This window comes from Seriola aureovittata, chromosome 8 (genome assembly GCF_021018895.1).
Source record: "Seriola aureovittata isolate HTS-2021-v1 ecotype China chromosome 8, ASM2101889v1, whole genome shotgun sequence".
In the NCBI taxonomy this organism is placed as follows: Eukaryota; Metazoa; Chordata; class Actinopteri; order Carangiformes; family Carangidae; genus Seriola; species Seriola aureovittata.
In genome coordinates, this window is record NC_079371.1 from 21,253,119 (window position 1) to 21,397,297 (window position 144,179).

General features: G+C 41.8%; 6 protein-coding genes across 18 annotated transcripts; 2 read left to right on the forward strand and 4 right to left on the reverse strand.

Annotated features, from left to right (window-relative positions):
- Nucleotides 1–22,534: 22,534 nt before the first annotated feature.
- Nucleotides 22,535–31,724, reverse strand: LOC130174003 (androgen receptor-like). Its single transcript, XM_056383584.1, has 9 exons — nt 30,535–31,724; nt 29,154–29,290; nt 28,802–28,918; nt 28,241–28,384; nt 27,928–28,137; nt 27,304–27,448; nt 26,087–26,217; nt 25,779–25,930; nt 22,535–23,769 (listed from the first exon to the last, which is right to left on the reverse strand). Exons 1-9 carry the CDS (start codon nt 31,356–31,358, stop codon nt 23,605–23,607), a joined length of 2,025 nt encoding a protein of 674 aa, XP_056239559.1. The 5' UTR covers nt 31,359–31,724; the 3' UTR covers nt 22,535–23,604.
- A 917-nt stretch (nt 31,725–32,641) lies between these two features.
- On the reverse strand, nt 32,642–40,802 carry LOC130173654 (moesin-like). 2 transcript variants are annotated; one of them, XM_056383089.1, is made up of 13 exons: nt 40,722–40,802; nt 40,550–40,645; nt 40,250–40,372; nt 38,780–38,931; nt 38,596–38,679; nt 38,357–38,503; nt 38,015–38,111; nt 37,112–37,275; nt 36,834–36,964; nt 36,489–36,649; nt 36,028–36,120; nt 34,643–34,876; nt 32,642–33,316 (listed from the first exon to the last, which is right to left on the reverse strand). In XM_056383089.1, exons 1-13 carry the CDS (start codon nt 40,782–40,784, stop codon nt 33,152–33,154), a joined length of 1,710 nt encoding a protein of 569 aa, XP_056239064.1. In that variant the 5' UTR covers nt 40,785–40,802; the 3' UTR covers nt 32,642–33,151. The 2 variants fall into 2 exon arrangements, with proteins under 2 accessions (XP_056239064.1, XP_056239063.1); XM_056383088.1 differs by having other exon boundaries at nt 34,643–34,801; nt 40,722–40,799.
- Nucleotides 40,803–43,183: 2,381 nt separating this feature from the next.
- On the forward strand, nt 43,184–50,417 carry zc4h2 (zinc finger, C4H2 domain containing). Its single transcript, XM_056383523.1, has 5 exons — nt 43,184–43,342; nt 44,033–44,204; nt 44,461–44,633; nt 49,188–49,350; nt 49,716–50,417. Exons 1-5 carry the CDS (start codon nt 43,290–43,292, stop codon nt 49,827–49,829), a joined length of 675 nt encoding a protein of 224 aa, XP_056239498.1. The 5' UTR covers nt 43,184–43,289; the 3' UTR covers nt 49,830–50,417.
- On the reverse strand, nt 50,360–51,882 carry LOC130173947 (uncharacterized). 3 transcript variants are annotated; one of them, XM_056383522.1, is made up of 4 exons: nt 51,747–51,879; nt 51,260–51,368; nt 51,006–51,158; nt 50,360–50,895 (listed from the first exon to the last, which is right to left on the reverse strand). In XM_056383522.1, the coding sequence occupies exons 1-4, from the start codon at nt 51,824–51,826 to the stop codon at nt 50,659–50,661; spliced, it is 579 nt and encodes a 192-aa protein (XP_056239497.1). In that variant the 5' UTR covers nt 51,827–51,879; the 3' UTR covers nt 50,360–50,658. The 3 variants fall into 3 exon arrangements, with proteins under 3 accessions (XP_056239497.1, XP_056239495.1, XP_056239496.1); XM_056383520.1 differs by having other exon boundaries at nt 51,260–51,617; nt 51,747–51,875; XM_056383521.1 differs by having other exon boundaries at nt 51,260–51,882.
- A 1,682-nt stretch (nt 51,883–53,564) lies between these two features.
- LOC130173423 (ankyrin repeat and SOCS box protein 12-like) lies at nt 53,565–56,418 on the forward strand. Of its 2 annotated transcripts, none has more exons than XM_056382694.1 (4): nt 53,565–53,753; nt 54,129–54,452; nt 55,403–55,931; nt 56,031–56,418. In XM_056382694.1, exons 2-4 carry the CDS (start codon nt 54,168–54,170, stop codon nt 56,174–56,176), a joined length of 960 nt encoding a protein of 319 aa, XP_056238669.1. In that variant the 5' UTR covers nt 53,565–53,753; nt 54,129–54,167; the 3' UTR covers nt 56,177–56,418. The 2 variants fall into 2 exon arrangements, with proteins under 2 accessions (XP_056238669.1, XP_056238670.1); XM_056382695.1 differs by having other exon boundaries at nt 53,565–53,748.
- Nucleotides 56,419–59,851: 3,433 nt separating this feature from the next.
- LOC130173421 (rho guanine nucleotide exchange factor 9) lies at nt 59,852–99,775 on the reverse strand. 9 transcript variants are annotated; one of them, XM_056382685.1, is made up of 15 exons: nt 99,488–99,775; nt 96,513–98,192; nt 94,993–95,331; nt 94,011–94,137; nt 93,812–93,918; nt 74,679–74,858; nt 73,862–73,951; nt 72,393–72,593; nt 70,103–70,282; nt 69,480–69,712; nt 68,335–68,464; nt 66,832–66,963; nt 64,726–64,969; nt 64,260–64,328; nt 59,852–62,118 (listed from the first exon to the last, which is right to left on the reverse strand). In XM_056382685.1, the coding sequence occupies exons 2-15, from the start codon at nt 98,118–98,120 to the stop codon at nt 61,943–61,945; spliced, it is 3,816 nt and encodes a 1,271-aa protein (XP_056238660.1). In that variant the 5' UTR covers nt 98,121–98,192; nt 99,488–99,775; the 3' UTR covers nt 59,852–61,942. The 9 variants fall into 9 exon arrangements, with proteins under 9 accessions (XP_056238660.1, XP_056238662.1, XP_056238661.1 ...); XM_056382687.1 differs by lacking the exon at nt 94,993–95,331; XM_056382686.1 differs by lacking the exon at nt 73,862–73,951 and having other exon boundaries at nt 99,488–99,774.
- Between the last annotated feature and the right edge of the window lie 44,404 nt (nt 99,776–144,179).

Genomic DNA, 144,179 nt, shown 5'->3' on the forward strand with positions numbered 1-144,179 from the left:
AGGCTGAGGGCAGTCAGTCAGTCTGGACGTTTGGCACGGAGACAGTAGATTCCATTTCCATGCCAATCTGCCTTGTCTCTTTCTGAATCAGACTTGACCTTCACAGGCTGATGACTCCAGAGGCCTGGGACCAGGAGACGCTTTCTGCCTAAAACCAGATACACACACACACACACACACACACACACACACACACTAAGATATGTTACAGCGGGAAGCATGCACAATGGGAAAAACATTCCCCCTCCGTGCACTCGGCATCTATATTTGCACACACGCACATGCAGCCATAAGTATACACGTGCACGAAAGCTTAAACCATCGGGAAAAAAGAGTTTCTCCATTGATTTACTGTAAGGGAGTGATACAAAGGATTGAAATGAGACCAGATCGTCTTTAGAGAGCCAACCCTCGGCGCAGATGGCTCTGTTTTTCATCTTCTCTCTCATGAGATCTCATTTTCTGTGCTCTGTTCAGCAATTTCACTGTTTTCCACCATTTGAGTTTGTTTCCATAAAGCAACAACAGAATCCAGTTCAACAAAACAAATAATAAACAACAACAAATGGCTCTCCAGAGGTTGTTTTTCTACCTCTCACAGGTTTTACACATCCCCCATCTCCTGTGTCTACAACTACAACTACCCAAGGTCCAGGTATCTGGCACCCATCCTGGCTGCCCCCACCCCAACCCCCTCCACCGTTGTGTTTAAAGCCAGATGAAAATAGACCTTTACAAGTCGTCTAACGAAAGTGACTCCGGGCCCTCTGGTTAATTGACCACCTTTAATGAGTGTCAAACTGAGGTGGTCATTAGACCGGGGGTTGCTACGGGTCACCGCCGGGGTGAGACAGAAAGGAAAAAAAGAGGGAGAAAAAGTAGCAGAATGGAAGGCAGTAAAACAGCTCAAATTCTCTTCCTTGTCGTGAGCTCTGGCGTCGCTTTGCTGTGTTTGTGTTTGTGTGAGAACAGCGTGATGAACAGTGTGTATGGATTTGTTAATGTGCACAGCCTAAGGGCAGCACCTGTCCTGCTAAGAATCCCCGACACGGCGAAGAAAGCAGCGGCCATATGGGTGGAAATTCTTGTATATGTAATATTCTACATCTAGATCAGCTGTCCTTCATCCCACTACCAGCCTCATTCAGTTTTCTGCCTTAGCAGCAGCTGGCCTCTTTTCCACAAACAAATCTAATAAACAAGCCAAGGAAAATAGAAAGATGTTGCTGTGTTTTTTTTTTTCTGTACGAGCCTGCTGGGCTGTCTGTCATTTTCCATCTTTCCTTATGATTTAGGAACCTGGGGCAGTAAACGACCACTATCATCTAGTCTGTCATCACTGGTAGGGGAGGGGATCTCTGCTTTCGTGTGTTTCAGATGATCATAAATACCTCTTTAAAGGCGAGCGTTTACTGTTGATGACCTCATTTCAAAAGCATATTGCAAACAAACAAAATGCCCTTGTCCTTTATTTTGTGCACTGTGCAAAAGCTCCTCAAGGGTACGCGCAGACACACTCCTACATGTGCGGGCACGTGCGCACACGCACCCTTGTGTTATTGGATTGAAATGGAGCCCCACCACACATTTCCTTGGAGTATTGATTTAATCAACTGCGTATCATGTTGAGACCCGTATCATCTCATGCAACACACACCACCAGCAGCAAAAAGAAGCGATCCATCACCATTTAGCCGGACAGGCCCTTGTAGTCTAAACACGGAACCATTACGCATGGTTTAACACGGACACTTTGACCTCTGGGAGGTGACAAGGTCAATGACATCATTAGACAGAAGTCAGTCTGTGTGCCGGAGCGAGACTAATTGCTATCAGACCTCAATCACAACTAATAAATGCTTAGATTTGTTTCGATACTCATATTATCCACTTCTAATATCCTGTCAGATTTGTTGCCGTTTCCACACCGGCACGAGGAGAAGCTAGTTTTGCACCTCATTTCGGTTTGTTGCTACGGTAGCTCAGTAGATCCCTTTATCTGAAGACTCAGTTAGTCTATTCAAAGGTAGCTAAGCTTACAAAATAGCTAGAGGGTGATTTCCCACACACACACACACAGATTCCGAGACTTGAAAATCACTTTCAAAGCAGGCTCTCCTCTTAAGATGCTTTGAAGCCCCGGAGAGGAGCTTGAAAAAGTGACGCATTGGGAACCCGAATTCTGAGTTCAACAGAAATATTGAGACTTTGTTATCCCTCGTGCACCCTGTAGTCTGGCCTGACGCTGCAGCTCACATCCTGTCGCTCCAACCTGGTGTTCGTCCTGGAGGCGCCACACACGGCCTCGCCCATCACGGCTTTGTCAGCGACCTCACTGGACCATGAACGCAGACAGACCACTCCGGAATGTCGGCAAAGGGCCGGTATCGACCTCAGCGCTCAAATGGACGAGGGCACAGATGAGTGCATGCAAACACACACTGAACACACACACACACACACACACACATATGTGAGTAGAAGTAACTTGATCCAATGACACAGGAGCTGCCTCAGTGTGCGGCTAAATGCCTTATCTCCCTCTGGCCGCGCTCCTCTTTCCTCTCAACATTCTTTCAGGTATTTGGCTGAGACCTTTTCTCTTTGTCTGCCCTTTTCAAAGACCTGCTTTATGCTGGGAGCCCTCCAGCCGTCGTGCTGCAATCTCCCCACTGCCTCTCTCTCTCCCTTGCTTTCTTTCCCTCTATCGCTTTCTTTCTGCCTTGCTTTCTCTTTCTAACCCACCACCCCTCCCTCTCCCTCCCCATCCTCCTCACCTGCTCACCGTGTCTCTCACATCCCTCTGTCCTCCACTCTAATCCCCCCCCCCCCCCAACTATCCCAGCTCGCAATTGAAGATACCGTGCCACCTGTGCTGTGTCCAAGAGGAGTGTGGGGGTGTGAGGGGGTGGGGGATTTGTAGTTCCTGGCCTATGACGCTCAGACTGAAGTGGACTGAGGATAGACTAATGGGACCTGTGATCTGGTCTTTGTAATGCAGCGAGAACGGCCTCCCTTGAGGAGACGGGTGAAGTGGTTCTGGATATATAAGGGGTAGAAATGCAATCAGTGTGCATCTGTGAAGGGCCATCCAGCATCTTCAAAAACCACCAGACTAATCTGTCATGGGATAACTGACTAGTGATCACACTTCAGAAAGCAATTGCACCCTGCTACCTACACAGATGCTCTTTCCCGAGGTGATCTATGCATTTTTTCCCCTCCTCTTCCCTATATGAATACAATCAACACAATACCTGTGCAGCTTTTGGAGAGCTTTAGGACTAATCAGCTCTGACAAGTGGAACAAAACAATTTAATACAGGGCTGATTTCACATCTGAGCGGCTCGTCATTTACATAAGCTTTTCACAGTCTGCTCACTGAGCTGCGACAGGCATGTGGTGTGCGCCCAGAGAGACCGGAAGGCTGCTCCAAATATTCCCTCTCTATCTGACCTCACCAAGGAGAAGGCTACACACATGTGCCTGTACATGCAAACACTCATTAGGATACACATGTGTGCAGATCTTAGCCCACGCTAACCGTGTTTTTTCCATCACACAGACACATACGCATGCATGCACACACACACACACAAACTTTCAGTGTCCTGTGGTTAGCAGAGAGTGGAAGCAGTGGCGCATCTCAGTGCTGACTTAATGTCTTTTAACAGTTTGGCTCCAGGACCAGGGTCGGTCAGAGCTGAGCTAAAGCCAAAACTGGGCCTGATCATCTGTGACGGCAAAAAAAAAACCTGAGGCAAAGTGTGTGTGTGTGTGTGTGTTCGCGTGTGTGTGTGTGTGTGTGTGAGATATGTGTCCCCTCCCTCTCTCTCGCTCCCCTCTCCTCTCATTTTCTCTGTTTCACTCTCCCTGTATCTGCATGTGTGTGCATGAAGTGTGTGCAGATGTGCGCGAGACACTTCGCCGGTGGAGGCTACAGGGGACAGAAACACCAGTGGACTGAATTGCCCTGGACAAAGCCACTGACAGAGGCATTAAAGTGACAATAGAATATTTACAGCCCACAGAGCTGATTCACTCTACTGCCTAATATGCAGCACATCAATATCCTGGAGAACGCTCGTAGCACACTGCAGTGCATCGCGGTGGAAATTAGCCTGGCGTACAATCTCGAACACACATACACACACACACAGGCGCGCGCACACAGAAGAAACTACTAACTGGTGCTGACTTGAAGGCAAACGGGGAGGGATTGGGAGCAGAGCAGAGTGGGGAAATAACTGCTGCTCTGCTTGAGTAAGTTCCTCTCAGCACTGAGGAGAATAGATTGCTCTGTTCCCTCGCAGAGCTCTACCTCTCAGGTGGCCTACAGGACACCAAGTCACCTTGTCATTTAATATCAGACACAGAAGAACAGCTGTACCTTACGCATGTTTATACTGCTGGGGATTGGTGGCATAATTACCTGTGGCTCTGTATGTGTGTGTGTGCTCATGTATGTTTGGGAATGATTTGAAGTTCATAGCCCAAAGGCCCCCGGGTTACCCCGTTCCACCAGAGCTCCACAGAAAAATCTGCATCAGATCACACAAACATGTCATTCAGTTTGCTAACTTTCCTCCCCCCCCCCCCCCCGACCGCTAACCGCCGATCCATTCCCCGTATTCACAGCCAGTTAGATCATGCTCACATGCACGACAGACCTCTCTCGTCCTGTCTCAGTTTCACAGTCCAGAGCTGTCGAAATAGCCAACATATGTTTGGAAAATGAATGTGCTGCGTGGAGGTCAAACAGTTACGCAGTGCACAGCTCTGGGCTCATTTAGTTAAGTACGGACCACCGCGTACTTAGCTTGATTATGAAACTCTCTCTGCTGTTGCTCTATGCTGCTTTTTAAATCTTTTATATCATTCATAATTCACCAGCTCAGGAAAATTAAGAGCACTTACAATGGTTGTAATTTGAGAGAATAAACAAGTCGGTGGAGTGCTGCATGTTGACAGTGATGTATTTACATAGCACTGATTAGAAATGTACAAATTGCTATGTAACATGCATTAGAGAGAAATAGAGACTGATATATTGCAGGCTGGCATGAACGCTGAAGTGTTGAAATACATTGAGCTCTAATCCTGGAATGTGGCCTCTATGAAATAAGCCAATTTCCTCAGTGTTTGGCATTGAACAGTGTATGAGAAGATCTCAGGAAAGGATCTGCAGACTTTCTGCTGTCGTATATTATGTGTTAAACATTGACTTACTATACAGTGATGTTACAGTTAAAAAGGTTAATGCTGTTTTATCACATGCACTGTAAAAAAAATCACTTCCTATAAAAAAAGCAAAATACTGCAAAGTCTGCACTAAAATTTGCAAAAAGTACTTGCAAAATTAGAGAGAGAAGTCACCCACAATGCAATGTTGCCACAAAAAATAAGTACTACAACAACAGATCCGGACTTTTTGTTTACCAAATATTTGTTGTGCCCAAACCTAGCCAGATCTCAACCATACAGATAACAAATACATATATGGGTCATTTGTAATGTTTCTGAAAAACACAAGTGAACAATGTTGATGGGAGGATTACATCAGGAAAAAACTGAAGAGGGGTTGTTTTGGAAGGAAATGACAAAGACCTCTTTGGTGGTCTAGGTTGCTGAAAAAAAAAAATTATAAAACACAATAATGTATGTATACAGTTGTTATGAGTTTACGCTTTACCTGTTCAGGTATATGAAATGTTCCAGTTATTACTGAATATTTCAGTCGTTCATTTTATTATAAAAGAGTAATTTGATCACTGACTTTTAATTGTTAGAATAAAATGTCACATATTCCTTCATGAAACTAAACTAAACATCATTTATATGGACACATATCTGTGGAGAAACTGGGATTAAATGGGTTAAATTAGGCAAAGGTGTCTAGTTTTCTGTTGCAGTGACAGATGTTTGGGATATGTGTGTGACAAACCGTGCAATAAAGTTTTCAGTCTTGCTCCTTGTCAGCCGAAGCTGAAAAATAGATAGAACATCTTAGTAAGACAAATTAAGACCAGTTGTGTCGTGTTAATAATTCACGACAAATGGTGCTTGACAAGATTATTCATCTTGGATACGAAATAAAATTGAAGATTTAATCAGCCTAAAATATCATAACTTTCTTGAACTGCATCTGAGTTTATCATTCAGATTCATGTCATATTGAGGTAAGTTTGTTCCCACGAACAGAGAGGCGAGTGAAGTAAGTACTGCTGGGTTTTACAGCATGCAACTGAAACAAACCGGTGAGTCATACCAGTCCCGCTGTGAGATGCTAAACTTTCTCCTCTGAGCCAAGTGGGAGCAGGAGCAGAGCAGCAGCGCACAGACGTGGATATTGACCAACAACAGACGACACATGAAAGAGTCCAGCCTGTCTGCTGTCCTTCATTAGGACTTGTCCGGGATGCAGCTGGATGTACTTACCTTTAATAGTGCTGATAATTAGCCCTGCCATTTGACATTCTCCCGACATAAACACACTGCCACTCACACACATATACACAACCCCACACGCGCGCACACACACACACACACACACACACACACACACACACACACACACACACACACACACACCGCAGAGTTTATTACTTGGAAGGGAATCATTATTAGGGATAATTTGAAAGCAATTTTGAGGCTCACCTATTACCTCTGTTTTGGTTCCTCCTGGTCATTAGCAGAGCTGTCAGGAAGATTGAATATTACACATTTAGAGGGGGGTCCCTGACTCCAGGTGTCAGGAGAGGTTAGGTAGAGCAAACGCAATGACAGACCATCACGCATAAAGCCGCGGCCTGTCCCCTGACCTGCACCTACATTTGTGTTTCTTGTTGAAAAATGAGTTTAGTTAGTCATTTTGCTCGTTTGTGTATTTGTGGGGGTGGGGGGGTGATTCCATCTGAGATAATTCTGGGCTCTGATTGGTTAAGCCAGTTGTGCCAGAGGTGCAGGAGGAAGTTAAGCACGTCTCGCCGCAGTTTTTTTTTTTTTTTTTTTAACTGTGAAAGATTAATCACTGTTTCAGGAAATGCGCTGGAGAGGCTGTGGAATATCAATAAAGGGCCCAATTATGAATTTGAGGTGCGGCCATTGTCTGTGGAAGCCTTCCTCTTGCTGGATTAATTATGAGGCTGCCTTTTACCTGCTGATTTTATTAAACCTTTTCATGTCTCAGGTTCCATCTATTCTTTGGGCATTAATATGCAGATCAAAAAAGACAGATTTTCCCTGGCAAACAGCGAGGTCATGCTTCAAATTAGCATATTACTAATCTACATAAAATTGCTCCAAAGACATAGTCTTGTTAGAGACGCAGCTCTGGGTGCAGTTTTACGTCGACTCGACCGTGACAAGGTTGAGTGGGCTTGTTATTCTAAATCTAACACTATTAACTTTACACTGGTACATTCCATGGTATATGCTTGCATATATTTCGTCTAAATGGCGCTGCGCTCATGGTCGGAAATTTACAGCCCTTGTATTGAATATCAGGCCATTTTAAACTTCACTCACTCAACTCTTTCAGCTCAGAGTGAAGAGGGAAACTGAAAGACAGAGAGAGCTGTCTGTGCCAGCATCTGAGGGCTTATTGAGAGACAGTAGTAGAATAGGCAAGCCCAGACCTATGAATAATCTGCCTGAGTGTTGTTGATATTTACAAGCGGAATGCAAATGTCATCGTCTCAATAGATCATCTCTTTTCCCTTGCGCCTGGTTCTTGGGTCTGTTTTGTATTCTCTCAGCACTTTAAGGTAAAGCCAGAGAAAATTAAATCATGAAATCATTACTGAGAAAGGTCAGAACATAAATATTTCATAATCTGATATTTTCTATGTAAGATTGAGTTTATGCATGGTGACGTTAAGGCCGTGAGAATCCAGAAATACCAGGCTACTGTGTCTTTATCTTAGCTAAGCAAGTTCACACCGTGATGGCAGGAAAGTCACTGGCAAAATTTATGCTGAATGTCCAAACTCTGGCCAGAGTTTGGACTATGACGAATGAAAACAAGAGCCGCGGCACTTCTTTGTAGTCCCTGCTCCAGCTGTCTTGCATAAGTTAATCCTTTTTACCACTTCAGGCAGATCAATAAGGTTCTATACCTGCTGGTCCGACTAATAAAACGGTCGGGTAACCCAAGTCTCCACAGCGTGTCCTGGGCTGCTGAGGCCCACAAGTCTGTGCGTTCTGGCTCCCCACACCCTTCCCTTTCTTAATGATCAGGATTAGAGAGGCTGGGGCCTCTACTGTAGGAGGAAGCAGCTGCTTCCATGCTCATTATAACCTCACAACTCCATAGAGTGGCAACAGCTGGAACACACGTTTCAGAGGGAGAGAGCTGGGATACTACGAAGATCTCATGTGGCAATAGGCATTCCACAATGAGCAGTGAGCTGCAGCGCTGCGGCATTGCATGACAAGCAGATGACAGGGAAAACAGAAGTGAACTGACTGATGCATTAACCGAATCATTTGTTTGGGCGTTTTGTAATTTGATGTTATCGGCGGATGTCTGCTGATCGGAAATGCTGCTCAACTTTCCATTACTTTCATGTCATCTCATAATTACCCAAATTTCTGTGTAGATGAAGAGATGGATTGGTGGCAAAATAAAAACAGAGTGTCTCTTAATAGAGGATTTTAATCAAGGGAGGTGGCGTAGTTAAATGGCAACCGTTATCTCCGCCAGACTATATCTGCTACTGATGATAATAACAAGATGAGGTGGGCTAATGAAAGGGATGGTGGAGTACACTGATAAGGCTGCCAAGCCACAGTCCGGACTCAAATATTACTTGAATGACTTGATCATCCTTTGCATTTATAATGGGACGGTGGCTTGTCTGCACTGGGTTGATAAAACGGTTACAGAGTGCAAAAGTGACAGGCCATTTGCTAAACATAAAATCTCACGGCTATACCTGCAGTGAAACACAGTCGTACTGCGAATATGACCGCAGTGGCAGAGACAGAATGAGTATCGGTGTGACACGTAGACACTTAACAATAACGTTTAGAAAGTGAATGGCTGGAGCTGCCTCACTTGACATCCACTAAACACCTGTAGAAATTGAGTTTGCTCCCATTTAAGCTCTCTAAGAGCATCCATTTTCTTTAACCCCCCCCTACCCCGCTGTGAGAATGTAAAATATCCCTGCTGGCTGGCGAGGCCAAGGCTAGGGCTGAGGCGAGACGGACTGTGTAAATTACCGAATGCCTAGCCTTCTGTAATTTTCCACTAATTGTCTGAAGGCTCTGCATTCAGGTGTGGAATAATACTGACCGGGTGGTGTATTGAAATTCCACTGCTCTGCTCCCTCGGGTCACATTCACAATCTCCAGCTTCACAGCGCTGTGAATCTAGAGTTTAGCCTTCTGCATGAGGTAATGAAGAGCCATGTGCATTCAGAAGACTTCCTCCTCCACCACAATGAGGCAGTGGCACCTTTGGGCTTATTATCGCAGCACTGCTGTGACAGGTACAGACGCTTCACACCCAGACACCCTGAACTTTCATTACAGAGCACCTCGGCGGAGGTGCCGGAATCGTAACAAGGACTTTTATGTTCCTACATCCATCCAATCATGCCTGGGATAGAGCTCCAATAATAGGATGACACAGCAAGAGAAGAGAAGAGAAGAGAAGAGAAGAGAAGAGAAGAGAAGGAGTAAATAAATGAAACAGGCACAATAAGAGAAGATAATGGCAAATAAGCAAGACAATAGAAAAAGGCAGAAAAGGGATTTTGCATGATAAAGTAGTGCATGACAAAAGCTCCACAGCAGGCCTAAAGCTACTCCCTGGCAAGCCTCCTTTCCATTATAACCCTGCTATTGAATGTATGGACAGCATGTGGGTATGCATACATCCTATACCACTAACTCCCCCATGATGACTAATGAAGTTGACACAGGGCTTTAGACTATTCATGACTTGAGGCCTGAATTATTTGTTGGGTTGATGTAAGCAGACAAACTGTGTTTCCAGCGATCAAGCCTTAAGAAGAAGAAGAAAAAAAAAAACTGTCCCCCTCTGAGGGAATCTTCTGACTAGGCGTGCCTTTGATTTCAGAAGCACTGTCTCTGTTTCCTACATCAGCCTCTCACAGTTTACAGCAGCTCCTTGGGGTGGATGCTTTGTGCAGCTGTGGGCATGTGAGAGAGAGTCATGGAGAGACAGAGGAAAAGAGAAGGAAGAGGCTAAGCTAAACCTCATTATGCGTCTTGCTTACAGGCGTTGTGTGGATATTCTATTAGCCATATCTAAAGTGTAATTGTACCGTTGGGGGGGACAGTCTTGTCGGGGTGCCAAGCTTTCTCTCAGCGACTAGCGAAGTGTGGTAATCTCACACACCATCTCATTACAGTTTAAACCCCCAGCAGCTGCTCGCATTAGACTTTTATTACACGCTGCCGCTCACAGCTGTGCTGGCATAGCCCTGGACAGGATGGTGAGAGACGGGAACAAAGACAGACAGACACAGGGATTCCAGCACAACATTTGGCTCCCATCAAAAAAGTGGAAATATCGAAGCAGAGGGTTGTAATGACCCTAACAGCCTCTCAGTGTGATAACTTCGCGGCCCCCTCTACCCCAGACCCTAAACCGAGGCCAAGGACAGTCGCACAGATGGACCAAGTCAAACTCAGTCAGATTGGGATTCAATCAAAACTGCCAGAGCAGTGGTCATGCAAAAGCTTCACGCAGGGCCAGCTTTCATAAGCATTTGTCTCATTCTGAAAGCAGCATGGGGCGGTGGTCCTCTGTTATCGCAACAGTCACATCTGTTTTATGCAGCTGTAAATGTGTGTGTGTGTGTGTGTGTGTTTGTCTCCATGCTTCTATACAGGAAACAATGAGCAGAAGAACATAAACAGCTGTACTACATACACAAAATATTATCATATGTCTGGATGTTAGATTATGAGTACGTAGTCCAAACCGCACCCCCCAAAGAAAAAAAAGAATCTTTAAAATGTTTCGTTTTGCATATTGTTGGCTATTTTATTGAGGTACCTGTTGCACTATACTCCCAACATGAAGGTAGATGGGATTTAAAGCCACTAAACTGGTGGTGGGGAAATTCATATTGATATTATATATACTGAGTAATATACTGTCTAAAATACTGGAACCAGCTCTATAAAAATCAACCAAGTGTTAGTTTTTAATTGTAATCTTTTTTTAATTAAGCATAAACTCGCACCAGTACGCTACAAGCCTCAGATTCACACAAAACAATACTAACAACATTGACTCGGTGTCCTGCAGCCCTGCTCGTAGGGATCACATTATGAGTTTTAAATTGATTTTAAGTAAAATGCAACTCAAGTAAGAAAAAAAAAATGAGAGAACAAATTATTTTAAAGCAAGACTGAATTAACACATAATCCTGAATGGAACAGAAGACAGGCCCAAAAAGATGATTACTGAGATGGATATGTAAATTAGACTCAGTATATCAAACTTTAATGAAGAAAAACTTTTCACATATTTTATGGAAAGAGGTAATATGTTTAAATCTGAGGAAGCTTTTGTAAAAAAAAAAAAAAAAAAAATCATTTATTGTAGTTATGGGAAGAGATCATTCTTTGGTATTCTGAGAGAGATGCTAGGGTTTCTGGCTGGTGTATAGAGACCAAGCCAAAAAGAATGCAGGTTTACCTAAGAAAATGATTTTCTTGATTAAAAAAAGCAGGATAGTAAGAAAACATTAAGTCTAGACAGTTGGCCGAGGGAACACAGAATGCTAAATATCCAGGAGAGTGTTCTTATTATTTTGTACCCCCTGAATATACAGCATACAGGAGGAGCAAAATAACATAAACAGCAAAATATAATGCAATCCTGTGCAATAGCAGCAAAATGAAAAAAAAACAAACTTATCTGAATCGACAGCACTTTGACAGGCACAACAAAAGCTGAACATAACAAGCTTCACAATATTTCTGCAGAGTGATTAAATGAAACTGCTATGTTGTCCAGGTGATCATGTTATTGTGTGTATTCATCTATGCATGCATATACTGTGCTCTGTGTGGCTGCATGTCTGTCTGTGCGGGCTGTGTGTGTGTGTGCTTGTGTGTGTGTGTGTGTGTGTGTGTGTCTCACCTTGACTTCAGTGTGAATGCGGTGTACTTGCAGAGGACACTGGGACACAGAGCCCAGCTGGGGAGGGAGATGAGGCACAGCTGGTGATAATTAAACCCAGCACTGTCTCCATGAAGGGGACGGGGCGGCCATGCTGGCCTCGTGTCCCCTAGACAGAGCAGCTTGGATTGGGACTGACTACACCACAGTCTCCCTTCACTGTGTTCCCGGATCAGAGGGAAAAGGCACAAATCTGACAGCGACTCAGCGGTAGAAATATGTCTGGATAAAAACCCAAAGACACAGCTTGACTTTGTTGGTATTTCCCCAAATGAGCAACACTTTGTGATGCCACTCCTCGGCAGTGCTAGACAATGCAACGAGTGAAGGCATCTGAAAAGATAATTGGCCAGACCACTGATAACACGGAGGTTAACTGTAACAGACCTGGCCAACTTTACCAGCTCTAAATTTGCCTTGGCTCCGGTATGAAGCGTGGAAGCTGGCCATATCACAGCCAGGGCTTGCCCGCATCAAGCTGGGGCTGGGGTTTGTCTAATGTGAGGAATGCTTTTTCCTGTTTCTCCTCCACAAGGCTGATTAATTTACAATGGCACCTCACTCTGTCTCTGCCGCGCTGGTTCTGTATCATTGGAAATGAAAAGGTTTACTTTGGATGTTGTGTTAGAAAAGTGAAACCCTCGCCAGATCACCCAAATACCTTTTTGAAAAGCTACACAGCATGCCAATCCAAACAGTTTTACAATGAATGAATTGACCTGTCCTACATTTAAAAAGCCTGTACTTGGTGCGATGATAAAATGGCACTTTCCAAGAAACGTCAACCTCCTCGCTGTTGCCAAAACTGCAGAGGTGAATGACCTAGCGCGCAAAAAAATTGCTGTGTGATTAATCAGGAACGGCTTGGGAGGAACGCACTGTTGGCTGTTCCTGCGCCGTCGCCACTGTTTTCACTTCCCACTGTTTGTTTGAATAAGTTCGACTGCTGAACGGAACCATTTGATTACGAAAGGCATTGAGCTGGCTCATTAATGATGCTCTTAATGGTGTCCTCCATCATTGTGAAATCACTATGTTGTTGCACAAGCAGTCAATACAGCAGGCATTTCACTGCCTTTATTAAGTTACACTTTACTGGTCTGTAAAATTTGACTGCAGACGTTTTATTCGCCACTTCTTGATAGCTGTGCCGTGAAATATGGGCAGAGTGGAACATGGAGGGGCATCTATCTTGCTCGTCAACTTGAGCTTATCTTACACTTGCTAAGTTGTAAATAATGCCCGTTCCTCATCGCCCTTTGCCCACTATTTGCCTGCTTCATTGCAGCCTTCACCTGTGTGTAACTGTGTCTGCTTCGCCGTGAAAAGAAGCGAACAAGGCCAGTGGGAGATCATTAGCGGCAGTTAGCTCAGTTATTTTTCTGATCAGAGCCTCGATGCTTAGTCTCGGAATGTGTAATATGTCTTCATTATGGAAATCATTATTATGTATCCTGAGTAATGGAGAACCCAATTGCACCAGTTGTGAGTAAAACCGCTACAGGATTTTTTGATCAAATCCCAAGGTACAGACTTTAGATAAAATGAGCTTCATTGGCAGCGATATTTGCATTTATTGCCTGAGCTTTTTGCAAAGAAATGGTATTTCAACAAAGCCGAGCTCCTATCTCCAACGCAAAGCATTTCCATGACAAGCATGGTTCTCACAGGAAGATGCGTCAGTGGCGCTGCTGTAAACAACAAGGGTACAGGCAGACACACAGTCACGTGCGTGCACCGTGATCAGTCAGGCGTGCGTTGCAAAATAGACTCTGGATGCATTATCAAGCGGATTAGGAGCAAAACTGATAAACCCTGTAAGCAGAGCAGCTCACAAACAAGTCATCTGTTTGTTCATTTGGCCTTCAAATTTACTCCAGTCTCTGTAACCAACAGAGAATGAGAATGACACTCATTTCATATCAGGTAACTATAGAGATTAGCAAACATACTCTCCCGCTTCAGTTGCCATCGCAGCTCACAGATAACGGCGCTTCCCTTCCTCACTTGTACACACGCACAGTGCAAAGCAAACAATTTAATTTCAGTGCATCTTCATGTCTATGAAAGGATCATTAAACTGAGGCCTAATAAATGCAGCTAAGGATGATGGATGGCTGAACAACTTCATGGTCCTCTTCCTGCCTCGATGGAGACAAGTTGTTTTTGCGATGCCTCATGCATTGTGACGTCTCCTCAGGGTTCTTGCGGGGAGGGAACTCACCCCACCCTTCGAATCCATCAAGCTTTTAGAGTTGGGGGGGGGGTTGCTCTCTACAGCTTGTTAGAGTAACACGTATGACCATGTAGGAGCCCTAATGAGCGGGGAGCTAGCCGGGAGAACCGTGTCTGGACGACAGAGAACATAAATCTCCTGTCCTGCTCTGCACCCTGGGGACTGCACGAGCACCAAAATTGTGTGAGTCTGTGTGAATCTACAGAACCAGTGTGTGCGTGTGTATGTGTACAGTATATGTGCGTGCGTAGGGTGTGCATGCATGCAAACACACACATAATGCAGATGACTATAGCAGTATCCTCCTGGGAGCCTCATCTACCATAGTTGAAAGAAGCAGGTTGTTTGAATTATGATCTAACAATAGTGTTCCACTCCCACTCTATAAATGAATGCAATACTGGCATATCTATCATTACCACAGGACTTGCAGTCAGCTTGCTTCTTTTTTACTTGGAACAGGTTTTGGAAATCAATCCAGCCATACTCTGCTTTGCACAAACCACCCTGCAGGTTATGATAATTTCCCTCTGTTTTCAGATTCCCCGTACATAAACTGCAGTCTGTGGCATTGATCGGATTTAATGTGTCTCACTCGCTTCCTCCCTGTTTCCTGAGAGAACTCTGTCTGTCTGCTATGCTTGTCTTCGGCTGTACCTCGGTGATATTGAGTAACATGTGCACTGGTAGTCTTCTTCCTGAGACATGCCTTCCTTCACCTTGCAGGGCGAATGACTGCAGTGTGAGTCGTGTAATGAAGGTATGAAACTCCATTAAAGTATTGATTTGTGGGTGAAGTTTACCTCTTGCACTGTGGGATACGAGCTGGTGTGTGCCTTTAAATAAAACTGTGTTTTCCTGTCTGGGTGGTGTCTGCATTAGAGAGAGAGAGAGAGAAAGAGAGAGAGGAGTATGGACAATGTGCTTGCATATGTGCCACAGCAGGAATGTGTACCAGAGTGTGTGTGCGTGAGAGAGAGAGACAGGGGATGTGTGAGTTATATAGCCCCTGGGAGCTGCTATGGTCATATTTTAATAACTCTCAGTATGTTGGATTATGTACTGTGGACTTGTAATATCACACCGTCAGGGCAAAGCCCTAACAGACTCTCTGTTAGCTGGCCCTTAACAGAAAAAAAAAAAACACATATCAGGGGACTCGCCAAAACATTGTTTTCAGTTTTGCAGCACTTGTGAAAATGTGAGCTCCCACATGATTCCAGTTCAAAGGTACGCCTTCGTCTTTTTGTCTGCCTCAGCACGCTGCACTCTCTCCTGGCTACAATGAACAGAGCTCCAGGTTTAATAGGCCTTAAGTAGAGCACCCCCATTGCTGCCTTTGAAGAGCAAACACTCTTCTCGCGTGCACATGTACACACACACACATATATATATATTTACACACACATTGCTGTGTGAGCAATAAAAAACAGTGGAACAGTGGCTACTTCTCTCTCTGACACATCAAAAGGGGTGCTGAGGGGAGTAATGTGTGGAATGATGTGTGTGTAGACCAAGGCCGGGATGCCATTCATGGTTGTAGCGTTGTGGTTTTAACTGCCGGAGGAGCCTTTAAGGCTGGCAAGTTCCACACAGTAGTTTGAACACATGGCCTGCTGCAATCTCAAGTGCTGTTTGTGTATTGAAAAAAAAGATTTGCCTCAGTGTCTTTTTTTTTGTGTGTACCTGAACAAAGTGCAGAGCACATAATTATGACAGTCAGGTGCTGGGAGAGCAGCAGCAATATCACTCCTCGTCATTAAAGTCACGTCTCTCACTCCATAAAGCAATAAAGACCATAAGCTGCACTGAGACAAATCCAAGTCCTGTTTCTGAGAGAAAGAAAGTGAAGCTGAAGTGCACAGCATGGGTGCATCTGTGTGGGTGTGTGCTTGCATGTAAGCACATATGCATGTTCACATGTCTGACTGTGAGCTCTCATATAACTCAGGCACTGAAGGAGAAAGGGGAAAGTTACAATTAGCCTGCTGCCGAAAGCATAGCCTCATGCTATAAGGCATGTTTACGCTTTAGTCACGCAGTAATTACATATGTCGTCTTTTGTTTTCTATTTCCCATAAAATGGGGAACATAATGAGGGAAAAAGCAAATTAGAAGGAAGAAAAAAAAAAGATACTACACGGTGCTCTTTTCGTCTTCAAGCTCATTTAGGCCTCAGAGAACATCTATGAGGTTTGAAATGGGAGGAGAGGAGAGGAAGAGAGGACTGTAAACAGGGACTTTGCCTCTCCAGATGGGAAACTTCTGCTAAGCTGTAATGAGAATTCATAATGACGCAAACGAGCTTGATGGAGCTAGACATGGCAGCGCCTTCATTCAGGAATATGAACCCCACCCCCAAAAAAAAGAACCTATTATAACTTTTTTTTTCTGTTCTTGTTTTATTCTCTATGATATCCATCTCGAGCTGTAAGTGGAAGAGAAATGTCTTCATTAAATCTTTAAGGGAACATGTTTCATTTCTTTTTCATTTTTCATATCTTTCTTTTTTTTTTTTTTTTACAGCCGTGCCCAATAGGGAGAGTCGATGAAAAGGCAAGTACGAATGAAAAAAAAACAAAGAATAGGAGTGGCTGCTCCTAATGGGCCTGTTTTCAGCAGCTGCATTAACAAGCCTGTTTGATTTCCTTCTCCTAAGTGAAGCTGTCAGCCCATGTGTCCAGTGTGCTATGTTTAGGGTGTCTAAAAGAGTTGTGTTTTCTGGCACTGACTGATAATAAATGCTAAAGCGGTGACCTTACATCTCTTTCCCCCCGCGTTGCTCTACGGTCATTCTGAAAACAGACCGAGAAATCCTCCTGAGCCGAGGGTCAAGAATCCATCACCAGGGTTTTTTTTTCTTTTCTTTTTTTCTTTTTTTCTTTTTTTCTTTTTTTTTTTTTTTTTTACAATAACACACATTTCCATACCAGCACTGTGAGAACCAGGCCTGGGGGAATCAAAGAGAACTGCCTCTGGTTGGTGGTGAACTTCTCTCAAAACATCATAGTGCAACATATTACTTTCAATTGGATCGCTCCTGTGTTAAATAAGGTTAAAATACTTGTACCTCTGCGACTGGTTCTTTACATATGCAAATGTGAGAATACTGATTTTTCTGCTTTCATTTCCATAATGTGAGTCATGAATGTGCCTTAGATTTGCTTGGTTGATTTGCGGCTATGCTCAGAAAAAAAAATCCATATTTTACACTGTAAAGAGGAACAAAGATTCGAGTTCTGCAAAGAATGCCAGATAACACACACACACACACGCACGCACACACACATATGCCATAGTAGTTACACATATATGCACAAAAACACACACTTTTCATAGACCAGTGTATTGTGAAAGAGTCCTATCATCGTGAATTACTTTCCCATGACTGTTTTGATGAAAATGTATTGCCTTGTCCTTGGAAATGTGGCACAGCAGTCGATATGGCTCTACAGACTCGGTAATACTCTCCACTGTGAAGGCAACAGACTAAAGACGCTCTTCGACTGATGAAACAATGGGGGGGGGGGGGGGGGGGGGGCATTCTTTTGCAGAGTCTGCATTATTGGATTTGGATTGTAACATGGTAGTATCAAGTTAGGCTGAGAGGGGTCTGTGAATATCACGTTGGAATCACAATAGACAAGGGCCGATTGTTATTGCACCGCACTTCCATTAATAATTCAATCATTTGACCCGTGACATGATTTCCCGTAAAACAATCTGATCCTCGGAGGGCTGATAGAGATATTTGAAATCTATGAGTGTGTGTGTGTGTGTGTGTGTGTGAGCGTGCATGTGTCTGTCTTGACCTTCCCCAGTATGACACAGAACCGGTGCCTCAGGGTAGAAGTACAATATTTAGAGGGGAGGAGAAGAAAAAGAAAGAGAGGAGCGAGAGACAGACAAGATATCAGAAAGTGTGAATACCGCAGCTGAACTGTGCTGCAGCGATTCCCAAACCAAAGATGTGCCTGCCCCAAGGGTGCTCCAATAAGCACGCCATAGATATGGAAGGCCTTACACAAAACTATGCACTTAAAACTGAGCAGCACTCTGAGAGCACAAGCAGAAAATCAGAGCAATGTATGCAGAGTGCATTAAATATAAAAACATAGTGTGTGAGTGAGTGGAAACAAAGGCCAGTAATATTATAATACATAGTTTTAGGGATCACTACTGACAGGAAACATTGCTGTTTCAGCTTCGGCCTGCTCTAACGCAAAGACTCGCACACGTGTAGGGACGTAGACAAATGGAGGGCGCCAGAAATGCGCACGCGCACACACTAAATAACTCCACACTGACGTGCACGCACAGGGAAAAAAAAAGCAGGGGTGCCATCTATCAGGCTGCAGACTGGAGCCTTGGAAGAGGAAATCTGTCCTGTGATGGCTGTAAATGAGGGTTGTGGCGGCGCTGTCACATTGTGTTTGGCTGGGACACAGGAGCAATGAGGGGCTTTCGAGTGGCGGAGGGCATGGACACTGTGTACAGATATAATGAACTTGGGAGATAGCTGGGGCATGGGCAGACACACTGTGATTCTGTCACAGCTAGTGGTGCACCTTCTGCTGCTGCTGCAAGAAAGGAAAGGAAGGAGGGAGAGAAGTGGGGAGAGGAGAGGAAGTAAATTGAGTGCAGAGAAGAAAAGAGTGAGGAAGAGGCAAAGGCAATGATCAAGACAGAAAAAACATAAGGAGAATGAGAGACAGAGAGGCAGTGGGAATGCATAAGCAGCCCTGCAGAAAAACAGCAAGCTAATCGCTGTTGGATTGGTGAGGCAATACTGGTGTTATACCAGAAGAATATTTACTCTAATTAGAGCCAGCTAATGTGTCTCCAGGTATAAAGGCTGTCGGCACTTTCCTGAGAATAATTAGAAGCACAGAGCATGCATTGTCCAGGAGAGCAGTGCAGCGCTCCCTTTGTACACCATTAACAGTTCACTGACAACAAAAGCGGAGTTAATAGAATGTAATGTGGTCTCCTCACCCATCCGTTTGTTGAAATGGTCATTAGGGTAATGCAGAATAATTCCTTCCTTCTGCGCTTCAACCCAAAAAACTCAATGACTCCTCCCATCTCCCAAGTGCCCCTCTGCAATCTTTTTCTGAAGTCCTGCCCTTATTTTCCTCTCATTCCCCCTTACAGAGAATTTTCTCCAGTCTCTGTCCTCCACGTCAAGATGATAAACATGATTTCATGGTGCGTTACAAACACCAGTCTTCGTAAAACACACGAAATCCTCTATAAAAGAATTAATTCTGCTTCGGAGAGACAGAGCCAAATGTATAGATTTACAATTCCACACTCGAGTTCCCCACCATGTTTTAATGCATCATAAACACTTGGTGTTTTTTGGTCTCTGTTCCAATAAAAACAGAGCACGGGGGTGTAATATCTGGAGCTGGGGGAAATTAAAGCTGAAGTTCCTCTCCTCCTCAGTGCACTCCCTGCACACACACACACACACACTTAGACATACAGATACACACACATGGTTAATCAGCAGCCCAGAGAGAAATCTAAGACCACATCTACACCCAGTGGACGGAACCTGATACAACTACATCTTAACCCCCCACACCCCCCACCCTTCCCACATTCCCCTCTTTCTCTTAATCATCAACAAACACACACACACACACATACACACAGAGTTCCTGTTGATAAATTAGACGCAAGGTTCAGTATGGTTAACTAAAGTTAATGAAGACTGAAACAAGGTAACCATAGAGGGGAAGTCTTTGAGAAAACATGAAGACTGCATTAGAAAACCAGTGACCATTCTTTTTTTTTTTTTCCATTTCTGCTTCTGCTGCTATTTCCAAAAGTCCTTTCAGTGTGCGGTGACAAACATAACCCGTCTGACTGGTGGAAAAATAAATCATACTTTCAAGTGAAGACAAATGCCTTATCCGTTGGGAGTAGCCTCAGGCTATAGTCATAATGCCCCCCCCCTTCTCTCTTCCTCTTGCCTCTCTTTCTCTTTCTCTCCAGGCAGGGAGTTTCCCTGAACTAGCTTTTAAATGTCCAACCCAAACCAGCCTTAGACAGCACAAAGTACAGCTTGTGAGCAAAGTGGATATTCCTGTTTTAGGGGTTTATTTTATGATAAACTCACTGATGGTGAGAAGCACTTTAAACCCTGGAGGCAAAACTGCTGTTCGGCTGCAATTTTGAGCGAACAAGACAAAACGAATTCGTCACATCTTTGACTGTCAAAACACAGTTACGATCAACACATGGCACAAGATCACGGTTCATGTCTGATCTCGCGTCGGGGCCATAAAATCATGGATTTCCTCACGCTGCAATCCCTGTGTTGTGTGCTGTGCCCGGCTCAGGCCTTGGCTCGGAGCGGGCCAGGCCAGCTGCAGAAGTCTGTCTCCTCTCTCCTCTCTCCCCTCCTCTGCTCTCAGTGCTATCAGGTTGCCACTCCTCCTCCTCCAGCCCATTACACAGGCCTCTTTATGCTGCGCTAAAAGCTGCTCATGTTCAAACACTCCTGGGAAAAGCTCCTTAAAACACGTCAGGATGAGAGGCCCTGTCTGGTAAAATATTAATAGGAAGTTAATTGGTTGTTAATGGACTGGTGCTTGAGTAGGAATCGCCCTCCATTAGATAGGCCACCGAAACAACCCATTCACAGGTGTCATCTTACCACCTCCACAATCTAATTGTTTTCCGGTCACTGTAGCCGTGAGTTGTGGTAACCTGGTGTTAAAGACATTATTGCTCGAGTTTTATGTAAGGTCCTGCAAGAAGAACCATAACCCTGTGCCAGCCACATTTCCTCGTGAGCCTGGTATCGTGGGTGTTCGGTTACTTTAGTGTCAAGTTTGAAGTATCTCCACTTCTCTTTTTACTTGTGCGTTGTTTTCCTTTGTGTCATATTTAAAGTGAACTGTCAAGCTGAAACTCTTTCCTCCTGTTAATCTTTCCTTCATTTACACATAAGGAAATAGTTTTTACTTTTGTTGTTCGAGGCCAGTGTGTTTGTGCTTTCTGCGGTCGCCATTACCCAATAGGAAAAATCCCTCTTCTGCTAGAGTAGGCATGTAATATTGATGCAGAGCAGACTCGGAGAAACACAGAAATCAAATGGAATCTAAACTAAGTTCAAATGTCGACATCAACACATACATTTTTGATCATTGCAAACCTACAAGACGCCATTCCTTTTAAGGAAAGCCACAGGGGCATGTGTAGCAGGAAATATATTTAGAAATAAGTGATATTTCAGCGTGTCTTTCAATCCCAACTTCGTTCAGCTCCAATTCATTTATGAGAGGGACAAATACTTGTTGAAAGAGGTTTGTTCAGGAAATGGGACTTAAAACAGCGGTGGAGGTTCCCGAGACTGACTGCTTTTTACAGTTTGGCTCTTTAAATGCACCATGTAACTAAAATACAGCAGCTCTTAAAGATATGTCATTTTCTCTCCAGGCCTACAGACAATTGTAAGTATTGTAAGACCCTTTTTGTTCTAATTAAAAAAGATTAAAAAAACCAAAAAAAAACTATTCATTTTCTAATAGGATGAAGCTTTTACTTCCTACTTTTTTCCCACAACTTATTCCTGAACTGTGCTTTTTATTCAAATGCATTCTTATCTTCCGTTACCCTTTAATGCTATGAGCTCCCCTCTCGTGACTCTGACTATTTAACGGTAACCTCGCTCAAACACTGAGTGAGTCCGTGTCCAATTACATTACGAAGCAAATGTCAATGGATCCAACAGATGTACTTCTGCTGAGCTTCATTTAAACGTCGCCACTAGATGGCACTAAAACACCAGGCAGCGGTTTCAGATCAGCAGGCATTTGCTGTTTCTTACACGATAAAAACATGAAATAAATCAGGCCAGGCCTCCTCATTTGACTCAGTGATATGTTCTGACTTCCTGCTGGGATCTATTACCTGGCTGGGTGGAGACTGAGATAATGCAGCGGTAGGAAAAGGCTTGTGATGTTTTCTAAAGCCTGTCTGTCCACATGGCTGCATGGCAGACTGAAATGAATCCATCAGACAGAGAAAAACAGGAAGATTACTGTATTACCATCGGCATGCACTCAACCAGATTTGTGCTTCTAATGCCGCCAGCGGCTCATTATCAACCCACAGATACACACTCATGCTTCAGTTTTATTACATGTTAAGCTGTAAATGTTGCAACAAATGAGCAAATTCTTGGTTGGACGTTTAACGCTTTGCAAAACTGTCAAAAAGCTACAATGAATACATGATGATACACAACAGAGCATCTGCTTTACACAAGAACACTTTAAGAAACTGTAGAAAAGTTACAACAGTATGAAATGCTCACTCTGGAAAAGAAAATTAAAAAAACAACTCACCCATAGTGTTATTAGTCGACTTATTTTATGTGTTTTGTCTAATTACTTTCTTCATTGTCTTTGGTGTGACATTTTGACATTAAAATATTCATAAATATACATTTGAAATTTGCATTGACACAGCTTAAAAGTGTACTTAATTTGTTGACACCTAAAACTATTAGAAGACTATTATTTCTATAGATGAGAACAGCTTTCAGAAATGTTTCTATCTGCCTTCAGGCGAGACAGCTTTGCTTCTTAGCATGCATGCCACAACCACTTATTAACTGTCAATCAACGACTTTGTTCATCCCAGGTGCACACAACAACATTCATTGTGGGAGGAAAAAAAAAAAATCTAGTCCAAATGTCAAGCGACTGCGCACACAGACAAGCTACGGTGATGTGAACTCTGCAAAAATGTTTTTCTCGCTACTGTCGTACCTCTCAAAATGAAATATTACCTGTTGTCACAATCTGAATGACGGGTTGAGGAAGTCTGCATGCTGGGCTTGTTGGCAACTCATGGGCTTGTGTGGAGGAATGCATGCTAAAAAAGTGTTTTAATCGGCTCCAGAAACATTTGGTGTGCGTGATACAGAGAACAGGCAGTAGGAAGAACAGAGTAGATGTAAGTAGATTACATTAGGCTGGAAGAATGTGCTGTATTCCCTTCTGTTAATATCCACTCAATGTGCTCCACTCTCACCCTGCAGGTAAAAAGGGGCTTATACATCTTTCACCTCATAAAATCATAAACCCTCTCCGGCCACTTCATCTTTACCAGAAAAATGGATGAAGGACCGAGTGCCAGAGCTCAAGTGACCAATAGGACGATCACAAGAGACTCCTCTCTCTAGGCCGTATTGTGGAAAAGGATGGGCTTGACCATGCCGGAGAGGATCTTGGGCACGTGAACGCTCACTATCTCTGAGATCATCTCTGGGAAGTTGACACGTGTCTGCAGGGACTGAGCTTGGATGAACAGATCATAGGTGAACTGGTGTAACTTCCTCACAACCTGCGATGAAGAAACACAGAGGGGTAGAGAGAGAGAGAGAGAGAGAGAAAAAATATGATACGCCGAGGTTATTAGTAACAAAGGCGATGCACTTAAACGTGTACAAAGAACAAAGCCTGCAGGAAATAACAAATGACACTCAAGCCTGTCTTTTGACACCGCCGTTAAGAAGTGGTTTAAAAAGATGACACTCATTGTGACGCCCTAAGCTCCGCAGGCAGTGTCTGAACTGCAAAGTCTTGATCAACTCTGGTCCTCTGCCTAAACGGCCCTGCCAGACAATCCCTGGCTGCCCTCCAGCTCATAAGGCATTAGACGATCTGAGATGTGAGTGGGATAGATACAAAGCTGAGCCTTTAAGAGTAAATCCACAGTGAAAGACATGAGTCTGAAACTGCTGCAGTTCAGCTCTCTGTGGCCCCAACCAGTGATGTCAGGAGTTTTTCCTTTCACAACTACATGTTCTCAGCAATTAGTATTAAAAGTTCTAAAGGTAATAAGGAAGAGAGCAACTGCGCCCTCTAGTGGTAGCACATTTATCATCTTTACATCTTCACACCCCTATTAACCAAACAAAAAGAATAGATTTTAAATCCATATAGTGTCGTTTTCACAAAGTCGCACATGTTTAGATGTTTATAATAAGCTTCCGCAGCCTAAGAAACCCACCATAGATATCAAAAACCTCTAAGACAGCCAGACATTTTATATGTTGTTTCAATAAAAAAAAGTCTCAAAGCATGCTTTATTTCAGATTTTACTGACTTAACTGATTTTATTTCTTTGTATTCTTTAATTTGATCTATTTATTGGTTACATTATGTGGCTGAAGCAGGAGTTTGAGCAAAATGAGTAGATGAATTGATGGCTATAAAACAGCAAATGTTAGGTGCTGTGACTCAGGCTTCTTATTAAGCTTTTGCAGGGACTTGACGATCAGACAGGTGAGGCTGTTAAGGGTTAAGTGTTTTTTAGGAAGTAGTAAACTATCCAGAGCTGAAACTGTCTGTAATGTGTAAATTATTTCAGCGACACACAATTTTATAGTTCAAATATTAAATGACAGAGCATAATTATAGTTTTGTATTGCTTCAATTTAAAATCTGGTCAGGACTCCATCCTCCACTCTCTCTAAGAAGACAGCTGGGGAGGGCAGAGCTCACATAATGACTCTAAGCAGTTTGAGTATGGTTCGCAAAAGTCATAGATTTTCTGGGTTTAAATGTTGAATATAAAACCTAAAACACAGACATACACACAAACAGTAGCTACGAGCAGTTAAACTGTAGCAGGTGTAACACTCATCGCCTGCAGCTGGAACAAGTACCAAAACTGCAGAGGCTATTATTTTTCTTTGTCTGTAGGTGTTTACATCTGTAGATATGAACTACTGCTTCTCTTATTTATTCATTTATTTATTTATCATTTTTTGCAGATACTGTCACTGGCACAGGTTAGACTGTAGGCGTGGTCTGCAGCTACTGGATGATATCAGCTGCAGCTGGTTTTCTGCTGCTTTGCACATGTGCGCAATGTGTCTTTTTTATTACAGTTCCTTATGGAGTATTCCAGTTATTTTTTGATGTAGCAATACTACCACTAGGGGGTGACTCTTGTCATGTTCCCTCCCAATAAGCAGCCAGGCACAGACAAGTTAAAACAGGAGTCATATGACCCTTTGGTATGCGTTTAACATTAGCCGATGGCTGGAGATTTATGCACAAACTGCATGTGAAAGAATGAGAAGGAATTTCTTTTGTCTGGATGATGTTACAGTTTGTATACAAGTGTATACAAATAGACTGTTACTTAAATTTGAAATATAATAACTAGTAGCCTCAGCTGATGTGATCCTGTACTGTAGTTCTGCCTAATAAGTTAACAATAATTACTGTTGTAAGCCAAATACAGTGTTTGTGTACTCTGATCTACTGCTCAAGTGGTTCTAACTAAAATGGCATTTTTAGCCCAGTTCAGAGTTAGATGTGAAATGGAGTTGAGTGTATTACCGACTGGAGGTAGTCCAGCAGCTGTGTGAGCTGAAACAGTCTCTGTGTACGGGTGGTCTCTCCGCTGTGGCTGGCCAAACGGTCCAGCTCCTTGATGTAGGAGGTCCGCAGTTCATCAAAAGAACGTTGGCTCTTGAGGCCCTCCACTGGCACTGTGACCACAAAGTCAGAACACAACAATAATTTTCACAGACGTTATCCATCCCATCAGTTCGCTGAAGTATGGCTGCACTCTATTACAGTCATATTTCACTCGCCGGGTTCGACATTTGAGCTACTATTCGAGACATGGTTTTAAGCTGACTCACTGATGCTGAAGAGTACCAGGGCTTTCATGCAGAGGAACTCTTCTTGGGTGACCTTCAGCATGTAGAACCTTTGGGAGAGCAGCTTCATCCTCACACAGTGTTCATACATACTGGACACTTGCATCCGCTGGCTGTGAGGAATGGATAAAGAGAAAAAAAAAGAAGAAGAAAAAAACAGCATGAGAGGAGAAGAAGGAGCACAAGGTGTGACAAAAGGTGAGGGGAGAAGCCAAGAGAGGGCCAGACAACGAGAAATATCAAAAGGAGAAAAAGACAATTAATGGTGGAAGAAACAAGAGTGGATGAAAGAGAGGAAAAAGCAGCAGAGGTGAGAAAAAATGAGTGAGATGGATAATGGAAAAAGAGAACGACAGGGAGGCAGAGAAAAATGAGGGTCAGCTACAAGGGCAGGCGTATCCATTACCATGCAGGTCAGAAGTGGCACAATAGAGTGACAGAGGGCTAATGCAGATAGAATGGGTGTTTTGCTAATGTTGCACAAAATATGAGCCAAGTGAAAGCTGCGACGAAGGCCTGAGGCTGGCGTTAGCATTCTGAGCAACGCCCTCCCTCAACACCCGAGGACAATTTACTGATAAGAGGCTGCGGGATTGCTACTTACACATACGCTATGATGCACAGCGATTTTGTTTTTGTGAACTTTGTGTTAACTTATTAAAAGTACAAAGAAAAGACAAAAGACAAGAGCTGAAATGTCTGAAACATTAGAGGCTGGAGGAAAGTTGCAGCACAAATTCAAACTTGTCAAAGTTAAAAAAAAAAAAAAAGAAACAACTCAATGCTGTAGCGGGACTGATGACTGGTTAGGAGAAGATGAAACGGAATAAATCATCTGAGGTGATCCCTCTGCGGCCACATGCATCAGATAGAAAGGAAATGTAAGAACAGAACAGACTTGTTTACTGTCTCGCCTTAAAAAAAGCGACATTCATTGTGTGATTTTTCAGTCTTCTTTTCTCTGAAGCTCGTATCCCACTGTGCCTGTCTTTCCAGTCGAGATGACAGGTGAAATCTCATGATATTCCAACAAACCCAATGTCACAATGATTATTACAGCTGTTTAGGTCCAAACAAACTTTCTTTGTTTGATAAAGAAACCTCGGCAGGTCTGACAAAACTTTTATTAACTTTGTTTAATTCAGAGTTCGATTTTTTCAGAAGTGTACTGGGTGAGACGAATGTTTTGCACGACTTACTCGTTGAAGACGAGGTCTGGAGCAAAGTAGAGCATGGAGCTGTTAGTGAGTGTGTAAGATCTCCATCCCAAGGCGAACACCATCACCCCCATCCATGACAACTGAATCACTGACATCTGATCATCCACATGCAGGTCACGGAAACCTGTTGACAGCATTCATTTTAATCAAACGCCTGCTCACATTAAAGTGATAAAACATGATAGAATGATGCTGCACAGTTCAATTAAATACATAAGAAGACTTCACACCGTTAACTACAGAGATTACACAGTGTGGATACATTGCTGGCCGTTTCCAGCCTGCAACTCCTGGCTTGAATATGAACATACCCCCCTCTAGTGGTTAACATTTGAACAGGCTGCTTTGCTTTTGCATAGGCTTGGCTGCTTCAACGTAGCAGTTGTATTGGCACAAAATTCTGGCAAGGCCTCTTATCTGGTGGACAAGATCTTGATGATATTAGATACTTTTCCTGATAGCTTTATAGCTTGTCTGAATGATATATACTGAACCTGAAACAACTGTGACAGCACTTCAATGCTCACATCCTTGGCAGAAACAGCCACACGTAGCATTGACTAGGTTCGCAGTATGTTACCTTGGCCCCCCATACTGCTTTACCTGGTATTGCCTTGGCCCAATGCACCACGGTTACCAGCTGTCTTTCCCCAAGCTCATTGAGACTGGTGAGCAAGGACGCAGGGCTGTCTGGCTGGGCGGGGTCATGTCCGGCATTGACCACGGCTGGCTCGATGGCCTGCAAGACGCTGAGGAGGGATAGGCAGGAGCGCAGGGTCGGGGGTATTCCTGGAGCCAGGGCCTGGGACGTGGCTAAAGATAAGACAGACACAAACCAGAAGAGTAACGCAAGAAGAAAATAACAATTGCAAATGTTTCATGACACTTGAGCTTGAGTAACACTAATCCTCACTACCTTGAGCCCTGGCAGCTGCACTTCTGGGGTCCAACATTACGTCCTTCTTTCCCGCCCTCTCTCCTCTTTCTCCAGGCCCCCAGGAAGCTGGAGGTTGCTCCTCCTCTCCGTTCCTCGTCTGTCCGGCTCCCTTCAGCCTGCGACCTAGAATCCCCCACAGACAATGCAGACAAGTAGAAGACAAAAAGGGCAAAAAGGGAGATAAGAAGCTTCAGTTCCATGTTGTCTAGTCTGATTATTACACAACAGATAGCTGGTGGAAAAGTCAAGTACATGCTGTATTTACTACAGGGGTATAATTGTTGGCCCATGGAGCTGTTACTTATTGTAACCATGTGGAAATATTTTTGATGACTGGCTGCTTGGCAAAAAAGAAAAAGCTCTTTTGGCCTTTTCCTGAAATTCATTTGTCACACTGTATTTAAGATAGAACATCTGATTGGTGCGTTCTGATCCAGTTCATGTAAGGTATCTGACTATCCTGACCCCTCTTTCCAAGAACACCCCACTTATACTTTCCTTTCTCTGCCTCTCAATCTGTTCTCACCTTTAATTCCTCACCTTTAAGGCTCATTCCGGACATGAAGCACCTCTTTAAACGACATGAGGCACAGTTTTTCCGCCTCAGTTTGTCGATGGTGCAGTCGTTCCGGCTGGCACACAGGTGGTTCTGCTTACCTGGAGGCACACAAAAGTCCTGGGGGATGAGGAGAGTGGATTCAACAATGCCTAGGCTTCCACTCATAGCAACGATATGTGGGTGTTTACTGGTAACAAATAACTCGCCCTCATAATGTCAGGTCACTGTGCCCTGCTTGCAAGAGCAGAGCGAGTGGGTGTAAGAAATTAAATCAACGGTCGCATAATTGTGAATGTGCACTCGTGTGTGTGTTTGTGTGTGTGTCACACCCACCGGCAGCAGCCCTCTTGAAGAATACTTTGCAGCTGCCACAGGTGACTGCTCCATAGTGACAACCTGAGGCGTCGTCGCCGCACACTTGACACACTCTCCTTTCTGAGAGGTACACACCTGGAAATAAACCCTCATGCCTGGGCGCACACGCACGCACACGCATGCACACACACAAACACGACACACACACACAGGCAGAAACACATTAAAACAAAAAAAAAAAAGGATTCAAAAGTGGGCACATCGCCAGTGAAGCATTTTAAAAACAGTTTTATCCATTGCAGCTACAATATACCAATAAAAATTAGGACATAGAGCCAAACAAACGTATTAACACCAGATTTAGGTCACTAGGTCTGTCCTCAGAGAGTGTAAGACTGCCCGGCCGTTATAACAGGGCAGTAATTCCCCAAATCCAATTACACCAGGAGATTTCTCTGTCTCATGAATGCGTACATGAAAAATGAAGTCAGTTTAAATACAAGTAAACCTATGATTAAAGAATTCCAGTGTTAGTCTTTTATTAGGAACCGATATGTGGAAGTAGAACACTTTCTTCCGCTCCAAGTACAGTATCAGCAACAGGTGCTGTATCTCTTGTTTATAAGGACACTGATATATTAACTTGTGTTTTGCGTAGGTAGTCACAGCACAAATAAGGACAGTTCTGGAAAGTTAGGGGTAGTATGACCTTTGATTCAGTCTCGCATGCTGAAACACTTGGCCAAGGCCAAGAAGAGCACATGGGGCTGTTAGAACACAAATGATTTATGTTGATACATGGCTGCATCTGCATCTGCCCAGAGCATGACTCCACAATGTGTCTACACAAGCCATGGCAAATAACAATACATGGCTTGTGTGACATAATAATCATATTTCCTGCATCACAGATTTAATAGTGCTGTGGTGATGCTCTGCATATAAATTAATTTAATAAACATAAATAAAGTTCATAAATTGGGTTTAAAAAAAAAAAAAAAGCAAACCAACAATGTAACACTCACTGAAACTAACTTTAAATCATTTATTATTAAATCGTGGTCAGGAATGCTGTTCACGCTTCTTTTGTCCTTTTGTTTCTGATTGAAGGAAGATGAGACTGAACGGGTCGGTGAGCCCAGTCAGAACACGCACGCTCTCACACAGAGGGCCTTAAAGGTTAGGATTAGGGTTAAAAGGGAAAGGGGTGTTTTATTTTTACGGCACAACACCGGTGAATAGACAGACAGGACGGGGAAAAAACTTCATGGATTTTTTTTTTTTGACGGTGCACCGGCCAACAGATCCGGCGACCCACCGGGATTTGTACACCAGTACACCGTCACCTGGTGCCAATGAAAAACAGAACAAATCATTGTTTAAAAAATCAGTTATTTACCTGAAACTGCGATCTGCGCAATCCACCCAAACTGAAGGTTCGGTCTTGATAGTGGAAAAAGTGGCCTGTCCTTGAGCAACTGCATTTTGGTATCTTTCCACTTGGCCATACTCTTGTGCCATCGCTGCTCGTGTGCCACCTTTACCACCTTGCTCACCCTTGCTGTACCAGACACAGTGGCATTCGTGCCTGGATGCCAGATGGGTTTGCCCACAATTACAATATTTACACAACAAATTATGCCCTCCGGATCCGCATCTCTCTGGCTCGGATCGACCGCTGTATGCGCGCTCATTTGCGCACCACACACCCTGGGTATCTCTGTATAGGTTTGGATTGGCAGAGTAAGCAGAGTATTGTTTCAAAGGTGAGAGTTCATCCACCTGAGAGGGCGCGGGCAGCTCTACCAACGGGTTGATAAACAAGTTTGATTCCTTGCAGACATATCTGGATATCACCGGGCCACGCGTCATGGTTTGCGCGCTGTCCATTTCGCTCGATCTGAGCAGATCCATGCAGCTCACCTGCTGTATGCCATGGCACACTTCTCCAAAGTCGGCCTCTCTTAGACTACTGTCACTCAGTAGAAACCTGCTGCCCTCTGAGTTCATATTTCCAGCCGCTCCTAACATCGACACTCCTCGGGAACTGTTCCCTCTGGTGGGGTCGCAGTCTGCAAAGGCGCCGCTGAAGCAAGGGTTCGTGTTGTTGAGCGGAGAAGACACCGAATCCAAACCCAAGGACACTGACACTGCCTTACTGAGCTCGGCAGTAGTGGGGCAGGCATGGGTGTCCGCGGTATCCAAACAATCCCGCTCATTCATTATTAAAGAGTTTTTGTGTTTCTTCTATATCGGACAAGCCGGAGTGAAATGTTGCCTTCAGCTCGCGTCGCGAGAGTTACAGCGGTGAGCTGGTTGCACGGGAAACAAATAAAACAACACTTTCCAGGGTGAGAAAACGCCTACCCAATGAGACTCCGGTCATATGTCTAAGCGGGGAGGAAATTCAGATCAGTCAGCGACGTAGTACTGCTGCTGCTCCTGCTGGGTAGGGGCGTCCCGTCGATCTGTTCTGCGACTGGCGAACTTTTCCACTTCTAGTATTTACATGCGACTAAAACTCGCTCCGTGAGCAATGATTAGAATCCGCGTAAGGAGACTTTGTACTCTGGCAGGAGGAGCGGTTCACATACTAACCAGCAACCCTAAATGTAACTTATTATATCAATAGGAATTTCAGCACCGCGCCAACGGTTATTTGAATGCAAAAAAAAAGTAATCCTAGGTCTCGCGAGAAGGGGCTCGTCGGATTAAACTGTACATCCACAATATATCACTGTAAAACTGTGTGACAGGCAGCTGAATGCTCCCCAGTCCCTCAATGACAACTGCCACGTCTGTTTGCCATATAGCCTACTCATTTTTTATTATTACTTAATAAATTATTCCTCTGTACATTTTGAAAGACAAACACAAGCACACACACACACACACACACACACACACACACACACACACACACACACACACACACACACACACACATATATATATATATATATATATATAAGCAAATATCTTATATCTATTACAAGGATGGTTAATGGAGCGTCTGGTAGTCACTGCAATTTCACGTGTTTATTTTGATTTGGTGGATGAGCAGTCAGCAACACGACGAGGATGTAGAGAAGTCTACAGAGTACAAATGCTGTATACAACTGGCGTAACATAATCAAGTCGAGATCAATCAAAAACCTTTTAACTTAGGTATATCATTTCTTTGTGTGATATATTGTCATATAATCACATAGAATAAGGAAATGGATAGTCTGGGTTGCTGCATTGTTTCTGCAGCTGAGTCAGTGAGGTTGCAGAGGTGCAGTGGCTGAAATGGAGCAACTGGGGAATATATCTAAAACATCAGTGCCAATGCATTTATTTTCAGTTTATTTATATTTTATAGGTAAAACTTCTATTTGTAGGTGATAATTATTTTTTATTACAGCTCACCTGCTTTTATGCTGCCCAGTTTGCCTCATTCGGCAAGCAGGAGGTGATGCTTACACATGATTATAGGAACTGATGATGCACACACAACACATTGATAGTGTTTCTGTGTATTTTATTTCTGCAATAAAGTATAGAGAATTTAACATTTATTTGGAGTAACAAGTGCCTTAAGTGTCATTGTTTTCATTAATCAGTATTAATAAGGTTTTCATTAGTTGTCAAATTGAAATAACAAATGTGCGTAATAAGATTGACAAGGACAATAGCAAACCTTCTCATAAATGAGAGCACTGATATGTTAGCCTCATATATTTGCAACACTGAACTAAACTAGTAATGTGTTTTTGTTCCTTTGAAATTAAAAATGTATGTTCAAGGAGAGTTGTCATTTTCTTGTTGACGTACTTACCAATGAAACAATGAAATAGTATTAAAATCATGGACATTAAAGGCATCAAAGCACAGTATCAATACAATTTTATGTCATATTCACCTTCAGGTTAATTTACTACCTATGCAACTGTCTGCACCTACACTTCTAAAATTTGTCAATGTGTCCAATTCATCATCTATCCTGGTCCTGCTTTCAGTCTGAGTAGACTCTCTCACATAGACTCAAATTCATCAATGCGTTGTTTGGTGTTGCCCTGACGAATCTGACGTAGGGTCTTGTATTTGTCCCGGCCCGCCTTCACATTCTCAGCATGGATCAGGTCATTTGGGGTCTTTTTGCTCTCATCTACGGCTCCAGCCAGCTCGGAGCTCAGGAACTAAAAGAGAACGCAAACACACAGTGAATAAAATCCTCATACCTGAGACTCTTTAGGAGACTATTCAGAAGCCTTATCCCTCACTCCTGTACTCATCCGCATCTGAAAACACTCTATTGTCCATAGTTATTAAGGCCATTTTTGTGTTGAATCCTCTATGCAACATCATTTCTTGTTTTGGCTGTGAGATAGAGACCAATTTTATTTTCGGTTGTGATAGGCCCTGGTCTGTATGAGATTCGCAACGTGAATGAAACCAGAAGAATGATAATGTACCTGCACCAATGTTTAATTATTCAGTGCACTGAGTTATTAGTGAGATGCAATTTTTGGTGGCAATTAAGCTGCCAACTTCACAGCTAAGTCAAAGCCTCTAAATGACTGTGTCAGCAGATGACACAGTCAATGTACCAAAACAATTTAACACAACAGCAACAAAGATGTGGTTTTCAAACCACAAATTGTATGAGGACTGACAAGTGAGTGGCAGCCATCACAGCTGAGTGTCACTCAAGATACTCTCCATACCTCATATTAAGCCTGGTATCTTCTAAATAAAACAGTTATTTTAAACACAATTTGTTGTCAGAGCCTGAAATTCTATGGAAACAAGACTAAGAGTCAATGGCCACACCAGTGACTCTGTGATGTTGAGTTTAGGGACAGCAGTGATTTGAAGTAAATTCTAATGTCAGCATGTTAACTTGTTCACAGTGATATTGCTAACATGTTGACAGTTCATATGGGCCCTGCGTTAAGCATGTATATGTTCATAAAGCATATATTGGGCAAATGGAAATTTCGATCTGATGATGGCACAAGATGAAAGTGGATCACCAGAGCTTCAGGACCTATCCCCTGAGTACCAAGAATATCAATATAATAATAAATAATAATAATAAAAATATATAATAATAATTTCTATAATAATAGAAAATGTCATGGCAAACCATTCTTTAGTTTTTAAGATATTTCAGTCTGGATCTACCAACCGCCATGGCTAAAAATATATTCACTCTTTATTTCAGGAGAGATGGTGTGTCTTCATTTTAATTCAGTTTTGTCTCATTGGAGCTAGAGTAAGTGTCAATAGACACTCAGCATTCAGCTGTGGTGGTTCCTAATTTAAAGAACACATTATTCACTGAACCTTTACATTTAAATATTGAAGGCTTTTGGTGATTTGTTTGTCTGCACTCTTAAAAGCTCCAGGGCACCTCCTCCAGGAATGATCAACTCCAGCTGAACATGACCTCTAACCAAAAGGGATTAAGAGAGCAGCAAATCAATACAATAAGACAATTCCCTCTATCCACTTAACCTTACCTTGAGGTTTTTCTGCAGTCTCTGGTTCTTCTGGGCCTCTGTTACTCTTTCCTCCTCGCTGCGATCTCGGACCATCCCTGGAGAAGTCAGCTCAGCACTCGCCTCTGCACTGCTCTCATCCGTCTCGTCATGCTCATGCATGTGGGGGTGGACTGAATCCTGAATGTGGACACCCATGAGTTTAGTCTTCAGCTCGTCTTTGGTTCTCTCCAAATCAGCCTCCACCATCATCGCCTGTCAACACACATGACTTGTGAAGCACTATGGTTGGATACTTCAGTGCAATTAGCCTACTAGAATTCATTCAGAATATGATGTGCACAATTTGAAATTTGGGGAACCTGTTCTATCAAAATGATTTGTATGCCTGCACTGAGATAAATTTATCTAGTTTTTGAAAACTAAAATCTAACTTGATGAACGTCTGTGAGGTCCTTTTACCCACTACAATTTTAGCTCTACATTTAAGTGCTATCTAAAAAAGAATCTGTCCCCTATGTAATTAGCAAAATTGTTGTCCTCTGTGAATAAAGTGACTTGTCAGCATTGAGTGCAACAGTCTCCAATGTTCAATAGAAAATAGAAATAAGGATAACGCTGCAGTATTACCTAACATGAATGGCACTCAGTAGAGCCTGTAGTTGAGCCAGGGACAAAAAATTCCTACACACGTGTGTCTAGCTCTAATAATAGAAGCATATAGTAAGACGGAAGTAGTCTGATGTATTTGTCATAAAACATAGTATTACAGTATTATAGTATTACATATTACAATTCCATCAAATTGTAGAAACTCAGATTTCAACACCATTAATATATCTGATTTTTAACATCAAGATCTATACACTATTTATTGACAAACTGATGAAAATGTAAAAAAATCCCTAATTTCCACATCAACATTTTTTGGGTTCTTCCCTGGGCCATGCCCCATCCCTCCATCAAGTTTGATGCAAATCAGTTCAGTACTTTCTGTGTAATCCTGGTGACAAACAAACAAACGACTAAACCAACCGACACGGGTGAAAACACAACCACCTTGCCGGAGGTAACAATGTGAAGACTACATGCAAGTCAAGCATAGTACTGCTTATTTGTATGAAAAGTTTTGTATACACTTTCGGGTACATTTTTTGCATACAATTTGCACATTAATTGTTGTGTTCTTGGCTTCATAGTAGGTGAGGTTTGTGAAATGTGACAACGTATTGACACCCCCAAAAATCATACAATCACAATTTGAAAGTCTGGTGATTGTACTTGCCTGTGATTGATGCCTTGCTGCTATTTTACCTGGGCTTAACACTTAGTCGTGTCAGACATCCCTTTTGCCTCATGTTTGATTCATCCTTTACCTCTCTCATGGTTCTTTGATTAATTCTCACCCTTTTCTGCCACCTCTTTGCCTCTTCGTCCTTTTTCTTCTTGGCATCTTCTAGCTGGGAGATCTTAGAGGTAAGCTCTGCCAGCTCAGTGGCCTGTACACACACGCACACAAATGGGAAGAGAGTTAAGAGTGTTCCTGATATAAGGTCATTGTGCTCTGCCCGTGTGTGTGCCTGAGAGAATATATGTGTGTCTGTGTGTGCATGTACTGTATGTGTTCGTATGCAGCATCACGGCTCCAATTAATTTCTCATCAGTTCAAGCTGAAAATGTAAATCAATTTTTCTGGTAAAGGGTAAATACACAATCACGCAGAATTATTTATAGTATCATTTAATCACATCAATAAGTAGCTTTGGGGTCTTGCTCAATATATGTAAATGTACCATAATATCCTTGATAATCTGGACCCTACAGCAATGTTAATATATTCAAATGAAAATGTGTTGCGTATGAGTACCAAGCTTTCCTGGTTCTTGATCTGGGTTTCAGATTGATGGAGCAGGGCTGCCTTCGCTTCCACTGCAGCTCTGCGATCCTTGTCCAGGCGCTCCGCCTCCTCCTGAGCAATTGTCCTCTCTTTTTCCAGCTCAAGAGCCCTCCGAGTCTGCTCCTCCAGCTCTGGAATACACACGCACACGTGCGCACAAACATCCAACACACATATGCAGACATGCCCACATAGTATAAGCTTTAAAGATCCTGCATTCAAAAATATTTCAATATACTATGCCATTCATGTAATATTAAACAGCAATAATAAAACTCCAGTTGAGAAACATTTGTATTCAGAAAGTTGTCAGACCATCTTGAGCTCTCTTTGTCTGCTCTTCAATCTGTCTCAATCTCTCCATCAGCTCCATGGTCTCACGGGCAATCTTCTCTGTTTCCTTCTCAGCATTTTCTCGCTTTTTTTTCTCACTCTCAAGCAGAGCCCTGACAGGAGAATTGTGCATAAATACAATTCTGAAAAAACTATATCTCCTGACTGTTATTTCTCAAGGCAGAGAGAACACACTGTAAAGTGTTTTTTTTTTTTTTTTTTTTTTAAAAGAGCCTTCATTACTTCCTTTTTTTCCTTACCTTTCCATCTGCCTCTTGTTCTTCTCCTCTCTGGCCTGAGCCTTCATCTGCTGCACCTCAATGGTGTCAGGTTTACGTCGGCGCATGTACAGGTCATGATTTCCCATACACAATGCCAGGATACGTTTGTTGATGCGAAGGCGAGGTACATAGAAAACAAAGTCCTGTAACACAAAAATCACCAAGGGGTTTATTTATGACTCATGATCAACATCCCATCTGTTTTACATTTAGGCTTGAGTTTAATTAACCTGAAGGGATAGTTCAGGTTTGGAGAAATTTAATTATTTTTTTCCCGAAACCTTTGGATGCTTTCCTTAAATCTGTGTGTACATTCAGAGGGCAAGTTGAACTGAAGGGCTAAACTCATGTTTGTGAATGGAATCAAATACCAGCTGCTCTCATTACACTGCTCACTGTAATTCATGCACTTGCTAAATTTTTCCTGTAACAAGGATGTAGGGCTTTCTGAGACCTCCTGTTTACAGCTACAGTAAATAACTATGAATAGGCATATCTCTGAAAAAGTATTTGCAGGATCTTGCATGCAGTTGTAAAAATGTTCAGCTAATAATTGTTATTGCTAGGATAATTAGTACTAAGCATTTATCCCTAAGCATTGGGGAAGGAGTAGCGATTATTCAATCCCATCCACAAACACCCATACACGAGCTGAACCAAGGTAGTCTCATAGTTCAACATACCAACAAACTGCACAGAGGGGCATCCAGTTTTGTCTGACTGTTGGTATGTAGGAAAAATAGCCACAGTATGAACTACTTTTTAATATGTCCTGGCAGCAGAAGAGCCATGTACTGTATTTCATGTAATGATATGCTTTATAGAAATGGTAGCAGCTGCAGATCACTATTGAGGATCACTAAAAACTATGTAATGGAATACCGGAGCCTTCTTGTCGATTGGCTTGATGACGAACTTCTTGTCATTGAAGGAAATATTTCTGATCTCGCTCCAGGGGAAGCCAATCTTTGGGGTCATCCTGTAAAATATTGGTATGGTTTACCGTTAGAGTATGGTCCACAGTAGAGCTAGTATAGCTTCTTTACACACAGTTGAAATACGGTTATGGCATGAAGGTGGTATAGTTGAGTGGTATCAAACTCACAATAACAACACACAACAAGTGTACCATTTTCATTGTCTTTATCTTGTACGTTAACATGCTAAAAGTTTCTACTTAGCGATAAATACAAAATAAAGCTTGACTTGTAAATTGGGACTTACTTGTCCTTTTTGTCGTAGATATTGAGACCCAGGGCGTCCACTCCCAACCACAGCTCTGATCCTTTCTTGTTCTTGATGCTGAAGTAGTTGACCCCATACATCTCTAAATCCTGGGCTATCTTCAGGTACTCTACCATGGCGTCTTCTCTGTGGTGTGGAATAATTTAATGAGCTACAGAACACCTGCTTGCAAAAAAAAATGTATTAATGACTTTTTGTTAAGTATATTGCTGCAGTACCTCAGCAGTCCCTTGTGCTCTTGATGCCACACTTGGATTCTTTCCTCCCACTGATTCTTATTCAGCTTGTGCTGCTCCAAAACCCTGGTTTTATCAGTGAAGAGGATGTACCATTTAGAATTCAGACAATGAAAACTAGAATTAAGGCGACCTTTGGTTAACACTAATATGCACAGGACTCTACCTCTGTGGCAGCAGCTTCTCTCTTGTCAGGTATCCCGGTACGTGATAGTCTTTCCTGTAGTCTCCATGTTTGACCTGAACTGCATATGAGGCCAAGAGCACTGCAGTCTCAGGTGGACAGTATATGTCATCATTTAGGATGCCCTCTTTTACCTTTTTTTACCACAGAAAAAAGACAAAAAGACATGATACATGAATCTCGTACATTTTATAATGTTGTCTTATGTAAGTGTATCATAGTCATAGTGTTAATGTGATTCACAGAGAGAGAAACCCTATATGTTCTGGCAGTGATGGAAAGTAATTAAGTACATGTCGTACGACTACAATTTTGAAGTAGTTGTACTTTACTTGCATATTTCCATTTTATGCTAATTTGTACTATACTCCACTACATTTCAGAGGGATAATTGTATTTTCCACTCCACATTTATTTGAAAGCTGTTGTTACTTTTAAGACGAAGATTTTACACAATGGATAATATAACAGGTTTTTTAAAAAACAACATTGTTAAACATTAAACTAGTGGTTTCACAACCTTTTTTGGATTCTGATGTCTTACAAAAAGCAGTGTGTGGTTGGGGGTGTCACATTTCAGATGTCTAACAGTTGTTAACAGCTCGATCAAATAGTGATTTTTCCCTCTGAACTTCTCACATGGTTTCACTTCAATAAATGTTCAAATGATCCAATGTCTCAAAGATGAGAGAAAAAGTCTAAAGGCTGAAAATACATTTGTTTTTTCTTCTTTGCGCTCTCATTAATCATCTCACGACCCCTCAGATTTATCTGATGACCCTGTATATAAAACTGCATATAAAGAATTACAAACTAGCTCCACCTACAGCAGCTACAACAGTAACATGCTGCTGACACATCGATGCTTCAGTATTAATCATTCAATTATGTCATAATTTTTATATTGTTGTATTGATACTTTTACTTAATTAAAAGATCTGATTACTTCATCCACCACTGTGTTCTGGTGTTTATTTCATGCACCTAGATTCATTGGGAGCATGTACTTGCTCCCTTATGGAAAACCCACAAGGGTTAACATTATCTGTGTGACTCATTGGGGAACTCTCACTGGTCGTTAAGATAGGTTTAAATATTTTGTTTTGATTGAGATTACTTACTTGTCATTGCATCCTAAGGGTACCACACTTGCATAACACAGCATTATTTACACTGTGATATCCACGTTTGTCAAAACTACATTTTGCATTTGTGTCTAAATAATTGCTGTTGTTGCATCAACTTTAAGTCCCTTTCTGCGTACATGGTTAAATTTAAGAATGTGGATTGTGTGCATGGCATAAAAACAAAACAATGCTAAGATCTCATTCAGACAGTTAATGAAATGAATGATTAGCAAAGTCCGTCATTATAACCCCATGTTTCACAGGTGCAAATTTACAGCACGATTCCCTTTAAAAACATCAGTATTCATGTGCACTCATGTCCAACCTGCAGAAAGAAGAGGCGCTGCGTTGCTTCTTGGATCAGTTCATCAGCGACATCCTCAGGGTAAAACTTGGCCCTGAACTTAATCAACAAAGGGTTGTCCCTTTTCACATCCTGGGCTGTCACCTGGGATTGGCCCCCCCCCACACAGCAGCGGGATGCCAGAATGAAGACAAGGGTACTAATTAGTCTCAATGGGGTAATGTAGTAACATCACCAGAAAAATAATAACAATTACATCGTCCTTTATATCAGGTATGTGAGGTTCTGTGTGTAAAGTTGAGACACAAACTTTCTGCTCACCCTCTTGTTGAGCTTGAGCCAGGTGGAGAAGCCTTTGCTGTCCTGATACTGGAGGCCAAAGAACCAGGTTTCCCTCAGTCCGATTGTCTTCACTATCTAAACATAGCAAGTAGAACATGAGCATATTTTTTCCTGCTAAAGTTCCTGTTTGATTGGATGGCACAGTGTTTACCTGATCAAAAAGCTGTTTGCCAGTCGTGCTGGGCAGGATGGCAAACTCCAGCTCAGCGTCCATCGTCGTAACACGAACATTTATCTGCCAGAGAAAACACGCACACAGGAAGATATACAGGAGATACGGGAGGAAGAGATCCCCGCTCCCCCGATCATCTGTGCCACTGGAGAAGCATCAAGGAGCATGCAGAGCAACAACTGAGTGAGAAAGAGCACTACTAATTCTGTAATAGCTTTGGTTGTTCTTTGAAACAATTTGCTGTTGTTTTTCCCATTTTCTTTTGATAGCAAAATGACCAAAAAGATGAGGTTCCTTACATTCTTCTGTTCAACCAGGAGCATCCAATCACAAGAGGTTGGTGGGGACTACAATCAAAAAATGAAGCCCACAGTATATTTTAGACTTAACTGAGAACACGGAGTTCATTCCATGATGCATAAGTATTAACGAAAGGGTGTAATCAATGGACCCATTTAACGTTAATCTTGCATAATAGTATCAAACCATATACAGTAGATATTTGCAACTTTTGGCACAGACTGGCTTGTAAAAAAACAAAAAAAAGCAGCATAGATGACAAATTTTTCACTCCACTCCTCATAACCTTTTCCGAGATTTAATGAGCAAGGCAGCGTTCCATCAGTGCCCATAATAATAACAACAATAATAATAATAACACTAATCATAATAATGTGCTGGCAGTTGTAAGCCTTGCTCAACAGACAGTTTCAGTGAATATTTATGAGAACAAGCACAGAAAGCTTAACTTTATGTTTTGTTTATGTAGATAATGTGACAACACTACAATAAATCCAGGAACACAAACACAACAAATCAGAAATATCTGGCAACTGCATATGATCATCATATGTTTTTCTCTAAAAAAAAACAAACACATTTTTGGACTAATGCCTTCTTGCAGCCCTTACAGTACAGAGTAAGTTCATAGCCAAACCACTACAGCTGCAATTTAAACATTTCAACCAAACATGAAACACAGTGAAAATGAAACTATAAACAACGAAAGATAGCTACTTACAGTTGACATTTGTATTTTTTTAATCTCTAGTCGAAATACTTCTTCGGAGAGGTACTTGTAGAAGCCTTTTCTCTGCGGAGTCATATGAAACTGCTTGCAATACCTACAAGGATTAAACTGAATGAGAATGGACCATTGTATTGTTCCCAAGTACTTCTCTCTTAGTTAATCCAATGGCAACCTGAGGCCCACGTACTTTAGACAGACCTTGCCTTATTTTTCAGTAACCACTTTTCCTCTTACATTGATTAGGTTTTGATAGTAACTCATTCAGTGAGGACCTAGACGTGGTCTTTGTCTCCCCAAACCTATTTATAGAAGGGCAGAAATCAACAGTTACTCAGCAGCAACCGATGTTCCAGTATCAGTGAAGGTGCCAGCACATTCTGCTAATCTTATAATCCTTCCAGTTAATGTTTTAACAATATGTTGTTATGGCAGACATTAATTTTGCGGTTGGTGTGGAGGTGTGTTTAGTTGTAGGCTTGTCAATAACTGCTCATATTGTACACAAGAGAGTGTTTATGGTCTCTAACAAAGGCTTTCACCAGCATTTTGCTCAAGAAACCCTCCCCCACCCCTGCAGATAATTATGTTTTGCAATAAAAGTTCTGTATTGCTTAGAAGGCAAATTCAAAGACAGAGTCTATAACAAATTATAATCTTCAGGTCTCCAAATTCCCAGGAAAACATACTAAGGATATGACCTCCATGCAGTGGTGGAGCATTACTATGTACATTTTCTCAATAACAGTACTTATCTATAATTATGAGGTACTTGCACTTTACTTGAGCATTGCTATCATACTTCGTCTACTTCGATATTTCAGATATAAGTATCAGACTTTTTAATCCACTATACTTTTTATAGAAAAGTAGTCATTGGTTACATTTACGTAGAAAAATAGATTAATGTTTTGCATAAAAACTGGGGCATTAGCTTACGAAATACAATCCACTCTTATAGAATAAACAACTCAAAACTATGTAAAATAATTAAATTAGCTCCACCTCAAGCTACATTAAAATTAATGAATGTAGTTCTTTTACCTAGAGTATTTCTTCCTTCAGGTAGGCATATTGCTGCTTTCAATTAAGTAATATTTATTCCATCACACGCTACAGCCCTGATAGCTAACATAATAATTAGAGAGGAATTTACTCCATACTTTCCCTTGAGATGACCATGATATATTTTCCCCTCATTCCCCCTTCACTATTGAGTATTTTCAATCAAGTATTATTCATTAATTTACTAAATGTAACAGTTAATGTAATTGTTGGAGTGAAGTTGTTTCAATCACGGTGTAAAAGATAGTTTACGGGACAGTGGATACCAGTTGACTCACAGGTTGAGTGTGGCAGAGTGCGTGGTACTACTCACTACACGTAGCCACGGTTTCACATTGCGGGCGCGTGCTCTTGTGCGCGTTCACCCGGGCTATTGTGTTTTTATCAACAAGGAGACCACCGTGGCCTTACGGGTAACAGAGCCAGCCAGCTGAAAGACAAGGGACCGCTAAACCATGGCGGACGAACAAGAAATAATGTGCAAATTAGAAAATATCTTGGAAATACGGTAAGACTTGGTCGTGGAATGAAATCAGTGGTTGCCAGATGTTTGACACCGACTGTGTACATTATGTTAGCTAACGTTAGCCGGCCAAGAATAAGCCCCAGGCTTCGCTTTTGTTGCTGAGCTAGCTAACATTAGCCGGTCTGCTGTGAACCCTTTCACTAGGTTTTTGCTCCTCTTGTATAACGTTAGCTTGTCTCCTACAGGCTTACCAGACAATTGCTACAGGTTAAATAACAGATGAATACACACGAGCTGTAGATAGGGTGCATGTTCGGATCATACACGTATCAACAATCCAGATGTGTATCAACAAAATGCCAGATGTGCGCTGCCAATAATTGCTGTGGGTAAGCTAACTACTTAGCTACAGGCTTAGCGGTCTGTCAATAATTCACTTCACGGTGGCAGAATGGTGTTTATTTACCATTGTGTTTTCTTTGCAAGAATTGATAACAAAGTAAGAGAACAGATTAGTTCACGGCTGGAGTAATTGGGCAATCCACTTGACATTAATGCAGAACATCTATTAGGTTTATACTAAATTTGCACAAATTGTAAGCAATGCATATATGATGGAAAACAATGTGTGTTGGTTTAAATTTTGTTGTTTTTGTGAAAAAATCTCTTATTTGCATTTGTTAGAAAGATTATTTGACAGCTGCTGTCTTTTGTCTGTGCCACTCGCTTCAGGAACAAGACTATCCAGATGCAAAAAATCAAGTCTCGTCTGAAGATTGAGTTTGAGGCTCTGGAGTCCGAGGAGAAACATCTCAAAGAGTACAAACAGGAGATGGATCTCCTTCTACAAGAGAAAATGGCACATGTGGAGGAGCTGCGGCTCATCCATGCAGATATCAATGTGGTGAGTGAGTGCTACACAGACAAAAGAAGCCTCTATAGAGATAGGGTGACTGAAATCTCAGTACAGCTTTAAGATGAGTACAATTCAGCAATGATATTGACAATAAAAATATTTGACCAACAACAAATAAAGATATTGTGGATTCAATTTCAGTGCCAGTAATATTATCAGTGTTAAATACACAATGTCTAGGCAAACACAAATAGTTTATCCTGAGCATATTTCATGTACATTTCTCAAATATCTGTCCTTTCAGATGGAGAGCACCATCAAGCAGTCGGAGAATGACCTGAATAAGCTGCTAGAAACAACTCGCCGCCTGCATGATGAGTACAAACCTCTGAAGGAGCATGTTGATGCCCTCAGGATGACTTTAGGTCTACACAGACTCCCTAACCTCAATGAAGAAGAGGAGAAGCTCTCCTTAGAGTAAGTATACATACACATAAACAAACTCACACACAAAAAGCATGCAAGGCACACTGAAGTTCTTTTGAACAGATGTTGCTTGATGCAGTTGACAGACATGTTTTATGTCATCTTTAGGTTTCATAAAAGTTTCTTATTAACATAGGTTACAGGTTTTCACAGCCATTTTTGACGCATGTTGTACATCGGAATACCTACAAAAGTATTTTTGACTACATATTAAAGGTAACTTTCAACATGTGTATGATACGCTTAAGCATGCAATGAACAGTTTTCATTTTAACTTCATAACTTCATTGCTTCACGTCATTCACAAACACAAAATACAGTAAATGTAAAATCCTGTCTTTATGGCACATCTTCAGTGTAACCACACAGATTCTCCTATATAAAGTACGACACAAAGACAACAGAAGCTCACTTCCAGTGCAAAGGGAAAGGGGAAAATATAGCAGCTAGCTGACTATATAAATATTAATTGGTCACAGTCAAGGTACATTTGATTTGCATGCCTCACAGAGTGATTGCCGCAACAGATGACATTTCAGTGCACATCGTCATAGTGTTGCTGAACAGAATGTGATGCATGAAGTACTATGAAAAAGCTTTAGAAACAAGTATCTTCATATTGAAATTGTGTACTGTGCAAAGTCCAAAGTCAATCAGCTCACAGGGACATAATAAGTAATTTTGTTGATATTGTGTAATTATACATGACAGTGCAGATAAATGTAGCATAAAGTATACAAAGAAAAATTATCCAAGAATTGAGCTTTGTGGCACACCACAGAATTACGAGGCGGCTGCCCTCTGTCAAATTTTGTGCCGTCTCCAGCTCTCAACAAAACTCCTGAAAGGGTGTCTTCATGAAAACCTAAAACAAGTATTTCAATCAGTTGAATTCTGTAATTTGGAACTGCAGTTGTGGCATGACACCAATGTGGTGGCACTGTAACTGCCAAGAGGAAGAATAGAGATGCAACTTTCCTCAAGTTAAGTAAGAACTAAACTACAACGTGTCCCTACAGCAGGAATGTGTCAGGTGGTGCTACCCTGATATTTAGTGGTTCAAACTGGTTATTATTTTGTATCCAAGCATGTCCCGTTTCTTAAAAAGGTTTCCTAAGTAAATGTTACATTCCCATCAGTAATCATGAGGGCAAGTGAAACAGTGCAGACATCACCTGATTATTACAGGCATTTAACAAGTAATAATTCATGTTACTGACGAGATAAGTAAATTTAAATTTAACCACAAGAAGTGGAAGGGAGCAGTAATGAAGAGGATCAGACAGGACGAGGTATCAAGGCAAGGGTGTGAAGTCATTAGGACTGTTAAACACAAAGCTGACATTTACATGATTTTAATGTCACGTTCTATTCACTTTCATTCATCTTCCCCAAAGACATTTTAAGCTACCTGAATTGTAGTGTTTTGTAAATACTTCAAAAGTAGATTAAGTTTAAAAACTGAATCTGTACTGCAAACAGAAAGTAGCATAGCCATTTGACACACCGTCATTGTGGATATTTAAGAGATAAGATATTAAGTTGGGGGCATGAGTTAAACCTTATCTTGTTGTTATACATTTCCAGGAATAAATTGAGCAGATTTCTGAGTTAACCTGAAAATGAAAATGCAATTTGACCAATGTAGTGTAACATTGTGCAATAGTAAATCTGTAATCAAAGCATGCATATAAATAGCTACAGTTAATAATTTTCCTGACAGTCATGTTGGGTGGTGAGGGATAGTACATGTTACAGCAGTCACATATGCTAGTGGCTGGTTTAGCAGCGTAACCAAAATTTGGAATGTCGCCGTGGCGATGACGGGATGGTTGTAGGTCATGAGAATCTGGGACTACTGCCTAGTAGAGATGTCTATGCTAGGATCAGATGGCTCAGATGTCAAAGGCAAATTGTAGTTCCCTGCCCTCTTGTCAGTGTGTCGTAGTCTTTTTGTGAGGATGGGAAGTGCAGATAACAGGGTGGGGCTTATTCTTTAGGTGCTGCTAGATGGAGCGAAGCTGAAGTGTGATGGAGAACTTAAACTTGATGCAGTTTGGTTATGAGACAGATACTTCCCTACATTAAGGGAATATCATTTGAGTGGGAGATAATCTTACTGTGTGGCCGTCAGTGGTCTGAAAAACCTGAATGGTTTGTCTGATTCTATTATTTAGTCTCTGATCTTTATGGGTTGTTGGCCAAATGTCCATGGCCCTTATAAAATCTTTGGAATATCTCAAGCAAGTGGGACATTGTTTCTTGAAAGTTATGTTTGGTGCACCATACACATTTCAATCACTTCCATTGTACTGGTGGTGGCAACAGAAGCAGCAAATATCTTAAAACATTGACCTATTAAATCAACACTACAAAGTCTGTGAGACTAGGTACCATGAGGAGTAAATGGAAAAATAGCAGTAGTAGTACTTATCAAAAACTCTGCATGTTTAAAAAAATATTTTTTCTTCATGTAATGTTAGAGTCTCAGTAGCTAATTTTACATTCTTTAACATGTCTAGGTGGTAACATTGAGGACCTTTTGAATATTTTAAAGCTTAAAGACAAGTTTTCTGATAGGGGTTCTCTTGATGAGACATGCGTGTCTGCCTATTCAGAAATTCAGATCAAACTAACTTTCCCCTTTGTCCAAATTCTCTGGCTCCAGAATCAGAGACAAAGATGCTGTTATCCACCACATTGCTGGCACACAGAGAGGGGCTGGCAGGTAGAATCTGAACTCACAAACGGCTCTCTGACGAGCGTCAATAGTAGATGATTGCACAGTTCACTATAGAGCAAATCTTAGCCGTTTGTGCTACAATATGAAAGTGAGGTTGATCCCAGTGGTGGATTAGGAGACTCAGGTAACCCAAGGGTTAGCTTTTGTTAATTTCATCATGCACATTTTGATTTGTAAGAGTTAAATAGAGAAAGAGAAACACCCAGTGAATGACTCTATCAAGCTCTAAATACAGAACAGTGTGCAACTGGCCAGGAGCCTTTATGACGAGTGACTGGGTTATTTATGGGGGAGGGGTGTAATAGGGCCATGGGTCATGTTCATGTTTTCAAGTGTATGTTAGGACAGTTATAGAGAAATCCTTTTTAACTGAGATTATTTTCTTCTATTGTACATTGTGCTAAAATACAGAAATGATTCTAACCCCTGCTCACTTTTGGATTTTCTTTCCAACTCAGAAGTGCTTAGGGGATTTTAAAAAATGAATTGTAACTTCTCATTTTTGTTGGGTGGGATGTTGCATGTACTGCAAATTTCCTTAATGAATAAATAGTGGCATAACAATTCTCCAAACTAATTTAAATTTTTTTTAATCTTACCACAATTAGTTTTTGTTACATTAGTGAAGTTACGAGAGGTCAACAGCTGCAGCAGTGGCAGTGGGTCAGGGCTGGGGTATCTTGGTTCCCTTATCCGTATCACTATATAAGATTGTGGTTTCGTTCACGGTTTTAGAATCGTTTCACCCATAAAAATTAAGAGCTTTAGTTTTGAGGCAGAGTGCTGAAACACTGCTGCTCTGCAAGCTGACAGCATTGTTGGCAGGCTGACTTCTCAGGCTTTGTGCTGTGTGGAAGCTTGGATGAGTTCATTTCTGACCAGGTGGTAGTTATCTCCGTTTGACTTCATGGTGGCATGCTCCTCGAATGTTCCCTGAGTTTACGAGATAGTCAGAAAGTTGTGGCTTGTCCACTGTTGTTCTTCAGTGGTTTTTCTTTGAGGACAGAACTCATCACAGAGAGAGATTTATGATGGTGTGTGGGGAGATGTTAAAACTATCACTCACATTTTGCTGCCAGCAAAGTCATTCTAGAGTCATTTTACGTAATAGTAATAGTGCCTACTGCAATTGTATTACAAGGTGTGATGGAACAACTTTGGAGAAAATTAAGTCACACCTCACAGGCCTGTGGAGTGTTAGGTACATTTTAAGCTACTCAGCGAGAGTGATACATCAGCACAAAACAGAGCACTCTACACCTCAGTAATGGCAAAAAGAAAAAAAAATCCTGGCTGAAATACTAACTTATATGAAAACAAGAATGATATATCATCCGTATCAAATAAACTTCTATTAACCATGAATTATTGTAATGAGTGTGGTAATGTAGTGCTTGTAAATAGGCTTTGATACAGGAAATACAACCTATTAAATTTGTCCTGGGAATGCTCAAAGTTCTTCTCTATCATAAACCTATTTTGAGAGAAACCAGAGAGCGTAATGAAATGGGATATCACTTTTTTTTTTTTTTGAAAATGGGCCAGTCAGGCATAAAGTCCAAGGCCAAATTTCTTTCCCAGCCCTCTCTTGCCCACACACACAGAGACACACTCGCATGCATGCAGACAAACACTCTCACAATGACTGTACTTTTGCTCACAGTTGAACGTAAAAAGAAGATATCAGCTCAACTATTATTTTCTCCAATTCCATCCATCCCCCCATACACAGCATAGATGATCATAAGCTCTAAATAAGAATTGCATCTAGCTGGGTTCTTCTCTTTCTTTTCTTTCAACAGTTACTTTGAGAAGCAGAAAGCCGAGTGGCAGAAAGAGCCACATGAGCCCGCCATCCCAGAATCCCTTGCTGCTGCTGCCGCGGCAGCACAGCAGCTTCAGGTGTCCAGGAAGCAAGATGCCCGCCAGACAGCAACCTTCAGACAGCAACCCCCACCTATGAAGGTATTACTCCTGTTAACTTTAACTACCTTCAATAGGGATGTAAAAGTAAATTATTTTTTTTAATAGTCAGTGGATGGTCTGAGCTAATAAAAGCAGCCATTTTATTTATTTTATTTCACAGCTGATTAAGCTGCACTTTGGATAATTTCTTTCCTAATAATAAAAGGCAGTGTGAATTTCCAAGATGTAATTGGCTCTGAACTATGCCATACATGGAGAAAATGGTAAGAAAACAAACAACCCTAGATGTAAATGAATAAAAGGCGTTGTCAGGTACCACCAGACTAAGTTCCTTGCTTATCTCTACAAGACAACAAAAACATCATGTGAAGTAACTGTTCTGAAATTTTCTCCCCTCTCTCCAGGCTTGCCTGTCCTGCCATCAGCAAATTCATCGTAATGCTCCCATCTGCCCATTGTGCAAAGCCAAGAGTCGCTCCCGCAACCCAAAGAAGCCCAAGAGGAAGCCAGATGAGTAGATCCTACTCCACCTTCAGCTTCAGTAGGGTTTAAAGGGAACTGGTCCAATACACTGATTGAAGATAAACCATGTACATAACAGTATATGGTTGAAATAACAGATCTGTGCTTCATTCAGTCCCCACTTTAATAGTAACTTGTTAAATAATCTGTCAACAATTGATCAAGGATCCAATAATGTCATTCTGTTGTTTGTTTTTATTAGTGCTTTGGATGTGTTTATATGTAACTGTATGACTTCCATAGTAGGTTTACTAGCCCCTAAACATTGTAACTGCAATAATGCAAAAAGGGAACTTGATAAAATGTCCAAATAACTTTGCCCACCTTGCTATTGTTTATTGCCTTAGATATTGTACTGTGTTTCCTAATTTTTTAGTGCATGCGCGCTTCCATGACTGTCTGTTGTGTATTATTTGTGCTGATATAAAATTGAATAGTTTTAATTGCGAAGTTAAATAAAACACAATGTTGTTTTAATGTTTACAGTGTTCAAGTGACCACAAACTGGACAAAAACTTGCTTTGGATAGTGTTGTGTTTAACTTTAATACAGTGATAACAAAATAAATGGCTGTTTTGTACTGACCTTGTTACCATGTTCTTCTTTTGTGCTCAGAACAAAGGCTACACCCTTGTTCTAGTGGTGTGAAGGTAAACATCAACCGCTGTATCTTAAAAAGGTAACACAGTCAACATATGGATCAATGTTTATTGGGCAAATGTGTGGGTTTGGCCTGTGTGTGAAAATAAGAGGTAGGAATATGTTTGACTCCACCACAACATTGTCTCTTTTATTGTATTAATACTTTGCCCATCATGTCTGCAGCTATCTGTCTGGAAAAGGACAGCGAGGTCTTGCTAAATGAGTTCCTGTAGCGTTTTTGTCAGGGTGACCCCTCATTTCATCTGTTGCCAGGGCAACTCCACGTTCCTTAGTGGTTGCTAAGGCAACCCCAGGTTGCTGTGACCCGCATATCTTCACCAAGTAGTTCCTCCCAAAACCAGTGAGGGGCATCGGAGGACTTAGGGAAACTTTGCACAAACTCGCCCCACTCCTATAATCCTACAAACAAGGAAGAATTGTTTATGTCAGTAAATATCAGACCAGTCCAACTGGCATAAATATTAGTGACAGGTATGACATGGAGTTGGTCTGTACTTAAAGTTACTTACCTCGTGGCTCATGTGTGTGCTTAGTCTGGCCGTCAGTGTTTGGAACTGCAGTTGTGTCTTCTTCCTCCAGATAAAACTTTTCAAGGCCAGAAAAGCTTGTTCCTGCTCACACACACTGCAGACAGCGGGATCATGGAGCTCCACCTCTGCAGCCTGCCACAAAAGATAAACACACCGAGTGAAGAAATCAGGCATTTTTCTACAGTTATATCGACCACATCGTAAAACTGAGTCACATAAAATCGTCTCCTGACCCGTCTCATCTGCTCCTTGATGGTTTTGAGCCTCAGCATTGAGATGAGTTGAATTGGAACGGGCTGGACTTCGGGGCCTTGACACATGAGGCCGGGGGAGGATTGGTGTCTGTCCCGTTTGGTACAGTCAGGGAGAGGGAGGTTACTCTCTCTGTAATCTCTTAACTCGCCCCCTGCTATAACTTGTCTTCCAGTTTCATACCTCTCCCTCCCTCTGCCTCCTTTATGTTTATTATTTCTCTCCTCCTCCTCCTCTGCTGAGGAGTATGGGTGCTGCTGTTTAATTTGAACACGAGAAATCATTGTTCTGCAGTAACTTCTTAGGGCGTCCTCCTCCATATTGTAGAAACTACAACACCTGGAAGCGGTTTAAATTGTGTCTCATGAGTTAGACGGCGACATTAGGGTAATAATCCCTGATAATAACTGATTCTAACGTTTACGTAGTGACGTTAGGTTAACAAGGTGAAGCTAATAAACCGAGTACCTTAACCACGTATCTTCTTCCGGTCCTGCCAGACTATTCTGTGGCGTTTTGAAAGGTCTGAAACTACAAACAAAAGTCATTAAGAAAATGATTTTCCTCTCCAACAAACTGTGTTTACCCCTCTTCTTTTACTGTTTACTACAGCCGCACTTCCCGCTATCGGTGCATCACTACCGCCCTCTGGTGGTCGACACGAGCACGTGAAGGAGAATTATTTAGATGCCATTCAAGGAATTTATTGTCATCAAGTTTATTTACTATTAATAATATCACCTGATTCGTTCACACTGTCATATATATGTGTGTGTCGATAGATAGATAGATAGAAAGATAGATAGATAGATACTTTATTTATTCCCTAGGGGAAATGAATGTGTCCATTAGCTCATTGTTGATAATAATAATATTAATGATAAAAACAGTTGATAATAAATAAACAATAATAATTAGATTAGTCCACTTCCTTTGGCTGAGGTGTTGTGTATATATATATAATACGGTATTATTTTTTGTTACTACAATCAACTGTAATGTGGGAAGTAAAAAATGATCGTTTGGCAAACCTTTGATACAATATCACATATGTACGAACAGAATCATTCTAAGCTGGTGATGTGTTGGCTTTACATAACTTGGCAGTGACATATAATGCTATTTTGTCTGGGGTAAGAATAAAAAAAGAGTAGTGATCAAAATTGGATGAAATTGTGGTTATGGCAAATATCGGCGATGCAGTTTAAAATCATGACTTTTATTATCATCATAATAATAATGAATAATATAAAATTTATAATTACTTTTTCTGGCCTTTTTCAAAGAAGTCAGTGATGGATGGCTGAATTTCCAATGGTTGCTTTGGTTTCAAGGTCCTGATATTGTTGATATTTGCTCATATTCGCTCTGCCATGGCTGACTGGGACACTGGGTTAAAGAATGGAGCCACACCTAATGCTATTAGTAACACCTGTGCTTTTCCTACTGTGACAAGTCAAAATGTGCGCCGTGAAAAAAAGCCTATTTTATTGTACTGCAATTCCTGATTGCTCTTGTTTTATCACGGTTCTTGGGTTGGGATGTTTGCATTAAAACTGAACCTTGCTTGTCCACATTTAATTGTTCCATGTCTGTGTGCTGAAGTAAATAAACATATACATGAATAACTAAGTAAAGGTCCTTCATGTATTCGTACCATGGCAGGAATCCGGACTCTTGTGCCATCTGCTGAAAGAATGTGGTGTGTCGCAGCTTTCCTACCAGACATGGGGGAGTATGAAGACGGGTGGGTTTGGCAGAGGAACAGCTGCCTGACTGCTCCTCCAGAACTTCTGACAGTCACGCAGCTGACACGTACTAAAATGGCTGCCTCGGTGTGAATCAGGGAGACAGGGTGATAACAGGTCACTAGACCAGAAAAATCTGTTTTTCTCATAGATTATTTGGTGTTATCATCCCATTGAGAAGTTGGGGTGGGAATGCAGTTGTGGGCTGTTGCTTCGCTAATACCCGCTGAAAATGCTGGTGAAGAATTCTTCCATGGTTAACACTGACACAGAGACACAGATGTCTCCATTTCATTTTTGTTTTTATCCGGGACACAGGGAAAGACGAAGTCACACTCACCAATCACAGACTGAGTGTCACAAGTCTATCACCTTTCTAATTATAAACCTGAGCCCTGACTCTCCAAGAATGGAAGTTTAGCCAGGCCCATCTGTGGCCTAAAATTAGCCCCCACCCCCCAGAAAGGAGCTCTGCCCCCTCTGTTGGCTAATACACACACACACACACACACACACACACACACACACACACACACACACACACACACACACTGCACTTTTTCACAACTTACAGCTTCTGTACAAGCATCACACACTACTTGGAGGAGCTTTCTTTCTTGCTTTCTTTCTTTCTTTCTTTCTTTCTCCCACGTGACTTGGAATGGAAATTTGAAAGGTTTTAACTTTGAATATTTCTGGAAATCATATCATCTAGCAACAAGGTGAGGTAAGTGTCTTGTTTCAGTAAGTACCCGTTTGCAGCTGTTGACACAAACATTGTAACTTTGTTTCTACTGAGCAAAGTCTGTGGACACAGTGGGAAAGTATTCATTTTGTGTGTCTATGAGTAAAAGGCACTCAGAAGCCTCGCGTATTATGTCTGCTCTGTCTATTTTGATGATGATTTGCCATATATAAAATAACTGTATCATGTAAACAAACTACTTTGGCTTTGTACTGTATGGTCATGGTAGGAAACTGTCATGGGCTTCCATGGTTAAACTTGATAAAGACCATGTGTAACAAAATTAACTCAAAATGACAAGAGAATTTCAGCTGTGTATGTGTCTGAGTGCATCATCTTCTTTTTCTGTCACTGCAGATGGAGGGGCTTTGACTTTCACTAGCCTGGAGTTACATTATGGTTCTGGGCCAAGCTGTCAACATGAGTTTGATGGACATTTCTAAGATTTTCTCCCTGCTGCAGCCTAGGGAAGAGGATGAGGACAATGAGCAGTGTCAGGCCTTGAACAATGCCGTGAGCAGGGACGATGTGACTCTGCTCTCTGAGCTCCTGTCTCAGGAGAATTACAGGAGGTCTATCAATGCTCGGAGCGGGTGGGGGGTGCCGGTAACACCCTTGCGCACTGCTGCCGCTCTGGGACACCTGAGGTGCCTGGAGTTGCTGTTGGAGCACGGTGCAGAGGTGAGATTCAGAGAGAGCAGTTTGTTGTACGACTTTCAAATGAGGATGATGAGATGGATTTTTGAGAGTGGGTGTGGAGGGGGCGAGTGGGACTCTACAGCTGCGCCTGCTGGTGGGTGTAATGGATACAAGTATCCTATTTAATAACCAAAATGATATACTGCACTCTGGCTCACACATTTCATTTAAAAGCCAAGAAAGGTTCTCACATTGTTCATGCAGGTCTTTTTCCTTTATTAAAAATGAGGGGTAAGAAATGAGAGGTGAGATTTTCATCACATTTTACACCTTGTGCATTAAAGGAACAGTGTGTAGGATTTAGGAGGATTCTATTAAAACTCATAATTATGTTTTCATTAGTGTATAATAAGCTGAAACTAAGAATTGTTGTGTTTTTGTTAGCTTAGAATAAGCCTTTCATAGCTACATAAGGAGTCGGTCTGGCTCTAGAGAAGGCCTTTTGTGTTTTTACGTTACCTGAAGGCCACCGTAGTTTCTCCTACACGCTTTGCTGGATGTCACTAAATCCTACACATTGGTCCTTTAAAGCTGCTAGAATTAATATTTTTATATGAACTATAGATCAAATGACTATGTGCAATATAAAAGAGATCACTAGTAGTGACAAGTCCAAACAAAACAGTTACCCAACTCTGCAGCTGACCTCAGTCGTCTGTAACCTTTTAGCATGTTTTAGTTTTGGTTTTGGTCAGTGTAACTCTGCTGTTATCAACATTGTTTACAGATGTTAGACAGCTGTTTTCAGTGAAAAAGTTCTGTTAAACTCACTGTAAACTAGCTGCCCAACACCAAGTGGCAGCTGGACAAAGTTAGTGAGGTGGTCATCTATCTAGTGCCACTTTAAGTTCTTGGATCTTCAAACCACTATTTGCCCGGAGTGTGTTTCCTAGCGCTAAACCATGCTGATGTTCTCCTGTGTTTGAATCCAGATTGACAGCCTGGATGTGAAGGCCCAGACGCCTCTGTTCACAGCTGTCAGTGGGAAACATCTGGACTGTGTGGTTGCTCTGCTAAAGGCCGGGGCTGATCCTAATGGCAGCCAGTACAACAACTGCTCTCCGGTGCTGACCGCGGCCCGGGAGGGTGATGTAGACGTGCTCCGAGAGCTGCTACGGTTTGGCGCCGAGGTGGATGTCAGACCCAAAGTACCAGAGTGGGCATCCAATGCCACAGCCTGCAGAGGGCCCCTTTATATCTCAGCTGTTTATGGACACCTGGACTGCTTTAAACTGCTCCTTTTGCATGGGGCCAACCCCAACTACAACTGCACAGATGAGAAGATGCTGGCCAGGATAAAGCAGCCAAAGACAGTTCTGGAGGTGTGTCTCCGTTATGGCTGCGGGGTGGAGTACATCCAGCTTCTTATAGACTTTGGGGCAGATGTGTATCTTCCTACACTGATCATTGACAAGACTACAAAGCAGAATGAAGCTCTGCTTTTACTGCTCAAGGAAAGAGGTGAGACACTGATCATAGTAGATTCAGTCAGAGCTGCTCTGTGAAATGTCTGAAAAAGCAAATGTTGATCTACCTTTGTTTTTTCTGTTTCTGCTCCAGTTTGTCCCAAAACACTGATGTCTCAGACTCGGATGGCAATTCGAAGACACATCTCCTGTGCTAATAAAGAACCCGCCATTGACAGTTTGGACGTTCCTATAATCCTGAGAAACTACCTGAAGCATGACACCTCTGAACTCGTATGATGCCCATGCTAACGTCAAGAGATATGTCCAGTGAATTTTATTTTTACCTCGTTGCTTTACACCCATGACTGGATAATTAATTTCTGGCTTTGCCATTTCTGGTTTTCCCCGCAAGTAGGACGAGATAACGGATACTTACACAACCAATCTCAAAGTGCACACTGTGTAATATTTTTATGTGGTTCCTTTAGAGGTCACTTTACTGTCACAGTGCAATAAAGTCTTTTTCTTTTTATTAATTATTTATGAAGTTTTCACTTTGTGACTTCCTGTAGATCTATGTATTAAATAGCTAAAGTTTATATGATTTTCTATCTCTGCAAAGCTGATAGAACCACAAACAGCAGATCATAGTTAAGGGCTCCGTCTTGGAAAATCTGCCATGTCCTTGGGAAGTGTAACACCATGGCTGACCACTAGAGACCACAGTAACACTGCATATTGCTCTTGTCCACATTTGAGGCTTCTTATGGACAATTTTGATCTATATATACCTCTTTGTGTAACCTTAGGCTCTGTCCCTTTTACAGGTGTCTTTACACAATCACATATAGTCTCACTTCAGTTGCTTAGACATCCAGACACAACTGGAGGAACACTCACACACACACACACACACACACACACACACACACACACACGCACATACTGTCTGCATCACACCGGGATGTCTTAGATCTTGCTTGAAAAACAGTCTTGCATCTGTGGACTTCAAAACATTAGGAAGCGGAGCGATCAGCCAGCACTTCAGCACGGCCAACTGGGAGAATATATTTGCATAAGTCTCATTACTTATTGATTACAGTGTAGTTATTTGCAGGGTACAATTTTTGGTTGGAAGTTTGTTGAATTTTTCTTTTTTCTTTAGTGGCTTGTGAACACCAGTCTGACAATGTTCTTATCTAATCTCATGTTTTTAATTCTAAGTACGGCCTTTCATTTGTGTCATGTCCAGGAGTTAATGTGTCAGCTGTTGGGAATGGGGGGGGGGGGGGGGGGGGGGGGAGGAGCTAACAAACAGGAAATGATGTCACACGACAGGAAACCCAGCACAATGCTCTTACTCACACTTTGACGCCTTGACAAGCAGTTCTGTAGAGGTTTTATTTTCAACAAAAGTACAGCTATATCAGATATGGATTGATTTTTACAGCGAAGTACAACATATTCCCAGTGCTTCTGATTACATCAAAACATATAATGTACATACAGTTGACATCTCCACTCTCCCATTCACAGTTTCTGGATTGAATAGGCATTATTTTTAAGGTTTTTCATTTCTACAACAAATAATCAAACTCAAAGGGCTGCAAGAAAGAAAATGACAAATGTTTGCATATGGTGACAAAGGATGTGGATAATGTGAGTAAATTCTTCTGTGATAGGCAAAAATCCAGACCTCAAACTAGATGGTAATATACAATGGATATATTTCAAAAGTGGGATGTCAGTCTTCTGTTTACCTTGTTGTAACTGCACACCACATCGATATATGGCTCATTGAAGACTCTGTTGTACCCTGACTATTCTGAAACAACTCAGGACTGCATAACCAACCACAAGGAGTTCCTACTGAAGATGTCGCTATGCTAAATGTAAGTGAACGTGGTTACTGGCTGATGTACACCCTGGACTAAAAGAAATTACAGAAATCTGAGCTCTGGACAGTCTGCTAACTTGGCTGTCTTGGTTTTATGACCGGAAAGAGATATTAAAAAAAAAAAAAAACTGCTCAGAAGGCTGTCCTCTCAGCTCGCAGTACAAGGTCAGACTGATAATTATATAAGAAAAATAAAACCAATATATACATCCTTTTAACAATGTGGCCAAAATGGTGCTATTTAATACTGCATTCAATAAATACAAGTGAGGAATTAATTTGTACTGTCAAGTCATTGTACTTCAAAGAATCATCTGCCATCTGAAACAAGAGCATGATATGAATTGCAATGCAGTACTGTGTGTGTGTGTGTTTGTGTGTGTGTGTGTGTTTGTGTGTGTGTGTGTGTGGGTGCGTGCGTGCGTGCATGTGTGTGTGTCTTCAGGATTATGTTTATTTTTAGCTCATCCCAAGAGGTTTCGCATTTATTCAGCTCTTCTGCTTGACTACAAATCTATACACAAACACCCATGATCGGTGCTAACTCCTATTTGGTTCTCTGTTGTCATAAAAAATTATACCCGTTTAGCCTCAGCTGTTAATGCCATTCCAAAAAAAACAAACCAAAAAAAAAAAAAAAAACAAACCAAAAAAAAAACCCCCTGCAGTTTGGACCATGACAGTGTAGGTTGGAGTCAAAGAAAAGAAAAAGAAAATAAGAATAAAGGTCTAAAAATAATGTTACAGTTTATAGTACCCATTATATCTGGGCAAAGAGAGCATCAGTGCCTTTCATTTCACCTATCAACAGTTCAGTCTTTGATTCAGCATGAGGAAAAGGTGTTTCCCCTCTACTTGACAATAAATAAAAACAGAAGCTACAACCTGTAATGTGAAGTGAGCAGGAGACAGGTGGACAGAGAAAAGAACTCCCTTTAGTGAGATGGTATGGGTTCACACATGAATGGTTCCACGTTGTGGGAAAGAAGATAAAAAAAGAAAATCCCATTGGAAGTTAAATGAAACTAAACAATCTGTTAAGAATTGTCTTAAGTCTCATGCAAAATATTGGATGCCACAAGCATGCATTTACCTGGTACTGAGGTCTACCGCACGCTAGAACTGGAACAACATTCGTCTCCAACGCAAAATACCAATATCCAAATATATGATCTGTTCTTTTTACAGTATTTACAGTGTGTAGCTGATAAAGGTAAAATAGATGATTCTTTTTTTGATTCATAACTCACTGTTAATAATATACTTTGAAATGTGAAACCTAACTTGACTAATGAAAATCTGTTTCCTACTATATATTCAAATTAAACCATCTCTCAGCATGTTAAATAGATAAAGGAACTCTATGTAGTTTCTAAACGTCTGAAATAAGAATTAACTTCTTTTTGTGCAACAAAATTACTGCTATGTACGTGTGATATAATATAACAAGGTGTTTTAAAGTGTTTCAGTCAGACAGCACAGTATCTACTCATGGAAAAGGCCTGACCTCTAAGTTTCTGTCCGAGTTGATCTCATGCACCGGGGAATGAGGAATCCCCATCGTGTATGAGAGAGAAAAAGAGAGAGAGAAAGGAAGAGAAAGAGAAAGAGAAAGAGAGAGAGAGAGAGTGAGAGAGAGAGAGAGATGCAAGTCCCACACTGAAGGGAAAATACATGACTAATTCAAATCTGCCTGTGAAACTGAATAGATAATCACTAGTGGAATGCTGGAAGGCACTGTTAGATAGCATCTCTCCTCTCCGCAGCAGAACGGGCCAGCAAGTGCGCATGATTATGTGTGTGCGTGTGCGTGTGTGTGTCTATGTGTGTGTGTGTGTGTGTGTGTATGTCTTTGTGTCTATGTGTGTGTTAGCCTGAATGTTGGTACTGGTGGTGGCGTGGAGTTGGGAGGTGGTGGTGGGGGAGCTGGGGATGTGGGTGGGGGTTGGGCGTAGCACGGGACCTGAGGTTATCATGGCCTGGGAACCATATCTTTTTGCTGTGCCAGACGAGGGAATTATCTTCCAAAACAATCTCACTGGGAGCCATCTCTACAGACACCAGCAGCCAACTCACCCATTTCTCAACTTTCTTTACTGAAACAAAACATAAATTACACAACATACAAAGCAATTCTAAGGTCTTTTTTCCAATAGGTTATAAGGCCTGTAAGAAGGCAAACAAATGACATAGAACGATATATAACTCTTTCATATCACGTTGCAGTGAATAGTGAAGATATATAATGATATATCACATTGCACAAGTTGTCATACTGTATATGTACTGTCCATCAGGTGATATAATTCAACACAAAATGTACTTCTGTATCTGAGGTCAAAATATGATAACAAACTATGGACAGATGTTTCACTTACATTCCAACTGTAGAAAAGAATACACCTTCATGATGTGTGTAAATCGGTAGTTTCTCCTCCGTTGATCTTCTCTTTCCTAACGCCTCAGTTGAAGGACTCTATGGCGAGGATCTCTCTCACAGCAGCTTCGGGGACTTTGTTGAAGAATCAAATCAATCTGAACAGGCCACAGTCCTTTGCAAATCACCTTAACAGTGCCAGCGCCAAGTGCCAGAACATGGATCAGATCTGGAGAACAATGTGACGGGGAGGGGGTGCCAAGATTTGGAAGCTGCAGCCTTTAGAAACGTATGAATCTGTCAGAGGACACCTGCATGCTACAGATTAAATTCACCTTTCTGCCGTGTACTTTAAGACTGATATGGTCGACCTGTTCATTTATAATGTCTGCCATTTTTCTGACCATTTCCCCTTGTGCTGGTTAGTGTACTCTCTAATTTCTCACACTGCTGCATTGCTCCTACTTAAATGAGAGAAAAAGTACTCCTCAGACTGAATATGTGCTGTGCTTTTTACAGTGTGAGCAATACAAAATAATTAAGTCAACTGATGGAAGTCTTTTTTTTTGTTTTGTTTTTACAGCTGATATGAAAAAGATATTATTTTAGACCTTGGCCAATGCATCAACTTCACTTTTAGCTCTCAGTGGATTTCCAGAGGTAGGCTGTGCTCTTTCCAAACACCCAGTGAGCTGCCAGCACAGTGCTACAGGGGTGGTCTCTGGGGAGAGTGGGGGAGGGGCTCTGACACAAGGCAGGTGAACCGTATAGCCTGCCTATCTCCTGCTCCCAGCTGTTTCATCTGAGCGGCAAGCTCTCCGTCAAACGCAACCCACAGCCCCTCGGCGTGATCGGATATGAATACCCTGTCAAAAGTGGTTGGTGAAAGGACGTAAATATTCTATTGATGTTCCGACTATTGATTTGTTCCCTGACCCGTCATATCATAGCCAATGGCAGGTTTCCAAAAGAATGAAGCTCTTCCTCTGAGAGCCACTGACTCACAGAGGCTTGAGCAGGTGGGTAGAGAGATAGAGAGGACAAGAGAGGGATGCAGAGAGGGAGGGAAACGCTGTGAATGTCAGACTCGGTGAAGAGAGGGCTACTATATTGCAGACAGCTAGAGAAAGGAGGATGGAGCGTTGAGAGTGAGGGGGAGATCCAGATGCAGACATCAGTAGAGCAGAGATGGCCTGACCAGTCTGTGATCAGCGGCGGGATGGATCTAACTCAGAGGTGGCGCTGACGGTCGAGCCTCACAGGTCCTTCCCGCGCCACAGGTGGTAGCTGAGGCTCGTCATTATTCAATCTCACATTCAGAAGAATGCAACAAGCAATCTCACATAGCAGCACAGCAAGATCTCAGCTTTTGGACACAATCATACTCTTAGGAGCGACCTGGCTTGGCCTTGTGTTTCTTTCCAGATGATGGAATAAAAATGAAATCATATAACAATCTCAATAACTCCAGGACATTCAGATGGCGTGAATATGCAGAATCCGAGGGAAGGAGTTCATGACAGTTGACTCATCTGGAGAAGCATGATAACTAAGAACGTTACTAACATATATGAATTGTAAAGTTTTTTTTTTTTTCTCAATTTTTTAAATCCAAGTCTTCAGTCCTCTTGCTGCTTCAAATCACACTCTATATTAACATTGGTCCTTAACTTCGGAGTCTCTTGGGTATGTGTGTTTTTTTGTATTTTTCTTCATCATGGGACATGATCATCCAGTGTTTAGTGCTTCTAAGAAAAATAGCTGGTCCTTCAGAAGAGTCTGTGTATCTCTATTTCTTAAATGGAGCTAATCTACTAAAATTCTGCCAGAAAGGAGCCTGGCCTCTTTTGGATTGACTGAATTCAAAAACCTCTCCTTGTGCCATGTCCTCCGTTACCTCATACTGCCCCGCACTGAGGGGGTCCTGGGGGGGTGGGTATGAGGGGGGCGTGCACCTGTTTACACCTAGGGAGGCAGGTGCAAAAAGAGCAAGAAGGGTGTGAGGGGAGGGGGGGGGGGCAAGGAGGCAGTGCAGGGCACAAAGCAAAAGAGACAAAGAAGGGAGGTGGATAGCAAAGAGGAAACATTGTCAGTATTGTATCTAGAGCAGACACAACAACACAACATCAAGTCATGCTTCCACAGAAAACAGGCACAAAGACATACAAAATGAGCCTTCAGTGTTAACATTCCTGCATATTAAACCTGAGATATGACACATCATGATCATATGATGACAGCTGAATTGGAAGAAAAGTGAAATTCAGCTCTAGCAATGACACAAGGGAGACTAAAGATGCTATTCAATCAAACTCTGTGGCAGGCAAACAAGAGAACTAACAGATTACATCTGATACAATGATGACACCAGGCATTTGGACAAGGGACACTGTTCTTCCATGTTTGTTGACAGCACTTTTGTTTGAATAGCACCCTCGACACTTGAGAACACAAGAGTGGCGAAAATAGAGCCAACAGAAAGCTGTTAATATGCGTTTAACTACGGTCTACAATGTCATTTAGCTACAGTCTACAAGCATCACAACTAGTGTAGCTAGTGTAATTAAAAATTAGATACAATCAATATTTGGAGATGAAATATTCAAAAGTTGCCATGGCATCTTAGAGAAACATGAAAAGATGAGAAACAGTGTCTTTTTTTAGGGTTTTTTTTTTTTTTTTTTGGCCAAACACTGTTTTAGCAGTTAGAAGGGTTCATGTTATTTGTGTTAGTGGGACCTGTTGATTTTGGATAGTCAAGATAATGCTTGTAAACAGATTGGACAGTGACTGCATGCTCCAATGCCAACGTTAATCACAACACCTCCCAATGCTGCTTAGCAGTTGCCATGGCATCTTATTGTGCTAGCTCTAAGGAGAACTCTAATGTATATACCTTTATCATTTTCAAACCATGTCCATACAACATGGCCCTCTTTCTCAAGATGAAATCTATAAATGAATCTGAAATTCAAGAGAGTACTTCACCTTGTGCCAGCCATGTACACATACAGCACTTAGAAACACACAACATTTACTTCTGACAGACATCTACAGGGATCCTAACGTCAGAGAGAACATTCCAGCAGTGGTCATTGGTTAATCAATACCTTAATGGATGGTCATGCTTATTGTGAAACTGGCAATAGCAAGAACATCAGTAATGGTAAATGTACAAACATCTAGCCTAGCACTAAAATGGCTAAATCTTAAAGGATGATACCAGCAGTTTGAGCATGTGGGTCCTCTGTCTTTGAGACATTGTCAGAAACTAGCATCCATGAAAAGCTTGTTTGACATGTTTTTCTGTTACTGAGATAGCTGGTAACTGTTGGGGTTTATGTTGTTGCCATAATGTTGTGTTACAGTAAAACAGAACATGTTTAATAAAAAAAAGTAATTAAAAATAACATGAATACCCTGATTGTTCTCCTGACTTCAAGGTGTCAGGACATTCCATTGCGCTGGATAACACAATACAAGGTAAAGGCACCGTGTTGTACAGTTTAGACGCTGTAATAAAACATAGTATATCAACTATACAACACCTGTACACCTCAGAAGTAAGTATAAACTTACAAGGCTGAGGGTATTCTTTGACAATCTGGATGTTACTGGAAGTGAAAAGCACCAACAACCACCCTAACTCAAAAAAAGAAAAAAATGCAAACAGTTGTCTGGGATATTAAATCATTTCAAGACAAGCGTGACACAAGACCCGCATGTCATGAACACTGGTATCGCCCTTTAAACTCAATAGTTCATGCAAACAGCCCTCTGTCTTTTCATTGATGCTTAACAGCTGTTTTACAACTCATATCAAGTCATCCTCATATATGGGCTGACAGACATTTATCTCAAAGGAAAAATATTGAAAGTAATATAGTGTAGTGAGACTGCATGAATTCACTTGACTTTTCTAGCTTACTCAGTACACGGCTAGTCTAGATCCATTCATAAACAAAGAATGCGTGTTTAAAAAAAGTGTAGAAAGTAAAAAGAAAAAAAGAGCAGGTTAAGGGAAGAGTAAACAGCGATGAGAAGACAGAGCACAGCAGCGAGGAAAAAAAAAAAGGAAATCACCTGATATCTTCTTGTTGCCTCACCTTTCTGTTTGGTCACCTTTCTCACTGTCATGGCCGCCTGCCGCTTCTGGTACTCAGAGATCTCAAAACCTAAACAACAATAAGATTGTATGTTGGACAAATGTTCCACAAAGAGCATGGAGATCATTTCAAAAAAGACGTAATAAGTTGCAAGAAGTCGCCTTTTACTTTGGCTTAAGAACAGCTGAAGCATTGTTTAGCTTTAGCTTTTCAAAACAGTAAAGCACAAAACCACATTTTGACCACAACATACTACATTTTGACTGTGATCCAGCCAATCAGAGCTACGGGCTGATCTACATCCTCACTTTGTGTACATTACACTGGGAAGCTCGTGTTTTGTGCTAAAAATGTCCCGTTGTACTGCGCTTCAGGAAATACAACATGAAGCTCCAGTGCCCATTGTGAATGAAAAGCACCTCCCCGCTTTTCCAAACAGGGAGGGGCAGAGAGGTGCGTGACTAACCGATTTTCTCATCCTCTTGCACCATCTTCCTCTCCTCGTGGAAGGCCCTGAGCCAGCGGATCTTCTCCTCAGGCTTCTTGGCCAGGAAGATGTGGATCTCCTCGCTGTCTTTGTTGCACAATTTGAAGGCGTTCTTCACACTGACGTTGAAGTCATCGTCACGCCCGTCTATGGCGTCCCGCACCTCGTAGCGATCCATGTCAATGCGGCCCTTGTAGTACAGGATGTCCCGGCGTATCAGATCCTGGGTAAGAGGAGAGAAAGATGTCCGTTAATGTGTGTCTATGTCTCTGTGTGTTTGTGTGTGCTGAACCTTAGAGGTGTCAACAAGCAGCCTTCCCTTGGTGTCCTGAGAGCCTGTCTTATGCAACCTTTTCCATCTGCTGCCCAAACATACAAACACCTTCCACACACATTGGGGGATGCCAAATTTCTCAGTAAATCTGTTCCTCACTTGGTATCACAAAAAATGAAAATAGAAGAAATACTATCATAACAGAAGCTCTTACATAGACTTACACACGTACAATATAATACACAACAACACAACATTTCTGTAATATGTCATATTTTTATGTTTGTTTTGCAGATGCTATGTGACTTTATAATGCTCCGTCTTTGTTGACAGACTTTCTTAATATCGTTTTTGATCGTAGAACCACTGTAGCCTCATAAAATATACAAAACAACTATGAAAATTTTATGAAATTAATAAATTTAATTTTAAATGTTTTTCAGCTACACCAGCACAGGGGCTGATACTAATGATTATTTTCATTAACAATTTATCTGCCAGTTATTAATGGATTAAACGTTTGATTGAAAACTGCACATCACAATCTCCTACAGTTCGGTGTGATGTCTTGAAATTGCTTGTTTTGTCCAAAAAATATTCAGCTGACTGTCACATACGACAAAGAAAAGCAGCTAACTGTCACACTGGAGCAGCTGTACACACACAATGTTTGGCTCTTTTGCGTGAAAAATGACTTGCATTGATTAATCAATCCTCAAAATAGTTGCAAAGTAAATTTCTGCCAATCGACTAATCAATTAATTGACTAACTGTTTCTGCTTTACACCAGTACATCAAGTACAAAAAAAAGCATAACTTGATGTAACTTGTAAGAATAAGACTGCCACATAAAAATAAACCTTCGTCGTGACCATTGCCTCAGGACCAAATAACATCCAGTCCCACTCTGAGGTCAAGGAAGGGAAAACAAAAAAAGGAACCGGAATTTTTTAACAAGCATGCAGAGACAAATCTGTATTCATGTGCTGATAAGGAAGAGATGATAGTAAAAGATGGAAGACTACATGCAACGTGCTACTAACACACCCCGAGGGCTGCCATTATACATGTTATACTGAGGATGCTGAAGTAGGAAGTGTAGAACAAAGACTAGAATTCATAACGTAGCGTGTCTTGGAGCTTTGGACTTTATTTATTGGACCAGAACAGCTAACGCACATGTGTGCAGACATACTGGAGTTTATATTTGGTGCCAGAGATGTTCAAATGTGATAGAAGGGGGGAGGATGAGGACAGACGGAAAGATAGAGACACGGAAAGACAGTATATTAATATGTATCTTTTTTCTGTGTGTGTTTGTGTGTGTAATGGGGAAATGATTTTTCTTCTGTGTGTACACATGTGCGTGCCTGTGAGGATGCAGTTATGCAGCCTCTGTGTGTTTTTGTGTCTAAGTGTCTGTCTGCATCTGTGTCTTTGTCTCTGTGTGCATGTATTGCTGAGTCTAGCCGAGCGTGAACATCCGTCTGACAGGAGAGCACAACCCTGGTGCATTAGAGCCCAAACTACCACAGCTCCATTTTGTGAAAGGTGCTGAGGAGTTGAACGCATCTCCACCGAGTGCTGGTGTGTCTCATGCAGGATTATGTAATCTATTTGCAGCTCTCGAGTACGGCTGAGGAAGTCACATTGTCTTCAAGCATCTCCGTCACCCGGCATGTGATATACACAACTTTCAAGAAAACAGGCTGAGGGTGAGTTTTAGCTTATCAGCTCATTTTCAGCCAACAAAGTCTTCAAATAAAAGGAAAGAAAGTGAACAAAGAGAGAGAGAGAGAGAGAGCACCTACCTTCTTACAGAGGACCAGCTGGTGATCAAAGAGGAAGAAGACTCGCTGCTGGCTGCGTCCATACGGCTGATAGATCCATGACAACTCCCCAGTGTAGATGAGCTCCGAGCTCCTGTCCAAAATATCATCCCCCTAGACACACATGCGCGCGAGTGCGCACACACAAACACACACACACACACACACACACACACACACACACACACACACACACACACACACACACACACACATACAGATACAGATACACAGTTAATAAATACAATCAATCAGTTTACTCATCTCATCCTGTGAAAACAGTTGATATGGTCTTCTGTGGCTGAAGCAGCTTTGTCAACTCTGAGAAATTAACCTCGATGATGTCATAATGATGTCATCAGGGAGATGTCAGCTTGGGCTTGGAAATTACTTTTTTTTTTTTACAGAGAGCCTACTTTATAAACTGGGACATAGAGTTAAGACATGGCTGTGTAACAGGCAGGGGAAGTCTAACAAAAAATGCTATCAAGATGCATTATGGGAAATACATGCTGCTGCCTTTGGAAGCTTGAACCATACTAGAGGCTAAGGCTGTGTCTCAATTTGGAAAGTGCAAAGTATGGAACGCTGGGATCCCCGATGTATTTTCAACTTGTGAAAATGGCAGCTGAGGAAAGAGGACACATTGTTGGCGCTGATGGCCTCATTCCCATGTTGCATGGAACAGGTTGCACACACAGGAAGATAAAATGTTCATTTTTAACTAAAGTGAGCAAACAGCTGGCAGATGTTTTGGCAGGCAACAATCAAGGTCAAATGTTGTGATCGTCATTTCATGTAAGTGCCGTGACTACTCTGTCAAAACTCATGCACTACACCAGCATGTACAGAGTTCACGCGGTGTACTACATGTAAGGGTACTAACATAATCCAGATTGAGCCTTTTACAAGAATCCTAACTTTGTTAAATATAATATTAACTTTCTGGAATATCCCTTTAAATAATGTTGAAAATGAATTTTTTATTGTATTATACAAGTTATCAACACAGGGTTATGTATTGGTCTGAAAGATGTCATTTTCAGTTTGTTAAAAAGAAAAACATTTAAAAAATTTAAAAGCATTTCAAGCATGAGCAAACATTAAATGAGATATTTTCCCAAAGCAGACTTGAGGACGTGTAAAGCTTTCTACATTTAGTGATAGCGACATTAAGTAAAATCTCTCTCTCTGAAAGCTTGATGGTCATGAAAATGTTTGTTTAAAAGACAAAATATTATAACATATAATTATAAAATATCATTATAGTATCAATATGACTCAAGCATTTTAAACACAGAGATAACTGGGTAAAACTGTCCGGGTTTGATGATGTATGTAGTAAAATGTAAGTTCTTCCATCCTTAGGAAAAATCTGTAACTAAACACATGGACTAACTAGACTAGACGAGATTGAGCCAGTAAAACAACATTGGTGGACACCAGATGCTTTGTAATTACGCCACAGTCAGAACGAGCACATACCTCCCAGTCCAGAACAGAGGCTTGCCACTGGGCGATCTTGTCGATGTTCTCCAGCCTCCTCTTCCTTTCGTTGATCTGCTGAGTGACGTTCCGCATTACTGCCAGGGCCGCCGCCACGTATCGATAGTCACTACGGATACAATGTGCACATAATTTATTACTGCTGTAATCTTGCAGTAGTAGTAGAAAGTAGCCTATTAGAGACAGGGGTTATAAACTCAAGTAACAGCTGTAAGTCTGCTTGAGCACAGTCAAAATAACACACCACTACTTAATTCCAATCAGCCATTTTCTCTGACTACAGTTAACTCTGACTGCGTCTTTGCTAACTGAGCTGGATTTATCCCTCTGGCTTAGATGTGCTACGGATCCAATCCTCACTTTGGAAGATAATGCGTGTGTGTGTGAGTGTGTGTGTGTGTGTGTGACAGTGCTGTGTGTGTGACAGAGAGCAGGCCTATATCTGGCAGATTCTCCACAGCTCCTAACAGTCAAACACTGTGATCTGGCAGGCCTCGCTGGCAGAGCTGGCACCTATCCCTCTCTGGCTGAGAATGCGTGGTTTGTGAATGACCTGGAGCTGGCTGAGACACGCTGAATCACTTACACCATGTTTCTGTGGGTTTGCACGCATGAGTTTGCACATCTGGATGCTCGCATATGCGTCTGTTCACGAGAGATCATCTGCAAATGTTTAGATTGTGTATTGTGTTTCTGAGCTGTGCATGCAGCTTGTGGAACGTTGATGCTTGTATGTGTGCCAGCAAAAGCCCAAATTCATATTTAATCTGCAATCTATTTATATACAGAGCTCTACACAATGATCCCATGGACATGCATCGATATGAAAATTATCTGACTTGCTTATGAACAGCAGCACTGTCGCATGGATTCCTTCCATTAAATGTTGTCCTCTAAAATATTCACAGACAACAGGGCAAAACAACATTTATTTCAGTGCATGCATAGACGAGCACCGCTTCAGCAGAATAAACCCAACACCTGCAACAGCTGCATCACAACACGATGCATCTGCAGCACAATGACGCACCAGTAATAGATTCTTTTTAGAAACAAATGAACTGGCCATCAACCAGCAACACATTAAGCAGATTAAATGTGATCTTGGCCAGGGCGTACAGTACCTGTGCTCCTGTGCAGTGTATTTGAGAAGCTCGGCCAACTGGAGTGGATATTTGCAGATTTTCTGGACAGGGGTGAGCAAGAAGCCGTCTATGGCGATGTCAATCATTTGCTGGAGGAGGCGACAGGCCTCGAAGAAGTGCTGGTACCTGCCATCCCTCATCAGCTTGCTCAGCTCCATACAGGCATCCAAGTGGTTGTTACAGTATTCTGAATAGATCCAAAACCCATCTTGCTGTAGAGTAAAGGACAGGGGAGGAGCATGATCAATGAATCCTCCTTGCAATAAAACATGCTGGGGAGAAGCCGATATGTACAGAGGAACGGCTATGGTTGCTAAAATTTTTATTAAAGCTGTTTTCTCAAGATCATGACTTAATTATCTCGTCATCTTGAGATAAACTGTTTGCTGGTGACTTAATTATCTCCACAACTTAACTGTTATCTCAAGATGACGAGATAATTAAGTTCTGATTTTGAGATAACAGGCCTAACACAATTATTAGCAATTATGGCTGCTCTTGGCTGGACAGTGTGTAAAAGTCTATTCATTTTTCATCCAAATTTTTTATCAGAGCAAAAAAAAAAAAGGGAAGATACTTATGATAATACTATTTGGACTTACGTGTTCTAAAAAGCATGGTCCAATTTCAGAGAGGTGCGGTTCCTCTGTGTTGTACTGTTTCTCCAAGTCTCTAACAAAGCCCATCTGGAAGCGGTAGATGTCCTCGATGTTGCCAAAGATGACCTTGAGCTGGTCATCATTGAACATGTCCACACGCTTCCTGCACTGGCGCAGGTAACCCTGCAACAATACGATTTACAACAACTGTGAGGTTTTCAAAGGAGATACAGTTTAAGTACCAGTTCCTATATTGTGATATGGCTGCAAGGCCATGAGTCAGAAAAGGCTACAGAAATGTGCAATCTTCTCCTCCGCTTGTTTCATCTCATCACTCTCATCCCTAGTTTTGTTAATTCTTTGTAATAAACATGTCAAGTCATTCTTTAAGTAGAATTCATTTGAATTAAAATGAACTATGACTCTTTTAAAGAGTCAAAAACAACTTTGTGTAGGTTGAACTGTGGTCCCAATTCGTCAGTCCAATTCTTGTGGTTAATTAAATGCCCTGAAGCTTTGGCCCTGAAGCTTTGGCACACCCTGAGGCTTTGGAAAAGATCTGCTGTAAGTGGTAGGTTTTTGCTATTTCACACTCCACCACCCACAATTCTCTCTGTTGTCTTTGTGAAATACACACGCTAAGCCTTTTTGTTTTGTTTCTGGAAGTCAAGCTAAATCCAAATAATCTAAATTAAAGCAGTGATGAGAAATGTATGAATGTTGAAGACATGTTTTCAAAATACTAATAAGAAGAAATGATGGGTACATGTTGTACATTATGATATGAAGCACTTCTGGCATTTTAACTTTATGTGCAAAACCTAAAACCTTCAACCCTTTACTTTTACCTATTTGAAAGACACAGTTTGAAAATAGGTAAATCTCCCCTTTGACTGACTTGTTCATATCTATTTCCAAGCTATCAGGTATCAGTCAACTCTACTATTATACACCTCTTGTCTGTGCATGTTTATGGCAAGTTGGAAAATGCAGAATGCTCTTACAGACAAGAAATGTAGAGGTGAGAAAGTTATTAAAAATATTTTGAACCATTACACTTCACCTGGAATACAGGTATGCAGAGGATTAAGATGATTAGATAAGCAAAAATTTGCGGAGAGTCCATGTGATGCAAAGCTTTTTTTGCTCTGTATTCTGATACAACTGCTATGCAACTAGCAACCATGCAATGGCTGTGCTGGTGACAAATAGCATTTTAGAAACATCTGCTTCACCTGAAAAGCAGAGTTATTGCATCTTACTTTAACTTACTTGTATGTATTAATGAATATTTTCACATTATCAGCAGGAAGACCAACTGGTGGCAATGGACTGATGTACTTCACAGTATGTTAAATTGTTAATGCTACTAGTTAGGTCTATAACTATATGTAGAATACTGTTTGATTATGACTATGGCCTGCTAGCGATCAAAAAATAAAATAAACATATAGCTTGTTGGTCATGACATGTCATAATTAATTAATCAGTCCATCATACAACAATCATTATCTTCTATTCCCATAGTTATTTGTTTCTGCTAAACCAATTATCATCTGGCACTGCTACCTCTTGACTTCTTGACTTTAATGCCATATATGTAAATTATACAGACAGTACATTAAAACCTTTTATAGAATGAATACTTTATCTGTACTGTACTGTACTGTACATGCAGACAAGTATCAGACTACACAGTGGACTGACAGCCATGTTGGTGAAAAACTTATGAAAAGTATGTATGACTTCCAAGAATTTAGGAATTAAATTGTTAAAATGTTTGAATGCTTGATTCTAAATAATATGTTGAGTTTTCAGATCCTGATGTAGGTTTGGGTGTGTCCTGTTTTGAATCCTTATAGAAGGCTTTCCATGCTGAAATGTAAGAAATGAAAAAGGCTTTTGTTTAATTTTATTAGGTGTGAATTCCAGCTCGTCACATCAGCATGATTCATAATATAATGACAAATTTAATCTGGACCAAATCACTCCAAGTGTGGCTGTTGTCACTACTGTGTACAAATGACATATTGTGTTTTCACATTTAAGAAAAAGATTATTTTTGGAGTGTTTTACAATCAAAAGAAAAAAAGAAGTAGGTCTGGAAAAAAAAGTGTGAATGTGGGAGTGTTAAGAATTCATCCTAGACCCTTGTGTAGCATCAAACTGCCTCTTCTCTCTCGTGCTTCAGTTCCTTACTGTTTACTTTTCCTACTGTTCACTGGTTTTAAAGCATGGCTTTATAGCTGGATGTAAGCACGTGTGCAATGGAGGATGTATGTGTTTTTCGTACCTCACAGATGTCCTTGAGGTGTTTTATGTAATGTCTCTCTGTGCTCATGATCTCATTGATGACATTAGCTCTCATCTGGTCTCGGTTCTGGAGAGGCGACCCCAGACACAGGCAGTCATTGGTCGGGTCCAGATGTCCATTCTGCACCTCGCTGGTTCCCTCAGCTGGCTCTGCTCCCCCATCCTCCTGGTTCACCCACAGCTGGGGACAAATACATTCACACACACACACACGCACACACGCACACACACGCACGCACACGCGCACACACACACACACACACACACACACACACACACACACACACACACACAGAGCCACACACACATGCACTTGAATATGAAATGTGCACAATTAAGTAATAGGTGTATGAATCTGATGAAAAAAGTATTATTAAACAGATGTGTTTCGGTATTAATATCACAAAATCTTTCCCATAAAACTGGTACCACTCACTCTTCCTGGGCATGAATGCACATATCACACAAACACACACACACAAACACACACACACACACGCACACACATATCCCCATCACATACATAAACACCCATTTCACACACACAGAGCTTCATTTAGAGGGTGTCTGGTAGTTTGGACAGTGAGTCAGACTCTTGGTCTAGCATGTCAGAAAGGTGCGGGACAAACTGCCAAACACTCCAGAGTTTAAAATAAGCCTCTTTCTGAAACTGGTGCCCAGAGGATATTTAATGCCCAACTCTGGCCCTGTGTGTGACTCCCCTCTGCACATACACATGCATATACACACACACACACACACACACACACACAAACACACATCACACAACCTCAGGATTTCTTCACGCAAGCATGCACTCACCAACACTCACACTCACACACACAGACACACACACACACACACACACACACACACACAGACAGATCCACACATATAGTGTATTCCACTCTCGCTCATAGAAAGGGCCGAGTGAGCGTGGTTTCAGATGCCCAGCAGCCAACACCTGATGACACACAGTTTGCCAAGAGAACATCAAAGAACCGACGGGTAGAATGCCAAACACAAGATGAGAAATGCAGCGCCACAGACAAGCAGAGTGACGGGTGGTAGAGCACTGACTGCAGACGAGAACTAGTTGCGCAGCATTTAGACTGAGAAATAGTCAGAGTCAATAGTAAATAAGAGTACTGAAGAAAATGATCCATAATTGAAATGGAAATAACCATGGATGTTAACAGGAACATTGAGTCCAAAATACATCTAATTCTATGTGATTGCACTTGTATAATTTGAGTATAGGCCATCAAGAAGACATTTAACGTTATCTTTACTTTTGACTCATCAGTTCTGCCTCTCTATCGACCCCGTTGAGGATGATGTGATAACGTCATGGGAACGTTAATGTTTGGTAATGTTGAGGGTACGTTGCGTGGACAGACTGGAGCGGGCGGGCAGGCTGGATGGGTAGATGAAGCTGGGAAAACGCACCTTTGACGTGGTGTTTTGGAACCGTGGAGTTGCTATGGGGTTGATATAGAAAACCTGTTTTGTTTGGGGCTGAGGAGGGTGGGGTTCCACCTTGGAAAGAGAGAATGACAGAACAAAAAGATACTTTTTGGTTGACAGTCAGTCAGCCTGTCTGCCCTGCCCTCTCAGGAGTGAATATGGAAGGGTGGACAGGTGGGAATGGCCATGAGGAGTGTCCCGGGAGGGGGGAGTGGGGTAGGGGGGGTGGGGGTGGGGGGTGAGGGGGCTTATCTGCTGTGGAAGCCTCCACCTACAACAAGGATGCTAATTCTCCAATCATTCAATAAGTTAAGTGAAAGAAGTATGGAATAACATATAGTAGCTGGATCAGTCCTGTGTTAATGCAGTGTTGGGTTTAGTTGAGCTCAGATATGGGTGATATCATATAATCACAAGGTAAGTGAACACGTTGTAAATTTAAGTTGATTTCAAGGATAGGAGTTGAAGGTGATGCCAAACTTAAAAAAGGGGGCTCATCAGCATCTTTGTTTCGTTGTCCCTGAACACCAGATAAAGGCTCTTAGCTAGCTGTTCTCTGATCTCTTGAGTGTTATGTATTATTAAAACAAAGCAGTATTCAACTGTGTGTAAACTGTGTGTGGCACAAGCATATCAGTGTGTGTTTTTGTGCATGTGACAAGATACTTGTGCATGTGCACCTCCCAGTATGTTTATTTATCAGCTTTTGTGCATATGTTCATGTGCCTCCATTTCTGTGTGTGTGTGGGTGTGTGTTGTGTCTATGGTCGCTGGCCAGCCATGGCTGCAGCTAACTCACCCGTACAAAGCTGGCAGGGAACCATCCTTCCTCCTCGTCAATCTGGCCCCACCACCAGTCCTTGTTGGAGGCGTCCAGCACCTTGATGACGTCACCGGCCTTAAACGCCAACTCCCGGTCCGCCATGGTTACATGGTCCCATACCGCCTCAGCATTGACGATTGAACCTCCACTTATCAACTGGAGAAAGAGGAGGAAGAGACAGGGCAATGGCTTATGTTTTATTCTGATTAATTGAAGCCACTGTTGTGGAAACACCACTAAAAGAGCATAAACATCACTGTAGACACTGACCAATAAATATGGACCCACGTGATCTAAAACAGCACATAAAACAAATTTGAAAGTGATTGTAATACAGTACTCAGCCTCATTTTGGCCTCAATTTGTGTAAATTCTTGTTGTTAAACCCACTCAGATTACTAATGGATGCAAATACACACCCTCAAAGCCAGGGCCCACTGGCAGCTTAGGGATTGCAAACAGAACAACACAATAGCTAACACAGACCACAGTGTACAACACAACAAAATACAACAACACAAAAAAGGCAGAGCCATTAGTGGAGAAACAACACAGCATTCAGAAGCACAGCACCAATCTCCACACAGGGATCGTAATTGGCCCATTATGACATTACAATAATTACATGTGTTAATGTAATATAAATGCTGAGGAGCAAACAAATGTGAAGGGATAATCTCCCTTCCTTCATGCTGTCACCAGGGCTTGCTATTTTATCTGCAGCACAGTCTTTGACAAAACATGAAAGGATGACTCATCATATCTTTTCTATTGATTTTAACATCATGAATGAATAATGTGGACATTATGCGACACTGAAAATAAATGTTTAAATTGTGCAACTGTGTGCATGTACGTTAGTAGACTATTGTTTGAGGTGCATGCACTGGATATAGTCTGTAAATGTACGAAAGCCTGTCAGGTGATCAGTATTCTTTACAGGGATTTTAGAGGCTAAAGGTTGTTCTCATTAAAGGACAGGAGACAGCGGACAATGTTCCTGAGAAGGACCTGAGTCTGACATCATCCATCTACCACACAACACCACTATCCATCACACTGAGGACTTAGCTCTGTCGCCCTGAGGCATGCATACGCACACATGCGCACACTCACACGTGCAGCCACGCTTTTTTATGCATTAAACCTGGGTATGCATCTGTGGCACAGCTCCAACTGTTTGTTCCAATTGTTCTCTCCAAAGTAGTGTTCATCAGCATTCTCCAGTCCTGAGCTAACCATGCATCCAGTCCCTGGGGCTGTGGGCAGAGCAGCCAGCGCTAACCAAGCCTGACAGGAGCTGCTTAGGCTCTAGGTAAAGAGTTATCAAAAGCCTGGAGACAGGTTTGTCACATGGATGGACATGAAATTAGTTCTTTACTTGTATTAAGGCTTCTGCATATTAATATTGAGCTAGTATTATTTTTTAAATGGAGCAGGAGATGTTTTCCCTCAGTCATTTAAGATTGCTTTGCCTGTTTTAAAATGAAATCCCTAGATGAGAAAACCTTTTAATATGCACCTCATCACTCCAGCACAAAAATGCTATTCTACCTTCCTGCTGATGCGGTGTATTTGGAAGAACGTTCACGAGAAACAGCAGATTTTGAGTGTGTATGTGTGTTTGTTTGTATCATCTGAACCCCCCCCCCCATGAGGCTCTAAGCTCTCAGACTCAGCAGCTACGTTGCCCCTTCAACCTGTAGACAAGCATACCTCCCTGATGGTTTATTGAGACAGCTACAGGGGATATAAGCCAATCAGGGCAGAGGAGTGAACATAGAGGAGGGACGTCCATGCCTGGAAGGGAAAGAACAGCCGTAGTCATGGCGACAGATGAGGATGCTTCACTGGTATTGACAAGATGATGGGATGAAGCAAGGACACTTCAGGATGCACCAGAATATTTCCAAATTTAGGTGTGTGAGTGTCTCTGTGCTTGAGTAGACACGGACAAAGAGTGACCACTGAATAAATGCAATATCACTCTGTTATCTGCTATTAACATGACAAACCAATCACATTGCAGCATTCACTAACATGATCATCTCCATGTTGCTGTAAAATATAATAGTGTGGGCCTCTGCATGCAAATTTTAGATCAAAGACGTCTCTGAGTGGGATGATTCAATCAGGTATCACATAGGGCTGGGAGCTGGGGCAACAATAGCGCCAGTCTATATCTCAAAGCTCTCCACTACAGGAAGAGAGGAGGATTACCGCAAAAACATGTGTCACGCTGCCATGGAAACAGGACCAATGAATAGTGCTCAAAAAGATTAAAAAATCATTGTTGATTGAGGATATGGAATTTGATTTAAATCATTTATTAAACAGAAAACATGCTGGCATAACTAGTTGAAGCCAAATCAGTTCTGCTTGACCGTCACCATCTGACATCAGGACCTCTGTCTGAAACAGCACCCTTAGAACAGATGAGCCTTGCCCCCCCCCCCCCCCCCCAGCACCACTCCATTTTCAGCCCCATTCACTCCAAGCACAATCTCTCCAGTCCCCATCAATCTGCTGTAATATGGGCAACAGACAGAAAGAGCGAGGGAGAGAGAAAGAGAGAGAGAGGGAGAGAGATCCATTCACAGCCAATGTTCCTTCTTGCTCAGTTCTCTCCTTCCCCTCATCCTTCCATCTCCCTAATGAGATCAGCACTGCCCTCTCCAATACATTGCATCCTTTTTCCCTCTACATGTCTGAATAAATTAAAAGCATTACATAATCAATCTTCCCAATTCCTGCCTTAGCACCGGCTCCTACCTAGCTTGATCAAAAGGCATACAGTAAACACATAGACACACAAACACAGAGAAGTCCTGCAACAATACTCATTATTACCTGTGTGTCTACCAGCGGTAATGACCTGTGTCATCATTATGGTTACAATGCAGTTACAACATCAAAGATCAGAGAGAGAAGCAGTCGTCTTTCAATCGCAAAAACCTGTATTTGGGTCAATGCAAATGAATGCAGAGGAATCTATCCCTATATACGGACATATATGACAATGCTTTCTCTATCATATTCAAGCACTGAGAAGACTGACAAGGAAATATGTAAGAGTAAAAAGCCGATTCATTGGCTTATATCATCTTTGCAGCACAACACATCAGCATTCACTGCACTGGCAGCTCCACTGCATTCCAACATCCTCCTCTATCTCTAGCCATAGCACAGCTGCACCAAAGCACCTACAGCAACCCTGAGCAAACACACACACACGCCTTTAGCCAGCCTTACCATGTTTGTGGCATGTAACTGTTCAGAGAGTGTATGCATGGAGAAGTCCGGTTCATACAATCATGATAATTAAATCCCTTTTGGAAGCGGTCGAGGTGATGGTTCTCCGTGAGAGCTGAGTCTGAGATGTCGAGTAACAAGGTGCTGTATTCCAGAAAGAGGCTTCTCAATCCGACGCACTGAGTGAGTCTCACGGTCCGTCCTCCCTGTGTCTGCCAACCCTGTTATGTAATACACTTATACCCTGAGTCTGGGAGCCAATCAAAGATGCTCTGCCTAAAACCGGTGAGAAATACACACACATCCTCACACACACTGTTGTCTCGCTCACACACACCATCCGCACATTGACACTTCTGACTGCACAGCATTTAACAGAACTCTATTAGAAGGCACCTGCCCTGGAGGGAATACAAATGTGTGAACACCTGGGACGTGTGCAGGACTCAGACTCAAAGAGGAACCACAAATCACACCCACCCAAAACTATCTCACACACACAAATACACACACACTCACAACATGTTCACATGTTTACATGTGAACACACATCTGTAAGTAGCACTGTGTTGTCACTGCCAGCCAATTGAGCCATAATCACTATAGTATATAAGATTATGATGTGATGTTTACAGTCCTGTGGGGGTCCCCGTAAGGAAATCTGTTTATGCTTTCTACCACAGTGATGAAAACACCGGCCCACATGCCACAGCATGTGATGAAGGTATCTATGTTCATAATACATGGCCACCAAACATTTTTTTCTACACTTACAGTACAACATTTACCACTTAAGTAGACACACACAAAAAACACATAGCACTTAGTCTGAGTGTGAGAGAGCACATACAGTATCTTCAAAAAACCTAGCCAGCCTGCCTTCACTATTAATAGGACTGTCATGGACAGCTCTGGGATAGGCTTTTAGAATATCTATTTCTGACATCCATTCAACATTCATGACACCTGCCTCCAATCCTTTATTAGATTATGACACTGCATGTGGAAGGAAAGGAAATTGGCATTTTTTATCTCCATCTGACAAGCCTTTTCACTTGGAGGACATTTCATCTGTAGGAAATATGCACAAACACTGATACATCTTTTAATCAGTCACTTTTTAGTGACCAGGTGTAACAATGTGTGGGTTTCAGAGACAGGTGCCACATTGAAATGATGCAAACGGGGGGTGGGGGGTGTGAATGTTGTGGGCTATGAAATGGGAGCTGAGTTTAGCTGCATCTAAAATGGGGGAAACCTGGAGTGACGGAGGCCCTCCTTTATTAGGCCTAGCCCTGCCTGCTATTGGTTACTGTTCAGATGAGATTACAATGATCCTCCATAGTCTATGATCAGCAGCACAGACTTCTCACTTGCACCACTATTTGCTACAAATACCACATTTACTTCAGTGGAGAGACCACTGCTCAGCTATCAGCTGCCATATTGTAGATGTGGCTACAGTGGAGCACAATGGAAAAACAAGTCCTGACGCAGCAGCAGGCTGTGGTTAAAAACAGACCATCAGATTCATTTTGTCATCTAAAATTCAAATAAATTATTATAGAATAATGGTAATCCATGCGCATAATCCACAAAATACAACATGGAAGAGAGAGGGAGATCGACGTGGGGTGGTGGTGGGGGGGACATATTTATATGCGGGGATATGAATTTCCAGTCACCACAGAAAAGGTAAGAGCATCACAGATCTGTATCCGCACAACTACGACCACCACCAGACAACACTAGCTATCACAAACGGTGAGAGGACACAAGACATAACGAAGGATTGGGGAGGGGGGTAACAGAAATACATTATGTTGTACCAACGTCATTCATTTCAACGCGTAGCCGTGATGGAGCGCCGGGTGTCCCCGCTCTCGACCAACGCGCACTGCCTTTCTCTCCTCTCCTGAGTGAAAGTGTGGTGCGCTGCGAACCGGGCCCCAAGCGCAGATCCATTAACGAGTACCGAGGATGAACATCAACAGCACGTTCACAAGCACCAGAACCGCGATCACCGTAAACACCGCGCAAGTCTGGACATCCAAGGCCATGGCGCAGTGCTGCAGGCCGATGCTGAGATGCGCTCTCAGTGACGGGCGGTATTCAGCTCCCCCGTCTAGACATGTAGCATCAAAGCCACCAAGAAATCCACCATTACAGTTAGGCAAGAAATGAAAAAAAAAACGATGCCCCTACGCCTCTTCACACTACGCGATGTAATTCATAAAGGCACGGGAAGAGATGCATCATCCTCACCATCATCATCGTCATCAGTCTGCACCGCGATTTCTCCCCGCTAGTCAACACCTGCCGGTGTTTCGCCTCTTCCCCTAAACCGACCGACTCTCGGGCCAATAGATTCTCACAGCAAACAAGAGAGAGGCTGTGCGCAGGCTGTTCGCAGCTGCCGAGCTGCCTTCCGGTGAGTGGGGACCAGGGAGATCGGCTGTGAGGCTGAGAGGCGGTCCTGTATTAATACTGATCAGCGCTCCACTGCAAGACTACCGGCATCAGCCATCACCTACAGTCGGGGGAGGGGCACAGCCAGCCCCTCGCTGACTACATCGACCACAGAGGCCAGAATCATAACCTCATTCATCTCCCACCCCGTCTAAAAATATCACAGTGCCGTGGTGATTTATTATTTATCATTAACAGCCCGTGATGAAGGAGAATAAATGTCAGAGTAATGGATGAAATTTTCTCAAAGTGATCACCACCTTATAATTTTATTGGCATAATGTCAGTCTTTTCTGCTGCTGGTTTGTCTGTGGCCAGGCATCAGTCAGATACAGTAAGCCTAGTTGATCTGATAATCAAGCAGATTTACACTCTGTATTGCCACTGGTCAACCTGACGAACATCACTGATGCAAGCAGCAATCACTTCAAGGTGCCTTCCCTAGCAATGCAAAAGTATCTCTACATGAAAATCCAAAATGTTTCATGAAAACATAGTTTGGATCTCTGTTTGAGGCTAAATTATTACATTTTCTCACATACATTTTAATATAGGCAGTTCTAGACCAAATTAGGTTAGTGTATCACAACTGCATTGTTGCTATTGTTATGTTTAGTAGTCCTACAAATGTTAAATTCAATTTTAGGTCTGTAGCTCAGTGTCTAGAGTCACAGGTCGACCTTTCATTTTGTGATCTGGCAAAATCCACAGGGTTAAGTTGTATTAATCAATTAATAGTTTAATATGCTTAATTCACAATATACCGGGCTTACAAAAGGTAGATTTTATAAAAAGAATCAATACAGCTGAGGTCAAGATGCTGTATCCTCACTCAATCCCTAGTACAGGTAGAGTTACAAAAATGCTGGATTTCCCATAATCTAATCCCTCTCTAACTGGTGAGCAACCATGTCTTTCAAACTCCACACCTCCAGTTTGTAACACAGGCTGTCTGTTATTTATCACAAAGAAAAAATCTCCTCCAGAGTCAGAAAACTCTTCCATCTGTTTTTACAGATGTAAAAACTGTTGTTGTACTCCCTGGGACTTGTAAACAGATCTTGATGTGTAAAATCATCAAAGCTCCTCTTTAATTTGATAACTATGTATGTTGTAACGAGACTAGGATCAAGTGCATTTCAATGTTTGTGGATACATCTTAAAAGTCTTTTTAATTGTGTATGCTGAAGCATGACACAAGTACATACACAAACACACACACACAATCCTGGATTTATACTACAATATTTACTTAAAACTGAGGTAGGGAAATGCCTAAACCACCAGTGTTGCACATGTGATTTCAACTGGTTTGTGAGACTGTGCCAACCTCATTACCACTGTTGAGATGCCCTTGAGCAAGCTGGTTAACCTCAAACTGCCCTAGTGGAGTTGCTTGGTGTCCCAGACCAGACTGTGGTTGCAGAAACCACCTCCGGACATGGAGGTGTGTAACTGTGTGAGTGTGAATCAGGACATTATCTGAAATGAAGCATAGGACTCAGTTAACTTACTCTAAATAAATAAATGCACAAAAAAGGCTTAGTTGAAAGCTGAAACATGCAAAGCTCCAAACCCGCAACAAGAGAGGGTTTATATGCAACTCTCTAAAATAAACCAAAGCCACCAAATTTGTGGACCATGAAAAGATTGTCCATACTAGTCCATACTAGGAAAAATGATGCATGTAACCTCCTAAGTCCACGACATTATGACAGACACTTTACAAAAGAAACTACTGTAAAATAGAATAACAATTACATTGTTACACACATTAAAAAAACCCATATCACTTTGGCCCAATATCATTATAAAATTTACAAATCAGCTCTATGAAGGTATTACTCCCTTGAATGAATCATGTGTGCCCATACATTCTTGTAGCAGTGGAAAGTGAAGTTGCAGGTTGTTGTGAATAGTCTGCTCAATCAGACAGGACAGAAGCTGTAGTTAGTTTGAAATCATGATGATTAGAATAGATTTTAACGGCAACCCAGCTTCAATAAAAATATCAAAACGTCAGAAACTTCTCAAATCACTCCTGTAGCTGTACATCTGTATGCTCAGTATGAGTCAAGTCTTCACATTTGCACCAGAATATGGATAATGGTTCATTCTTTATGCTCATTGCTAACATGTTCTGAGAGGGATCTGTGGATGTTTGGACATTTTTTTCCACTATGAAACTGCCGTTGGAATCCACAGTGACCTTTGTCAATCCAGCTGATGTACCTTCCAAAAATACAGGATGAGTTCAGAGCGTTGTTTTCGGTGCAGTACTCCTTTAAGGCTCAGTGTTGTGAGTGAGTTGTGAGTGACAGGACAAGATGGCCCCAGTTCCCATCTGATGCACGTGTTTGCCATTGGCGTGCACATCATTATTTTGGCCTTCGTGTTCACAATGATACTTAAGGTGAACATTGTTTTACACACGAGCGCATCCATCAGGGCCTGCAGCGCTTGTCCTGGTGTCCGCGCCTCCTGTTGTTGGCAGATTATGAAAGGAGTACAACACGATCATGAATGAATACATACAGGAGAATTAGCTCGGTTCATTCCCCACACTCCCAAACCAGCCACCACCTAGTCAACCATCAAACAGCACACACAGACACACACCCTCTCTAATCTACACAGTCTTCACATTGAGCTGAGAGCTTTGGGATGGATCAAAAGACCTCAGAATAAGTTTAAAAGAATAACACTAAAGGAATGTACTATATCAGTATTTTTAAAGCCATAAATAATTTCCAGGGCACTTCTGCACATACATGCTGATAAAAGCAATGGCTCCTGAAAGCCAGGCTTTCAGTGAGTTGCAGAGAGCAGTATGAGGCATCACAGCTGAGATATGACAACCGTCCTCAAACAAGCTTTTTTTTTCTGCTCTGTGCTTGTGTGTGTGCATGTGTGTATGTGAAACGCAGAGTGAGCAGATTACATAAGCCTGCCCTACCTCTGTGGGCTCTCTCTCCAATCTCCCTGACATTTAGACAACAAAGGTCACATCTGAAAGTCTAAATCTGCACAGACACCAATGCTAATATACTCATACATATACAGAAGAGAGGCAGAGTTTTTAAAAATGGAAGAATATCTCCAACCAGCGGAGAATCACATGTTAAATAGCACTGAACTTAAACTCACTGTGCTTGAGTTACATGAACAACAAGCACTGATGCAACTAGTTAATACAATTTGCATCATGTTCAGGACTGTCATTATTGTCACGGAGTCGTACTATTATAACTGGGATGTGACTGATAATCACCCTTGAATCTTTAAATTCAAAATAAATAAATAAATAATTTCTATGCCAACAAATTCCAAAAACTTCAGAAAACAAAAAAAAATAGGACCACCTTAGAAGTCCAATCTAGAAAATCACAATTCACAAATTATGACATCAGAAATTGCTGTGGTCTCAAAGAATTAATCATCAGTGCAACCTCCATTTACTGGAAATTTCCCGAAACTCTCAGTCACATCCCATGGTCTTCATCAGCTACTGTATATAAAATAGTGTTTGGTCAACACTTTTTTAAGACAGGTGTAACAAAATATAATAAGCATTAAGTATTGTATTGTATCATGCTAATGTTCATGTATGTGCATTAACTATATTGCACTATACAACTAGTTTGATCATTTAAATCATTTTTCAAGCGAAAATGCTGAACCTTGCCTATTTCCAGCTTCTCAATATTGAGGACTTGCTGCTTTGTCTTATGTATTAATAAATTAAATATCTTTGGGTTATTGGACCATGGTTTGGACGAAACAATCAATCAGAGGAAGTCCAAAATTGTGCTGGGAATTTTTCACAATTTTCGGACATTTTATAGATCACATGAAAGATTAGTCAATTAATCAAGAAAATACTCAGCAGAATATCACTAATGAAAATAATTGTTAGTTGTGGCTCTAATTCCATCCAATTGTTCATCCACTTTTCTACTTTATTGTCATCTATCAAGCTAAGTGTCTAAAGTAAAGGAAGCAGAGCAATGCAGAAGACTCCGCTCTGTCATTGGTCTGTTTTAAATTTTCTACACAATTGTGTATGTCCACTGCACTTTCAAGGCGAGATGTCTTCGTAAATGTGTATGTCAATCCTCACTGACCTCCTCACTGACCTCCTCACCGGTCATGAAGAAAGACTTACAGATAAAACTCCTTGTATCTGAAATCACATCCATTCTGTAACTTCTCTTAGCCTGAAACCTGGCTAGGGTCAAAAGCAGATTAAAAGGCAAATGGTGAACTTTGCTTAGTGCCTCTGCCCTCTCCTTATCATCGGAGTTGTAATAATTTCTATTACTGCAGCCACAACACCAAATTGACAGTCAATCTCATGATCTCACCCTTCACCCTCTCATGTGAAAATGACCCTGAGCCCCTTCAACAGAGGCAGCTGTTCACTCTCTTGACTGGGACATCTTTTCCCCGTGAGAGAACTGCTCCAGCACACATCACAGACCATGGTCCAATTAAGCCAAAGGGAGAAGATCATTCGCAAATGGCAGAGGCCGATCTAATGTCATCAAACTGGATTCTCTCCAGACCGCCAGTGTGCCTCAATATCCCGTCAATGAATATTACAAACAGATGTGAGCAAGTCGCATCTGCAACACCTTCCTTGAACAAGGTTGAGGAAATGGTGCCAAAGATCCAAGTGTAATTGCAGCTAAAATCCCCCTTTTATGCCTCAGGGCAATGTCTGCTCATAACAGTTAGTAGTATCCTGGTAGGACGTAGGGAGCCACACTGACAACCATATGAGGAATGTTTGCACCTCTCACCTTCAGATGAAAGATGGTAAATATATTCTAGAGCCTCCCTAGTTTTTTAAACATTTCCTTAACTCCAACACCAGTCAGAAGTGCATGAATCAAATTCATGAATCATCTCTTTCTGCAGATTTTACTGTACTGCTGGACATCCACTCATTATACAACCACGCTGTGTAGAAGTACAGTATAATGAACTGGTTGAATTCAACATCTGTTTTAAAGGAACACTGATGATATTCATACTTCATGTTCATTTACTGGTCTGAGATCAGCTCTAACTGAGGCTCTGAGATCAGTCCGAACTCTACTGGCCTTTTGCCAACAAGCTCTGTCTTTAGAAAATCTCTCCTCAAATAAAACTACAAAATTCACTCCTAGCAAATGAATCTGTTTGTGGTCAGTAAGTATTTGGCTAATGGGAGGCAAAGCCCACCACACCCATTTCCCCTCTAGTCTGCTGCAATTCTTTTGTTCCCCTCCCATCCCCACAACAACCACATTGACTTCCTGCTTCCTCCCAGGCCTTCCAGCCACAAAGCGCCCTAAAAATAAATCACTGGACTTTTCCTGAACACAGTTTTGTCACCATTGTTCAGACATCAGCTGTTTATTCGTTCATCTCAATTTGGCTGTTAGTGTAAAGGCGAGTCAGTGGGTCAGAGCATAGAAAACGTTAAGAAATAGAGTAGATGAGATAGAAGAAGGAGGTCGTGCCAAGTAGGGTGGAGAAATTAGGGTTAAAGACATCACAAGTGATATTCCAACATTCCTAGACCGAACGGCTGCAGGAGGAATATTCCTACTCATTCATGACACTGCCATGGGACCAGTAAAAATGAATTATTATTTCATGATAAATCAGTGCAAGGCCTGTGTGTTCTGGAGACTGTGTTATTTATGTCAGCCTCTAGTGATACTGCATAACATTGTGCAGTTCTAGTGGGGGAAACTGAAGACAGAACGTCTCTGTATAAACACTGCCAGAATATAAGGTATATCAAGTCTCTTGTGAAATAAAAAAGGCTTTTGAAGACAGGTTTGCAGTGGAGATACTGTACATAAAATATGAAGCCAATTTAATATACATCTCACCTGTTTTCCAGACTTCTGTGACGGAAACTTGGCCATTACTATGCTACTTTGATAACTTTATCTTATTTGGGAAAGAAGGTTAACTGTGGCATTAATGGCTAAAAGCATACAATACACAACTCCAACTCAACACTCTACCCCTGAACCTCTATTAAAAATCCAAATAACATTGGAAGCCCTAGGGAGAACTCTCAGTGTTTGCTGACACAGCATACTTTGCTTGACAATTCCCACCAAGGGTTCTGGTCAAAATTAAAGGAACAGTGCAACATTTTGTGCAATACGATAATTTGCTTTCTTGCCAACAGTGCCAACATCTTGTTTCTTAAATGTGTAGGGCGTTATGTGCAGGACTATTTCTTGGCTGGATGGACATATAACTTCTTGGAGATGCTGGTTGCCAAGCAACCTTGTGGTGATGCTCAGGGTCAAGTCACTGCACTTGACCATAGAACAGCAGTTATAGGAGGTATAATAGGAGATATAACATGAGCTTATGAAGGTGCTGATCGCTGAATTTTATTATCTTTGGACAGAGCCTGGCTAGCCATTCCCCCTTGTTTCCAGTCTTTGTGCTAAGCTAAGCCAACTGGCTGCTGGCTGTAGCTTCATATTTTCCCTAAAAACATGACAGCGGCATTAATCTTCTCATCTAATCTCTTGTAAGAGATATGTCAATAAGATTATTTCCCCAAATGCTGAACAATCTTTTAAAAATATGATGACAGTGCATATTCATTACAAAAAATAAAAAGGTGCCATTATATTATCGGATTATACTGTATTATATTACATTATGGTTATACTTTTACTGCAAGGCATTTCATATACATTACTTATTCATCACTATTAATTTCATTTCAGCATTTTCATTCTTTTTTTGACCCTCTTCATCTCTGACTAGTGACCTCCCTTGCACACATGTTGACTCCTTTACATTTACATTAAGGCATCTCCTTGATTAAACCACCAAGTAGAAGATGTATCGAACTACTAATAATTCTGAACATTTTCAAACTGAAATCCCGGAAGCTCTAAACTCCTCAGCGAAGGTGTGGTAAGTCTGAAATTTCAGTAAAATTTCTCCATAGAGGGAAAACAGTGTCTCTGCTAAAAGACACTGTAACAAGCTCCCCAAAGACAGCATTGTAGCTTTTCACAAACCGTAACAAAAAGGAAGCATTGAAGAACACTTGAAAATACAGGCTGTTATTTATTTATGTTTCCGTTCAGCATCAGTGCCAGAGTGTACTTAAATAAAGCCCACAGATTGGTCATTTGAGAGCTCAGCTGTGGGGCGAGGGATAAAACCAAATGACCTACGCTAGGATTGGGTTGCTTGCCTCAGCCAGCGCTGCTTTACTGTACTTCTACTGAGCTGGTTGTGAGTGTGCTCAGCGCGCTTGCTAGTGTCACCATTCATCAGAGCGTGGTCAGCCACCTGCGGCCCAAAAGCACTGGGAGGTAAGAGCAGTAGTGCCTTCCCATCCATCCTGAGATCTCTTGCTGCTATATTTGGATACACTATTTGTTGGATATTTGCTCTATGCCTCTTTGGGAGTAGAATGTATATATTTAGATTTTTATTCTGACATTTCTGGTGAGTCACATTATTTGAAAGATTGCGGCTGGCAATGACGAGCCCACTCACCCACTCTAATCAACTGTCATGCCCACTGTATGACACAGATGTGTAACTCACTGTAAATGTACAGCTCCACCTGTCCTCTGAGCCTAAATGATTGTACATACTCACTGCTTCCACGCCACGAGAGTTCAAAAGCAGAGCAGCAGATTGAAATGCAAAACTCTGCAGCGAGACCATATTTGGGTGCAGACTTGTTTGGCATTCTGTGTTTCTCAGCACCTTACTTCTTGTTCATAGGTCAATTCCTCCCATCAAAGACTTCATAGACTCCACCTGATATACGACTCGCCTGTAAAACATTCACTAACAAGCTTGTCATCTAAAATATATGACTGCACACAGGCATGGATGCACATAGAAAGTCGCATACTCTTATACTCACTCAGACAAACACTTGCACACACAACAGGCCGCAGGAAGCAGGTGTTTTCACATGCCTGGAGGGAGGAACGGATGGGAGGATGGAGTGAATGTGGAGGGGGTGAGGTGAGGGAGCGAAGAAAAAAAAAAACAGCGGGGGAGAGAAAACTTGATCTGAGGAGAGGAGAACAGAGAACAGAGATGGAAGTGATGGAGGGAGGGATGACGAGCTTTGAGGTCAGGAAGAAAGGGAGGTGGATGGAGAGGGGGAATGAGGAAGAAGTACAAGGAGTGACGGGGTTGCATAATACGTGGATGTGATGGAGGGTTTTCTCTGACGCTGCATGTGGTGTAGCAGGGAGCCAGGGAGGTCAGAGGCAGAAAGTTAAGCTAAATAATGTACACAAGAAGTGGCAGCTGCCAGAAAAATCCGGCCCATCTTTCGCAGAGGCCTGCAGGATACACTCTAACTAGCAGAACACTGTACAGGCAGTTGGCTCCTGTCTCATTCTTCAGGGCAGGGACAAAGTGACCAGGGCTGGAGCTATGTATTTACAAATGCTCAATTAACATACTGTATATTTAGATCAGTTAGAGCAGTTATGCTCAGAAAAAGTCCCAAGAGCTTTATTTAAATAAATCCTTGACAGGTTTAACATGTTGTGCTTTTTGAACGGCTTTACTATGTGCTCTCCATTTACGTTTTGGTCACTGGGAATGTTGCTGCCTATGGCAAAGTTGTGTTGCTTCTTTCCTTGCAGAAGCAACACCTCACTTGGTTGACAATGACTGAATTGAATATGATGACTCTCTGCATTATTTGTGGGAAATTTCCAAGTCAGGTGGCTCAGTTTTTAAGACACCGCCAAATTATGCAAAACACACATGATCCCCAGGACAACAGTCAGTCGAAATCAGCCTCTATGTTGATAAAGCAGCAAGATTACAACCCCTAATCAGGTCTGAATAATGTACTGGCACCACGGATGAGTGCTAAGCCTAGTTTCCTTAGTTTTTACCCCTAAATGTCACTGTTAGCTTCATTTGTAGAACTTTTTGGTCACATGAGATCTGATTGTGAATGTTTTACTGCATAGCAAAGACCAAATTATGCAGACAGAGATTTGTGTTTTATGAACTGGCACTACTTAGGTTATTAAATCAGCCCTCTTAAAATGCAATGGCAAACTGCCAGTTAGGTTAGGAGATATCCTGTGTGGAAGGCTTTGGCCCTGGGGTGGCACAAGAGAGGGCTGATGCCATCTCCAAAATGTGAAGTGTTTTGTGGTCAGTAAATGTCGGTAAAATTCAAAGTTTCATAGCTAATAGTGTCTTTGTTTGTGCCAAAATCATAAATTTGCCCAAATAGTTTGCAAATAGACAAATACATAAACATAACTGAAAAATATGAATCCAGGAAGACGTCAATAACTTCCAGGTGGCACTAAATCACTGGAAGGTCCTGGGCTGCACAACCTCCTCTCTGCAATGAAATGTACGCTGGATAGTTAATAAGTAATCAGACTGTAATGCGATATGGAAGTATACAATTCTAGGTTATTAGTTTTATTTGGTGAAAAGTTAAAGTTGTATTAAAAAAAGGAAGAATGGCTACCGTGAAAGTTATCAGTGGAACTGATACATAAAAATTTCACAGTGGAAGAAAACTGCAACACATCTGAGCCTGTAGTGTTTCTGCCTTATGATGGTGTTGTCATAAAACAAGGGATCATCATATTACCCACCACAAGGTGACATTCCTAAGTGTTTATCCCTAATATAGACCTGTCAAAAAGCCATGAAAATAAACAGCGTATTGCACAAACAGTGGAAGCTGATGACTGTGGGTAAAATCACCTAAGCAGCTTGGGAAAAACCACACATGATACAATTGATGCTGGATAACAAGCGCTGGAGTGCTTGGGCGTTAAATAGTCTCACAACAGAAATCACTGCACGTTGTGACATTACTGAAACTGTACACTGATAAAGCCGCACTGTCCTTCTGTGGCAGCAACGTAAGATAGTCTGACTGATGATAGAAGGATAAGAAATACTGGCCCCCATGAGGTATAACACTGAATGTACTCCAAACAAAGCACAGACACACATCTCTACATGCACAGACATGCATAGTCTGACAAAATATAGAGTATAATGCTGAGATACTGTAAAACAGGATACACCAGTGAGTCAGAGAATTAACGCACAGCACTGTTCCTCCAGTCCCCAGGAACATGCAGCCATCTGAAATAAACGTGGAAATGGCTTTTGTAGGGAGCAAAGGAAACCCTCTCAACAGTTATATAAGAGAAAAGGCCCTGAGCCTATCTGTTTCTCTTCCTAACACACACACAAAAACACTTGCCACATAAGCATGGAGTCACACGCCTATGCATACCACCACCAACAACAATGATACACGTACACACACCTGACAGGCAGAAACCCATTCTTTGGAAGAAAACAGCCTAGGGAAGCTCTGACACAACCACCTGCTCAGATTCAGTCAGCAGCGCTACTATTTATCAGAGGCCACCACATCCTACAAAGCGGCATTAGCTGGTGGCTGCAGCAAGTCACAGCAGAGACGTGCGCCTGTATCTTGGCAGGGGAGCGAACACTGATGAAGGATTCTAGGTCACCTGTGGCTCAGAGTGCAAACTGTACACACATGCAGTTATTTTGAGGAAGACTTGTTCCCATGGTTTGTCTCGCAGGGCTCTGAAATAAAGCCAGGGTGAAACAAACGCTACACGTTCACAGTGTGTTTGACAGAGATATCACTAGCCGGTGCTATTCATTCCTCACCAAAGAATGAAGCTGTTAATGCAATGACTCATACACCCTGACAGATGAATTCATCAGAAGAGCATGTGAAGTGTGTGTATGTGTGTGTCAGAGTGTTATGATGAGGGTGTATCATAGGGGGTGAGGCCTAGGATGCAGATACAAAAAGAATCTACGTGGTTAAATTATCATATAAGCACTGCTGCTCCCCGCATGTGAAGAAAAGAGTATGCAGAAGAAGTTGTTGAACTCAACATTGGCCCTTTTCATCACTGCCCAACTAGCCACTGCCTGCTGACTCATGCGTTCATAATAAATAGATGGCATTGCATAATATGATTATGACCAGACAGACCCAGGTTGGCCCAAACTTAATCATATAAGATTTCTGTTGAAACTCTTAAGCTGCATGAAGTCTTTAATAAGACAGTCCCCCTTCCTGACAAGTTGACAGCAGAGCTTCGGGCACAGCATTAGTAACACACAGGAAACTGTCCTCTCATCTGCATAGGAATTAACAAAGACTGCTATTGCTTGGTGTTTGTTGGAAGAGAGAAGAGAGAGAAGAAGAGAAGAGAAGAGGAAGAGAAGAGGAAGAGAAGAGAAGAGAAGAGAAGAGAAGAGAAGAGAAGAGAAGAGAAGAGAGAAGAGAAGAGAAGAGAGAAGAGAAGAGAGAGAGAAGAGAAGAGAAGAGAAGAGAGAAGAGAAGAGAAGAGAAGAGAAGAGAAGAGAAGAGAAGAGAAGAGAAGAGAAGAGAAGAGGAGAGAAGAGAAGAGAAGAGGAGAGGGCAGTGACTGGGGGAGAAATCCATTTAAATGAAAGGGAGAAGAGAGGCGTCAGCATTAGCAGTTAATCCACTGCAGTGAGAATGCTTTCTCTCTGCCTGCGGCCTCTAGGCTCCAGTAGTCATCCTAACAGGAAGACTGTAACATACACTGCACTCTATCACAAACAGCAGATCCGACCCTGACATGCGAGCTACGCCAAATAAACAACGCGTGACTTACCAGAAATAAGACAGCAACACACAGATTTCATGTTGAGGCATCATCCATCCATGTGACTGCACTTACAGCTGCGTTACCATGTTATGTCATATTGTGCATATACAGTATGTATATAGATACATGTGATACCTCCATGCTTTAGATGTAGTTACAAATCCCTATCATTTAAGCCTGCAAAAATTGAACTTCCCCTGCCATTCAAACAAACACACACACAAGACATTTTCAGCGTTATGTGTCCACGTTCCCTACCCCAGGGGAGGGCCATGACACAAAAGTGCACATACAAAGGGAGCATCTCTCTTCCCCTCTCTGTTTCTCTCCCACCCCTTTTTCTCTCTCTCACCCACACGCTTTCTCTATTTAGCTCACACTTAAAAAGGCTGCCTAAAGATAGAAGCAAGAAGATGAGCAGGAGCCAGCGAGTGTCATAGCAACAACGTGCAGCGGCTCACAAACACTATTTAGACTGGTAAGAAAAAGTTATAATCAAATCCTAAATGCGGTAGTACCACCTCTTCAAAGACACAGTTTACTAAATTTCAATGCAAACACGTGCCAGGACTCAAAGCTCATAATTCAACAGTTGAGTAGACAGCATACCTGTCATGAAAATGAACTAGTTATTGTACTTCAAATGCTGTGGGAAATCCTCATTAACTCCTTGTAAATTGTTTGAATTTCAGTCTATTCACACATCTTGACACAATGCTTATCATTGTTAAATAACATCATCATTTAATTCTTCAATAGTTTAATGTGAAAATACCCCATAATACTACATGCTAATGAATATGTGTTCATAATTCTGAATGAAACAAGCTATGAAACAACAGCATGATGCTCTTTAATGAATCAACGGAAAAAATGGCAAAGAGGATAAAACTTAAAGCATGCGGCACTCAGAAGAGATTCAATTTGGAATGATCAAATAATAATGTAACTGCTGCTAAGCCCTATGCATTGCAGTTCTGCAGGAATAGATGTTGGACACAGCCCCAGAAATGTTCACTACCCCGTCAGGATGTTTCAGAAAAACTCTGCATCTCCTTCCACTAGAATCCCCCCGAGGCCACTTGCACATCAAAGCACCGATTTCTGAAATGCCTGGTTTCACTTCCTGAGTAGTATTACTCCAACATACTCTGAAGCTAATTTGACACAACTGACAAAGACACGTTACGATTCTCACAGATTCCAGCGCACCAGGTATATACAGTAGAAACGATTTAATGTCACACCGCTTTCTGCTGTGTTCCTGACAGATAAAAAAAAAAACATCTGAAATGTTAGGTGTCCAGTTCATGATGAGTAATAGCCTAAGAGTACTGGATGACATTAATCCATATGACCACCATCTTCACGGATCAGTTCCTACATTATCTGATGCAACACTGACCAGAGCTCCGTCATCTCCCTATTACCAGTACCAGTGAGAGGTGATCATGCTGTTATCTCACACCTACTCATGTTTCCCTCAGGTAAACAAACTCAGTGTGACTTTACAGTGCGTACAGTATGTATGTGTATGTGTGTGTGTATATTCAGTATATAGGCACTTAATATCATATATACAGTGGTCTCACAGTATTCTAAAGGCCTTGAAAGCCGAACAGAAAGAAGATTAAAAGCAGTGACTGGGTCAATCTGTATTTATGTGTGTGTGTGTGTGTTTATGAGGGTTAGCGTGCTACTCACTATATTGACCTGCAATGGTTCCGAACCAGGTCTCAGCCTCCTCCTCCTGCAGCTACCAGAGCCTCCAGACCGCAGACGCACCGATGATGACGACTGACCCATGTCCCCTGGACAGACAGACAAGTAATCAACTCAACAAACACATGTCAATCACAACTCTGAATACTGATGCAAAAAAATACAAATTATGCAATGATACCTGACTGAGGCAGGAGTAGCGCCAAGGCGGTGAGAGTGCTGGGGGGAAGCGGCAGGGAGCGGCACCGCTGGAGAGATGCCCTGAGTGGGGGCTCTAGCGGTGACACACCCGGGGGGCGAGACAAGGCCTGGAGGGTACTGAGTAGTTAGGGCATCTCCTATATTCTATACAGAGTTACTCTGATACATACACACACACACACACACAGATGAATGCACACTCTCCCCTGCCCTTCACGTTAAAAAAAATTCTTCCTTACTGCCTTGTCCCCCTTTTTTTTTTTGCAGTGAATTAAAGTATTTCACATCCAGCTAGTCTATTCTGGTGCATTGGTCGGTGTGCATGCCCTGCAGCAAACCATGAGAGACTATACATCATGCCAACCGGGCGGTCTCTCAGGTTAAAATGAACTGACTCTGAGTTAGGGCAATGAGAGGTAGAGCTTATGGGAGCGATGAGGCAGAAAATTGGCCACAGAGAAAGACTGAGAGTGAGGGCGAGAGAAAGAGAAGCCACAAAGAAAGAAAGAGAAAGAAAGAAAGAAAGACAGAAAGGGCGAGAGAGAGGGAAAGAAAATGAGAGGGAGAGGGGGAGGTGAGCTGAGGGAAAAGCAGCAACCAGAAATACAGGCCTCTATAAATGGGGCAGAGCGTGCATGCATTGTTGCAGCTAACAGTGGTGAGTGGTGTATAAATACTCAGTTAGTGCCCGGCTGCCCTTCAAAGTCCGTAGTGTGTGTTTGATTCATTATGGGCTTGAGTTATATTTATGAGTGAGTTGGTGTAGACTACTTCCATTTTTTCAACATCACAATGTGATATATATATACATACATATATATATATTAATATATTTACTCAGTATAAATGTGTATTTTATATATTTATGGGACTGCTTATTTGTCATTTTTATGTCAATGTTTGTATGTTTGCTTTGAGTGAATGTATGCATGAGTGCCTGTGTTTGTTATTTGGCATCTTACTCTGTGGTGCAGCTCCGTGGACTGCGTCTCCCTAGTAACACTGGTCTCTATGACAGAGCAAGGCCTGGAGCGAGCAGCCACCCGTCTCTGCCCCGGAGAGTGTTGCATGGTGGGAGCAGGCCTGCGTCTCCGCCGACACAGTGAGCCAACCTCACTATAATGGCTGTAGAGATCTCGGTCTGGGTTTGGCCTCCACAGGTCCAGGACAGCTGAGGCCGGGCGAGGACGAGGGCGCAGGGGCTTGTGATGTACAGAGGTCTTCTCTGTGCTAGAGTGGGGCACGGCTGAGCCCGGCTGTCTTACACTGCAGCCTGTCTGGCTGGCAATCTGCTCACACAGCTGTGATTGGCACAGATACTCAGCATTTTGGCCCAAATAAAGGTGCAACAATGCATTTCTTGTGTAGGGAATTGGGAGGAATGTCTCCATAGATTAAACAAAATCTATCTCATATTTCATTTCAAAACACTGTAATAGCTATGCGCTCATGTTCTTAATGGCAATGCATCAGTAGTTGGCCACAAATGCCAAGACTGCACCTTAATGGCAGATAAACTTCGGAGAAGATTAGAAAACATACAACAGACTAGTGGATTTAATTTGTAAACAGTTGGTGATAATGGAAGAGGATTTTCCCGGTTTACATCACTTCCCGTAATTTATTGTAGACCTGCATATTAGCACCCTTCCCAAAACACAGATTCACACAGCCGTTGTCCTTGCATAATAAACCCCTACCAAAGTGTGCTGAGTATTGAGATGTCATATCTCCTTTTGTCATTAGGAGTTAGGGCTAACATGTCCTGACTCGTTGGTGTGACTGGAAGGAAGATGACTAATGCCTCCACTGGAGTGAGGAGGGAAGGGTGCCGTCATGAAGCGCAGACGTCACAGAGCTCTAGGGCTACCGCAATTACACATGGCCAGCTCTGTGGGAAATAGGGTTTCCTTGCATGCTGCACAAAGCTGGCTAAGCAGGAAAGGACAAACTCCTCTAGTATGATGTTGGACACCATTGTAATTACTGACTATTTCCTCTTCTCTCCAACAGATGGGGCAAAAGGACAACTGTAGAGTAGGTGCCCAATACATGTCCTCACAGGCTTGTGTCTTGAATGTTTTTGTTTCTCCCTGGCACTTAATGAACCGCACCTAGCACTTATATCATGAGGAAATGAGTGATAGCTCTGGCACCATTTAAATTCTAGTTTGTTGTTGATGATTTTAAGAAGCAAAAGAATGACCATGGTTAAAACAGTTACATAAATGATATTTTGAGCATTTATGCAGTAAATTACATGATGCATGCCTCTGGCGATGTTAATGATGTGGAAAAAGCCTGCAATGGAATGTGGTTATGGCATAAATGTGAGACAAATTATACATGAAAATGCTATTCTCTCACAAGAAACACAACAGTAGTTTAGCAATACAAATGACTGACTTCTCTGCCAAATGCATTTATTAAAATTCAGTGGCTGGTACTTAATGCAGCTCATTTTCTTTTTAAAGTCACATACCTTAAATATTTCCTCTGTGGAATCTGTCGCTGGTACGCTATTGGTCGTGCTCTCTTTATCACCTTGTTGTGATTGGACATTCACTTCCTGTATCTGGTGGGAGTCAGGTGGAGCATCCCTGGAATCCTGCTCATTTCCTGTCTGTCCCTCTATCTTTTCCTCTTGACAGAGACAGTGTAATGGATCCTGTTTAACCTCTGCTACTTTTTTAGTGTCTGTGTTTGTACCTGACTGAGGGATATGATTCTCTACTATAGCTGTGGACCTGTGGTTTGTCTCTCTGTCTATATGGTTGTCTGTACCCTCAGAACTCTGGAGGCCATTGACAGCTTGAGATCCTGGGCATGCCCTAAAGGCTTTCAGGACCACGTTTGGGGATCGTCCACCTGTCACAGGTGTCGGACCCTCACTGTCAAAGCCACTGCAGTGTAAGGATTTAGTGTTCACTGGTGATGATGGGGTAGGCTGGGATATTGGAAGTCCTTCGCTGTGAAGCGTAAGGGACACACTGTGAATGTTGTCCACTGTGCGCTGTGCGGCCCGTGGGGAGCTCATCGGAGTCCTCTCTCCTTCTGGAGGAGAGAAGGAACGTGATGTTGTCCGCCATTTTCTGGCTGTCTCTGCTACACTGTTGAAAAACTTGAACAGACCACCAAAGTGCCCCTTGTTATCAGAGTGTTTTGGGGGCGGAGGTTGAAAGTCTCTGACACTCTCAAAGTCTACAGAGCCATAGTCTGAGTCAATGGTTTTGTCCAGAGAGTGAAGCTCAGAGTCAAAGCTGCGCTCTGAGTAGACAGGATTGGCCTTCCCCAAAAGAGAAATCCTCCTCAGGTAACTCCACACATCTTTGTGCCTCCTTCCTCTCGCCTGGTGGGTGCTCGGGCTACCTTTAATGGTGGGCTCTTCGGAGCCTGCAGCAGTTTTGTTACAGTTGGTTGAATTGTTGTGAATTCTTTTAGTATAGAAAACTCTTTCAGATGGTTTACAACCATTCTGAGTCACAGGCTCTCCTATTACAGTGGGCTGATGGCCGTCTATCGGAGCTGAGAGGTCAATATCTTCAAATGAGCAGTCAAATTCTGCTGTATAGCCAGCATATGAGTGCCTCTTGCCACGGTGTCGAAGTGTGCCCCTGCTGGACTGCTGTGGAGTGCCAATGTCACGGCAGAAAGAGTCCTCATCCACAAACGAGCTGCTGAACTTTGCAGTGGACAATTTCCCTGCCCTCCCCCTAAACACAGAGGGAGATTTAAGCTTCTTGAAGGAGCGAACTTTGTCAGCAAATGAGAGTTTAGGGATGGAAGCCTCCCCAGGCAGGATCATGGAGTGGGGTCTGCGCTCCAGCTCTGACACAGCTCTCTTTCGGTTCAAGATCTTCCAGATACCCCCTGTGGCACGGGGCCTCCGGTTGACCTCTTGTCTGTCCTTGACAGGGGCCTGAGAAGAGGCAGCCTGGGTCTCTCCTTGCCCCTCTGCAGGCCCTGGCCCAGTCTCCTGAATATAAACACTGCTGGTTTCATTCTCCACATCCAGAGAAACATTAAACACTCGGTTGACAAACCCATTAGGGTTGTTGCTCTCAGGGGCAGGGCTGTCTGTCTGTTCCATCCTCTCTCATTCTACAGTGTCAGCTATCAGCTCCAATGGACATCATGTCTTGGGCCTCTGTCTCTTAAACACCTGGAGGAACAAAACCACATTTTTACTCAGGAATTTGACATTAAAATGACTGCCTTGTCATTTTATATCATTCTTATTCTGTCTGAACTTGCTCAGAAGGCTTGTATATGTCCCCCATAAACACAAAATACAGAATATTAAATATTCTGAGTGGATGGTCAGCTACATTCAATCTACACAAGAGGTCATATGTTCAAGAGTAATAAATCTGTAGTATTACTTCAACATTAAAACACAATGACACCATTAGAGGGCTCATTTTGTGATTCTCAGACAGGCCTTCTGATACCATGAGTCAACAGTCACAAACAACCAATGCTCCCCTCCCCCCATATTTGGTCCATATTATCCAAAGTAATTATTTGAGACACAGTCCCCATCCACAATTTAAACCAGGAGGCTGCGTTGTCATGGAAACACTCACTACAGAGATGTCTGGTTATTTCAGGCCTGCTCCAGCTGCGACATCATCACAGCTCAGATAAGCTCCCTCTGAGGAAGAAGATGCTGGGCAAGTGCTATACTAGCTACTACATGTTAATTACCCCCCACCCCACCCCACCCCCATTTCATAATCCCTTTAATGTATGGAAGCATCTTGTGTAATTGGGGCCTCCAGCATATATCTTTGTTGGTACATGAGATCATCACTAAGGATGTGTTTCAATTAAGCTGGCTTCTTCGCAGAATGTCACAATTTAATTTATAGGCTATGCTTTTTACTGATAAGCTGTTTAAGAAAACTATTAAAAGACAGCACTCAGTCAATCCAAAAATGTATGTATGTAGGCCTATGAAGGGATAGTTACATATTCGCTTTTTTTTTAGCAGGTAAATGTAAAATGTGACGTACTTCACTATTAGCTACCCCACTACTTCTGATAACATAAATGTGACATTTTAACTGTTATAAAGCCTACTTGGTAGTTATAAAGGCACATAAACAAACAAAACACACATAAACAGGATATTTTGGTTGTTTTACTCCCACAATATAAACAAAACGTAACTCAGTTTCCATCTCAAACTTATGACAGATGACTAACTTCAGCTTGGGTTGGGCGTCTCAAACGTTTGTTTAATAAATGGCGTCAATAAAATTGTCGTTAACGCTGCAGAAGTCGGTTTCAAGAAAGTCATTCATGCAGTTAGTTTGGCGGCATTTAATGACAATGTAAGCCGAATTAACCGCCCGTTTAAAATTCAATATATTTTCGGAAATTGCTTATCAAGTTGTGCCCGCGAATGAAATAAACTATCGATCCTGTTAGCGGCTGTTAAAGCTGTTAACTTACCTCCAGAAAACTTCCCCGTTTAAAAGGGCATCGCCGTTCTCGTCCTTGAAGTCAATAAAAACACCGCCTCTGCCACCAAAACTTACGGTGAACTTATCCAGTGCACTTCACGGGCTTAACTTATATCCATGAGTAAGGCTGAAGTTATGTTGCGGACAGCGACTCCTTTGTAGATGACATGTGTTTGGTTTTTTTGCCTCCAGACTTCGTCAACTCTCATCAAACTGAGAGAAACTCCCAGAGTTAGCGACGGACCGGTGAACTCTTGCCCTGTAAGCTCCTGCAGACGCCGACACTCTGATTTGTGATAAAGCTCTCACGCAGACGGAGAAACACACACACACACACACCCCCACACACATACACCTACACACCCACACACACACACACACACACACACACACATACACACACACACACACACACACACACACACACACACACACACACACACACACACATACACACACACACACACACACACACACACACACACACACATACACCTACACACCCACACACACACACACACACACACACACCACACACACACACACACACACACACACACACACACAGACACTCAGAAACACATTGGCTACCAATTCACTGTAACTATATAATTCAAAGTGTGTCTTTTGGCTTTTGGATGGGGCCAGGTTTGGCTTTAGCTAGGCTAGATATTAGCTATGTATCTTACAGTATATTAACATTGGGATGTTTTTTTTTGCTTTTAATATTATTTTCTATCCATTATTTCATTAAAATTCAAACTACTTACATTTTTGATGCAGCCTGTACAGAAGAGTTTTTTTTCTATCTTGTTTGCTGGATGGATTTATAAGGAAGCTCTTATAATTTCTAAAGGAACATCAGTGAAAACAAGTGATTGACTGAACTCTGGTCTTACTAGCTGATCCTCCTTTGGGATTTGCGTTGAATGTGAAAATCCTTCTATTGAAATGACACAATGGGGAGAGGGAGCTCATGGGAGGGGGGACTGAAGGAATTCACAAAAACTAAACAGCTACAGAGCTCCATAGCCGTGGAAGAGGAGATGGTGGAAGAAGGGGCCTAAATTTAAACATTTCCTCTTTGTCCTGTTTTGGGCCCATTGTCATCTCATGGCGTTCTCCCTTCTGCACAGGAAGGAGTGGATCTGACATCAACGCTCTCAGTTCTGACAATGCCAGGAAGTCTGTCTGACTGTATGTAAATATCTCTATGTGTCCATGCTTCCCTTGCTTGCCCGTGGAGCCGCTCTCCTCTCGCTGGAACCTCTCCGTGGAGCGGCTTTAAGTACTTGAGGGTGTAGTAGTAGTAGTAGCAACATGGTGATTTACATGCTACGCTTCCCCCATAACTCATATGCAAGTGTCACTGCGAATTACAGCAGGCTCGTCTTCAAATGACCTCTCTTCTCATGGAGCATCTTTACTACAGGGCTTCATACAAAGACTTAATAGGCTCGTTTTTTATTTACATATATACACTAACGTACATATGTCCGTTTCTGATTTTTGTGTTTTACCATTTCTCATTTGCCCTGTCATTTTTCCTCATACTTTTGCGTTGACTCGCTGTTTGTTACTCTCCTTCCCTTCCATTCCCTCATTTCTTCCTCCCTCCCCTTACTCACTCACTTCCTCATAACCCCAAGCAGTCTTCCTGCCGTCCTCTCCCCGTCACAAAAGACATCCTGGCTCAAACAGGCCAAATGTTTCAGCTCAGATCTAGTTTATACAGACACAAAACTAACCTCTTATCTTTAGAAAATAAATTCATCCAAACAGCATTTTGTTGAGTGACAGAGAAGCATGAGAGGAAAAGAGAGAGAGAGAGATAGTGTGATGAATGGAGGGAGACAGATCAGAGATTTATAGACTCAACCAACTGGGCCTGTGACTGAAATGATAAGTTTTTGTTGATGTTTGGCGAGCCATGTACATTACAGCGAGTTTACTTTGTTGCCTATTTAACTGCGAGTGTTGAACACTCTGAACAGAGCTCTTTGAAATGATGTCATTGGCTTCTCGTTTTCAGAACAATCGACCTCTTCCTCCTCTTCCTATGACACGGTCCCCACTGGTGGGTTTGGTGGAGATTACTGGAGACAAACACTCACCGAGTTTAGGCCCAGCTGTAATTATTTCACCAGTCTTTGTCAAAGCCGCTGAGTGAAAACAGGCTGCCGTGAAAAAGCCGGCCAGACAGGGAAGAGGGGGTGGGTTGAGGGGGGTGGGGGTGGGTACAGATATGTTGTGATATCAAATGAAAGGCTTACTAAAGCCTGGGAACTGGATTCAGGAGGTGTAACTCGTGTGAGAACAGCTGGGCTTTGAGTCAGATTTTGTTTTCAGTGCAGGTGTTTGAAGCTAAAACACAGTGGTTGTGTAATGTTGCTGCATGTCCATGTCCATGTCCATAGAGGGAGATGCTGATGAGCATGAGCATGTATATACTATGGCTCCTTATACACTAAAGTGCTCTGGCACACTGTGCCCCACACACACACAGATTAACATTTTTGCCCACTTTTGGTATAAGATATGCCCAGGTAGTAGTTGCCTGCAGTGGTAGAGGAGAGTTTGAATTACACTGACATTCCTGACATTCCCTCAGCTCTGACCTGCATACTTCCCTGGCCTGGCTGCACATGGCACTAAAACACACACACACACACACACACACACACACACACACACACACACACACACACACACACACACACACACACACACTGCAGTCACTTTGATCTTAACTGCAATCAGTTTGGGATAATCAATCAGTTTGGGTTGGCCACAGAATCACGCACAAACACACACATGTACACACACACACACACATGGACAGCAGGAATGTTAACATGTGCAAAGGTCTGGATGTTGTTGGTGATGGTACAGGTTTCGCTATAGCAGCAACCTACACTTGTAGCAGCCATCTGAGAGGCAGCAAGAGGGAGTAAGAGAGAATGAGAGGGACAGGACAGAGGGAGTGTGTGTTTATGTGTGTGTGTGTCTGTGTGCCGGGAGCTTTCAGCTGGGGACTTTCAGCCATTATCAGGATGAATCTGAAAACAGGAAGGCGGGTTCCAATAAACAAGACGAGCGGAAGACAACCACAGTTCTACTTCCTGTTTTAGAACAAGGGAGGAAACAGCAGATTTTTTAGGAATTCAAATCAGAAGCAGCACTCCGGAAAGACCATCTTTATAATACTTAAAATGCTCTTGCTTTGACAAAATTATGAGCATTTATGGGTTCACTTTTTTGTAGTGTTTGTGACACTACTTGCTTTTTGTCCCACCTTTTTTTTTCATAGTTAGTTTTAACAGAGCAGTTTTTATAGCTTTTCCTTGGCTGCTGTCGAAAGTGTGATCAGGCAGATGTTTATCCCAGTTCTGTATCTGTGTGATTGTTTATCTGGCTCTGATATCTTGCTATATAGGCCTTGGGCTGAGCTGGACTTGGCTGTGTTTGTGGGTCAGCAGCAGTGAGAGGAAAGCAGTCTGGCGCACTAAACACCATTTCCGCTCATCTGGGTGCTTCCAGCTTCTTTGGACAGCAATGTTTCTGATTGGGAAAACCCAGGGGAGGGGGTGATGGAGGCTGGGATTGTAGTCAGCACAGCACGGATATTTAACTGTGAGGAACAAAAGGAGATAAAACTCTGCAAATCATCAACACATTGTGTCGGTATTGCTGAGCAGAGTAAAGGGGTTTGAGATCTAAGGCGAGATAGTGCACAATTAGTAGTGTGATTGATTGTAAACTGGTGTTCCCCCTTCACTGATACGTCACTGAGAAGATTCTTTTAGAAATGTCTTTTTTATCTACTTGATGAATGTTGACCTCTGACCACATCATTGTCTCTGGTCAGTGTCCTCTGTGCTGGTTAAGCTATGAAAACAGTGGTCTAGGCAGCCCAGTTTTCAATGGAGACGGAGGAATTGCAACATTATTAGGCCTATCAGTTATAACGGGATATAATCCCTCCCTCCCGCCATCCCTCTCTATCTCTCTCTGCCCTCTCTACAGCTCCTCTAACCATGTCCTAGTTAGAGGCTGAGGGATATGCATGGCAAGTGTGCAGCTCTCTTCCCATGCCTTTGCTGCACATCTTCTGTCTTATATCACCAAGAGAGGGAGCAGAAGAGAGAGCGAGGCTGTCATTCTGTAAGTTAACATTGTGCTTTAATATATTGAACAAGTAGTTTAACCACATTATTCATTCACTCATAATCCCGACTTTAATAAAAAAAAGAATCTTTCTCCGGAACATCCTCTCTACTCAACGTCTAATCCGGCCTACAATTTTTTAATAGGAAAAAAAATCTTAATGTTATTTATCACTATGATACAATCAAAAATAGCTATTTTCTATTACCATGTGATTTTTTATAGAGAGTTTGTGCAAAACAAGATGATACATTGCATCTTTGAATGCTTTGAATAGAAGAACCCACTTGAGTATAGGACAAACCATTAAAATGATGAGACATTGCTAACAGGGTTCACGGTTATGCTCAAAAACTTTTTGAGCATGTCTTTAAATCTGGATGGAGAAAATGGTGAAACACTGCTGACAGGGTCCCCCCCTTTAAATGCTCAAGAAGTTTTTGAGAATAATAGAGACCAGCAGATGATGCAAACTTTCCCATGTGCAGGACATGCATCGGATTATGCATATACTTGTGCTATTCTAAGTGTGCACCACTCCCCACCATCTGAGCAACCCTCTTTCAAACACACACATGATGCTGACACATAGATCTCTCTGTCACAGTGATGTAACTGCATGTAGAGGTTGTTAGATTTGCCTAACATCCAAAAAGCAGGAATGACCTCGGGTGAAGAGAGACACCTAGCTGGGCCGAGTGAAACTGTTCTCTTACTGTAATTTACTTTCCAACAGTGTGTGAAAGGCTGTTTTTGTCATATTTGATGCATGTCTTTAAATGTTAAATACACAGAGCAGTTTCCGCAGACAAGGCTGCCTCTCATTGAAGCATGTGCTCACTACCTGTGCATGTGAAACTTCCTGGGTAATGTTATTTTACACACCAATCTGCAATTGAGAGCCTCTGCCACATGATGGCACTCTGGCTCTTCCAGTGACTGTGTCCGCATCTTGCAAGTGGAATAGTGGATTACAAAACAATCCTTTACTATTAAAAAATCATATAGCGTACATGTGAGAATATTGTCTATTTCATGAGTAATACCACACACGCAAAGGTTTCTGGGGAATCAGCCTGAAACCGGAGGAACTGATCTAAAGTGATGAACTGAAATTGACCAAGTTTGCTATGAAGATTTTAATTAACTACTAGAGTTCTGTGGTTTGGTTCACTCTCTCACTGAATAATTTGTTACTAGCTATTAGACATGGTTCAATGAGAAACTGCTACCAAACCTGAGTAAAGGGGTGTGATTGTGCTCTCTACCTGAATTTAGGTCCGGTATTAATGACAGAGGCACCCTTAGGCTCCAGGCTCATCTCTTTGCAATGAAGGTGTAGTTACATGTGCAGTAATTCCATAGTAACAGCCCATCATATGTGCTACCAGGAATCCTCTCCATTGGGATTCAGCCTTTAGCCGTGTGTCAATCAATGGAATCGTGGTTATACTGCTGAATCTGTGACCACAGATACATTTTTTGAGGAAATGTGCCTTGGGCTGAAATGTAATTTGGTGTGAAAGTAAAGAATTAGACCTCGGAGATGTGGCTAGCATTAAAGGTAGATGTGATTAAAGCTACAGGCATCGATTGGATCTCTGTTACAAGGTACCAAGCCTCGGGATGTTCTGCAGAATAGCGGAATCAGTCTATTCAATTTCATGATTTTTCCACTGTGACATTGTGAGATGATTTCATTTGCCTTACACATTTGCAAAGAGGCTCCACAGCATGATCTCACACTTTTGCTGACCAATTCCATACAATCTGAGGATGCCTAATTGATACAAGTTAGGTAATGGCTTGGTTTAAATTAAAAGCTACAAGTCAAGTGGAACTTTCTCATTTATTATTCAGTAAAGCACATCGTCCTTGCTTAAAGGCTTTAAGAGGCGAGATAAGAGGCTTTTTAATCTGTGTATGGGAAACATACGTCTGTCTCAGCTCTCCACTCCAGTCAGTCAAGAAGAGGAGAAATCAGCATAGCCTGTGTTTGTGTGTTTTTATGTGTCCCGTATGTGTTTCTCCATTTTACCTGGCTCAACATTAATTTATCTATGCGTGCTTATTGAGATTACAGAGTTGTGTGAGGGAAAAGAAGAATTGTGGTTATTAGGGGGAAAACTGTTGAAGAGGTTAGAGCCCAGCACTCTAAGCTGAAGCCACTTTTGCTTTCATGTTAGCAGCTGTCCAAGTCCAAAATGGCCAATTACCATCATTTCTCTGCTGGTGGTGGTAATGTTAGTCAGACAGTCAGAGAGAGCGAGAGAGAGAGAGAGAGAGAGAGAGAGCGAGAGGGAGAGAGAGACTCTGAGGGAACCAAGAGCAGATGAGGCAGAGGAAGCTGAGATAAGCCAGAAAATAAAACCATATTTCCACAGCATGGAAATCAGACAACATCCACCATGACAGAAGGTGAATCCATCATCTGCAAAGGAAATAGATTCAATTAGATGGGTCCCTCTGGTGTGTGAATATACACAGAGATTGTTTTTATGGTAATGATTGTAATTGCAATGTCTCTGAGTCCTTTCACATTGATTATGCAGTGTAAATAAGCAGAGAAACACATTGTGACAATATATACAATGTATACATAAATACACAATACAAACCACAAACCCAGTGTTTTTTTTTATCTATGTCCATATATATGGACATAGATATAGACATATATAGGTGTGTGTGTGTGTGTGTGTGTGTGTGTGTGTGTGTGTGTATATATACATAGGGACACAAGCAGAAAGAAAAACAAAATGAAGAAGAAGCAAGAAAAAAGACAGAAAAATGGTTGTGTGGTATCTCTGCATAAGTCTGTAAGCATGCATGTGTTATTATTATTGAGAGTGAGATGAAGACTGAGTTTTCCCCAGAGACGACTCTACTGATCTGTTTCTCGGTGTCTCAGTCTGATCTTTGCCAGGAGGCAAACGCTGTTAGAGCTTGAAAGATTGCGTGCACAATATTTCTTATGGGAAATATAGGATATTCACTTACAAACAACATGATGTTTTTATCACGCTTTCTCAAAATCTAAAAAGCTAATCAATTGGAGCCAATCAAAGTCATAGACCATAAATGCCTAGTAGGTGAATATGACTGGATTATTCTCACCTCTTTCCATTTTGATAATCCCTGAAAGAACACGTTGCTTTACAGGGGACAACCAGTGCACCGTGTAATTTCACAGAGACAACAAACATGAACCTCTTCAACCACAGGCGAGGTCTAAGTGAAATGACATTTCTCAGTTAGGTTAGATGAAGGATTGCCTCGTGTCTTTTCATCAGGATTGATAATGCCGCGCACAGTATTACATGTGGGTGGCTTTGGTTGCTACTGAAAAGGAATATAGAGTCTGTTTTCTGACCTTTCATTCGACTGGCTAGACCTTACCAACAGATTGACATCAATATCAGACTGTCTCGTCTGACAGGGGAAAAAAGAGAAACACACCATTCTGGTGACAGAGTATGATCTGGGAGTTAAAGCGAAGAGTGGCAGACGGGTTTAAAAACACCTGTACAGGAGACTGATGATGTTGAACTAGAGGGAAAAGGCATTGCAGACCTGAATGATAATAATACAGAACAAAAATAACAGAAAACTGATTCCAGATGAATGATGATTTTTTTTGCTGGTGATTCAGGAGGCCAGAAGCCGAAAGAGGCTGATCGTCCTCCGTGGTCCAGCCCCGAGCTGAGACCCTGTTAATTTTCATTTTAGGTCCTTGTTTTCATTTGATTAATTCTAATGCCGCTTTGCCCAGCCTGTGACGATAACAATGAGGGTTGCATGTCTCACTGCCTCCATCTGTCCTACTAGAACATGTCTGGGAACATAATATCACCAGAACGGTTAATCTGCCTTATTTACTTTTCCCAATATGGCTGCTTTGTCACACACATCGTTTGTCCTCCAGGATAAATATTTCCCCAGTGCCCGTGCACACTAAATGTTGATTTATCCTCAGCCTGTTAAACTGGCCAATCTGCATATGGTGTGTTTGTGTTTTGTCAGGATGCATCCACTGTGACTGTGAATATATACTATAATTATCATTTAAGTGTGACAGCAGAGCTGGAGTCCATTCATTGGTCTGCAGAGACCTGCGTGTGAACTGTGTTGTCATCTCTTCTCGTGTATTGAAGATGTCTCGTCTGACAAAGGGCTGATTTAATAGGAGAACAATTTAATGTTGTCTGATTTCATTGTAATGAACAAGATCTCGACTCATTTTACTCTCCTCAAAGGGAGAGAAATAAGGGGGGAGTCGGAGAGAGAGAGAGAATAAGAAAGAGATGAAGATCTGATTCGGCGTCTAACTATTTATGTTGCTTGAAACAAAGAGAATTTGGAGCAGGCCATTTAACTTAATGCTCTCTCTTCTTTGCTAATGGTCTGAAGATAATTAGTATTACTAATCAAAACACTTGTGTCTCCTCTCCCCTGGTGTGTCATTTTCCCTCAGGGCCATTGTAAACTGTCTATTGCTATGAAGGGCACTCAATTGTTCCTTTTATGTTTCCATTGGATATACATGAGCACAATCTAATGTATTTCCCATCTGCACTGTTTATTGTTGCAGCCTTAATGCCTTCAGTTCATTGTTTTTTGTTCTAGTCAGGAAACATCACATAAAAAACCAAAAAAAACCAAACTTAAATCACCACCATATTTTCCTGATTTGGATTCAAATTTATCGACCAATCTTAACTGGATAGACGCAAATTGGATAGAGCCAAGTGTCTAGCATTAGCAGGAGAACAAACATTCGAAGGGATTTGTTGTCATTGGCTCAATAATTCAGCTCAGTGCTGAAACAATTAGTCAAGTAATTAGTTGATTATCTGATTAACAGAGAATTAATCCATTATTTTGGTAATTGCTCACCATTAAAATAAAATTAGCAGGTAAAAATACCAAAGATTTGTTTGCTTGTCTGTATTTATCATTTTAAATAGGGGCTGCCACTTGAAAGAAAAAAAGAAGGGGAATATCCTGCACACTGCTCTGCTCTTGCTTAGCGTTTACTGATCATCCTAACCTGAACCTCAAAGATAATCACTTTATGATACAAAACAAAGAAAAGCAACAAATCATCATATATGAGAGTGTGTTTGACACATTTGCTTGATAAATGACTTAAATGATTAATGGATTATCAAAAATTGCTGGCCATAGATTTTCTGTCAAATGATTTACCGAGATTGTTTCAGCTCTCTATATAAATGGGTTTTTAAATGTAAGTCAGATCAAAGTGCATCCTTTGAAGATATCAAGACTTCTGGAGGCTCTTTTATTAACATAAAAAAACAAGACTAAGATTATACAGCCATACTAGCTGCTTTGTGAGACTGTACTTGTATGTTGTGTCAGTCATTTACTACCTACCTACTCACTATCTAGGGCAGATGTTCCCAACCTCTCATGGCTCACTTGAAAATCTCAAAAATGTTGGCAGCCCACATCCGACCCCATAACAACACGGAGGCCAAATAATATGTTCTCAGAGCACTTTGTATTTCAATGATAATGATTGGACACACAGGACTGAACTGAAAGCAGGGAAAACTCAATTTTTCTTTTTTGTCTGACAGAGAGAGACCACTTGTCGATTCATCATCAGTCTCTGACTCTTTCCTTTTAATTCTTCCTGTTGCTAACCAGCTACCCATTTTGACACTCTAGTTTTTGTAATGGATGTAATCTTTTAGCGTACAATCAGACTGAGGTAGTAAACGAGTTTGCAATGTGGTCTGGTGGTCACAACATAAAAGTTCCTATCACTGTGACAGGCCTTAATGCGAGAGGAACAAATAATAATGAAAGGAGTTGTTAAACCTTTGTAATGTTTTTAAAGACCATTTCATTTTAAAACATTTAAGAACATTGTTTGTATTTTTTGTTTATAATTACATCTTTTCACCAAAATTGTACTATTTTGCAAATGATTTGTCAACCCACTTGCAATACCTTCATAGCCCACCAGCAGGCCCCAACCCACAGGCAGGGAACCACTGATTTAGGGAGTGTTATGTAGAGGACTGTATAGTGAGCTAATCAGCAAAATGAAAAACACTTTTCACTGCACCGCATTTTTTTTCTTTCAGCTCGAGCGCAATGCATGATGGTATATATTGCTTGGTTAGTTGACCATCGCTTTATGGGATGCTGTACATAGAATAATGAATTCTCACTATAGATTCGGCAATAGAAACCACAGAACAGCACACCACTAGAAAATGGCTAGCTCACTGGTGGACTATACAACGAGCGGTGACTGATTTCGGACACAGCCTTGATGGGGTGGGTAATCTGTAGTCATTTTCACAGGCAATCCATCCAATGGTTGTTGAGATATTTCAATCTGAGCCAAAGTGGGGGACCAACCTACAGATTGATAGACCAAAAATGTCATTCCTAGAGCCATGCAGCTATCATGGCTGAAAATCCTGAATACATACACTTGTCCTTCATGACACGAACCACAATTTGACTCCCATTTTATCTGTACAGAAGTACTGCTAATTTCATAACTAAACTGAAGTTCACAACTTGAATCAAACCAGGGTGTTCTTGTTGTGAGGCAACACTGGAAACTACAGATACTCTGACAACAGACATAAAACAGCACAATTATAAAAGTGTTTAAAAGCATAGCAACATTCACATAGCTGAATTATAAACCCAAACATGATTAATTATCAAGGATTTACTAAGTAAGTGGAGAGGATAGGAAACAAAAGAAGCCAAGAGTATATTCTGCTAGTTTCTGTAGAGTCTGTATTGTATTGTGTTTCTCCCTCACTGACACTTTACTGAGCACAGTGGATATTGGCACAGAAGAGTGGGCTGGTTTTGTGTGACTATATCTCAACAAATTACATCCTGTCATGGATTATAGATTAATTAGTTTGTCCTCACCTGAGAGCAATGAGTGGAATCTAGTGGTGAAAAGACCAGTTTTACATATCTGTGATTAAATAGCGTCAAATTACTTTTTAGAAATATAAACCTTGTTAAAACCGTGGAATTTTACTTTTGTTTTCACACTGTGAGACTCTAATGGGGAGGGAGGGGGACAGCCACATAGACTTACTGAAGTAAGCTGAAGTAAGTTACAGTTGCAAAACCATTTCTGTATAATGTGAAATTAGACTTTAAATTAAAAGACAAATACTCTTCGTACCTATAGGAACATATTTTCCTGGGTGTCCCTGGATGTAAGATGAGGCTTATATACAGTATAATATCCAAAATAATTCTCCTGAAAACATCTTTGGATGGGGTCTAGCACCTACATGGTTGTAGAGTTGTGTCCAAAGTTTACTTTGCTGTTCAGTCTTAGTTTGATCATGATTTATCTCCACCACAATGGAAGGCATTATGGGGACTCCTGTAAAAAACAAGGCCATAGGTTGTTTGTGCATCAGGTTATTATGACCCTTAGTGAGTGGATGGATGGATGGGTCAACAAAGGGAATCAACAGGGGCCAACATGGGTCAACAGGAATATGACAAAAGAGAGTGGTGTTCAATTCCCATGTGAAACCAGCAGGTTATATTGTAACCATGACAACAAAGATCATCTAATGTTGAGAAAGTACTTATTTTAACCCCAATCTTGATCTTTTCCTAAACCTAATCAAGTAGTTTTAGTGCCTAAACCTAACCAATCCCTGATTGTTATTATAGTAACCATGACGACGAAGGTAAGTACGTTGCTGTCGGTACATTCCCTGTGTTAATTATTGTGAACTGATGTCCAGTATCAGGGGTCGTATCAGAAGGGTGTTGTTCGGGTTGGATGACTTGTTGCTGTTATGACTTTCACTAACCAATGTCTCCACAGGGAAAGATATGTCCTTACAAAGTTATTACTGTTTTGTCAAGGAATGTTGAATATTATTATTAAAGGAAAAAAACTGGCCGAGAAAGTTCTGTCTATTTCGACTTTACAATACCCAGCATTCATTGCATACACTGCACTCTCATATCGCACCATGAAGACACCTGACAAAATGTCCCCAGCCAGAGCAAACTCTGCGACTGCTAGTTTAGCTAAAGTTTATGTCAGAGCAATACACACAATATTGCACTGAAAGACTGATCAAACAATTGATCGATATTTGTGGAAATGCCACATCCTGGAGGTTTGTATTGTGCAGTGTTTATTGCAAAGCTCTGAAGTGTCATACGTGTACAAGGTAAACTGTTGCTACTATGTTAAAGATTCTTTGGGATTAGTGAAGCCGTCTTGCTTATAACTTTTCAAGCATTTTAAAGCTGCATTAATCAATATATTTCTAAATTTATCAAGGAGTCAAATTTCTATGTGCTACGTGAAAGGTATCACTTGCAGTGACAAAACTCACAGAGCATTTTCATCCAATTTGCAGCTAGTGGTTTCCAGTCTCTACTGTTCCGGTTTTATGGGCACACATTAGCATATTCCACTACCTGAATATTCCACCATATTCAGTGGTGTTCACTCTCACCAACCTCATCTCAGACAGCAGGCACCAATTTTCATCAAACAAGCTCTGATAAAACTACGGTATACTATCGCGCTGACAAATTTAACAACTACCTGACACAAAACGTTAACAAAAAAAAAAAAAAAAAAAATGTAAAATGAAAAAAAGAAATTGTTAATGTGAATGACAGAATACTGTGGTCAGTAGTGGTCATGCCTGCAATCATTTTTTGCAGCAACAGCATGTCAGTGTTGTGTTCGCTCCAAGTGTGGGTATTGACATGGCGCCAAAGAATTAATTTACCTCGCTTGAAAATATATTATTATTCATGAGTCACCTTTTGCAGCAAAATCACTGATCATCCTAAAAGCTGTTGAGGGCTAAGCCTGGATCAAAACACAACAAGACAGTGAGAGTGGCTGTGACTAACAATCCCTGGAGAGAAAACAACCTTGATGGGTTTCAGACACTGCTGGTGTCTGACAGGGTTGTTTGGCCTCTCCCTAGTGCCCTTATTCATGAGACTTCTTCAAAAACCCTACATCAAACTAGCCTAGTGCTCCATGTGCTTGATGATACAAAATTATATCTAAATAAAATATGAAAAGCGAGTGCGCTTGAAAGTTTCTGTGCGCTTATTGTCAGATATGTGCACGGTATGTGGCAACTGAAGAGGCACCATTTGTGTATTTGAAATCTCAGACAAAAAAAAAAGAACAAAAAAGAAAAGATTAGCTAATTTGAAATCTCATGCATATTCAGATATTAAGGTAGGGCAGCCTCACTCTTGAAGATGTTCCAGAGTGTTCCAGCTTTACTCATCTGTCACGTACTTTGTCCTATGCAAGAACTCTACTAGGAGAGGGTATGTTTTGCAAAAGACTCCTTTCAACATGTGCCTTTGGCAAATGATGAGCCCCCTGGCCAGCTCAGCTCAGCTGTGATGTGCATGTTGGAACTAGTGCATAATAAGAAAAATGGTCTTAAAGTGCGAAAAATATCATTATTTATTATTTAGCTAGCCCTCTAAACTCTTCAGCATGAATCCTACCAGAGAGGATAGAGTGTTCCTGCAGCTGCTGTGATTATGTGCAATATGCGCTCACTGTGTATGCGTGTGTATAATTCAGCTGCACGTGTGCATGCTTGCGTTCTTACATTTGTATGTGCATGTGTGGGTGTGTGTCCCTCTGAGATAGGATTAAGTGTAGATAGAGTTTTCAGAGTAGAACCGATCTCTCAGAGAGTCAGGGGTCTCTGGGCTCTTAGTGCAGAGCCCTGCTTCTCCTCCTCGGCATTTCCACTCCCACTCCTCTCAGCACCATGCCTAAATACTGTGGGGCCTTGGGATGAAACCTGGATACAATACTGTAGTCTCAGGGTTGTGGTTCCCATTTAAAATCACCCTGGATCTTCTTTTCTCTACTAGTGGTAGAAGAGTGGAAAATCTGTTAATGGAGAGATAGATGCCGTTTTTGCTTGTCTCTCTTCCCAATCACTGTGGGTGTCAGGCTTTAAAAACTGCAAAAAAAAAAACAAACAAAAAAAAACAACAAAAAACTGTTGAGTATGTGAAGGATGAGCAGAGAGGGTGCCGAGAATGTCCCTGTCATATTCAAGGCCAGAAAGAAAAACGCACTTAATACACGTGATGTTTATATTTTCCATCACCCAATGTCCGTGGGAGAGTGAAGGAACAGTTTTTTTTTTTTTTTCTTTTGCGCACAGAGCAAAATTGCAGAGACAAGCAGACATTACCTTGCAAAGTCAAGACCCAACATTTGCGATGCATATTGACATATTGATTTTCCTTGGCAGCTATTGGCAGAAGGAGTAAGGAGGATGGGGCCGTGTGTGCGGGTCCACGGAAACTTGGTGAGATCCAGGCAGCATTATGCACACCAAGAGAATGAGGCTTAGCATATATTGAGTGTTTATGCTGCAGAATAGAAAGTGTGGAGCACCTTTGCTTAAACTCACTGACTGTTAAATTGGGCTTAACTAAAAATCCCTCTTACACAAACAGAAAGTGATCCAGGGCTTTATTTTATTTATTTATTTCGCATAAAATCTTTCTCCATGGGCATTTTTACAAAATACATTCCTCTGTTGTATCGATGGGGTGTCTCTGCTTTACATGAAAATATACAGGTGAATGAAAAAGAGCAAGACGGAGGGGGAGTATGGCCAATAGATGAAGGATAATGTGTTGAAAGAGGTGATCTGGAGGAGAGTGAAGGATATCCATTGTTTGTCTTCTTAAGGGCAGGGCACACATGGGGGACAGAGCTGGAGTGTATGTGGATTAGAGTGAGGCTCTTTCCTGAATATATAACCAACCCAAGGTCTCCTCTCCTCTCCCCTCCTCCTTTCTCCTCTCCCCTCCTCTCCTGTACAATGTCCGTCACAGGAATTGTGAGAGTGTGAAATATTAACACATTTAAAGTATTCTTACTGGACACCCCTATGATGTGAACAGATAACAAGAATAACATATGACAAGTATGTAGCTTATGCAGTTCACTCACGTTTTTTGCCTGATGTAAAATGGGTCAAAAGTAGAAATCATGGTTTGCGATGCATTTTTTATGGGTTGGTTTATGAGCAGGGATGGGTAAAAGTAGAGTAAGTCAGGATAGATTTTGGTACAATATATGAAATGCTCCACATATAAAGATATAAAATAGACTACAAAATTGTGCAAACACAACTTGAAAACAAAACAAAATACAGTATTTTTGTTTGAAAAATTCAATAAAATCTCTTTCCCTTTAGAGAATCACCAGAGTGTTTCACTAAACTAGATCTCACGCGAATGAACTATCAAACAGACTAAATGATCAAACAGCAAAAAATATCAAATTCAAGAGCAATCATTGGTACAGCTATAATAATTGCTCCCTCAGCTGATGCGGTCAGGTATTATTCTCACGCTGAGTAGCATGTGGTCAGGTTTTTTTTTTTTATGATTTATATAGTTGTTCTGTAGAAACATATACACTCTCTCAAACACCTGAAGTAGCCTACGTCTGTGCTGTGCATTTCAGTCTGCCTGGTGCTCTTGTTTGCCCGCAATTAAGAGCTTAACACAGTAAATCATTGCTTTGGATGTGTGGAGCATGCAGATGGCACAGGCAATAAGGAGCATGACCACTCATGCCAAATTCTGATTCTTTTTTTGCCCAACCACTGAAATTGAACGCATTAATGCTGCGGTAAAACAAGGGTCAAATAACATGTTTGTAGCATGTACCCACCCCCCAGCCCCCCTCACTGACCTCTTGTTGGTGAGAGTCTGATTAATGGTCGTGTTTGATTTGCAGCTGGGGCTATAAGCTGGGGGGGTTAAAGGCTTGATGACGAACGTTACAGCACACAGATAAAATGTGTCTCCTGATTGGTGTACAGGGTTATACAATGTCCAAATGGTGCTAGTCAGATGTAAACAATTAAAGGTCTGAGGGATATTAGGCCAGTTCTGTTTTTTTGTTCCTATACACCATCTAATACCAATTGCAAAACATGTTGTATTATGCATGTCAAACATATTTAATGCAAATAGTTTGACATTTTGGGAAATATGCTTATCTACTTTTTTGCAAAAAGTCGGATGAGAGGATTGATGCCGCTCTCATGCCCGTCTGCTGAATATGAAGTGTAGTTTAGCCTAGTTAGCTTGGCTCTGTAACAAAATCCAACCACTAGCGCCTCTAAAGCTAACTAATTAACAAGTTGTATCTCATTTATTTGGACAGATGTTGTTCCCTTTGGACAGAGGCCGGCAAGACATTTCCTCCTGTTTCCAGTCTTTATTCTAAGCTAAGATAACTGGCTGCCTGCTGTAGTTTCACATTTACCATTAAGATATCACTGTGGATCTTTTCAAGTAAATAAGTTTATTTTCCAAAATGTCAAACTACTGCTTTATCACAGTTCAGCATTATTTTTTTTACACATAATCCCCACAGTGGGAAAAATAGACGCTTTATGCAAGTTAGACTACCAACAGCACTGTGGCTTCATTTGAACCCTCTGCTCTACTTGTGTCCCTGTCACAGAAGACGTCATGTATTTAAGCAGTGATGTGGCAGGTGAAGCATTCCCAGATACTAGTTCCTCTCATCTCAGTGCCTTCTATATCCCTCCGTGGAAATACACACACACGTATTTGGAATCACACAGTGAGACAAGCTGAGAAACTCACACTAACACATGCACTTGTAACACATTGCCGTTATGTTTCAGCTGATGCTGGAGGGCTGACGGTAAGACACAGCTTACCCCCAACTGTGCAGGCATGACTTAGCCTGAGTTTTACAACCAGAGTTATTGATTTACTCATTATCTTCTTCACAGGCGATCCCCCTGTAGGGGATCAAAGGCCACCACTCCATTCTCCTCTATTCTCTTCTATTCTGTCCTGAATAGATAAAGATTAAAGGGTCAGTTCACCAAATCACAAAAAACATATTTTCCCACTTACCACTATTGGTATGGAAATTATTTTGGTTTTATTTCACCACATCAGATCTACTTTCAATGAAAGAAATATTCACAATAAGAAATAATGGATTAAATGATGGAGAAAGATCAAATGTAATGTTTCAGTGCTTCGAACGCCTACTGGGGCAGCAGCAGGCGTTTTAGATATGGTTATCGTTGTACATTAAAGAAGAATAAAAAGAAGAAACAAATAAACTAACTTAACCATGACATTATTCTATTTTATTCTATTCTATTCTCAAAGGTTATTCTGACTTTGGACACATCAGTAGAGAAAACAATAACATGACAATGTCCATGCAGTAGCTGTTTTGGAGCTTTCAATCATATCTTGATCATGTCATGATGAAGGTCGTGAAATTATCAAAAAGCTCTAGAAGAAAAGCTACTAAATGGACCGTGTGTTGAGATTATTTTGTATTCCATCCTACTTTATTCTGTCAAAGTTCATTTTTGATCTTGAAACAACAGTTGTGAAAAGAAATATCCCCACAGGGTCCATTTAATATCTGTTCTGGAGCTTTTGACCATATTACATGATCTTTCTCAGGATATGATCAAAAACTCCAAAATAGTTACTAAATGGACCTTGTGGTAAGTCTGTTTTGTATTCAGGTCTATTAAGTTTCAAAAGTTAATTCTCTGAAACAAAGAAAACAGTTTCCCTACAAGGTCCCTTTAGTAGCTATTCTGGAGCTTGAAGTCACATTACAGGGGCTTCATCGGGAATGGAGTTTGTCCAGTTGTGAATGAATTTGTCCTTTTTATTTTTTACTAAATTTTTCATCTGAGCACTAGTCCATGTTGGGTTAAACAATGAGGCTCTAAGTCTGATAGGTCTTCATCATGATCATAATCATGACATGATCAAGAACAGCAATTACATGGACTTTGAGTTTCTCAACTTTCTATTCTACTTCAATTCTATTTTAAATTATATGGAAACTGACGCATACATTGACAGACTCAGCTTGAGAATCGCTGTGATATTCCTTTGTTTATGCTGGTGGTATTAACAGTCAGCACAAATCACATCAGGAAGGAACTGTGTCATTGTGCAATAATTGGAATTATGCAAATAGTCACAAGGCAGCACTTTGTAATAACCACACTTATTCATAAATTTCCTTTTTTATTATTAGTTCACTCTGAGGCATGGACTTGCTTTTTATCATTTATGTGGTATTCATTATTTTCTGTCACCACCTTATGTCGCTTTTATTGTGTTGACTTGTAAACAGAAGGACATGAAAAAAACAAGTGCGTCCTATTGAACAATGAGCAGGGAAACAAAGTTAACAGTCAAAGAAGCTTTTCATGCATAAGTGTTGATTTCTCTGGGGAGGATCAGCAGGCACTTTTTCTCTCCCTCCCAATTCGATCCACTCCTGCGCTGCTGTAAAGTTAGGCTCTGAAGAGACGGAAGAGAAATCCATACGTGTCTCTGTCTGGCCATTGATATTCTCCTTACTCCCTTCTTTTTCTCCACACCTCCATCACCCCATCGCTCCCTCTCTCTTGTTCTTGCTTTCTCAGTGGGTCCGTGGTGGCCAATCCATCCTCACGCCCTCCACTGGCCAGGTCAGGACATCCAATATCCCATGGATTCAAACTTTCTCTCCCTCACGAGCTGACCAAGTAACAGCCCCTCCAACCCACCCACTCCCTCCGCTCTGTCTTTCCTCTGATTCAAGTTCACATCAATCTTACAATCCTCTCCTTCTCTCTTTTCACCTTCTCCAGCCTCTGTTTCTGCTGCGAGATGGTTGCCATGTTTTCCCTTTCTCCTATTTCCCCTCTAAACGCATGAAGAATACTCACCTGCAGGCGGAGGATCACATAATAATTCTCCTGCCCACTTCCACCTGTGACCTCCACTTAGTCTGAATAGTCAGAAGAGCTTTATTTTCCATATTTTTCTGCTACATTGAAAGCCCTGTGCTTTATAAATTATTTTTTTTGATATTTTTGCAAATAAAAACAGTATAGAGTTTTTTTGCACCATTTAGTAGCACATTACAGTAATGTGATTACTTTTTTCAGTAATGAGCGTGTGAGCAATTACAATTTAAATTCAGTCATTACTAATCCCAGGAACAGTCCTTTATGTTGACAATTTGGGGGTCATCTTATTCAAAGTTCAATAGTGCCGGTCCACTACATTAGTTAGTTTGACACATTGATCATGTGTTGCCAGCTGTTTTCAATGGAGCCGGCTCAAATAGTCACTATAGATGCTGATCGATTATTATATCATGCAATAATTTTCCCTGATTGTAACAACTTCTATATCTGTTATTTTTTTTAGACAAAGTCCCAAAATGAAGTCAAACTACAGTAAAATAAACTGACTCTAAGCTTCATCAATAACTTGTTATTTTTCAAGCTGCTGTCATCTCATTACTGTAATATGAATCTAAATCCACCTCTATGTTGGCTGTTGTATAAACTGTGGAACTGAAGTGGAGAGAAGATCCAAACCCTAGGGTAAACTCACTCTTGCAAAACAACAACAACAAAAAAAACAGTCAAGCTACATCGTTTACAAAAACAAAGGAGTTCCTCGGACAATGGGGATCGGTAATTGATTGTTGGGTAGGCACATTTACAGCTCATTTATGTTTCTGTCTGGCTGATGGAATCGAGCGAAATTGAGCGAGAATGCAGCTTATTTGGCAGCAGTGGCGGGGACGCGGCTCGTCTCTACCAAAAAAGGGAACAATGTGACTCAATATAACACCAAAGTTGTTGTAGGTAGCTTGCTAACATTGACAAGCCATAGATAGATAGATAGATAGATAGATAGATAGATAGATAGATAGATAGATAGATAGATAGATAGATAGATGGATAGATGGATAGATGGATAGATGGATAGGTGGATAGATAGATGGATAGATTGGGGAGGTTGCGTATAGATATTGCACATATACCACATCGGTCTAGCTGATAGATTGTAATAAACCCAATTTATTATGGGAGATAGAAACAGCATGTCTTTGAGGTGGGAGCAGAGAGGCCTGGGTTGGATTGTGTTAAAAGCACTAGAAAAATCAAAACAACACCCTGACAGAGCTATCTGCATTTTTTAAGTACGCGCACACTTTTGAAGCATAAAAAGAATGGCATCCTCAACACTAAATTTGGCCTGGTAAGCAAATTGCAGTGGGTCCACATATTCGCCTGCCAAAATTCTGAAATGCAACAAAACAATCCTCTCCAAAGTTTTCATTATGTGTGAAGTGAGGGAAAGTTTGGAGAGGATTGTTTTTTGTTTGAGAGAGTTGGATGTCAGATGTAAACAAATAATACTCTTCTATGACAGCATCTGGTGTTTGGCTCTCCTATCATTGCTTTTTTACTGTAGCCATCCTTTTGGTCGTGCTACGCCTAACCTCATTCTGTCACAGCAACACCCCAGTGAGAGCGGTGGAAGGTGATAAAAATCAAAATTAATGTGCAATTTAATGTATACATAAACCCACACCTGGACTAGCTGGTGGTGCTACTGTAACCGGAAGGCTGCTACTATGGGGATGGCTTTGATTCTTTGCTTTAATACTGCTGCTTTCTCTTGGCCCCACATGAAGAGGAAATTAGACGGCTACACGCTGCCACACACAACCTTGGGCCATTTCCAGTGAAAGAATTAGGAAATTAGAAAAAAAACTATGCAAACTACAATTATACGACTCAGACCTGATGTGGACAGCACATTCTCTTGTGTTGCCTTTTAGGGCATAAAGATTCAAAAATACTGCAATGCCCTTCTAGTTGGTCTCCCTTGATGCACAGTGAAAGCCTTACAGATGGTCCAGAATTCAGCAGTGCGTTTGGTTTTCGATCAGCCTGAAAGGGCACATGTCACTCTACTGCTCATTGACCTCCACTGGCAACCCATGGCCGTCCGAATCAAATTCAAGTCACTATTGCTTGCTTTTAGCATGACCTATGAGGTCTGCATCAAGCGGCAATGTTTGGGGCTGAAAAACTGTGAAAAACACAGACGCACCAAAAGCTGCAATTCCTCGAATGACCACTTGAGGCTGGCTCCAAAATAGAGCCAACATCCCATGTTAAAATTACCAACTTAACAGCAGAAATAAACTTGTTCACAGCCTGGTACAAAAAACAGTTTTGATCTGTATGGTTACTTTCCCCCTTCGTGGCAAGTACGGTCAGTACGGGGTGAATTTTTATACAACTTACAATTTAAATGTTATTAAGGCTTAAAGTTATGCACAATTGAGGGAGTGCCACTTTGAGTGACAGGTGGTTGACATTATGCTTGCCATAAAAAGCCTCTGCTCCACACTCACCCCATCTCTTTGCCCATTTTTGGATTAGCCAGGAGTTAGGGAGAGTCAGGCACTGCCAAGTTGGTGACGGTGCAGTAGCCCAACCTGAGATTCAAAACCACTCTTCAGAAACCTATAAGTGATGTCACCAAGGCTACATATACCCATCTACTTGAACTCAGTCATACATGTTTATGTTCATTCACAGCCACTGCGTTCCTCCAAAGAACGTCGCCTGGCGTTGCCATGCCTGCACAAAAAGCAATTTCTGTCCCGACTGTTGTTCCCCAATGATTGAACAAGCTACAAATGCTTTCAGAGTAAGGGCATCCCTCTCTATCTTCAAGAATCTCTTAAAGACTCATCTTTTCCGAGAGCATCTCCTCTCCTTACACCTATGATACCCTAACGTGCCTAGCTGGCATTTACTGTGCACTTCTTTACCTGATCTCCTTGAACTTTTATTATTGAACAGATTCAGTACTTCATGCTTACTCCAAGGTCTCCCACTGTATAGAAGCTTGAGTGCCATCCCTCACTTGTAAGCTTTGGATAAAAGTGTCTGCCAAATGAATAAATGTAAATTAGGCTGCAAAGATTTCCATTTAGCTTTTTCTTACATGTTATTAACCATTGTGAAAGGTGATAACATTCAAATATGGACCCTTTGGAGAGAAGGGGTCAAATTATCCCCCATAGGTTGGATGTTAAAATTCTGCACAGCGTTACTCAGGCTTTTTTAATTTTAAAAGCACCATGAAAACTTCACCCACCCCTCCAAAAAAGGGGTGCATCTCTTAATTACTGACATGGAGCCAATTTGCGTCGAGCATGTCTCTCAGCAGATAGTGATAATCATTATAATTGCTTGAAGCGTTTGTTTCATGCAGCAAAAGCAATAATGTTCACTCAGATCTTCTATAATAAAGGCTTTGGCTGAGCACTTGGCTTCCTCCAAGCTGTTATACAGTGACTGGACGTGAATAATCATTAGTGAAATTGAAATGCAGGGGTAAATACATGGCTGTGTCTGTCCTTTCCTCTGTACTGCCTGTTTTTTTTTTTTTTCTGTCGGTCCCTGGGTACAGAGCCAGAGGCTGATCAAAGACTGACTCTGATTCACTCTGAATGATCAAGGAGAAGAGACAGGGAGCTCTGTGATTACTGAACATTGACGTTGTATCAATTTCAATCATTCTACAATACGTGGCTGTCACACACAAGGTGTATTATTCACTCTGTCTGATCACCTGGGATTCAGTCGTACGGGTTTTATTGATCATGAGAGATATTCTTGCATTTTTCATGAGGGAGAAGAAATTTTGTGATCAAAAGTGCCACTGGCTCAAATCCACTGATTGCCTTGAAAGGTCAGGGTTGAAGAAGTGAGACAGGCATGCTCTCTCTTTTGCAACAACTAGACTACAGCTGCACTGGCTTTAAAGCAGTTTGTTATTTTTAGAAATTTATAGAATAGAAACCATTTACATAATGAGAGTTAGATGAAAAGATCGACACCACTCTCTTATACAGATTCCTGGTAAATATCAGGCTATATGCAGCAGCTAGCTAGCTTAGCTTTGCATAGAGGCTTGAAATAGATGAAACAGCTAACACACCTGGCTGTGCTTGAAGGAAACAAATTTCACCTTCCAGCACCCCTAGAGCTCACCAATTAACACGTTGTATCACGTTTTGTTTAATCTCTACTAAAACCAAAGTGTAAAATGAATGTTATCTGTTCTCTATTTCTATTTGTTGGCAGCACAGTTTCCAGTCTTTTTGCATTTTAAAACAAAAACACATGATCTGTTTTTGCTCCGTATCAGAAATGATCTCTGTCCACACTATCGCACCTGGAAACACGTATCACATGACCATTCATGTATACTGGGCATGCTTGTGCCGGTGTAAACAGGTAGCAGATAGTCTACTCTGCCGTTGTGTAGTTATGGAATATAATACGAACAACGAACAGCAAAGGCAACTGCAGCATTAAAATGCGGAACTTAACTGTAAAACAGCTGCTAGCAAAGACCACAAGGTCAGTAACGCTTGTATTTCTTTATCCATTCACCACTGGTAGTCTCGACTGATGAGACCCAATCAGGGAGCGACTGTTGGTGTCTACGTCATTGTTCCCAAAGGTCTCCCTTTCAGCCTGTCCAGAATACAACGCAACCCCCGGAGTTTTCAAACTAAAACATAGTAGTGTGGACGTAGCTTAAGTTAACTGGTTCTTGGATGTAGCCTTGTATTTCACACAGATATGAGAGTGGTATTGATTTTCTTATCGAATTCTTGGCAAGACAAAATTAATGCACATCCCAAACTTAACCCAGTGGAGCTGCTTTGGAGCTAACTGCAGAATAACGCGGCTCTGCTATTTTGGAAAGATGTAACTATCTGAATAATCCATCCATGACATGAGATATAAGAATATACTTTTAGTCAAACAGAGTGGTGCAAAAAAGCATAAGAATCTTTGATTTACAACCACCGAAATGGATTCAGTTGTCACAGTGTGGCTGTTGCTTGGTATGAGGATCACAGCACTGCCGCAACAAAGATGTGGGTTGTTCTATATCAACAGGGAAAGTGGTTCTCCTGAGGAGACTGAGACGTTTTGTTTTGGTTGTGGTCTAGCAGTTTACTGTGTTCTACAGGTGCCATGAATAAAACATTCAGACCTGTCAGAGGAGGCACCTTGGCTAGAGGGTCAGCTGTCCAACTGCAGCCGGAGAATAGAGGAGTACCCCATCAGGAGAAGTTCGCCAAATCGCCGCCGTTTGATAGAAAAAGCTGCAGGGGCAAGATAGCAGGAGATTGGGTGCAGATTTAAAGCCCCATGATGCATATCCACAGGTTGGCTGCTACAGGGTAATACCCTTTGAGGATTACATCAATATTGGAGCTAAACATGTAATCATACACTGAGGCCATGCTCCAGATCCATCTGGATAACCTTCAGCCTCATCAGAACGAATAGCCTTAGCTGGAAAGAAGGTTCTTGGAATTATTCATGGGGGAAGCTGATGAACATCACAAAACATTTGAATTTAATCTCAAAATGCATGACAGAGGATGAATTTTCAAAAGAAAGCATTGATTGTGCTGCTCAGCGTTTTCCCCAGGACGGCATACAGATCCACACAATCGCAAAAATGCAGTGTAGAAACACTACTCTGTTGTACTCTTATATGCCATGACCAGCTTAATCACTGAACCTGAGAATCAACAGAGTCTATTTAGAGCCCTCATCTTAGGCATGAAGTAAGCCGAATGGATTCAAGATACAATCCTGTAACTTTCGCTGTCACTTAATTGCAAGACTACTCCTTTGATTAACTCTCAGTCCTTCTCCCACTCTCTCCGTCCCTCTGGGAAATGAGGAAGGGGGGGGTATAAGACATGATTGACAGCTCGTAGTTTATCAACAGCTGCCCAAAGCTCTTCTCTACCATAGCAGATGTTCTCTTACGGATTAAATCTTCCTAAATAACATGCTAACAAAATAAATGCAACTTGAGATCCTGTCTGCTCTCAGTCACTGTAATTCTCCCTGTAAAAACACGATGAACTAATTAAAAGTTTTTTTTCAGTGGCCGTAGCAACTTATTGTTGCTTGTTTGAATGGCCAAGAAGGGAGTGGCATGCAGCAACAGATATAAATGCTTTTCAGTAGAGTCACGGTGTGTCTCCCGCTCTCTCTCTCAAAGGGTCAGCCATCTTCAACTAAATGAATAACGCATGGCAGTGTCGCCGTAATGTAAACATCATATCCTGCTTTCTGAAACCTGGATGAACCCCTTATCCCCTTAAAAAACCAAAAAAAAAACTACATATGCAATCTGGTTTACCCCTCAACTCAAGTTCTGTAGTAAAATGAGAAGTCAAGTCTGCTACTGGGAGAAGCCAAGCAGTCGGACACCAAAGTGGATTCAATTTCAGTAGTGGAAGAAGTATTGAGGTCTTCTACTTAAGCGATAGTACCTTAAATAATAAAAATATGTTATCATAAGCAAAAGTCCTGCTTTCATATTTTTACTTGAGTAGAAGCACAGAAGTATTAGCAAAATTTACTTGAAGTAGCAAAAGTAATCGTAATTAACCCTTCCATTACCCACTAAGAGCTGTCCCCAGCGGTGGAAAGCAACGCCAATTATACATCCTGTTTCTATCACGTCTTTTCTTCTACCGAAGTTAGCATGCTAACCAGCTTGCCGCAGCCCACATCAACCCGTCTCTTCTTGTAGCCTCTTGTATTATAAAGATGGCTGAAACTTGTCAGGCAACAATCACCACCACCCATTCCTGGCACGAAACCATGTTCAGCAGCAGAGAAAACAAACAACAACCACAAATAGCCCCTCTAAGACTAAAAAAGTCCTTCGCTGAGTGTGAGCAATAAGACATATTTATATATATATTTATATGCACACACACAGACACACACACACACATATATTAGGGTTGAGGTGAAAAAATAAATTCTCTGTTTAAAATTGATCCTCATTTCAATAATCCAATATCGACATACATCTTTTACACTCTCTTGTGGATGCATCACAACAAGATCTGTGTCAGGTCAGTGTAGCTGTAGTGCTGCCTAATGCATGTAAACTTGTCACCGTAGGAACGGTGGTTACATAACCTTTGAAAGGAGCTGCAACTCAACCATGTGATTGCATCATAGGTGTGCTCCGGTACTTAAACAAACTGCACTACACCTCTGCACGTGAAGACTGAGAATGAAGTCAGCGGCAAGTCTGAAGGCAGATGTGTAGATGCATTTCAGATTTAAAAACTATGTAGACAGTGAAGAGCTGGTCAAAGGCAAAGCTATATGCAAGATGTGAAGAAGAAGTGTTTGTACATGTTCATGCACAGTGTAGCCGGTGCACAGCTGGGTACATTAGCAGCACACATTACATCTATTATTTCTTGAGATACATGTCTAAGCTGTTGGTCATGTTAAATAGACAGCGTATTAATGCAACTGCTCTGTGTCCATTTGTAATGTAAACATTAATGGTTTTAATAATGCACCAGGTTAGAGGAACAATTTACAGCAGTAATTCTCTGAGAATCTCATTCATATCCAAGAGAAATTGATGTTGTAACTGAAATATTTCTAAATTGATATCGAATCAAAACAAATGTGGAATTGAATCGTGACCTAGTGAATTGGAATCATATATAAGTGACTGTACCTTAGCCCTACTTACATCAAAGTCTACAAGTAAACTCTAAATGATTGAGATAGACTGACTCTGCATCTGCCATTTTGTACATTCTATTTTTGTTATCTTTATTATTATTACACATAAAAGCAGGATCCTCGGCTCTGTTTCTGTGCTGCAATCACTGTGGAGCTACACTTAACCAACATAAGAGACCTCTGGAGCACTCTTCAATGTAGAGAATTTCTAAGTCGATAGAGGTTTGATAAATAGTGAAACAGTGAAGGATCTTTACATTTGGCTTTCACTTAAATTTGATAAATATGTGCCCTGGATTGTACATTTCCCATAATGCAACCAGCATCTTTCTATTATAAATTTGTCTACATGTCCAACATCATCAGGGTTATTTTGTCAAGACTTGACAAAGCTCCTCCAGAGTCAGAGGAGACCTCATTTAACAGTTCTTACAGGCTGATTAGTGCTCCCCATCACTAACAAGCTGACCTTTGTGAGTCAATTGAGTGGAGTTCGCCTTTTAATGCTGTAGCTGGTGGAGGTGGAGCTAATTCTAACTACTTAATATACTGCTAGGTAGTATGACATGTACAATGCATCACATCATCAGTTGTTGGATGTGGCTAACACAGTCTCCACAGAAATGTGGAGACTAGAATCATGTAAACATACTTACAAATGCTTGAGGACTATTACATGGCTCCAAACCTAAGGACTGGGACTTAATCGAGGAGTCACAAGATAAAAAATTAAATCAATTTTTGCGAGAAGTCCTCTTGTGTTTGTTTTTTTATGTAAATTACTGGATAATTCTGCTTCCTCAGGCCTCTAAAAATGACTCAAAAATAGATCTCTTTGGTCAACCCAATCATAATCTACAGACATATATATATATATATATATATATATATATATATATAAACGGAGATGGTGAGTCAGAAGTACACAGAGCTTCATTTTATGCACCCAAGTCGATGAAGATTGGATCATGTAGACAAGATTTAAATGTAAAGTCTGTGTGATTCATTTAAATCTCAGGCAGGCAAAACAAAGTCAACTTCAGATAATGACAATAGGATTTTTATAAAGAATTTCAATTCAATATTAAGATCAATTCTATATTACAGTAATATAATCACTAAATCACTCAAAAGGCCAAAATAGAAATGTTCACTGAGAAAAACTGAGCAGTTTTTGCCTCAGGCAACATACTGTACTATATTTCGCAGCAACAGCAGAAATCACACCTCTAACTTTTTAATTACACCCTTGAGAGGCGCAGTTGACCTGTACAGTGATGTCTGCCCGTCTCAGCGTGGGCTCCCCAGGCCAACCTCAGGTCATCCTGTCTACGCTGGACCCCTGAGATATTCTCCTCAATGAGGCCCGGAGTGCTGATGGAGTCTTGAGGTGTGACCCATGAAGTGGTCCACCCTTCCCCTCTTCACAACAGAGGACCCACTCCTCCTCTAATTTAATCCTCTGAGCTTTCAGACTGAAGTAGACGCATTGCGCGCGCACACATGCACACACACACACACGCACGCACACACACGCACGCACACACACACACACGCACACACGCACGAACGTGCGTGCATGCACGCGCGCGCGCACGCACACACACACACACACACACACACACACACACACACACACACACACACACACACACACACATTTTTATTTTGTTCTTCTTTTTGTGGCATAAAGTCAACCCTGATTGAAAGTCTTCTGATTTAAGTTGTAAATTTGCTCTCTTTTTATGCCCATTTGAATTCCAAAACTCATCCCTTCTGTGCCTCTCTCTATATCTCCCCTGCACCCCTGTGTCTTGGATGTGAATGTAATCCTTCAGGGGTTAAGGTGTGGAAGTACGTGATGCGTCATACAAGAAGAAAAACAGGCTGTTTTTCTCTCAATATGCTGTTGTTCACAGTATTCATCTCTTGTAGATGATCTTGGGGCTGAATATATACATGCATGTACAATATGCAAACCAGTACGGGAGTTTGTGTGTGTTTTGTTAGCATTTGTGTGCGCACCCATACATAAGCATCAATTTTGTATCTGAGGTTAAATACAGGCACTCACCCTTGTTTATGCGTGTTATTTCATGCATGCGGCTGTGTGTTTATGTACCAGACCAAGCCTATTTGCCTCTGAATTTTACGGCCATTCAAATCATTTATTCACCGCCCGGCCTACAGCATAGCTTCTGGCCTGCAGCTTTGTACCAGCAGCTGGGTTGCACAGCCTTCCCGCAAGCTTCCCCCACAATCTCTTCCTCTTTATCATGCATGGCACACCGCTGGACTACTGCAGGCACAGAGCACTTCATCACCACAGCCTGCAGAGAGAAGCAGAGACAGACTGGAAGATGGGCTCAGGGTTCAAGAAGACCCCTATTAGGATGGGATATCCCATAGGCTGCCTGACTCAGCTCAGCACTTTTTGCCCTGGTTTCAAATATAAGTTAGGGGATGATGGGGTAAAATAGGATGTCCTCATGTTTTAAGATTATTGGCAAATTGCTTGGTGATAAGGTTATGGATCAACTTCATTTTAATTCACTCAAACCAGCAGGCGTTTCCCTGCTTAAATTCCAGCCCGAGGGGATATCTGCAGCTAACAGCCTTGTGGAGAGGTTTCAGTGCTGAATTCTGTCAGAGGACATCTCCGCTGAGACAAAATGTTGAGTTGAGACAGAGGGGAGCGGAGGAGGGAGACTGTTTCCTGGTGTCAGCTCTAACTGGGCTGGGAGTATTCTAGTTTCTCTCAGGTACACTGATATCATCCCTGGCTGCCTGCTGCGGAGAGAAACAGTTGCACCGAGGTGTCAGCTTTAAGTGGGTAGGGGAGTTTTGTCACCGATCAGCTATCAGCATTTCACAGTGACTGTTCACTGAGGTGTTCTCTGAGCCCACTGGATGTGGAGCTCCGTTTCTGCCTGTCCTCCCCCTCCCCTCTGTTATTTTTATGTCTCTTCCTTTAATCTTTGTCTAATTTTCTCCCTTTATTTCCTTCCATTTCATTGTTTTCCCTCCCCTCCCCTCCTCTCCTCTTCTCTCCTCCTCTCCTCTCACTCTCTCAGGAGAGGGAATAATCTCTTACAGTATCATGGATAATGGCTGCTCTCTATAACAGAGCTGTCTCTCCAATTCATCAGGTCTGACCTTCAGGATGCATCTTGATGAGTGCCGAAGGTAATGACACCGCTTCACTTCCCGCTCCACATGCCCATAGTGGTGAAAGACTATAATCAAAAATAAGTTTGCATCGGATGTGATGGTTTGATCTGATGTGATTGTTACTGGGATGATACCGACAGACAAAGTATTGACTTTCTGGCGTTTCTTTATTAGGAGGTGTACGCACTCTTGGGCCTCTCATTTAATTTATACAGTATAATTTTCACTGCATCTGAAGCTAGTGCATGAGAGCACTTTGATATTCGACAAGTCACAGCAAAATGAATTTGTTCATGTTTTCAAAATGTATATTAAAGGGTCACAGTGTCCCTGCAGGCATTGGGACTGGAGGAAAAAAAAAGAAAAGAAAAATAAAAAGTGGTGGCCGTGTAGCAGTGCAGGCTGATCTCCACAGAGCCTTCTCTCTTGTCTGTCCGTACGTCTGTTCTGCTCCCTGCCAAGCCGCCTGGAGAGATAGAAGCATGAGCAGAGTCGCTGCCTCATAAAGGACATTCTCTACCCGCTTCTGGTTCTGGGCTGCCGTTCAACCGTAGGCAGACTGCTTCCTGCGTGTGTGGGTAGAACAACTCTATATCATCTGTTAGTTTCAATAGACATCTCTTTGTGGAGCAGCTTAGTGTATGTTTGTCACAGTCCCAGCCAACACATGTTTGACAGTGATCAAATATTTGTGGTGTGTGTGGAACCTCCTACTCAAAGCAGTGAAGGGCAGTGCCACCAAATCAATACATATCAGTTTTAAGGGATCAGAATGATGATAAATGGGTGGGGTGGGGGGTGGGGGGTGGGGGGGTGATGAGCAATGGCCTGTTGTCTCATGGCTGCGTGCATTATTTTCCCTGGGGTGGAACACACAGGTGCAGTAGCACATTTACCGTTTAGCATTTCAAACGTCTTAAATCCTTATTAGCGGGAGCCCTAATTGCAGAGCCAGGATTACTTGGACGTGTAAGTAGTTAGGATTAAAAGTGAGTGACCTGATAGTTTGTCACTGTGTTAGTGCACATGTCCATCTCCGGCAGTGAAGAATAATTTCTTCCCCTGGAATGATCCCTGATGGCACAGACAGGAGTCTTCTATCTCTGAGCTAATGAAACCATTCTGACACATCATTCTCCCAACACTAACTTTTATCTCCTGTCCTCCTGCAGACTGCAGTAAAATGACCATTATTCTTTCTATGAGCATGTGTGTGTGTGTGTCTGTGTATGTGCATGTGCGTGTTTGTGTGTGTTTATACCTATTGCCTATGTATGCGTGAACAGCCCTCTCTATTCATCAAGATGTCACCTGTAATGGCTGCTAAATTAACCATGTGTTTCGGGGAGCAAAGCTGGCTTGATAAATCTCTCTATGGCAGGAGGAGTGTGTGGTCCACTCCCATCCACCTCTACTGTGACCTTCCTACGGTGGGCCATCCTCCGCTGACTGGGGCTCCCGGACAGCATCTCCATAGAAAAGATCATGAAGTGTTAACGGGTGGACTGCACAGTGCATACAGAGAGCCAAAGAGAAAACAGCCACTTACTGAAAAATGTATGTTCTACAACCTGGCTTCTGACAACAGTTTGTTGTGTGGGTTTGGTATAGTTCAGTTTACTTGACATTATGACAAAAGAGATCACACACAATTCAAAAAATGTCCAAGACTTATTTTCATGGTCCTTGATGTAAAAATACTATTAGCTCTCATCTCAACAGGGATGGTAAATAAAAATTAAACTGTAATATCATTTATATTAGTATAGTTTAATATCTGTTTTAATGAACACAAATTGGTTTTGACAGGCTTGACTTACTGGTAGCCACAGGACTGGACTCCATATATGTTGTTATGTCCTGTTTCAGCTAATACGCTTCTTATAGCCTTGGCCTGTTTGACGTTGGCATCTCAGGTTCAATTTTTTGTTTTGTTTGGTTTGGTTTTGCTCTGTTGGTACGGTGCATCAGGAGCTACCAACAGGTTTTTGGTGATGTTTGCCAAGTTTCAAATCAATGCTGATCCTTCAATCTCAAATCGTCCATCTGCCAAACTAAAAGCCTCATCTTATCAATAGCTACAGATTTATCACAGAATAGGGATAGTAGAGCACAAGGACACTTCGGTTTTCAGAGAGGTCGATGTAAGATACCCTAGAAGATGACGTCAAGATGTTGGCCCTCTTCTGTTTGTATGCTGTTTTTGTCTCTTTATGTGTGCAATACTTGAGAGGGAGAGAGCGGTCTGGCATGTGGCAAACCTCCTTGCTCCAGCACCCAGTGGTATGCACTAAATTAAATTTAGCAAATAAAATACAATTCAAATGCTGTAATTGCACTGAAGATGAAGAAAGGGTCGAGGTACCGGGCCGTAAAGATTTTTTGGCAGTGCTTCAGAAAAAAATGCTGAGGATTAAAGTAAAAGGAAAATAAAACAACAGGGCCTGTAACAGAGCGGAAAAACACAACAAAAGGAGCAGTATCCCGGGGTGCAGATTGATTCCTATCAGCTGGTACATAGACAGTGACCTGCGGGGAGAGCTTATCTTGGCTCATGCTCTATCTCCCCTACATTTTGATCCCACTGCTGGAGGGTGTGGACTGTTTGGGAGGAACAAGAGTAGTTGGCTGGATGAATGGATGGATGGATAGATGAATGGATAGTTTTGTGAATACAGTAGATGGAGGGAGGAAGAGGGAGACGGATGGAGGGAGTGGAGGACAGTTGAAGGAAAGGAAATAAGGAGAAGAGGGAGGGAGGCAGAGGTAAATGGAGATGGAGAGATGGAGCAATTTTGTCTGGAGAAAGTCTGATAGATGGGAGGCCGGAGTGGGGGAACATCAGGAGAGAGGGACGGTGCGAGGGGGAAGAGCCTTCCTCTGCAGAGCAATCAGGGCATGATCAGCAGATGGGAGGGCAGGGAGAGAGGAATGAGAGGGACAGCTGGAGAGATGGAGGAGATAAAGCAGAGATAGGCGTGAGGGGGAGAGATGCAGAACAGAAGCATGGAGACGGGCCAGCATGTAAAAAGAAGAAAAAAAAGAAAATGGAATGTGAAAAACGGCAGAGCAGAGATGTGGAGAAACAAAAGGAGTAGAAGAGCAGATGCTGACAGAGGAGAGGATGATAAAGTGTTCACTTAAATGGGCTCTAACACGTTCAGTGCAGGGTGGCGGGAGAGGCAGTCACGTATATGCCCATGACCACTCACATGGACAGAGGATGAGAGGAAGGATGAGCAGATAAAATTGATGCTTATAAGCTTAACTTAACATGTTTTACTCTAAAAAAAAGAAGAAGAAGCGGGGACATTTTATTATTATAGCTGTGATTGATGCAGTATTGAACTGGAATCAATATTCTTGAGCATGTTCCCCAGGATAGACACATTATCATGGCAGTTTTTCCTGCTTCCATACACAAATTAACAGGATTTCCTTTTATATTAATTAGCGCGAGAGAGATCAGTGCTGATTCACTGAACCTGACCTTCCCTCCCAGCTCATTACTCCTTCACAAGTAGATCCAGTTCACCGTCAATTAACTAACTTTTAATGAAGGGAAGGGCTGTTGAGCAAGACCTACAACTGTTCTGGTGGTAATGTAACACACCACTACCTTTACTGCTTTTAATGACAACCTGGGAATCCATCCTCACACAAGAATACAGTTTCAAGAAGCAGGCAATAATTGTTGTGAAGGGCAGTCTTGTTCGTTCAGAGGAGTGTTGCAGTAGGACACGCTTTAGCAGCAATAATGAATCTATAAGGATTCAATATTTTATGTGCATGTTTTCCGTTCCACAGCTCACGCAGGCTACATTTGTAATGTCTGAAGATAGGAGTTCATGGCATCAGCCGTGACGCACATCTACATGTTGACGTTCCGACGCACGAGGACTCAATAGTTATTACTGCATTATTACATGATTACATTACATGACACCTGTAAAATTACGTGGACAGAGACATATAAACTTCTGCCAAAGTACTCAAAAGCAAATCTGTGGTAGTTCCCCACACACACACACACACACACACACACACACACACACACACACACACACACACACACACACACACTCACACACACAATACCAGCAATGATAACACGGCTGGTAATGAAATGCAAAGCTATTATTTTTTAAGTACTTCATGGATCCATAAAATAGTCCACTGAAATGCTCATTAATTGATTCATTGATTCATTCACTCATACATCGCTGGATGTTCAGCTTCTTTGTCCCATAACAATAGAGGACCTTCAGGGAACTCTGCTAATATGGTGATAAAATAAATATATTACAGTAAGCAGCAGGTAGATTTGAGCCACTTTTTCGTCCGACGTCACCCTTTTTAGTTTTTTGTAAAAATGTATTGAGAACTACGCAACAGGTTTCCATGGAAATTGGTACAGACATTTCTGTTGCTCAGGAGATGAATACTTGGTGATGCAATGACATTTCATCTAGCACCACCAGATGTTAACATTCAACTTTTCTGTATTACCAAAAACCTGCAAAACTGACCGTGTTCCCGTCAGCTTCCGCTGCATTTGTGTTGTAATAGTGCACTTCATGGCAAATGTTAGCCTGCACTTCTGTAGAGCTTTTCTAGTCTTACTGACCGCTCAGAACGGAAGCCACATTCACACACACATTCATACAGTGCTTTTCTACCACACATACACATTCATACACCGATGATACATCAGGGGCAGTTTGGATTTGAGTATCTCGCCCAAGGACACTTCCAAATTCAGACTGGAGGAGCTGGGGATCGAATCACTGACCTTTCGATTCATGCAAGAGCCACTCCACCTCCTGCGCCACAGCCGCCTGCTAACTTCCTAACTTGCTAAAATACGACGCCAAACTTAAATATTATACCTGCTTACCATCTGCATGTTAGCACTGTCACTGCGAACACCTTAGTATGCTTTTAGCATTTAGCTCAAAGCACCACTGTCCATCACAGAGCTGCTAACATGGCTGTAGACTCTTGTTTTATCCTGTTTTTGAAATCACCCAACTCAAAGTCTAACTGCACTCCTCAAGCACAAAATCAGTTTCCTGTACCCTACACCTGGATCAGCAATTACTTACCTTTAGTGAAAAAACAAGTCAGTCTGACCTTACTTGTCATCAAGCCTCTGCAGAAAAGTCTTGATAGTTTCAGCAATGTGACTTCCACACAGTCAATTTGTATGTGACCTTGGAGGTTTCTTTTCTCAGTGCATCATAGCAGACATATTGACATGTTCCCTTCCCATGCCAGCAAATAAAGAGGTCTCTTTACTGTGTAGAGTGACAAAAAGTATAAAAATCTGCCCTTGCTCTGTGGAAAGTAAATGAGACCATCACTGTTTCACCCTGGAAACCAATGACTGTTTGTGTAAAAACTAACGAAGATTTCAGGTGAGATTACGAAGAACATCTCATGGCTGTTATCTGTGTACTGCTCTCTACGGACGTTACATTGCCTTTATAAACACTCACCTTCTCATCAAGGGCAGACTGTTTCTTTCAATGTTTTGTACTGCACTGCCAGAACCACGTCTGGAAATTTTCAAGTGGGCTGTGTGAGAACCACTTTAACATAAGGCCTGTCTGAAAAATTACAGAAAATGTTTCTGTTATTCCGGTGAAATGTTGAGGCGGCGCAGTGGTTAACATTAGAATGAAAACTGTAGATTTTGAATCCAGTGGCCACCTAGTGCCTGTATGCAGTGTGCATGTTCTCTCTGTGATGCAGTGCCTCTATAGTAGGTGTGATTATGGAAAGCTGAGCAGACACTGTGTGTTAACTTAACAATTCAAACTACACATTTTAACTGTTCTTTTCTGCACGGCCCAAACCTGCAACTTTTACGCTCACACTGTACACATTAATTGGCCAATTGCTCACACTGAACCCGCATTCAGTTTTTATCCAGCGACAATTCCATCGAACTTCAGTCTTCGATGTTGAGAAAAACAGAGAAAGGCAGCATCTCTATTGTGCAATTTCATTGTAAATAGAGTAAGAACAGGAAAAAAGAAATCAAAAGTTTTCTGAGGGGAAAATATGGAGCTGTGGATCGCAGATGGCAGGTACAGACAATATAGTCTCTGTTTTGCAGCAAAGTTCAGTTTTCTATCACAGCTCAGTTGGAGTCAACACTACAATTTTAGCCGCAACATGTAAAATACTACTCCAGTAATAGTGAAACAAGCTCAATACCGTTCAAAATGGATCTTTTGACAGCAGCCATGTGGAAATTTGGACTGTGGAACTGCTCAAACTGCAAGACAAGCAAGCAAAACTTTTGACATGCCAGAAATCCAACCAATCATCCGAAAGTCAGCTTGCTGATCTTTCAGGCAATAAATCTGGCACGGTAAACTGCACGTCAAATGACGACACCCTAACCAGCGGAATTTTTTTTCAATTCTAAAATTAGTTGGGGATGACCAATTTGTGCTAAAAGTTTGTCTGAATCTGCTTAACCCTATTGCTACACAAGATCATCAATATTGAACAATCTTGCAAAACACCGGCTTGTGCTCAATTATGTTTTTCTGTTACATCCAATGGCAAATATGGTTAAGTTCAGGAAAAGACAGTGGTTATGTGGCAGTAAAGGTATGGTACGGCGAGGAAAACACACGCTTTCAGGTTAGGAAAACATCATGGTGACGGTTAGAAAAAGGGCAAAGATTAATTGAATGCCTGAGATGAGATGTGCACTCTACACACTGACCATTCACAAACCCCCGACCTCCACATTTCCTACTTTGTGCCTCGCAACATTATTATTGAACGCTGGCGTCGGGTCTAAATTGTGAGATACAGAATCATTCAATGTGGTTGTAATTGCTTGGGATGTTAGGCCGGACTGTGAGTTGGAATGGCTGTCTATCTATCAGCCCCTTGATAGATTGGCAACCTTCCCAGGGTGCACAGTATTAATGGCAGGCTGTCATTTGTATCTGTAAAAGCAGTGCCTACTGTACTAGCAGCAGTAGTGGTATTACTGTAGAAGCAATACATTCCTTGAAGTTGTGGGTGTTGAATGTGTTTCGCTGTACAGAGCACAACAACATTTAGGCTTGTCACTGCACGGTTTCCATCAGTTTGTTGTTGCTGGCATGTTTCCAAAATATTTTTATGACTTATCTAGAGAGAATTGATTGTATATAATTACTCATGAAAATTAAATTGTGTTCTAGAATTGATGTGTCAGATTTTCTGGGAATGACGCTTTTAAACTTGACATCTAAAAGACATTCAGAGCTGTTTGGAGTCTGAGGTTTGGTTAAAAAGAAATGTTACCCACCTTGATCTTTTCATGCTTGAACTCAACTGCTTCAGCTGTCGTCAGTGGATGTACTGTTGGAAAACATTTTGATTGGTTGGCTGGTTTTGTTGGCTGGTATTTTGCTCAAAATCCATTACCCATTTGGTAGAGGCAGACAAGTAGAACAAGGACAGGAGGAAGGCCTGAGTGAGTCAGGCACCCAAGGCATTTGCCATAACTAGTTGCAACATGCTGTGTTGATTGTGGCAAGGCAGGAAAGCTAACACATTTCATTTAATGGACACTTATCCCAAGAGTTAGCACGTCGGTCTCAGTGGGAAGCAAACCCTTGCTTCTCAATGAATTACAGGAAAGCAAAAGCAATGTTTGTTTTTGTTTTTTTGACAAGCTGACCCCTGGCTTTGATCAGAGCTTGTTAAGGGTTTGTTGATTTGTTGTTTGCTTTTCTCACCAGACCAAACTGAAGACGCTGAACATTTTATAAAAATTGCTGTACAAAGAATCAGCAAAATCTAAACTTTTTACACCCCAGAGAAGTGATTGCAAAGTTCATTAATGGTTTGCCACTGTTTCCTTCTTTCTTATTTATTTTTTTAAAAAAGAGAATAGAACAAGATGAATGGCTGGAGAGCAAACATGAGTGTGTGCCTGTGATGCGACCTACAAGGAACATCTGGCAGTGGTGAAAGATTAAATCTTTTCTGGCTTTTCTCAACCTCATTGCACAGTATGAAACCCAATCTGAGAGAGCCCAATTTACCTTTTCTAAGAGCTGAAAGAATAATGTTTAGAACCGAGGCAATTCATTCTATTGGCGAAACAGACAATTCATAAATGTTCCAAGTTATCTCCATGCAGAGCAGATGGCGGCCAAGAGGCTGTTTCTAGGTTTTATCAGGACACATATCAGTTCAGGGGGTTTTTTTTGTGCCACATATCTGCACTCAGTTTCTAGGTTAAATACACTGAGATTTAGGGTGGGATATTGCTGGGTTCTTCTCTACAGCTGTGACACTGTGACACAGGTAGACGTTTGTTTTCTGTGCCCATAAGAACGAGAGATAGAGAACATGTTCTGCTGTATTTGAAGGGTTAGTGGAGGGCAAAAATCATCAGCATGCACAGAGTGTAAAATATGTGAGCTGAGATTTTTGTTTTTTTTGTTTTCTGCCTTCATTACAACCCTAACCTTGACCTTAGCTCTTCATATTTCTTTCAACAATTTCCAAACTTTTGAAGCTTTGACCTTTGTAAATATTCATAAATAAAATAAAATATTTGAACAGCGCAGAGAGTTGGGGGATTGTTTGGGTAGAAGTAAGTTTGGGGGCAGTGTGCTGCGAGGCAAGGTTGTGCTGCGCTACTTATTAAACTCTCTGCCTTGTCTAAAGTGTGTGTCTCTGTGTGAACGCCGTTTGCCTTGAGTTTCTGTGCCGCCGCATTATCTCTGCATGTTGGATGGGAGAGGTCGCAGCTGGAGGCTAAGCTCTGCTATTCCACGAGAAGTGGCTGCTTGTTGTGGACCCCAGCTTGCCGCTCTAATGAACTCTTTCACCTGCTACTGCTTTCACTCTGTTGTCAGGAGCTGAGGGCCAAACTAGACCAGAACAGCATGATGTGGTATGAAACTGCATTAAGTGAGTAATCAGCCGCAGAGGCAGCAGCAGCAGCACTGTTTTTCTGTGATGTATTTCTGTCGCATGTTATGACCCACAGAACAGAGATATGACATGCCTTTTTTTTTTTTTTTTTTTTTTTTTTACGGTAACGGTCCTCACCAGAAAAACAACAGAATTGCTTGTTCAAACGCTTGAAACGACCTGTGCTTATGTTTTCCTGACAAGCTGCCTCTTGTGGGCTTTGTGAATAACGATTGCTCTCTCTCACTCGCCGAGGCAGAAGTAGTGTGATATTGTTTTGAAACTACAAAACCTCTTCAGGAGGAGGTCAGGGTGGCTATTTGGAGCGTACAAAGTGTGTAACTCCAACACACAATACGTGTGTTCTCAACAATTGTTTCTTTTAATCATTGAAGAAGAAGATGTTTCTCTACCATGACCGTGTCTGTGATCTTTATCTCTAATAAAGTAGTTTTACTTTCCTCAGCTCGTGTTGAAAAGCTACGACCAGAGATGTTCTATTTTTGTTATTGTCAACAAATCCCATGAAAAGACCAAAACCAACAACATCTTGGTCCATCTAGTACTTTGTACTTTCCAGCAGGGCCTGACCTATGACTGGGCTTTAGGCGTAGACCACCTATTTAGTTGCCTGGGGGACCAGCAGCTGGAGTGGTGCCAAAGAGGAGAAGGAAGTATTTTGTATCTGCTCCTTCTTCTGAAAACACTGCTCACACCACACTAAACTCTGTAGGACACAGGTTAGGGCTGAATCACATATGAGTAACCAGGTTACAAACATTATAATATGATCCACAGTGGGATTAATCATAATCAGGATACAGGTAAGTCTGTATGTGTGCAGGTGTGTCTTCAACTGGAGTCATGTAGTCTCTGAGTCAGTAGGTTTAACAAAAGCAAACCTATAATGATGAAGTCTTAGGCTGACAGTAATTTAATGTGTCTCTGATGTTGTCGGGGCAGGCAAATCCAGGCATTAAGCCTATCAGCTTTGAATCCAGATGTTTGCTCCTGGAATGACAACTGTCAAACTGTGTTCCATGACAACACTGAAGGTCCACAAAATATATAAAAACAGCAGCCAATTTCAATGTCAGTTCTATAACTGCAGGGAACGAAGCCAGAGAGCGGCTGTTTTGCATCTGTTTCAGTGATATTCAGCAGGTGAAGACACCTCCGCAGCGCTGCTATTATGACGTTAAAGAGTTTCTGTCTAAATCCTGAATCCTGTCCAGACCTTCACTGCCACAAAAAGGTTGACATCCTGACATGACATCCTCTCACTTGGTGCTGCTGTAAAATGTACACAGAAAGAAGGAAAGAAAATATTAAAATAAATATTGGATTATAAAACGTAGTCAGGGCAGCCATATGTGAAGGTCTCGTATTAATAACGTCTGATCCTCAGTACAAAAATGACAGAGACTGTCTGTAATGTAGAGGCATCAAAGACACAGATGGGGAAAAGGCTGATAACAGCAGACATCTTGCCTAGGGCACCAAAAACGTCCAGATATGGTGCTGCTCCCCGGCCTGCCTCTGTGCACTGGCTGAGGAAATCCGAGGTGAATCTTTTAAGACAGGTCACATACATATACATTAGTAAATATTTGGCTAAAACAGCTGGGCTCTGGAGTTTGTAGCTCAGAAAAGATTAAACTGCATTTATTGGGATGGTTACATTGCTCTATTGACATTGTATGTGTGACTGAGTCAAAATGAGGGAAGGTGACATGCGGTGCAGCAATATGGCTCATTTATGTGTTTGTAGTTGACCATTGTAGTGGTTCTGCATACTTCAGCTCTTAAACTACAAATGAAATACACTTTACATTAGATGTCATCGTGTATGACGTTTTTTCTGCTGTTACAGCCATCTATTGTTTACAATTCATTGCGGGATGAAAATCTGCTGGTAGGCTCTTGAGACAACATACTGTAAGTCTGCATTTTTATTTTTTGTATAGTTTATTATCATTAGCATCAATAGCAACTCACTGCAGCCTCTAATCTGCCCTGGAGATGTAGCGCTGCACAGAGGACGTATTATAACCTCTTGTCTTGTAAACGCAACGTTGGCTGAAGCTTTTGTCAAGCGACAATCACCACCACCCGCTCCCGGCGCCAAATCATGTTCGGCGGGAGAGAAAACTTACAAATACCCATTTACCCATTTATAATTGGGTTAGATCTACTTGAGGTTTTGTCAGTTCTATACATTGCTTTAACTGCAAGTTTTGTGTTTCACCAGGCTGCAAGACAAATTTGCCCTTGGGGCTTTAAAGGAGAAGTCGATGGTCGACGGTTTAGGCATACGTAACTCAAGCAAGTTTCAGAGTCTCTGTATTACTGTTTATACTGTATGGATATAAATGGAAAGTTATGGTTTCCTTGAAAAGAATACATCCAAAAACTGTGGAGCTTGCATTTGAAAACTGTCAGCAAATTGTGAAACCTCTTATGGATTGTTTTGGATTGCACAGAAAATAACTTATTTCATCATGCAGCTGTGAGGACTTGTTGAACAGAACGTACACACTGGTATTACTCAGACTCATTGTAGTCCAGGGAAAGAATAATTCCTTTCTTCTCTTCCCTTTAGATGCATTACCAATATCTACTGTTGTCTCACAACGAACGTTGATAGATTTTCCCGTCAGGTTGCTACATCTGACAAATCAATGGGAGTCAATAGGTGTCAATGAGGGGCCAAAACGCTCAACTATCCCAGTTGTCTTTCACATATCAATAGGTGTCTGTAGTTCAACTTTAATGACGTCTGTCTCTTTCTCCGCTCACACCTTTTAATCTTGTATTGGCGTTTCTTGTCGGCCTTGTGGTAACAGCTTATAAGTCACCTTTATGGAGGCAGCAAATAAAGTGGTAACTACAGCTGTTGAAAGGCTGTCAGAGGCAACAGACCTTGTAAAAATAAGAAATATGTAATAGGATTCTCTTTATTCCTGATAGAGGAGAACTACTTTACAGACAACTATTGAGAGAAAATTGAGGTGAGATTGAAATCCTTTTTGATGTCTTTCTTTCCCATCTGTGATGGGGGAGGTATTTTTTTACTCGGCTCATTGTGAGTACATACAGTCTGGCTGTGTTTTTTGATGGCTGGCATGCCGGAGCTGGGCTGGAACTGCAGGTGCAGCACAATACAGAACATCTGCATCCTTGTCTCACTGGAAAAAGGCAGGCATTAAAACTGAAAAGCCAAAGCAAAATGGAACGGCATCTGTCCTCTGTGTTTAATGCAGGCCGACCCCTCCATTGTGATGTAGATAAGCGTCACCTCAGGTGATTAACCGCACTGTGTTTGTGAGAGATTGTATAAACAAACAGGTGTCCTCCACTCCCTCTGCAGCTCATTATATCTCTGCTCATTTTGTTTTGGTTTATGTTATTGCATCTTTATCAAGTGTAGGCCGACTATTTTGAAGAAACAGCATGGCAGCTTTGTGACTGACTATGTAACGTGTGCGTACTTGTGCACCTGTGTGTAAGTATGAGCGTGCATATGTTCAGCACAGAAAGTCCCAGGCTTATTGGGGCTCTTTCCTAGTCTCTAATGGGGTGTGGAGAGAACAGCTCTACATCTCCTCTCTGTAAAATATGACTCAGGCCGACAGACCATGTTGGCTAATGGCAGGTGAGAGATTGAAATGCTTCATGAAAAGGACAAAAGCAGGACACTCCATTGTGCTAATGTCAGCTTTTAACATATACCGAACAAAAAGACGGCTGGCAAGAGAAATGACTCGGAAGACAAGAACAAAATGACGTCTAATGTGTCTCATAGTGAACCCAGGCAGAACAGAGTATTGTTAAGCAAGTGAGGTGGGGTGTTACTGGAGCTGTGGCAGATGCATCCGCACACGCAGGTGTATGCGCACACGCTCGCCCCTGAGCTTTTGTGCCGAGTTGTGGAGTGGGTGGCTTTGCAGCAGGCTGCAAAACCTCCACGTCAGCATCTTCTTTCTAGCGACCAATTAGCTTAGACATTCAGAAATTTTTTTCAAAATAACTTTTCTCCATTTGCATCTTTTTCATTTGCTTATCTCTCATTCAACCGGCAGCACTTTCTCTGCCTCCTAGGCTTTCTACAGCCTCAGTGATGTCACACCTGCAAGATAATTGGATAAACTCAATTCAAAGCAAAAGCTCACGGATACCAAGACAGTGAGGCACCATTTAACTACTGCAGAAATGGGGCATGCTGAATACATTCGGGATGGGGATGTGAATGCTAGCCTGATACCGTTTGTGAATTACAGAATTAAAAAAAAACTCCATCATCATCATTTAATGATCTTGACTTGTGTAGTAGTTTAGCCTTTAAAATCTTAATGCGAACTTCTTTTATGTAACCGATGCGTATCAGAGCTCAGGTGTTTTATCAGTGAAGACTTTCAGGCTTGTGTTGTTATTTTGTTCTGCGCATGTGCATGTCTATATGTAAAAAGTGTGCACAAGTGTCTACACAATTTATGTGCAGGAGCAATTCTCCAACCCTCCCAACCGTCAAGACTCTGATAAATTCCCTCTGAATCTGGATGAATTATTAATGCCCACATTCTGTTTTTTACTGATGGAGAAATCATTTGAGATGGATTTTTTCTTTTTTGAGCTCCCAATGAATTCGTCAGTTGTTTAAGGTGTCAATATTATTTCCAGACATTGCTCCAGTAGAGAGAAGCGCCGATCAGGATTCCTGACGTAGTGACATTGTTGCTCTGACCTTGAGCCCCATGTATGCATCAATGCATATTCATTGACACCATTCACCCATAGACCCCCAGGCAGCCATGTTTACAGAGGAATTGCAGTGTGTTACATAGTAGCAGCATACATTAGAAGTTTCTTTTTTTTCTTTTTTTTTTTTTTTTTTACAATAGAGTCAATGTGGTTTCCATATGATAATGCAGGTCTGAATCCTTTAAAGGGCTGTTGTGAGCAGAACTAGAGCTTAAAGAGGTTTATATTGCTTCCACTTCCACTTTCATTACGACTTAATTAAACTTTAAATTTAATTCTGCATCTTTAGAGGCTAAATGAAAGAGGATTCCCCTGTGAATGCCCCTATAATTCTGCAGAAAAGTGACTTAAGAGACAAATGATATTGTTAGCTTAATGTCAGGGGGTGTGCCAATGCTACTCCGAGGCGTGATTGACAGCTCTGTTTGTGCGAGACCTCAGCCGGAGCAGGATGAATAGAGCGCAGTTAGTGTTGCCAGCTAAGATCAATAGGCTACAGTCTCAGGTAAGCACTGTGGCTTCACCCTTTGGGCATTTCCTGAAACGATGATAAATGCGAGGTGTTGGTTGCTTTGAAATGTGATATTTTTCATTTGTCACATTATATCATGTCATATCAGTGATTATACAGGAAAAGAAATGAGGAACGGAGGCTACTGTGGGACATTATTCCATTATCTCATAGAATAATGTTTTGCACAGCCTCAGTGGACCTTGATAACAGCGAGGCAATATCAACACCAGGATATTAGAAATCCATGTTAAAAGTTTCTGCACTTCAGTTCTTCTGGTGAAATATCAAAGTAAACTAGCTACGCTCGGTCGGTGTCAGCAGTAAATTCAAGATTGTTCACCACGGTTTTATGTGCTTTGTGCAGACTTAATAAGATGCTATAGCGAGACATGCATTGCATGTGGAAAAGGAGGAGAGAAACTGAAGGGAAATCTCATTGCAACATGACCGCCTGCCTGTTGGAGCAGTAAGCCAACCACACTGACTCCCAGGGGACCTATCAGCATCTGCAGCGGCCAACAAATGGCTTTACTGCCTGATCCCATATAGCGACCACAGAGGAAGAGGGGCTCTGGGAATGACCTGTAAACCAAACACATCACCACATTCAATCTGTTGCCTTA

What these genes read in the sequence shown, in the direction of transcription:
- LOC130173421 (XM_056382685.1), bottom strand. Translation starts at nt 98,120, where the DNA reads ATGGAACAGACAGACAGCCCTGCCCCTGAGAGCAACAACCCTAATGGG. An exon ending in TCCAAAACACCACGTCAAAG is followed by an intron (nt 72,594 to 73,861) that starts GTGCGTTTTCCC and finishes ATTTGTCCCCAG; the next exon opens with CTGTGGGTGAACCAGGAGGA. An exon ending in GCAAGAGGATGAGAAAATCG is followed by an intron (nt 64,329 to 64,725) that starts GTTAGTCACGCA and finishes ATTGTTGTTTAG; the next exon opens with GTTTTGAGATCTCTGAGTAC.
- LOC130173947 (XM_056383520.1), bottom strand. Translation starts at nt 51,826, where the DNA reads ATGACTTTTGTTTGTAGTTTCAGACCTTTCAAAACGCCACAGAATAGT. An exon ending in TCAAGGAGCAGATGAGACGG is followed by an intron (nt 51,159 to 51,259) that starts GTCAGGAGACGA and finishes CTTTTGTGGCAG; the next exon opens with GCTGCAGAGGTGGAGCTCCA. An exon ending in GCACACACATGAGCCACGAG is followed by an intron (nt 50,896 to 51,005) that starts GTAAGTAACTTT and finishes CCTTGTTTGTAG; the next exon opens with GATTATAGGAGTGGGGCGAG.
- LOC130173654 (XM_056383089.1), bottom strand. Translation starts at nt 40,784, where the DNA reads ATGGACGCTGAGCTGGAGTTTGCCATCCTGCCCAGCACGACTGGCAAA. An exon ending in GAGCACAAGGGACTGCTGAG is followed by an intron (nt 38,504 to 38,595) that starts GTACTGCAGCAA and finishes TCCACACCACAG; the next exon opens with AGAAGACGCCATGGTAGAGT. An exon ending in AACAAGAGGCAGATGGAAAG is followed by an intron (nt 36,965 to 37,111) that starts GTAAGGAAAAAA and finishes TTCTCCTGTCAG; the next exon opens with GGCTCTGCTTGAGAGTGAGA.
- zc4h2 (XM_056383523.1), top strand. Translation starts at nt 43,290, where the DNA reads ATGGCGGACGAACAAGAAATAATGTGCAAATTAGAAAATATCTTGGAA. An exon ending in TCCATGCAGATATCAATGTG is followed by an intron (nt 44,205 to 44,460) that starts GTGAGTGAGTGC and finishes CTGTCCTTTCAG; the next exon opens with ATGGAGAGCACCATCAAGCA. An exon ending in GAGGAGAAGCTCTCCTTAGA is followed by an intron (nt 44,634 to 49,187) that starts GTAAGTATACAT and finishes TTCTTTCAACAG; the next exon opens with TTACTTTGAGAAGCAGAAAG.
- LOC130173423 (XM_056382694.1), top strand. Translation starts at nt 54,168, where the DNA reads ATGGTTCTGGGCCAAGCTGTCAACATGAGTTTGATGGACATTTCTAAG. An exon ending in TGTTGGAGCACGGTGCAGAG is followed by an intron (nt 54,453 to 55,402) that starts GTGAGATTCAGA and finishes GTTTGAATCCAG; the next exon opens with ATTGACAGCCTGGATGTGAA. An exon ending in TTTACTGCTCAAGGAAAGAG is followed by an intron (nt 55,932 to 56,030) that starts GTGAGACACTGA and finishes TTTCTGCTCCAG; the next exon opens with TTTGTCCCAAAACACTGATG.
- LOC130174003 (XM_056383584.1), bottom strand. Translation starts at nt 31,358, where the DNA reads ATGAATGAGCGGGATTGTTTGGATACCGCGGACACCCATGCCTGCCCC. An exon ending in GTCCGGAATGAGCCTTAAAG is followed by an intron (nt 28,385 to 28,801) that starts GTGAGGAATTAA and finishes GGGGGATTCTAG; the next exon opens with GTCGCAGGCTGAAGGGAGCC. An exon ending in TGCTGGACTACCTCCAGTCG is followed by an intron (nt 23,770 to 25,778) that starts GTAATACACTCA and finishes TCTTCATCGCAG; the next exon opens with GTTGTGAGGAAGTTACACCA.